Raw genomic sequence first — 141978 nt, 5'->3', positions numbered from 1 at the left:
CCGCATCAGTGCAGACACTTGTGCATGATCTCCAGTTCAGACCGTTTTCACCGAAGAATGCATTAACAACATTAAAAATATCCTCTCCAGTTGTTTTCCCCTCCAAACTCTTGCAGAAAAGCACACGTTCACAAATGTCGTCAGTATCGACGTATCTCACAAAAGCAAGAAGCTCTGCCTGTCCACTGACATCAGTTGATTCATACAGCTGGAGTGAAAATGAAAATGATTCGCCAAGTTTTCCCACTACTTGATCAACGATGTCTGTGCCCATCGTATCATTTCTGCGGCTAACTGTGTCGTTTTATCCAGCATAGTCTCCGCCAATACAATAGCGGCTGGAAGCAGCAGGTCTTCAGCTATGGTGAATGGCTTTTTAGCTTTAGCTACAAGCAAAGACACTGCATAAGAAGCCTCGAGTGCTTTGGCTGATGTTGTGGAGGCGTTTCGCATCACTTCTTGGGATGATCTGAAGTCGGAAAGTGTTCTCTTAAAAAACTCTGGTGGCTTACCGACATGACATTGATGCTTTGTGCTTAGGTGTCTTTGGAGGTGGGCTGGCTTCATGCAACTGTTGGCTAGTTTCTCCCCACAAAAGAAGCACAACGCCAGGGGAGGGTCAGAGCATGTGGAGGTGAATCCCATTAAAATATATTCTTCTTGATATTGACGGAATTTTGGCGTTTCTGGATGAGCTTTCTTTTTCACTGGTTCTCCTTTCTCATTGCTGTCAGATTTGCGTTTTAACCACTTGTCCATTTTCTATTATCTAGCTTTCAGAATTACTCAGGGTGAAACAATTGTTATACAGTTAGCTAGCTGGCGCGAAATTATTTCAAGTATTTCAATCAATGTTGACATACGTCATTGTCCCGAACGTGATATGCTCAATGCTTTTTTAAATAAAGATTTAGGTTATCAAACTTGTATGTTGGTACCCAGATTTAACTGATTATATTAATGTGGGATTATTTTACAATTGTCTATAACCAATACCTTAAAAAGTACCAAATGTTTCTGAGTACCCCCTGCAGTACTCCAAAGTACCCCTAGGGGTACGCGTAGACCCATTTGAGAACCACTGCTCTAAGGGGCTGATCACTTAACCAAACCAGGTATTTCACTAATTAATTTTTAATAATTGTCCAGAATTTTTAAAATTTGTATTTTCACTTTGATGATGAGGGTTATAATGTGTACATACAGCTCAACAAAGTTAGATTTGATTTATTTAAATTTCCAGGGTGTAATGTGACAAAAGGTAAAGATTTCACAGGGTATGATGACTAGGCACTGTATGTGTGTGATTTCGGAATGAATATCTTTTCTTTTTATAGGGTAGGAATCAATTACACACTGTGTGGATTAGGCTGTCACCACCAACCTAGCAAATTTCATATGTTTCTCTTGATCCTGACAAACTCCCCAGTCCCTGCTGGTGACAAACATACCCATAACTTGATGCAGCTACCACTGTTCTTCGCATGAGGGATGGTGTGGAAACTGCATTGCATGTGCTGGATTTGAGCTAAACTTAATGCTTTGTAGTAAAAACCAAATAAACACATTTCCAGCCACTTTCTTTGCTGTATCAGTTGAATTCATTGCAAACACAATAATGGATGTGAAATAGATTTTTTTCCATTAAGGGATTATTTTAGCCACTAGGATATAGACCAATTTTTTAGAGTGACTGAGATGATGTTGTCCCATTGACTGTGCTTTTTCCTCTCAGCCATTCAACTTGTAAAGGCTGTCTTGTACAACCTGATCCACACAGTGTGTATTTGAATCCTATGCAAATGAGAGACCCTATAAAAACAAAGATATTAATATATACACATATATATTACAATGAAGAACTGTATTACAATGCTCATATATACAGCAGGCCAGTAGGGGCATCCTCCAGTAGTGTTTACAGTATGACACAGTCCATGGTGAGTGCTCAATGGATTTTGTGTTCCCATACCAACATGTGGAGTATAGCTGGTTTTGTGGTAACACACATTAAATAACTCATTATAGGCATGAAGGCCTTCAATATCTTCATTTTATATTTATATATATATATATATATATATATATATATATATATATATATATATATATATATATATATATATAATATAATGTTTTACTGAAAACAGCTGAGAATAGCTCTTTATGAGATTATTTAAGACACTATAATGTAGTATAAATAAGTATTGTAATGGGCTATTATTGTATTGCATAACTGTATGCTGTAAGTGTTTTGGTTTTGCTGAATGAAGTGTCTTGTGTGTTATCATTACATAGCTGTGCGTTAATATGTATGCCTGTAAATTCCACTACCTAAGTCCATTAGAGAGGAATGTAAGAGATAAAGATGCCCTCACAGGAAATTCAACCTGGACAGAATCGATTAGCATTTATTATCTAACAGCACTCTCCATAGGATTTAATCTAGAGTGCCATGACTTTGCTTTCTAATCTGATACATTGAGAGAAGCAAGCTTTTCTTGGAGACAGTTTACCACTTAAGTGGTTTGTTGTCATGTGTGCATGGTCCTCAGACAAGCACTCAACATGGTTAGGACTTCTTCTTCCTAAAAGTGTTTCCCGGCTTCCTGGAATGAGATAATCTCGAAACTCAGAATCTCATCTCTCTAGGAAAGACCTAATCAACGATGATGCAAGATCCATACATTCCTTTGATATTATTCCCCCAGGTGTCCAGCTTTGCGCCTAATAAAAGTCTGTGCGTGCGTGCATGCGCACATTTCCTGATTTCCTAACATTGACCATAAGAGAAGTTTAATATCTGACCTTGAACCCGTGGTTAGCTGTATTAGTTTGGTTTTCTCCAGCTGTGATATGTGTGGATCAGGCAGGCAGGACGACACTGGCTGCCCAGAGGACTAACTTGTTGGAGAGGAGAGCCTCTTTCATGTGACAGAAAACAAAGGCTCACTGTTTTGCATCAACCCAACAAAATGTATTAGTAATCGCTACGCTTTTGCTGAGAGGTCTTTATTTAGCTCATTCACCTACTGTAGCCTTTTGTATCCCATACAGGCCTCTCATTTTGAGGCCTCTCATTTTGTCTGTAAATGTGTCATGAGTGTGTTGACGTGTTTATGTGCACGCATGTAAGAATAAGATGTGTGTTTTTGTTTACTTGTTCGACCTCAGAGAGGAAAGATTGATTAGGTGTTTTAACTGTGTGTAGTAGGCCAATACCTCCAATAACTGTGATTGCTGATCCTGAATGCTGAATGAGTAACTCACACATTACCACAGAAAAGGCAGGCAGGGGGTTTGTCTGGTCCGTGCCATGCTTGTGAGGATACTGGACAGTGGCACAGCTGTGTTGCTTTAAAGGTGATGGAAGAGAGGCAGAACTGCAGACCTGGCCCTCAGCCCAAAGCCTCTCAAAAAGCTGGGGGAAAATAGAGGAAACAGGGAAACAGGCGGTTTGTGTCCATTTGCAATTTGGCATCGGACACTGTCTCTGAAAATGTTTATTATGTTATTTTATGTCATGTCATTTTTCTATTAATGGTTCTTCAAAACTCTCCTTGACACAACCCCACGTACCGTGACGGCAAGGGAGATGACTGCCAACGGACCAGACTGAAGATCTGCTATTTAATGAGGTAAATACTATACATTCTCACCCACCCAGTTTCTTATTAGCTCTGTAGTACTGAAGAAGTATTCTGTTGCTTATCCAACTACCCCTTGTAATGATGTGCCTTTAGTGTGTTCCTGTGTTTGTGTTCCCGGGGCTCCGTGACTGACTGGCTGATTCAACAAGGGATGAGATAGTGATGTCATCTGAAGTGACAGCCAGTGGCTGTCCTTGTGGGACACATATGGGCCACAGCCTGCCATCTCAAGTGGAGATATTGTTTGGGGGTGAAAAGCATTGAGTGAATCAACGATCTTGTGATCCATAATTGATATGGAAAAGGCCCTCAGGCAACCTTTAACAAGAGAATGTGGCCTCACTTCACTGACCTCTCCATTGACAGTTCGCCACCATTATTAATCCATTACCATGTTACATTAAAAAGTACCAAGTATTGTATTGTATGTACAGTATATGTGACTTACTGTAACTACGGTGACTTCTGAAGCCCATTTTACTTTGAAGTCCTTAGGGAATAGTATGTCTACATTTCCTTGTGGATTTAGCATTATAGTGTCAGGTTAAAAAGTTGGTTGGTTCGGTTCAACTTAAAGGCAGATGGTTCCTTACCTTGAAAGTAGTCTATGAGCCAGGATAAATTTGAATCCATGGTTCAAAGTTCCTTTTCATTGTTGTTAATATTAAGTGAATTAAAATTGCATGAGAAAAAATCTGAATATAGTTGCAAAAATGAACATTTTCTTCAACTATGATGAAAGGCGCACTTAGTCTGGTCGAAAAGCAGATTGACCGTTTAGCCCTGTTAGAGCATCCACTGGAGGGGGCATGTCACATGATGTTTGGTGGCAACTGGATTATCTAATAAGGAGATGAGCCCCAGGTGTATACTAATTGATGCTCTAGTCACAGGGGGAATCTTGATTTCAATTAGGATAACCTCTTTTACACCTGTGGGTGAGCGAGTGTCTGAGAATGTGGTGACAAATCCAAATCATGCACCCTAGCCCGCAAAGAGACAGTGTAGGTTGTATCTGATTTCGCAAGAGACCAGCTTATGGTCATCCCATTCAGAATGTTTGTTGCAATTAACCCTAGGAGAATATCCTTTATTGAAGTCAATTGAAATTGCATGAGCAAAAATCTGAATATAGTTGCGAAAATGGACAGACAATTTTCTCCAACTATGATAAAAGGTGCACTTAGTCTGGTGAACCCCAGGAGAATATCCTTTATTGAAAGAGACAGTAAGTGTCCTCAATGTGTTTGTCCTTAGGTACTGGATCGTGACGTTCCCTGCAGAATTCAACCTGGACCTGGGCCTGATCCGCCTGACCGAGGAGTTCAGGGACATGGCCGAACAGCTGGGCTGTGAAGAGCACTTCAAACTCATCGACATCTCTACCATGTGAGACGCCCAAAGACTGACACACACACACACATACACATACACACACACACACGCACACACTCACACACACACACACACGCATACACGCACGCATTAATGTTTCAGTATATAAACTGCAGCATTTTACCTGTGTTTTTCTCCCTAGCCCATCATATGACTGGATGAGAAAGCTGACACAGAGGAAGAAGCAGGCCAAAAAGGGCAAAGCCTCCCTTCTCTTTGACCACTTAGAGCCCATGGAGTTGGCGGAACACCTCACCTTCCTAGAGTACAAGTCTATCAGGAGGATATCAGTGAGTGTTCAAGTATATCAGGAGGATATCAGTGAGTGGGAAAAGACATGTTCCATCTGAGAACCTGTCCACCTGCTAGAGTCCTTTCATCTCTGTCGACCCACTGTGTGACCTTCTTCAAAGGTTCTTTTTACACTGAACTCTTTAGCCACTCTGGCACTGTTAGTGCACCAACAAAGCATTGGCTTTTAACAAGAGATAAGAATGCTAGTAATTGGAGTAGTTGTGTTTGTGAATGTTGGTTAGGTAGATGTGTGTCCCTAGACAGGTGGTGTGGTGTCCAAAGCCTTCCCACCACACAAGTTAATTTCTTTCAGTCAGCGGCTGCAAATATCTCAACTAGTTATGAAAAAAGTGATTGTCTTCAGCTGCATCTGTAATGACTTCCTATTCGTCTTACAGCAAATTATACTATTTCTGGGTTCATCCATTTTATAGCAAGGTTATCCCATTCCTCAACCGAAAATAATTCTATAGTGGACAGTATAAATGCCCTAAAATGCTCTGTACTGCAAAAAGGTGGAAAACAGAATATGCCATATACAACATTTTCTCTCTTTCTCTAACCCCCATATCCAGTTCACAAACTACCAGAGCTATGTGATTCACGGGTGCCTAGTGGACAACCCAACGCTGGAGCGATCCATCGCCCTGTTCAACGGTGTGTCCCAATGGGTTCAGCTCATGGTGCTTAGTAAGCTGACGCCTCAACACCGGGCAGAGGTCATCACCAAATACATCAACGTTGCCCAGGTAGGAGGAAAGAGAGAGAGAGAGAGGATGTAGCTGTGTGGTGTGGTGGTGTGGCCTGATAATGCCTATTCTCACAGCGTGTGGAGCGCTCTGAGTCTGTCTTGAGAGACTATTATCGCCCTAATCCCCCCAGTGAAAGCTTTAGGTTTAGTTCGATTTTGTAGATGGTAGTTAGGTTCATTACATGTGATTATTGCTTTAGATTTATGTTCCTTTTACTTGTTATCAAGCATTGGCACTTCACATTTGACCGATTTTGCATTATGTACAGTTATACCAATTGGAGGCCTCCGGACCTCACTCTGGGTACTTTGGTTAGTAATGAAGGCCCAGATCTTATAGTGTTAAATAGCCACTACTAACTTCAGCTTACTTTAACAAAAAAACAATGGGAGTGATGGGGTCAAGTAGACAAAGTTCAAAATTGCATGGCCACATCAACTCAAATTAACTTTCTGACTTGGTTGTAAGCTACTTTGAGTTAATATGGCCACGAATATTGAACATAGTCTACTTGCCTCTTGTCTTTGAACTATCAATCAGTGTGATCGTTCAACGACTGAGCGAAGTAGCCACCCTCTCCTATCACATTGTACAAAGCTTGCTATAGTACCACGTGATCTGGTGTGCTAGGTAACATGAAACTGTGGTGATTAAAGGAAATTGAAATTGAGAGTTTCAAACACACCAACAATAAAAACAACAAAAACAAACAATTAAAGGAAAAGTCTTTTTTTTATTTAATTTTTTTTACAATACAATTTTATTTTTATTTTTTTAAACCTTGATACTGTATGCTAAAAGTGTAGCAGAGATGATTTGGAATCATACTCTAGTGAGGTAGCCCTGCCTGCGACTTCTATCACGGTTTATGTCTTTGGTATCAATGCCAGAGGTCTCCGGTTCAAACCCTTCCAGTTATAATAGTGTGCAGAAAAAGTATGCAACGCTCAGTTTCTTTGAGATGGGATTTACATCAGCTGGTGGTGAAAAAATTGTGTAGGTGTGCAAGCGAGGCACATCCATTATGTGCATGAATAGATAATAGATATGTACAGGGTTTCCCTCCAGCAATAACAATGTCTCTTCACTATTAATGTGATTCTCAATGTCTAATTGCTTAGTACAGAGGGGAGAGAACATGGTTTGTGTTGCTTAACAGACATTTAGGACCATGCTAGGTCCATCTCAGAAGAAAGCTGGGGCCGTCTCTCCATTACAGTCCATCAGGCTGCTCTTACAGGACTTACTCAGTAGACTAATGACTAGCACTTACCCCCCTCTTTCACCCCCCCCTCTCTCCCCCTTTCTCTCTCTCCACTCTCTCCCTCTCCACCCCCTCCCTCTCTCCCTCTCCACCCCCTCCCTCTCTCTTTCTCCACCTGTCAGAAACTCCTGTACCTTCAGAACTTTAACACACTGATGGCGGTAGTCGGAGGCCTGAGTCACAGCTCCATCTCCCGTCTGAAGGAGACACACTCTCACCTCGCCCTCGAGGTCACCAAGGTCAGCCCCCCCCCGCCCCCATTTGCCTGCCTCGTCTCTATGGCAGCCTCTGACATATGATGTCATTTCAGAATCCTTTAATTTTGCCACGCATGAAATTTATTGACTTTAACGATCTGATAAACATCAGATGAACAATTGTCCTGTACATTTAACTACTCTCGATGCTGTCAGGTTGCAGAAGTACAGTCACACCTCCTTGTGTCCTGTTGTCCAGTGTTATGTTTGATCGCTGTCATGTCACTCTCTCCGCTTCGGTATCTTACATCCGACCTACCCCCCCCCCCCCCCCCCCACACACACACACACACACCAGATCTGGAACGAGATGACAGAGCTGGTCTCCTCCAACGGGAACTACTGTGCCTACCGCAAGGCCTTTAACGACTGCGAAGGCTTCAAGATCCCCATCCTGGGGGTGCACCTGAAGGACCTGATCGCCGTACACGTGGTCTTCCCCGACTGGGTGGAGGACAACATGGTAAACATCGTCAAGATGCAGCAGCTGTACCTCACCTTCAACGAGCTGGTGTCCCTCCAAAGTGCCAGTGCGCAGGTGGAGCCCAACATGGACCTCATCTATCTGCTTACTGTGAGTGCCCCACAATAATCCCCATCTACAGGACATGTATACACTCTTAAAACAATAACCCCCATCTACAGGACATGTATTCACTCTTAAAACAATAACCCCCATCTACAGGACATGTATACACTCTTAAAACAATAATCCCCATCTACAGGTCATGTATACACTCTTAAAACAATAACCCCCATCTACAGGACATGTATTCACTCTTAAAACAATAACCCCCATCTACAGGACATGTATACACTCTTAAAACAATAACCCCCATCTACAGGACATGTATACACTCTTAAAACAATAATCCCCATCTACAGGTCATGTATACACTCTTAAAACAATAATCACCATCTACAGGTCATGTATACACTCTTAAAACAATAATCCCCATCTACAGGACATGTACCTGTATACACACTCTTAAAAGAAAAGAAGGTTCTAAAAGGGTTCTTCATTTGTCTCAGTAGGGGAACTACAGTGCCCTCCATAAGTATTGGAAAAAGGAAGCATTTTGTCTTCTTTTAGCTCTATACTCCAACAGTTTGGATTTTAAATCAAACAATTACTATGGGGTCAAAATAGAGATGTTTAGGGTTAGGGTTAGGGTTTTAATTCTTTAATTCTTTTTAATTCAGTGGGTTTTTTTCAGATTGGGTTCACCATTTAGAAAGTACAAAATGTTTTAAACATACTCCTGTTTAGTATTTGGTTGACAATCCTTTGCATTAAATAACTGCCTGTAGTCTGCAACCCATTGACCCCACCAGATGCTGGATATATTCTCTGGTGATGCTTTGTCATGCCAGTATTGTAGCCATCTTCAGTTGGTGTTTGTTTTGAGGTCTTTTTGCCTAAAATCTTATCATCAGGAAATTAAATCCATTTTCAATTGGATTTAAATCTGAAGATTGACTTGGCCAGTCAACAACTTTCCGCTTTTTGGCCCTGAAAAACTCCCTAGTTGCTATGGCAATATGTTTGGGGTCATTGTCTTACTGTATGAGGAAGCACCATCCAATGAATTTGGAGACTTCTCCATCACAGCAGAGAACTCTACTGTGACCTCCTCCCAGATAGCCAAGAATCTTGGGGTGATCCTTGACAACCACTGTGCGGCGAACATCACAGCAACAGCATGGTCCTGTAGATTCTTCCACTACATCAGAAGGATACGTCCATTTGTCACGAGAGAAGCAGCACAACTCTTGGTCCAAATACTTGTGATCGCCTTGACTACTGCAACGCACTCTTGGCCAGGCTCCCCGCCTCCGCCATCAGACCTCTGCAGCTCATCCAGAATGCTGCCACCCGTCTGTTGTTCAATCTCCCCAAGTTCTTCCATGTCACCCCCCTCCTTCACATCCTTCACTGGCTCCTGGTAGCAGCTCGCATCAGATTCAAGACCCTGGTGCTTGCCTACCGGGCAGCAAAGAGAACAGCCTCTCGCTACTCGCAAGCAATGGATCAGCCCCCAAACCCCTGCCCGATCACTCCACTCTTCCACCTCGGCTGGCCACTTGGCAATGCCACCTCTGCGTGGAAGCAGCAGTCGCGCTTCTCGATCACGGCTTTTCACTGTCCTTGGTTCCCTGTCAGGAATGCAGAGTGACTACCTATCTTCCGTAGATTGAAGACCCATCTCTTCAGGCTATATCTTAACTGTCCCTCCTAAAGACCTCTTCATCCCCACTACCCCCTTGTACAGTTTCTCTACTGTAAATACATTTAAAAAAAATGTTGCTTGTACTTGAGCAGATAAGATGTTTCTGTACTCTTAGTTCTACACAGCAAGTTCTTAGCTAGTTCTTGTGGCAGCTATACATACCCAAACCATAGCAACCCCTCCACCATGTTTCACATAAGAGGTAGTAAAGCTGTAAATCTTGGGCAGATCCTTTTTTCTCTAAACCTTCTTGCAATCACTCTGGTACATGACCATATTTGTCTTATCTGTCCACAAGACCATTTTCCAGACCTCTGCAGACTTTTTAAGTACTTTTTAGCAAACCATAACCTGAGGCCTCTGTAACTCGGCTGGTGACTTTTTCTGCGGATGGTAGTCTTTGACACATTTACGCCTACCTCCTGGAGAGTTTTCCTGACCTGTGGGACAGTTGTTTTGGGGGTTTTCTTAATTATGGTGAGCATTCTTCAGTCATCCAGGGCTTTCTTTCTTTTTTATAATGTTACAAACTGTCTAAGGCTTTGGCTATGTTTCTGATTTCAGCCTCATAATGGCTTCTTTGACGTCTTCATTGACGTCTCTTTGGTCCTCATGTTGACAGACACCAATAGCAGACTCCAAAAACAAATGCAAAGCCTAGAATCAATACTAGACATGGACAGTTCTCTTATGCCTGCATAAATGATGTGAAGGTAACACCTGACTTACCTGAAACAACTGTCAAGCCAATTTACCAATACTTTTGGTGGCCTGAAATAGGGGGACTATGTTTTAAAAAGGGGACTATGTGGGTTGTAATTTCTAAATGGTGACACCAACATGAAAGAAGAAAACATTGAATTAAAGCTGATAATCTGTCCTTTAATTGCTTGTTAGGGTTGTTTAGTAATTGTTTGATTACAAATCCAAACTGTTGGAGTATAGAGCTAAAAGAAGACAAAATGCCTCCTCTTCCCAATACTTATGGTGGGCACTGTATTTGTTAACCTTTTTGGGCTCCATGTTGAACCCTTTTGGGTTCCATTTACAACCACCGAAAAGAGTTCTACATGAAACCCAAAAGGGTTATCAAAAGGGTTCCTCTACAGGGACAAATTAAGCCTAACCCTTTTTTGGTATTTACTGCAGCCTTTTTTTCTAAAAGTGTTGAACTTGTTTACTGTTTACTCAATGTCGCAAAGTAACGTCAGTACTTTGAGTGGCTACCATATTGCAGCATTTTGTAGGATCTCATACGAAGTGAAGTGACTGATGAAGCGGGAATCCAATTAAACACAGATACCCACGTGTTCTCGCTCTGTAAACCACCATCTTACTCAGTAAGCAAGAGGCTACAGCCTGCTACTCAGTGAGTGACAGTGGGTACTTAACTGGTCTGGGACTCATGATTCTACACCGATTAATCCACCACAAATGCAATGTTTTATAGATTTCATCTATTTTTTACGTTTTATTGTAACCTATGAATGACTCAATAAAACATTTTCCAGCTCTCTTTAGACCTTTACTACACAGAAGATGAGATATATGAGCTGTCATTGTTGAGGGAACCACGAAACCCCAAGTCTTTGGTGAGTGTCCAATCTTAAAATGCATCATTGGACAAATATCATCCAACAAACTTTGAAATCTTGCCCAGATAATAAAATAGTGTATAAATGAGGGCTGTCTAAACCCTCCATGTTTGTTTACATCTCCTCTATAGCCTACCTCTCCGACCTCTCCCAACAAGCCTATGGCTCCCCTGGACTGGTCGTCAGGTGTGACAACCAAACCAGACCCCTCTGTGGTGAACAAGCACATCAGAAAGGTGGTGGATGTAAGAGCCTTTACTCACTAGTGATGGGAAATATACTGACTATTTGTGTCACAATCCCAAAAATGTGATGAGGCATATGTATTATATCCCTACAATGGTCCTACAACAGTACTAAAAATAGGTTTCAACACATTTCGGGTAATTGGCTCTTGGGTGATTAAGTGCTTGTGTATTGTATTATTTTTACTCTTTTGTTCTTGTCTTTTTCTGGGAAGTCTGTATTCAGGAACTACGACCTTGACCACGATGGTTACATCTCTCAAGAGGACTTTGAGAGCATTGCTGCCAATTTTCCATTCCTGGACTCCTTCTGTGTTTTGGACAAGGACCAGTGAGTGCCTCTCCAACATGACATGATGAGAACTGTCACAGGCAGCTATATGCCACCACCTCATCCTACCCTTCTATCTCACTCCTCTCACCAACAGACATTCTCTAACACTCACTCACACATTCTCTTTCTCCCTCTCTCTCTCACACACACACACACACACACACACACACACACACACACACACAAACACATACTCTATGCAAACACATTTTCAAGCTTCCACACCTACAACACTCCCCACAGACATTGACTTTCACACATGTAACTTTTTGCATAGTCTGCCTTTCACACATTCACCCCATTTCTCTCCCTCTCTCACAACAAACACACAGAATACAGTGTTTAATCAGAAGTAGTAATTTACAAGGTGTTCTCAAGATGTACTACCTGCGGACTGATTAAGTTAAATCTTGATTATGTATGAATGTGTAAGATAAGTCCTGCTGTGAGTACATTTGACAATAATGTGATGATTTTGCAGTAACAACCAATCAACAACACATTTTTTAACATAAACTTAGCAGTGAGGTCATGTGAAATCTGCAATCATGAATCTGTAGCAAAAACACTGATGTCACAACAGAGCCATGTTTGTTTTTTAGCTCTGTTGACTGGGAGTGGTGCTCTTTTGTCACCATAGCTTGGGGAGGGAGGGAGGGAGGGAGGTGAAGGTTATGGCAGTCCGTGAAGGATACAGACCTCCACACACAGTGCCCCCCCCCCTGTCCTCGGGGGTTCATCTGTTCACTGGAACGCTCAAATCACATTCCAGTCTGCCTAAGTGGGCCTGTGTGACTCAGGTAATGGGTCTGGGAGCTTGTCTTTCTCTCATGCTCTGCTTCAGACAAAAATGACAGTTGGGATTTAGGTAAAGTCATAGCCTCTCATAGGCCTCATTCTGACCCCTCCATCATTCTCTTTTACTCACTAATGAATCTCTCTATTCGCCTCATCTCCTCTGACCATCTCTCCTTCTCTTTCTCACATACTGTTTCACACTCTTACCCCCCCTTCTCTAATATAATATAATATAATATAATATAATATAATATAACTCTCTAATATAATATAATATAATATAATATAATATAATATAACTCTCTAATATAATATAATTACGCCATTTAGCAGACAATTTTATCCAAAGCAACTTACAGTACAGTTAGTGAATACATTATTTGTAAACAATATATGGTCCCAGCGGGAATCAAACCCACAACCTAAGTGTTGCTAGCGCCATGCTCTACCGTACTGAGCCACACAGGACCTCTTGTCTCTCTCTCACTCCCCAGGGATGGCTTGATCAGTAAGGATGAGATGGTGGCCTATTTCCTAAGGGCCAACCCATTGCTCCAGTGTAAGATGGGCCCTGGCTTCATTCACAACTTCCAGGAGATGACGTACCTGAAGCCTACTTTCTGCGAGCACTGTGCTGGATTTGTATGTATACTGTACTTTGTCTCACTGAAGATGTCCTGTTTATGACTAGAGAGCAGTTTGGGTTGGAAGAATGCATGTATGCCTATTGGTTGATTCTTGTCAGCAACTGTGTGCTACAGTATATTGTGCCAAACCACTTCAAGCTTTCAATTGGAAACGATACATAATACATGACATAGTACTGAGAAAAGCTGTAGCATGGTTACTCCTGTTGTCTGTCTTTACCACTATATCTTTGTTTAGTTCATACCGTATGGGTCTTAATGACCTTCTGAAACAGAGATTACTCACTGCGTAGAGGGACTCAACATACATATAGAGACGCATTACATTCATCGTTTCCGGCTACATTGGCCCACTGTCTTAAAATATATAAAAACAAAACTCACAGATAGTCCACAATGAAAGTGAACCTTACCTGTGCGTTCTTGTGCTGTGTCAAATCATGTATAATGGATCCGCTCTATCTATGTACGTTCGTGTTATAGGTATTACTCAATGTCAAGGTCAATGTCATAGTGAAAACAAATTAGGATTTTAAAAAAGTTTTTTGTTTTCACGAATGAACGTACACATAGGTACACACACACACACACACTCACATCCATACATGTACACACACACACACACACACTCACACACTCTCTACAGGAAGGGTGTTGTGAGGGATTGTATCCTGTTTATGTCACAATGGTCTACACACACACTGCCGTCTCTGGTCACAGTTGAAGCGTGAACATGCCTTTCCAATCCCTGCCCCCTCTTGTTACTGCAGCTCTGGGGTATCATCAAACAGGGATACAAGTGCAAAGGTAGGCTCCTATCATTGGACTCAATTGGAAAACAATTGCACATTAAAGACTGACAAAAGAAAAGACACACAATTGGATGGAAGGAGGACTGCTGAACTGGTTGTGTGGACCTGTGTGTGTGTGTGTGTGTGTGTGTGTGTGTGTGTGTGTGTGTGTGTGTGTGTGTGTGTGTGTGTGTGTGTGTGTGTGTGTGTGTGTGTGTGTGTGTGTGTGTGTGTGTGTGTGTGTGTGTGTGTGTGTGTGTGTGTGTGTGTGTGTGTGTGTGTGTATTTCAGACTGCGGGGTGAACTGCCATAAGCAGTGTAGGGAGCTGCTGGTCCTAGCCTGTAGGAAGCTGCTGCGCTCCACCTCTCTGGGTAGTGTCTCCCCCGGAGGACTGACCCACAGCTCTCTACCCAGCAGCCCCGCCCTGCCCACCTGCAAAGGTAGGGCCACAATAACACCTTGCCTCACTCCCCTACTCTGTTTTCACCCACAGTGGCATGGTGCCTATTTTTATTGTGGGCCTGCCATGTGAGTGAACGGACACTAATGCAGTTTCATGCGCTCTATACGGAATACTTTGTTTGGCATTTGCAATGGTGAAACTTTATCCCATTAGAAAAAATAAAAACATGATAAAACCACTCCTGGTTTGTTGCTCCCAAATGGGATCTTCAGTCAAGGTTGTTAAGGTGATACAATGACACCGGTCCGACTGACGTGATCTTGGTCAGGGGTGAGTTTCCCGAAAGCTTCGTAGCTGAAGTACTACATTATCTCTTTTGACAATCCAGGCCCTCTCCTCCCATAGACCAGCAAAGTTCTTCATTTGGCAAATTTCGTTTTACAAACTAAGTTTGATCTGCAAACATGGATTTGATAATTGTTACTCTCTTGCAACCTTGCGGCTGGGTTGTCAGGAGTAACAAAGAACCACTTAAGCTATGAAGCTTTTGGGAAACTGACCTCAGTTATTTTGATTGCCTGTCCCCTCTGCAGATGAGGACGAGGTTTTTGAGTTCCCTACGGTGACACCAGGGGCTTCAAACTTGGAGGGCAACTCCATCACCCTGATGACAGGTTCGGCCCAGCGGATCTCAGTCCGTCTGCAGAGAGCCACCACCAGCCAGGCCACCCAGACCGAGCCCCTGTGGCCGGAGCACACCTGGGGGGCCGGGGACGGGGGCTCCCACACCTTCCCCAAGATGAGGTACCGGCCACACAGGAAGTCCTCCAAGAACAAAGGCTTTGCCCGCTGGGAGAACGAGGCTCAGGGGCTGCCCAGAGGCCGGAGAGACTCCCAGGAGCAGACAGACGGACCTGCTGAGGTGGTGCACAATGGGATAACTGCTCACCGAGAGAAGGTATAACGACTCCTGAGAGAAGGCGTGTGCGTGCGTGCGTACTTCGCTGTGTTCCTGTGTGTCACATTATGTCTCATATTATCACTCCGTATCTCTTTGTCATGTGGTCGTTCACCCGTTTGCTCATCATCTCTCATGCATGTTTGAACACTTATTCTCTCCAGTTCTGGCCCTCCTACAACATGTTTTCTTATCAAGGCCAAAATGAATAACCTGTGCCAGGTCAAAATCAGAGATGAAGAACAATATGCTGAGAGCTCTGTGCCATGTCTTTGTTCTCAGTGTGTGTGTCCTTCAACCCTTACCTACGGCTGCACCGCAGCACAATTGAATTTTTTTTTATTAAAGTCTAGTATTTCCATCCCCCTGGAAACAAGGGATATAGTAACTGTGCACAGAGGGGTCGTTTCTCTTTCATTCACTGTGAGATTATCTAGATGAAGGGAGAGCACAGAGGCCACAGAAGCACTCAGATTGATGGTGGCTTGCTTATGTGAAAACTGTTTATTTTCATCAGCTTAAGGAGGCTAAATAAAGAGCCAATATTTGGGCTGAAAAGCAGTGTGTTGAAGATTTTATCTAGACAAAGTTGGCTGTTATAAACTCGGGGTCCTAAATTGTATTATGAGTTCATCAACCTTGGGAATATTTCTACAAAAAGGAAAGGCTTATGGTTTCTTGGAAACACCATTATTTGTGCTGCCTCCCAAACTATGAGACATTCAATCTAAATTAATTTGTTCACCCCCTGAGTATATACAAATATTTGTATATAGACCTCAGTATGACCACTGTGAAAAAGTGACTACTTTTTCAAACTATTTCGAATACAGATTCAGAAAAAAAACGGTAACATTTTACATTAAATTGTATGTAACTACATAGTAATAACTGTGTACTTATTTAGTAACTACTATGTAACTGCTATGTATTTACAGTCTAGCGGTATCAGTTATTACACATGGTTATACGATTGGAGTCTGCTCGATCAATGTCAAAACTGGCAATGGATAAGAATAACATTCCATTCAACATGTAAAAATGTGTGAAAGGTGACGCCAAATATCCCAGTGCATTCCCCTTATGTAATAACCGATACTGCTAGACTGTAATAACATAGCAGTTACATAGTAGTAACTATGTAAGTACAATGTTGATACCACAGTTATTACTATGTAGTAACATACATTTATGGGCAACTTAATGTAAAGTGTTACCTAAACAACTATTGGTGTGGCCACCTTCAACTAACTAGATAGGTGAGCGAAATCAATCAATCATTTAATCAACCAATTAAGATTTTACTCCTTGAATTACAAATATCACAGCTGTTACAACCATGTATATTGGTTTTGAATTTTTATGATGTAATCAAAGTCATCAAAACATAAAAATTGAAAGTGGATTACAGCACAATAAATTAACTTAAATTAACGAAAATCTAAAGCATGCATACTATTCAGAGTGGTATACTGTACTATTGCGATAGGAGTTGGATTGGCATGTTTGTAAGATATATTTTGTATATATATATATGTTATATCTTGTTCAGTCGTGAGTTCTTGTGAATGTCTTGTTGGATTCTCCTTCACGGTGAGCTCAGAGTGTGTGACGACCCTGCGTGTCTCTCCTCTTTCCCTCAGGACAGCTGACTTGGTGACACCAAGGGCCGTACCCAGCACTCCAAAAGGGCCCCGGGTGCCTTCCCCAGGAAGCTCTCCTCACTGGGAGAGGTGCTTGGCTGCTTGAGGCCCCCGTTTGGGGACCTGGAGTAGGAGGGGGCTTCCACAGACCTGCAGATGCAGTATGGACAAGGCTCCAGTGAGCTACATTACAACATTGGGGCTTTACAGATAGACCTATGAAGGTGAATGGGGATTAGAGTTCGGTTGGCAGAACTGAAAAAAAAAAACATGTTTGGCGGGTGGGGGGGACTCCTGAATGCCCCCAGCTCTACACCCTGCCTTCACACCTCATCAGAGAGTCATTGGCAAAGGATCCTTGACTGCTGGACTTATTTGGTGAAGAAGGTTTGTTGGGGCTCAAAGACACATCAGTGCTTGACTGACTCATCAAAAATGTGCGTGCGTGCGTGCTTACTATTTAATACAGTATGTGTGTATAGGGACTGTAGTGCACAAATCAGTTGGTGTGCCATCTAGATAATTCGCTGAAAGAATCATAAAGGGCAAGTACAATACTGTACCTTGAAATAACTAGTATTTGGATCATGTGAGATCTTAGTTTTGATAACATTGGATGAACGTTTTGAGGATATTATGAATGTTTTTAGTAGATGAGTCAAGGTAAGTGAGTGAGAATTAATGTACAGAGATAGAATGCATATGAGGAGATGCAACATTATAGAAGGTAACAGATGAAGTTTAAGTGAGAGTGAACATGGAGGTAGTCAGGTACATTGTTTCTAATGGTTACTGGATTCAAAATGCCTGCCAAGCCTAATGTAGCTACTGATGATACCAGTTCCACATGTTCCACAAGTCTCTCTCTGGAATCCAAGAAATGGTACTTGCCATGTTATCATGAGATAAAAAATACAATACTACCACAGATGCTTGTTTTTAAATCAAGGAATAGCTGCATGGCATTGATGGGTTAGTCTGAGACAGCTTTATGGTTTGCAAAATTATTTCAAAGGGACTTTCACTCTATGTAATATGTGCCTGACAAGGATAAGGACAATAACGTGAACTACAGACATGTACTTAGATTTATTACAGCTATGTGTCACATTTAGGCTTTTTGACGCCATAAGACAATGAGGAGGCTAAATGATCTCAGTCTTCTGGCTGTTGAGCATATCAATCTAAATATGCTGTAAGTTGTTATCTCGCCATCCACTTGAACAGAGAACCCATTGAGTGACCTTTGACCTGTCTAATCAGCTGAGGGCTTCAGGCAGAAGTAATGGAATTCTCTACTAAGCCCCCTGTCTGTGGAACACTGACTGTCTCTCTTACAGTGGCACCAGGTGTGAGACCAGGTGGCAGGTTGCACTGTGGTTGCCAGGCACCTGTTGAGCGAGTGGGTCAATTCCATCATCACCAAGGATACGACTGGCTACGTAAGAAGAGGAGTGTATTTTCATCTATAGAGATACCACTAACAAAGCCACCACTAACGCCCCCCCCCCCTCCCCACCACCACCACCACCACTCCAGGGTATACTGCAGGAAGGAGCAGGTATGGGCAGGTGAGTATGACATGGAGATCTCTGTGGAGACAAAGGGGGCTGACCCTCCGGTCCTGCCAGCCAAAGAGAAGATTTGGAGATCTCTATGGGTCAGAGCAGAAAATACTGAGATATAAGACCTCATAAATTAAAGTGGGTGTTATAATGATGTAGATTTGGTGCATCAGAGTAATATCCCTATTTTGCTATTGGAGACACATGGATAATGTGATAATGAGGTGATTGAGGTTCCCTCCACCCATACTTTGCTGAAATCAAGGCCAGCAAATTGATTCCATAAACATCTTTGTGTATATATGTGTGGCTAAATTGTGTTACATTTAATTGGTCTGTTTGAATAGTGTTGAGTTCCTCACCAGTCTTGGTGCTAGCTAGCTTGTGTATGACTTAAAACCATACAAAGCTAGTTATGGTAAACATAAGCATGCATGTCAAATATTATACAAATCAATGCCAACAACCCAATGTTATAAGGATCTGAGGTCACAAATTCACTCACATAGATACAAACCACACTGAATCTCAATATGACTTTTGATGGTTCTGAGTTACCTATTTTAATAAGGGATATAATGACAGTGGCAAGAGTGACAAACTCACTTCTGCAACTAGTTTTAAATACTTTTATTTTTTAGACTACTTTTTTATATTTGGGACACATTCCAACAAGTCTGTATTATATTTCAGACAAATTATTGTTGACTATATCAGAAACGCTATCATCATTATTAATATAAACTGGTCTACTTGAGAAAAACATGTTGTTATTTCACTTGATTGTACTGTATATTTGTAATCCATTTGGCATATTGTTTAGATATGTTTATTGTTTATGGAGAGCCTTCTGTAGCATTGTTTATTTTGACATTGTGTGGCAAATGTTTTATTTCTTTCATGTATGTGTGACCAAATCTATACATTTCTATAGATGCATTGAATTTCACTGTTGAGCAAGTGCAGTTAGATAAACCATCTAGCCCACCGCCTGTCGGCAAGTTGTTCAGGGAAAAGTAAAGCCATTTTCTGAGGCCAAAAACATGTCACTCAACCACCACATACATTTTTGCCAGGGAAATTGACAGTATACCAATCTTAACATGAAAAGCGAAGTACTGGATTTATATGTATACGTGTACATATTATTTAAACTCACCATTATTTTATCAAGAGACAGAATTCTCTCTGTGATTACATCCAAATATATATAATATCTGGATTGGAATGCCTATCTGTATTTATGTGTTTAACTTTAAGTGGTAGGCAAGGTATTATCTTGGGGGTTATAGTATTTAATAAAGACATATTGTGTATTTTTCTACAATAAAGGAATAAAAACAAAAAATATAGAGAAAACACATTAATGACACTAATCATCTACTGGTAGCACTCTTTCCTGCCTGTCTCTCTTGACTGTATTTGCTGTTCATACTGTATTTGAATGCTGACATCTCTTGTGGTGCTCATCTCAACCAAGTGCAAAGGGTTGATTTGTAAGTCTTCACTGTATCTTCATTATAAGTCTCATGTCATAGATGAACACCTGAAGTGCTAAGAATTCAGTTTTTCATAATGTGGCATGTACAGTTACACAGTAAAATGTCAAATAAAATATATTCCTGGTTATTTTACTACTTTGTTCAAGGGCACTTTGGGGGCATTGCTTACATTTCTGTAGAGAAGTCCTATACTGCATTCATTATCAATAAGTAGGCGTAACATCTGTGGTCGGTGCATAAAGTTTAACAACAACAAATACCGCATCAAGGATGGAGCGAAACAAACGACATCACCACCATGTTCCGTTCTCTTGTTGTTTAATATCTCCCCCTAGTGGACAATCAGGTAAATCAAAATGATTTACGATTGCCATTGAAGCTAGTCTGTTTGTGAGTCCAAAACATAAGAATAGTAAGGGTAGATACCATAATAATCAGTTTGCATACACACATCCCCCAATAAATTGCTCCTTGCGTGTCTACAAAAGCGCTGTATTTTTTATCCAATCAATTACATATTACCGGTCTTGTTGGCAACTAAAGACTGTTAATGTGAACTGATGTGTGTCTTCTATCTCTATGGCAACATTGTTTCCAGTAACCATCTCGAAATTACTGTGTTATAAAAGTAGTTTATTTTTTACATTTGAACAACATTTTGTTCAGACACGTTCTAAAACATATTCAATGTCTTTGATCTACGTAGAGTAATTCGGTGCAGGCATTCTTTCGGCCACTCCCAGCCACGGGCATGAGAAAAGATTGGGTTAGGACCCCAGCATGCCAACCTAGCAAAAGGGCTTCACTCCGGCAATATTTCTAATCAATTTCACGGTCTGATCCTTGGAATATTCGTTACTGGAATGGAGAATGATATTCTTGACTCCCTTGAAGATCTTGGGTAGGACGAAACGTTTTTCATTGAAAATATGTTTAGTTTGTCTGATGATTGCCTAGCCAGACAGTAAAGCAGCTGCTAGCTAAGCTCTGCTGATTGTGTCGCCTGTGTCTCATACTGTCAGAGATCGAGACAGCCAAACAAGCACTACACGCCCTCCATTCATAGCAAGCTAGCTACCTCCATAGCAATTTAAGACAATCAATGTTTTATTTTTGCTATTTTGCGAATGCCATTCTGTCGACAGTTAAAGCTAATATAGGGTTATAATCAAAGGGAGTTCAAATAACATCAGCTGGCTTCAGTGGCGTGTGGAGGACTCGGAGGGGGCACCGCCTAGGTGTTATGAATACACTGTGGCAGCAATCTTTAAAAAGGTTGCTAAAGGCCCCACCTATCTCATGACTAAATTGGATAATCGAGCTATCTACTAGTACTGACACGGAGTTGGACGGCCTTCTCGACTCATCACAGTTGAACAGGTTTTACTCCAGATACTTGAATAAATCGCAATATTTACGTTTCCACTCTACATTAACCATGTACCACGACCATGTATGACGATGTGTATGTTTGAGATGTCCCGATCGTTTTAGAACAAACATTTTTGCGACGTCGGGGGGGGAAATCACGTTTCAAGCACCCGTCGTCTTCAGCTAGTCCTAGAGGGGACCGCTCCTCTCTCAATCAAAGTTTAAGGGTCCAGGTTCTAGTTCTGGAATGTCCAACAGAATAGCTCTTTCCACTCCCAGAGACCCAACTACACAAAACACAGGATTTTTATCCAGCTCCCCTCTAATTTATCAATGGCTACATGTGTGCCTCTTAATTAGCAGACTAACTACTGGTGTTTCTCCTTATACCCTGACACTCCCAAAATGAACTCATGTTTTTCCACCCTGTGACATAGACATGGAGTTTGATAGCTGATAGCTGACTGATAGCTTTTCACAGGGAAGACAAATCTGCATATTCCCTCAGCATTGAGCCAGCCAGCTACAGTCATGGACCACAGATGCTGAGGACAGAGAGGGAGAGAGAGGCCAGACACTTGACTACAGCACTTTTCCATATAGAGTAACAGACTGAATAAGAGTTCTTCACAAATTGAGCCTAAGAATGTCTGTTGTTGAATAGCATCACATCACTCCATCCTTAATAATATTGAGATTAATTCAGGTGCATGTCTTGATATCTCAGGTACCAAGGCCCTCTATTGGAGAATGAAGCACTGGAGGCTGCTGTGAGTGGGGGAGCGGAGGCACCAGAGTACACCAAACTCTGTGCCTGGATAGTTTCTGAACTCAAACTCTACTGTCAACTGGAGGAGAATGTCCATGCCACCAACTGTAAGTCAGTTTTTAGCCTGAAACATCTCTGATTCATTCATATTTGACGGCAACATCGCTAAACCGATGACTCAACACTGTTTTATATTACAATTATGGGCTGTGCCAGATTTGTAGTGTACTTAAGATGATATGTTATGATATGTTAATATTTGCTTCTCTCACAGTAAAATTCTCTCCTATCTAACCCCCACGGCCCCCCACAGGTCCAAGTGAGGCTGAGGGCTTCCAGTTGGAGATGAGTGGCCTCCTGTCTGAACTGGCCTGCCCTTACACTGTCCTCACCACATGCGACGTCACTCAGAGGCTCCTTAACAAGACCAACTGCCTACTGCTCATTAGTATGTGAGCACCATCAACCCTATTAATTTTTAGTTAATTCATGGTTGTTGCTACAGCATTTATTGCCATGGATTTGATAAAGCAAATACAGTCTGTTGATTTCTGTCTGTGTAGAGCCATTTTCAGATAAGATCTTCTGCCCTCAGCCTTTCTGATCTCTGAGCTGGAGGCCTCCAGGATGATCCTGGTTAACAAGCCCCAGAAAGCTGCACAGGAGGCTGGGGGCAGTGGTGTCTTTGTGGAGCTGAAGGGCATCTGCTTGGCCCTGGGTATGTCCAAACCTCCAGCCAACATCACCATGTTCCAGTTCTTCAGCGGGATTGAGAAGAAGGTGAGTCAATCATGTCACATCAGGCTGCTGTAAAATGCCATCATATGATCATGCCATGGTATGTTTGTGTCTTGTTGTGATGATTGTACTGTTGCTGCATTATACTCAAATACTGTTAGTTTGCTAGCTAAATTCTGGTTCTCAGAACCTTCATGTTTTCTCTCTTGCCTTCAGCTGAAAGAGGCTCTAGCCAAAGTGCCACCAACTCATGTAGGAGGCCCTCTAATGAAGAAGGCACTTGGACCAGTTCACTGGGTAATACTCTTAAGTCTGAAATAATCAAATAAATGGCATAATAAGATCCTTTGCAGCTTATTCAATTTGGCATTGTACACACATTCTCACTTTTACAGGAAAAAGTTGAGGCCATCAACCAAGCACTTGTGAATGAGTATGAAGTCAGAAGGAAAATGTTGCTGAAACGTCTTGATGTGACTATTCAGTCCTTTGGTTGGTCTGACAAAGCCAAGGTAACATTAAACTCATATTGTATTTTTTATTTATTTTTTTACTATAAATCAAAGCGTAGTTATTTATAGTTTATTCATGAAATGCTTTTCTATCTGTAAAATAATGAGATGCACTAATGTTTTTGTATTGTTACACAGAAACATGCTGAAAAGCTGTCCAAAGTATATCAGCCCCTGCGCTCAGCCCTTGCCACAAAGAGCAATGTCTCTGTGGCTCACCTCTTTGCTGCACGAGAGGACCTGTCCAAGATTCTGCGCACAAGCAGCGGCAGGATAAGGGAGAAGACTGCTTGTGCAATCAACAAGGTTGGGGCAAATCTGTACTTCAGCACTTGCTAACTTAAACCTTTATGTCATCGCTGTGATGTCTTGTCACACTCAATCATCTCTTCTTGCTCGTCTCTCCCTTCCTCATTGAGCAGATACTGATGGGACGCGTTCCAGACAGAGGCGGGCGACCCACTGAGATCGAGGCGCCACCACCGGAAATGCCCACCTGGCAGAAGCGCCAGGATGGTCCTCAGGGAGGAGGTGGACAGCACTATGGCGGGGGTGGAAGAGGAGGTGGCAGGGGGGGCTACGACCAGTATTCCCAGGGGGGGCGAGGAGGTTACGAGCGAGGAGGAGGAGGGTATGACAGGGGCGGGAGGGGTGGAGGAGGGGGTGGCAGAGGGGGTAAGGTGCAGGGTGGCTGGTCGGATGGAGGAGGAGGAGGAGGAGGAGGAGGAGGTGGTGGAGGCGGAGGCGGAGGCGGAGGCGGAGGCGGTGGCTACCAGGGCCACTACCTGGATGGAGGTGGCCATCAAGGGGGTGGAGGAAGAGGTGGTTATGGTAGTGGGAACTATCAAGGTGGCTTCCAGGGCCCTGGTCACTCTGGAGGAGGACACCAAGGAGGAGGAGGTGACAACCCGCACCAAGATGGTGGTCGACCCCAAGAGAGGGGTGGCCGAGGGGGTCGTGGGGGTAGGGCGAGAGGTGGAAGAGGAGGACAAGGTGGCTGGGGAGGAAGAGGGGGTCAGACTTTAAACCAAGGAGGACAGTTTGAACAGTTCTTCCAACAGGGAGGGCAGCAGTACAATCAAGCAGGCTTTGGCCAGGGCAGAAACTACACTAGTTGAAAACAACGTGCAGGCCATTGCAGCAGAGTTCATGCAAGAGTACTTTGAGATATGAATGAAGTGAAAATGCCTTATATTTTCTATTTGTGAAATTGTGAATATGAATATACTGCATGATTATCATTTCTTCCCCCAAACAAAGTATGAGTTTGGATCTACTGTTGACCATGGAACTCTCACTCAGTGGTTTCCAATGTTGAAGTTCAGGTCATGCATGAGAACACAAACCAACCAGCCTTTTTCTGCATCACATTACTAGCTTACAGACGTCCCATATGGCCTTTTGCATAGAGAGTGCTTTTGTGTATCCTGTGTTCTGTTATCTTCCCACATGAAGGCTAAAGCCTGTGTTCTGTTATCTTCCCACATGAAGGCTGAAGCCAATGGTTTTGTGCCACAGATTGATAGCCAGGCAAGCTTCTACTACAGTTTGGACTCTGCTGTCTTGACCTTGTTGTGACAGTAATTTAGCCTTATCTTGGAGATTATTTGAAGGAGGAGATGGAAGATGGTCACATTATTTAGTTGCTCAAACACCTGTTGTATTTGATGATGTACATACACATCATAAGCTGACAACTGTGGAATTCTTGTAATCCATCCTATAGTTTTATTGAATTTGATTACTTGAGAGGAAACCAGCTTTATTTCTCCAATGTTTTTGTTCTAAACTTCAGTTTACATGAGCTCATTAGAAAAGAGTGCAGGAAAATCAAAGTAATTTTTTTGCTGTTGCAAATAGTTGACTGGTACTGTATCTCCCTCTGTTACTTATTTTAAAAGACGCCACCTAATGCTGCTTGAAGACAATATTGTATATACTTATTTGGATGTCAGAGACAGACTGGAAGGATGAAGGAGTGGGATGAGCAATAAAATGGAATTGATTAAACATTACCTGTCATTTTTATTTGTTTATATGTCTAACTAAGTGAGGTTTTGCAGAAACCTATACAATTATGATCACTATTGTGTTGTATATTCAATATAAACATGTTCTTAATGGCAAGTAGTGCACTGTACACAAAAAAATTTCTGAGGCCAAACATGATTTTTACTACCACTGTACTCGACAACTTCTAGTATACTTATCGAAGGGAGTTTCAACCATGAGGGGTGTCATACATAAAGTACCTATATATGAAACTTTTGGGGTGAGCATAAAGAGATATTTTATACCAAAAAAAACATTTGAATGTTTTTAGTCAGTCTTCTGTTATGATGGTCTCAAAATATAATTATTTTGTGCATGTATGTTTACATTATACATTATTACGTTATTGTACTTGCATAGATAGACCATTTAAACACTTCACTATGAAATACCAGAGCTACAAGGCACCCTCTAGTGTCCAACTCCCTCAACAAACTGTAGTGTCACCACTATCACGTGTTTCCAGGTATGTCCGGCTGTGTGTGTTAAGCTATAGCTATCGATAACATTGAAAATGTTTATTTAGGTCATTTTTTGTTAGCAATCAAAGTACAGCAGTTACAAAATGCTTTAGAACAACCAGTAGCTAAATCCCAAGTATTCATTCATCTATGCCAGTGGTTCTCAACCGGTGGGGCGGACACTCTCCCGGGGGGGCGCGAGTAGGCTACAGGATGGGAGGAAAAAAAAACACGAAAAATCACGGACTCACTGGCTATTAGTAGACCTACAGGAGATGCAACAGATTCCCCCCATATCGAAATGCAAGTGGTTGGACTATTATAACACACAAACAAATCAACCACACAGTTTCATTTCAAATCTACCAATACAGGGGGTAGTATTTTGAGCCTGTGACGCGACGTCACGTAAGTGCTACTATATAAGCGTCCGCACACGCGTCGTAGCTCCATTCACTCTAGTCTAGTCTATTGCCAAGTTCGCTTGTGCCAACTCTCGCTAGTCTATCTGTTATCAATCTCGATATCGATTTACTTAGGCCTATACTTCAAAACCCAAACAGTCTTTTTAAAGACTACCCCCACAAACAGTCTTTTTAAAGATTATCCCCATCTCAGCCCTAGCCAGTAATTTTTTAACTGCTAGGCGTGCACTTAGCTAACTAGCTAGCAATTATTATTATTTTTTTTCAGGGCACGAACAGCTGCTTCTGCACACTGAAGTTCGCTGGCTCTCCAGGGGGCGGGTGTTACAGCGGTTGTATGAGCTGCGAGAGGAGGTGAAGTGGTTTTTGACAAATCAAATCAGATCTGGCAAAGCATCTGGATGACACTATGTGGCTTGCGTCTCTGTCCTATTTGGTCGATATATTTGACCGCTTGAATGGCCTCAACCTGTCTTTGTAAGGCCGCGAAACTCATATTTTGCTCCTCGCAGACAGAGTGGACGCCTTCACACAAAGATTTGACCTCTGGCATGGCCGCATCAGTCGAGGGAACTGCGACATGTTCCCCAGCCTTGCAGACTTTATCACTGATGCAGGCACGTCACACGATTTCTCCTTTCTATTTCAATCAGTGTCTGAGCACCTGTCAGCAATGAGAAAACAATTTGCGACATACTTTAAGAGGATTATCGCTCTTTTGCGTGGGTTCGAGATTCATTTGTGTGCACAGCAAACGAGCTGTCAATTGATATGCAGGAACAGCTTATTGAGCTGAAGAGTGACAGTAGGCTGAAGGAACTCTTTACCTCCTGCGCTCTTTCGTCATTCTGGGCAGCATTGATGCAGGAATACCCTCAACTCGCCTTGAAGATCCTCCTCCCTTTCGCGTCGACATATTTGTGTGAGGCAGGATTCTCAAAAATTACTGCACTCAAAACGAAATACCGCAATCGTGCACAAATCGAGGATGATTTGAGGCTATGTTTATCAGACATTGCGCCAAGAATTGAGGATCTTTGCAAGGCAAAGCAGGCTCAGGTCTCACATTAACATCGCCTACCTGCAAGCTTCTGTAAAAAAAATGCAGATGATGTGCCTACTATTAGGCCTAGTAATAATAACAATAATAAAGCATAAATTCATATCAGAGGTCTGGTGCCAATTCCCAATTATAGCAATAGCCTAGTAATGATAATAGGCCTACTGATGATGATAATAATAATAACAACAACAACAATAAAGCATGTAACCTCATATAATTATATAGCAATAGCCTAGTAATGATAATAGGCCTACCTACCGCTACTGATGATGATAATAATAATAATAATAATAATAATAGTGTGGGCCTAACAATAATAGCCTAGCCTAGGGCTATCTATCTATCTATGCAAGGTGGTGTAGTAGGGGTGGCGCCGGGAAGGGGGGGTGGTGTGGTGCCGGGAGGAGGGGGGGCCCCAACTGCAATGAACCAGCTTTGGGGGGGGCCTAGCTTGCAAAAGGTTGAGAACCCCTGATCTATGCAAAATGAACCACTACAACTTAAGACTCATTTGCTGCTATAGATATCTCACTAATAGAGACTTAAAACAATGACATATAGTGTACTAACATGTGTATTATCCAATGATATATCATGAAAACTAGTCAAAAAGATGCAATGATTTTAATGAACACATTTCTTCAGAGATTAGCTGGTGTTCTTGGTGGAGGTGAAGGGCTTGGCCAGAGCTTTGCCCATGGTGAACATCCTGTCCAGGAAGGAAGGCCTGCGTGTTGTGGAGCTGGAGCTGGAGCTGGAGGACCCACTCTCTCCCTGGGAGGACGTCATGGCCTCTTGGTCATTGGGGGAAGCTGTATGAGAAAGAAAACTATTATATTAATTAACTGACTCAATACTGTTACCATATAATTAGGAACATTGCAATGATTGTCAGGTGCACATTCCAACAGGTAAAGTCAATTTCTTATTTTGAAATACATTGATTAACAGCTCATTTTTAATTTACTGGCATGGTTGACGACAGGGGTCTGGTTCTGGGTTGGTGTTGGAGGGCTCTGGTTGTCCCTGGTTCCCTTCTTTGATTTCTGGATGACAAATAAGAACTACATTAGATTGAATAACAAGCAATGTAAACAAAGCAAACAAATGTACTTAAAAGAGTACTTAAAATTACTGGGACAATAATAATGTATGTCATCAGAGAAACCAGGAGCTCTTCTTCCTTGACATGCTGTTGCATAGTACTAAATAAATTCTGCACTAATTAGTTGAGCAGTTTGTGTTACCACACAAGTGAAATAATGATTTCTATAATAATACAAACTGTTCACCCTTTTTTACTATGCAATTAGCCTTCTAAATCACTCTGTAACTACAGTGTTGTGGGTCTAACAAGTCCTCCAGTCGACGAGCAAATGCACGTCTTCAGCTATCAGACAAGGTTACCCATCACATGAGAGTGGCTAATCAAACCACCTCACGTGAACTTACCCTCTGGACGAGGAGCGAGGTGTGTGCGTGCGGGATCGTGAGGTGGACCTGCTGCTGCCCCTCCTGTGGACCTCTCCTGTGGACCTCTCCTGTGGACCTCTCCTGTGGACCTCCAGGCTGGAAGAGGAGGAGGAGCTATCTGATCCTGTCAGGGATCTCCTGGAGACTGGAGAGACATTCCGTAGATCCTAACAAACCGTAGGACAGCAGGGGTGCTACAGAATCTCCTGTAGCACCTCTGAGACAAACGTGACGAGCTCCATACACATTTCAGCCAGCAGAGCTTTTATAGCCTGGTTTAGAGATAGACAGAGACAGGGTTGATTGCTCTAGTCTGGCAGTGTACATTACTCATGCCTGAATTATAGTAGATTACTTTTGCCTGGTTTGTATGCCGGATACTAAAACCATGCAGAAGTTAGAGAAATCAAAATCAAGATATTTCTTTATGCAAATTCCTAATGAGTCTAATGACACTTACAACATCGACCTTGCCAACTCTTAACAGCCTCCATTGCCTGAAAGAGATAATCAGATGTGTTCAAGAAAAAGAAGTGTAGACTACAACCCAAAAACTTGCCATAGAACATTATAGCTTTGGAGGCACTACACGCACATGCACAAATATAACAGAAACAGTTTGTAGGAGTATACATACTCTTCAGTCAGGTTCTGAAGAAACCGGATGATAATCAGGTTGAACACATCCGGGCTGAAAGGGAGGAGGTCCACAGACCTCTTATTCTCATCCTGGGCGTCGGTTGCTTCCTGGCCAGAGGCACCTGGGGGGGTCATCTCCACAGAGGAGGAGGGGCCTGTGTGCAAAGTATCATTCATGGACTTGAAGTCTCAAAAAGTGATCTTCAGAATGTGTGTGTTAATCAATAGTGCACTTTTGAAGTTAGTCTGAGACTCAATGAAAGGACAACACACACACACTCCTCTAGAACTCAAAAGCAATGGAAGAACACTATTCTGATCAGTTATATCATCATCATCATCATCATCATGCATAAACAGTTCAGTTGTATACTATAGTATGATTTGCAGTGTAGTGAGAATGTGTCTCTGACCTGCATCAGTGTCAGTGGTCAGCTGCTCCACTGGGGTTCTCCTGGCACTGCTCCTCCTCTTGGTCTGAAGCACAGTCAATGAATGAATGAATGAACGAATGAATGACAAAAACGCCTGTTCAATAACACTGCTATGAACTAGCTACAGTCAATCACACTGCTACTCTATATGAATTTATGACAGTACTGTCCTGACTTTGGAGGAGAATTATACATTTAGATCACCAACACAATGATGTGATATTATGAGATAAAACTGTTAGTTTTATAGACCTCTGCTGAGAACATTATATTGTATAGGTAGGTGAACAGTGTACAGAGAAGGGCACATAATTCCTCCCTCATCTCTCACCTTGACCTTCCTCTTCTTGGTGGCTGGACTCTTCTCTTCCTCCATCAGAGGTGAAGTGTCCTGCTTCACCTCCCCCTCCTCCTCCTTGTTGACATCTTTCTGAGTGTTGTTTAGACTCTGAAAGAATCAGATTACGACATACTCTGATTTCTCAGGTAAACTGTTCTATAAGCAGCATGCCTCTTGGATAATAGCGTCAGACAGAACAGATGTTGTACAGTAACCTATACCCCAATGAACCACTAATAAAGGCACTTCAATCTGTGTATGTAGAGTGCAAAAGGTAAACTAAACAAATTTGTAACAGTAGTTGTGTCAACATTTGCCAGCATTGCTAAGGGTCTCCAAATCACTCAAACTAAAGTCATCAATCTATACAACTGGGGAAATTATACAATGTGTAGGAGCATAAACTAGCCATATCCTTGTTAAAGTAGCCTTATCAAATAGGCCTACATATAAAAAATGTCAAGCATGCCTCTCCTAGGCAAGACGGTATTCACAACAATACTACCAAACTATACTGTGTAGCTCTGTTCATAACAATACTACCAGACTATACTGTGTGGGTCTTTTCACAACAATACTACCAAACTATACTGTGTAGCTCTGTTCATAACAATACTACCAAACTATACTGTGTGGGCCTATTCACAACAATACTACCAGACTATACTATGAAGGCCTATTCACAACAATGTTACCAAACTGTGGGCCTATTTACAACAATACTACCAAACTATACTGTGTAACTCTGTTCATAACAATACTACCAGACTATACTGTGCAAGCCTATTCACAACAATACTACGAGACTATACTGTGTGGGCCTACTCACAACAATACCACCAAACTATACTGTGTAGCTCTGTTCATAACAATACTACCAGACTATACTGTGTGGGGCCATTCACAACAATACTAACAGACTATACTATGAAGGCCTATTCACAACAATGCTACCAGACTATACTGTGCAAGCCTATTCACAACAATACTACCAGACTATAGGCCTACTCACAACAATACTACCAAACTATACTGTGTAGCTCTGTTCATAACAATACTAGCAGACTATACTGTGTGGGCCCATTCACAACAATACTACCAGACTATACTATGTGGGCCTATTCACAACAATACTACCAAATTGTGGGCCTATTTACAACAATACTACCAGACTATACTGTGTAGGCCTATTTACAACAATACTACCAAACTGTGGGCCTATTCACAACAATACTACCAAACTATACTGTGTAGCTCTGTTCATAACAATACTACCAAACTATACTGTGTGGGCCTATTCACAACAATACTACCAAACTATACTGTGTAGCTCTGTTCATAACAATACTACCAGACTATACTGTGTGGGGCCATTCACAACAATACTAACAGACTATACTATGAAGGCCTATTCACAACAATGCTACCAGACTATACTGTGCAAGCCTATTCACAACAATACTACCAGACTATAGGTCTACTCACAACAATACTACCAAACTATACTGTGTAGCTCTGTTCATAACAATACTACCAAACTATACTGTGGGTCTATTCACAACAATACTACCAGACTATACTGTGTAGGCCTGTTCACAACAATACTACCAGACTATACTGTGTAGGCCTGTTCACAACAATACTACCAGACTATACTGTGTAGGCCTATTTACAACAATACTACCAAACTATACTTTGTAGCTCCATTCATAACAATACTACCAGACTATACGGTCTAGCTCTGTTCATAACAATACTACCAGACTATACTGTGTAGGCCTGTTCACAACAATACCAGCAGACTATACTATGTTGGCCTATTCACAACAATACGACCAAACTGTGGGCCTATTCACAACAATACTACCAAACTATACTTTGTAGCTCCATTCATAACAATACTACCAGACTATACGGTCGAGCTCTGTTCATAACAATACTACCAGACTATACTGTGTGGGCCTATTCACAACAATACTACCAGACTATACTATGTAGGCCTATTCACAACAATACTACCAAACTGTGGGCCTATTCACAACAATACTACCAAACTATACTGTGTAGCTCCGTTCATAACAATACTACCAGACTGTACTGTGTAGGCCTGTTCATAACAATACTACCAGACTATACTGTGTGGGCCTATTCACAACAATACTACCAAACTGTGGGCCTATTCACAACAATACTACCAAACTATACTATGTGGGCCTATTCACAACAATACTACCAAACTGTGGGCCTATTCACAACAATACCACCAAACTATACTATGAAGTGAAATAGGCCTACATATAAAACATTTCAAGCATGCCTCTACTAGGCAAGACGGTATTCACAACAATACTACCAAACTATACTGTGTATCTCTGTTCATAACAATACTACCAGACTATACTGTGTGGGTCTTTTCACAACAATACTACCAAACTATATTGTGTAGCTCTGTTCATAACAATACTACCAGACTATACTGTGTGGGCCTATTCACAGCAATGTTACCAAACTGTACTGTGCAAGCCTATTCACAACAATACTACCAGACTATACTGTGCAAGCCTATTCACAACAATACTACCAGACTATACTGTGTGGGCCTATTCACAACAATACTACCAAACTATACTATGAAGGCCTATTCACAACAATGCTACCAGACTATTCTGTGCAAGCCTATTCACAACAATACTACCAGACTATAGGCCTACTCACAACAATACTACCAAACTATACTGTGTAGCTCTGTTCATAACAATACTACCAGACTATACTGTGTGGGCCTATTCACAACAATGTTACCAAACTGTGGGCCTATTTACAACAATACTACCAAACTATACTGTGTAACTCCGTTCATAACAATACTACCAGACTATACTGTGCAAGCCTATTCACAACAATACTACCAGACTATACTGTGTGGGCCTATTCACAACAATACTACCAAACTATACTATGAAGGCCTATTCACAACAATGCTACCAGACTATACTGTGTGGGCCTATTCACAACAATACTACCAAACTATACTATGAAGGCCTATTCACAACAATACTACCAGACTATACTGTGTAGCTCTGTTCATAACAATACTACCAAACTATACTGTGTAACTCCGTTCATAACAATACTACCAGACTATACTGTGTGGGCCTATTCACAACAATACTACCAAACTATACTATGAAGGCCTATTCACAACAATGCTACCAGACTATACTGTGCAAGCCTATTCACGACAATACTACCAGACTATAGGCCTACTCACAACAAACTACCAAACTATACTGTGTAGCTCTGTTCATAACAATACTACCAGACTATACTGTGTGGGCCCATTCACAACAATACTAACAGACTATACTATGAAGGCCTATTCACAACAATGCTACCAGACTATACTGTGCAAGCCTATTCACAACAATACTACCAAACTATACTGTGTAGCTCTGTTCATAACAATACTACCAGACTAGACTGTGTGGTCCCATTCACAACAATACTACCAGACTATACTATGAAGGCCTATTCACAACAATGCTACCAGACTATACTGTGCAAGCCTATTCACAACAATACTACCAAACTATACTGTGTAGCTCTGTTCATAACAATACTAGCAGACTATACTGTGTGGGCCCATTCACAACAATACTACCAGACTATACTATGTGGGCCTATTCACAACAATACTACCAAACTATACTATGTGGGCCTATTCACAACAATACTACCAAACTATACTATGAAGGCCTATTCACAACAATGCTACCAGACTATACTGTGCAAGCCTATTCACAACAATACTACCAGACTATAGGCCTACTCACAACAATACTACCAAACTATACTGTGTAGCTCTGTTCATAACAATATTACCAGACTATACTGTGTGGGCCCATTCACAACAATACTAACAGACTATACTATGAAGGCCTATTCACAACAATGCTACCAGACTATACTGTGCAAGCCTATTCACAACAATACTACCAAACTATACTGTGTAGCTCTGTTCATAACAATACTACCAGACTATACTGTGTGGGCCTATTCACAACAATACTACCAGACTATACTATGAAGGCCTATTCACAACAATGCTACCAGACTATACTGTGCAAGCCTATTCACAACAATACTACCAGACTATAGGCCTACTCACAACAATACTACCAAACTATACTGTGTAGCTCTGTTCATAACAATACTAGCAGACTATACTGTGTGGGCCCATTCACAACAATACTACCAGACTATACTATGTGGGCCTATTCACAACAATACTACCAAATTGTGGGCCTATTCACAACAATACTACCAAACTATACTATGTGGGCCTATTTACAACAATACTACCAAACTGTGGGCCTATTCACAACAATACTACCAAACTATACTTTGTAGCTCCATTCACAACAATACTACCAGACTATACTGTGTAGCTCTGTTCATAACAATACTACCAAACTATACTGTGTAGCTCTGTTCATAACGAGACTACCAAACTATACTGTGTGGGCCTATTCACAACAATACTACCAGACTTTACTGTGTAGCTCTGTTCATAACAATACTACCAAACTATACTGTGTGGGCCTATTCACAACAATGCTACCAGACTATACTATGAAGGCCTATTCACAACAATGTTACCAAACTGTGGGCCTATTTATAACAATACTACCAAACTATACTGTGTAGCTCTATTCATAACAATACTACCAGACTATACTGTGTGGGCCTATTCACAACAATACTAACAGACTATACTATGAAGGCCTATTCACAACAATGCTACCAGACTATACTGTGCAAGCCTATTCACAACAATACTACCAGACTATAGGTCTACTCACAACAATACTACCAAACTATACTGTGTAGCTCTGTTCATAACAATACTACCAAACTATACTGTGGGTCTATTCACAACAATACTACCAGACTATACTGTGTAGGGCTGTTCACAACAATACTACCAGACTATACTGTGTAGGCCTATTTACAACAATACTACCAAACTGTGGGCCTATTCACAACAATACTACCAAACTATACTTTGTAGCTCCATTCATAACGATACTACCAGACTATACGGTCTAGCTCTGTTCATAACAATACTACCAGACTATACTGTGTAGGCCTGTTCACAACAATACTACCAGACTATACTGTGTGGGCCTATTCACAACAATACTACCAGACTATACTATGTACGCCTATTCACAACAATACTACCAAACTGTTTTAGATTAGATTAGATTAGATTCAACTACCAGACTATACGGTCTAGCTCTGTTCATAACAATACTACCAGACTATACTGTGTAGGCCTGTTCACAACAATACTACCAGACTATACTGTGTTGGCCTATTCACAGCCATACTACCAAACTATATTGTAGGTCTATTCACAACAATACTACCAGACTATACTGTTGGCCTATTCACAACAATACTACCAGACTATAGTGTGGGTCTATTCATAACAATACTACCAGACTATACTGTGTCTGCCGTGAGGGGGCTACCCCTAGGCCAACATCTATGGGGAGTCTGAGGTGGCGGCTGAACATGAAATAAGATGGGGCAAAACCAGTGGCGCTATGGGTGGTGCTGTTGTAAGCCTGTAGTAGCTCTGGGAGGTGCTCTGGCCACCTACTCTGCCTCCAGAGTTCTCATCATATTCAGCAGGGTCTGGTTAATTTTCTCTACCCTACCATTTCCAGCAGCATGATATGGTGTAGTTCTGCTTTTAGAGATACCATACATTTCAGTTGTTGCATCAAATCAGTCACAGAGAGCGCTTGCTCTGCCCCAGCGTGTTAACTCCCATCAGCCGCGCTAGCCAGCACTCTGACGATGTTGTTGTTAGCCGGCGCGCTAGCGGTGGTGTTGCCAGCCTCAAACCGTGCATAAAAGGAGCGCAGGTCTTCGGCTAGGGAAGCATCTGCACTTCCGGTTGAGGGGGGGTGTGTTCCGGTAGTCCGTAGTCCTCGCCCCTGGTGTCGTTGTTCTCCATCTGCGCCTGCATTGTGTCTGCATATCTCCTCTTGGCGGCTTTCACCGCCCTCCGCAGTTTGTAGGACTCCGCTTTATACTCCTCCATGCTGCCGGATGCCATGCCAGGTCGGACCACCGCTTTCCCTCTCTCTCGACCGCTACTTGTTGGATCCTCTGTTTGTAAACAGGCATCAACAAAATGGCGGAGTGGTCTGATTTACCAAAAGGAGGGCGTATAACAGTGGTTGCTCTGATGCCGGCACAGCGTATCATGTAGGGTCGATAGCGCTGCCTCGGTGTTGGCCTGTGGTGGAATGTAGACGGCTGTGATGATAATTGAGCTGAACTCCCGTGGAAGGTAGAATGGGCGGCATGAGATGGTCAGATGCTCCAGGTCCGCCGAGCAGGTCTGAGAAAGCGTCGTTACGTTAATAGGGTTACACCAGTTGTTGTTGGTCATGAAACAAACTCCACCACCCCTGGATTTGCCGGACTCTATCCGCCCGGAAAACAGAGAAGGACTCGGAAGGGCAGATGACTCGGTCCGGTACCAACGAGGTAAGCCACGTCTCTGTTAGACAAAGGATGTTACAGTCTCTTACGTCTCGCTGGAAAGTAATCCTCGCCCTGAGATCATCCATCTTGTTCTCCAGAGACTGGACATTAGCAAGAAGTATACTAGGCATAGGTGGACGGTGGGCCTGAGCTCTCAGTCGGTTCCGAATGCCTCCCCGGTGTTTCCTCCTCTTTTTTGACGCCCTCCCATTGTTGTTATCGTGGGGGGGCCTTCTGATCTCCGCCGGCCACGCCAGGTTGATGAAATAGAAAAAGACTTGGTCTTAAGTTGTAATTTACATGTAGAAGTGTGTCCTTGTCGTAGGATATCAGTGCCAGTGAGTTTCTCACAATGAGAGCATTTCATGTGTTTCATGTGATCATCCCATGTGTTGGAGAAGGACGCAACAAGTTTCCATTCAGCCTGGGGTTGGGTGGCTGTAGTAAAAACTGAACAGGGTTTAACCATATGGAGCCACCAAACCTGTCTCATGACAATACTAGGGCTGCTATTCTGCATGCACTCAACTTGTGTTCTTGTGGTGCCCCCCTCAGGATCAGGAATGCACTGCAATGTAAAGATGCTGTGAAACTACAGTACCTATGATGCCTTTTACTAAAACTTCATCAAACCAGTTGTTGCCAACTTCAATTTAATTATCTTAAATCACATTAGTGCTGACAACTAATTATGGTGAGAAACATGTCTGTAGTCTGGAGTCAGGACAGAGAGGAGAGTAGAGATGAGTCAGATTATTGGCTGTGTGGATTATGAAGAGTCTATATTCATTGATGCCGAATTATTATTATTATTATTATTATAGAAAGAACAGTCATATAACAGGTATCTTAAGAACAGCAATAGAAAGTGAGATGTTTTTGTCACATCAAACTGCTACAAACCATTTCAGATGTACAGTTGTGGTCAGAAGTTTACATACACTTGTAAAGAACATGTATGTCATGGCAGTCTTATTTTTCTGTGATGGATTGATTGGAGCACATACTACTTTGTCACAAAAAACATTCATGAAGTTCATCCCCTCCCTGAGAGACTGCTGGTGTGTCTGCCCCTCCTTCCTGAGTCGACCCCCCCTCCACTGGTGCTGGGGGTTGCTCCACTCTGACTCTGTGCTGGGCTGCCGTCTCTGTAAAAAGCCAGCCCTTCAGCTCCTCTTCAGTTAGCTCTTCTTCAGTCAGCTGCTCTTCAGTCAGCTCCTCCTCCAGGCATGGGTGAGGGGGTTCCCTCCCCACACTAGACCCCGCCTCCTCAATGCTGGGGGACTGCTGAGGATCAGGGGAGAGCTGTTGGGGCAGAAGAACCAGATCTCACAGTCACCTGTATCTCATTTAGACATGATGAACCAGAGGTCACAGTCACCTGCATGTAAAAATTATGAAATTTGCTGTTGGTAGTAACAGCCTAATCCACACAGTGTGTAATTGATTCCTACGCAAACCAGAGACTATAAACAAAATTAATTTAATCCATTAATCAATCATCAATTGACACAACAAAATGTGGAAAAAGTTAAGGGGTCTGAATACTTTCCGAAGCCACTGTGTATGTATATATATATGTGTGTGTGTGTGTGTTTTAGCTGACATTAGCGGCTCACCTCTTCAGAAGAACTCATCCTAGCGCAGAAACCAACGTTGTTAGCTATAGAGTATAGAGTCTGGTTAGGGACGAGGCACAGAGGGTCTTTAATGAAAGGGTTCACCACCAGCCAACACACTCCAGAACAGTCCACTTGTTATTATTTTTGTGGTTCTATAGAGCCAGAAATTACATAGTAATGAACAATCAATTACAGTCTATTACTATTACTGTTAAACAAATATTTATATTGGAATTTCGTCCAACAATCTAGATAATCAATACAAACACTATACATCCAATTTACTACTTACAGACTATATGTACTTGAAATGATAATGCACATAGAACAGACTGCGCATAGTTTTAACATAGCCAATACAGCCAGTAGGCATGAATAGCAAGTAGAACACCACAGTTGCATCAAGAATAATAAGACAATGATGAAGGTTATGGACCTTAGGAAAGTAAAGGTTATGGACCTTAGGAAAGTAAAGGGTGTGGCTGCATAGAATGCTGAAGCATATAAACATTCATGAGTGTAAATGGCTAACTAACATACTGGCTAGCAATGATATATTAGCAGCATATGGTCGTACATATATAAGGTAAGACAATTATCAGCGGCTAAACATAAACATATGCTCACAGTTAGAGGCACTAATAACAATGAACTGCATCCATAACTTAAAGAATAAACTCTGACGAAATGCATAACTTAGGAGACGTTAGCTCCTTCACAGTTTGTGATTTGGTAGGGTATGATAGGCTACTAAAGGGTAAAATAGATTGAAGAATGACATGGTGCAAATGGGATTAACCATCTAAGGGGGAAAAAAGGGGGCATTTTCCACAGCCGCCTCCAAATTTGCAATGGAAATTTCAACCTAAGGAGGGGAATTATCGTAAAGGGGGACTAGTGAGAAATGGATAGTGTTAGGTAGGGCAGGAAGCCGGATCAGGCTTCATCGCGGTTCTGGTCCTTTCATCAGCACCTGTGAAGACATCCGTGACATGTCCAACTGGCCACAGCGCTCGGGGTAGCTGCTGATCTATCATCACGGTGGTTCCAGCCTGCAGGTTCTTCCAGAAGTGGTCCACCAGTTGTTGACTGTGACGCCACCTTTATCTGCTAAGCAGCTCAGATTTTGGGTACACCACTTGGGGAAGAGAAGAGTCTGGCCGCCCCATAAGAAGGGTGTTTGGGGTGACTGGATCAGGGTCCGTGATGTCCGAAGAGGTGTATCTGAGGGGATTTCAGTTCAGGTGGGCTTCAATCTCTATGAGATTCTCAACACTTCTTCTGTTACCACTTGGGTGCCCAAGGTAACATGTAGGGCTGATTTAAGGGATTGGATCTCCCTCTCCCAGCATCCTCCAAAGTGTGGTGCACTTGGTGGGTTGAAAACAAAGCTGATCTTCTGGTTGGCCAGCTGTTCCTGAAACTGGGGGTGAATCGCTGCGAAGGCGTCCCGGAGATCTCGCTCTTCTCCCTTGAAATTTGTTTCTTGGTCAGATAGAATCTCTAATGGCTGTCCTCTTCGAGCGATGAAGCGTCTCAGGGTCAACAGAAACAAAAACCTGGCCTCTGAGGGAAGGTGACCGACAAGTGACAGGATGTTACTCGCCCACTGCCTCAGGTCAAAGCCGCCAGTTGCTAGAAGTTCTTGAAGCCTCGACACTAGTGCTTTGGCGTCTCTTTCTGAGGTGAGGCTCTGCAGGCAGTTGTCCACGTAGAAGGACTTCTCCACTGACACGCAGACATCTTCTCCTGGTTGGCTATGGTTTTGAATGTGCCTCTGCAGTGCATATGTCGCACAGCACAGACTGCAGGTTGTTCCGAAGGGGAGGACCTGCCACTCATACACACTGGGTGTATCTTCTCACATAAGATCCCTCTACAGGAACCTGAGCAGGGGCCAGTTTTCGGGAAGCACCTGCACGTATGTCACTGGAGATACATTTGGGATTGAGTAAGTGGTGAGGCCTGTTCTCCAGTCTAAGTAAGTTAGTTTAATCTTGTTTAAAGTCAGTGTGCTGTTGGTAGCTTGTGTTTTTTGCTGTGGCTATCTTGCCTTAAGCTCAGGAACCTAGTTTCTATTGGAAGCCAGCTGTTTGAAGCCAATTGCTGTGAATTGCTGTCAATCTCCAGTGGGAGGGCCTGACACTATCCTGCAAGGCATTTAACCCCTGCTCACCTTGGACCAGGATTAATACATTTGGGATTGAGTGAGTAGTGAAGCCTGTTCTCCAGTCTAAGTGGGAGGGGCTGCTACCCTGCTAGTCATCAGTAATCACAGAATCTGCATTTATATTGTGACGATCATAGAGCGACAGCCTCCTGACACGAAGGTGCTTGACACAAAGATGAAGGAGTCAATCTACGGAGTCCATCAAGGAAGGCCTGAGAGGAAGGCGAAACGACTAAATATTTGTATTCTATTAGTTTGTTTTTTCACTACTCTGAGTGTACTGAGTGCTACCTACATCTTGTATTTCCCACAAACCCTCTATCTCTATACTGGCAAATATCACAATGTGCTTCCTCCCCATTCCTGTTATTTCATCCCTCAGGAGGACACATCGACGCTACACCCCCACTCGCAACCCTTCCAATCTAATCTATCCACCATGCTCAACTGACCACGACCTCACTGTCGCGGGAGGACTTTGGAACTGCCAGTCAGTGGTCCGGAAAGCAGAGGGTATCTCAGCCTATGCCTGCTTCATGGCCCTCCACTTCCTTGCTCTCACAGAGACATGGATTACACCGGAAAACACAGCTTCTCTGGCAGCCCTCTCTGATGCCTACTTCTTTTCTCATTCCCCTAGACTCTGGTCGAGGGGGAGGAACAGGACTCCTCATCTCGCCTAAGTGGTCACATAATGTCCTTCCCCTGTCACACCTGTTCATATCCACCTTCGAATTCCATGCTGTTTCTGTCACCTCCCCTGTCAAACTTCACATTGTTGTTATCTATCGTCCACCAGGTCAGCTTGGCCACTTCTTAGACAAGATGGATGTCCTTCACAGCTTCTTCCCTGAGGACGGCACACCACTCATACTACTGGGTGACTTCAACATCCAGTCGGAGAAGCTTCACTTGTCTGGAGCACTTGACCTTCTCTCCTTCTTCGGCCTTACCCTGTCCCACTTTCCTCCGACTCATAAGGCGATCAGCTCGACCTTGTCTTCACCAGATCCTCCCATACTGCCAACCTTACTGTTACCCCTCTTCCGGTTTCTGATAATCATTTTGTATCCTTCTCCCTTCCTCTCAAATCCTCCTCTCAGTCAGTCTCTACCCACACTGTATCCTCTCGTCGCAACCTGCGCACCCTCTCACTCACCGCTCTCTCTTCCTCTGTCTTATCTGCCCTACCCTCTGTTGAATCCTTCTCCCTTCTATCCACTGATGCAGCCTCCTCCACCCTCCTGTCCAATCTTTCCTCATCCTTCAACTCTCTCTGTCCACAGACCTCAAGGCCGGCACAATCCTCTTAAAGCGCTCCCTGGCTGTCTGAAACCCTGCAAGCTTGTAGAATAGGGCTCCGGGCAGCTGAGAGGAAATGGAGAAAAACTGGCCTCCCTGATGACCTAGAACCTTATCTCTCTCTCCTCCTCAACTACACCTCATCTGCATCAGCTGCTAAAGCATCTTACTACCATTCCCAAATTCAATCTTCTGCCTCTGACCCAAGGAAACTGTTCTCCACATTTTCCTCACTCCTCAACCCACCTCCTCCCCCTCCTCCCTGTCTGCGGATGACTTTGTCACCTACTTTGAAAAGAAGGTTTGTTTTGTTGAACGTTTCCTTTGTATAGTTGGAGATGTTCCCACTCAGACCACAGTTGTTCAACATGATATTGATGTTAAGGATGTGAAACCCATTAAACAGCATCCTTATCGTGTTAACCCGATTAAACGGGCATTGATGAAAAAGGAAGCAGAGTACCTGTTGCAACATGGCTTAGCCATACATAGCTCTAGCTCCTGGAGTTCTCCGTCTGTTAGAGACTAAACCTGATGGTTCTCCTCGTTTTATAACAGACTTTCTCAAAGTAAATGCCGTTACGGTTCCTGATTCCTACCCTCTCCCACGGATGGAAGATTGCGTTGACAACTTGGGCACGGCCAAATTTGTTAGCAAATTGGACCTGCTCAAAGGTTATTGGCAAGTACCCTTAACCGAACGCGCTTCTCAAATTTCTGCATTTGTAACACCTGATTATTTTTTACAGTACACTGTCATGGCTTTTGGGATGTGCAACGCTCCTGCTAACTTTCAGAGGTTGGTGAATACAGTTTTGGCAGGGGTGCCTAACTGTAATGCTTACCTTGATGATTTGATTGTGTACACCTCTACTTGGGAGGAGCACATAAAGGTTTTGGAACAAGTGTTCACTCGGTTTGCTGACGCCTCCTTCACTGTGAATCTAGCAAAGTGTGAGTTTGGAAAAGCCAGTGTCACTTATTTAGGCAGACAGGTAGGTCAAGGTCAGGTGCTTCCTGTGGAGGAAAAAGTCTCTGCTATATCAGAGTATCCAGTTCCCACCACTAGGAGAGCTCTTCGCAGATTTTTAGGCATGGCAGGATATTATAGGAGTTTCTGTCAACTTTTCCACCATAGTTCATCCGTTGACCACAATACGAAGTCCTAAGGTAGAGTTTGTGTGGACTCCTCAGTGTCAAAGTGCTTTTGACAATGTGAGGTCTTTGTTAAGCCACTCCCCTGTGCTCGCGGCGCCCGACCTCTCCAGGCCGTTCAAGTTAGAGGTTGATGCCAGTGCTGTTGGAGCTGGGGCTGTGTTGTTACAGGAGGACCTAGTTGGAGTTGATCACCCGGTATGTTATTTTTCAAGGAAGTTCAATAGGTATCAATGTAGATATTCAACTATTGAAAAAGAAACTCTTGCTCTGCTGTTGGCACTCCAGCATTTTGAGGTGTACGTTGGGTCCAGTCCTTTGCCGGTGGTGGTGTTCACGGATCACAACCCTCTTGTGTTCCTGACTCGTATGTACAACCACAATCAGCGACTCATGAGATGGGCTTTGATAGTGCAGGACTACCATTTAGAAATCCGGCACAAAAAGGGCACAGATAACGTAGTAGCTGATGCCCTGTCTAGAGTGCTCGAGGACTAGATTTCAGAGATTTGCATGGTGAGTAATTTTATGGGTACAATCTATCAAACACTTTTTGGATTTGTGTCTTAAGGGGGGGGGGGGGGGTGACGGTCGCAGCTACGCTCCGCCTGGGTCTGTGTTTGTTGTTGTGTGTGTTCTGTGTTTGTCTCCTTAATGTTGTGCAGCAGGCTCCATATTGTCCATGGTCTGAAGGCTCCGCCCACTTCCTGGTTGATCAATCACCATTCCACCAATCAGCCCAAGCCACGTGGATTATAAAAAGCCTGCTGAGTCAGTGTTCTGGAGCTGTGCTAGCTCACCACCTTGCTTGTATTTGTTCGATTTGGATCTTGTTTCGTGTATTTAGTGATTCTCCATATAGGGATATTTGTTGCTGTGTGTGTGAGAAATTCTGAGGAGGTTTAGATTGAGGAACAGGTAACAGTATTTCACTTTATATTATTAGTTGTGATTCACACAGTCACCTTGTCACGTAGTTTGTTAATGTTAGAAACACTAGGGCTAGGGGCGACTGTGGGTTTATGTACTTTTGTTTGAGGTTGTTGTTTAGTTAGTGAGGTTTTGGTTTATTGGTATTTACTTTTATTTTAGCTCAGATAGGAGCAGGGACTCGCTGTTTTTGGAGTCCAGTTTTCTTTTGTGATTATTGTTTATTTGTTTCTTTGATTTCCCCTGCGCCCATAGGGAATTTGCCTCCTTTTCGTTGTAGTTTGGGATCTAAAGACATTTTAATTTCCCTGTTAATAAATAACTTTAATTGTACCCACACCATCGGGTTTATGTTGCTTCTCTTTTCCCTAGCGAGCTAAGGTCGTAACAATGACATTGATCCTATCCCCTCCCCCTTTCTCCAATCCACCTCCAAAGACCTCCTTCCATTCCTTACCACCTTAATCAATTCCTCTCTATCCACAGGATCTGTCCCAGCTGCCTTCAAGACAGCCAGAGTCAAGCCTCTTCTCAAGAAACCAACCCGTCTGCTGTCCATAACTACAGACCAGTATCCCTTCTCTCCTTCTTATCTAAAACCCTTGAACATGCTGTCTCTAACCGACTGTCTCACTACCTCCTTCAGAACAACCTCTTTGACCCTCACCAATCCAGCTTTAAGGCTGGGCACTCTACTGAGACTGCTCTCCTTGCTGTCACAGAGGCCTTCCACTCTGCTCGAGCTTCCTCCCTCTCCTCTGTGCTCACTATCCTCTCCACGAGCCCTCACCACTGGGTCCCCCAAGGCTTTGTCCTAGGGCCCTTACTGTTCTCCCTCTATACCAAATCTCTTGGCTTGGTAATTTCCTCTCATGGTTTCTCCTATCACAGCTACACAGATGACACTCAACTCTTTCTCTCCTTCCCCCCTTCTGACTCACAGGTGGCAACACGGGTCTCTGCGTGTCTTGCAGACATTTCTGCTTGGATGTCAGCCCACCACCTCAAGACTGAGCTGCTCTTCCTCCCAGGGAAAGCCTGCCCAAGACTTCTCTATCACAGTAGAGACCTCTACTGTGACCTCCTCCCATACAGCCAGGAACTTTGGGGTGATCCTTGACAACCACTTATCCTGTGTGGCGAACATCACAGCGATAGCACGCTCCTGTAGATTCTTCCTCTACAACATTAGAAGGATATGTCCATTCCTCACCAGAGAAGCAGCACAACTTTTGGTCCAAACACTTGTGATCTCTCGCCTTGACTACTGCAACACACTCTTGGCCGGTCTCCCCGCCTCCACCATCAGGCCTCTGCAGCTCATCCAGAGCGCTGCCGCCCGTCTGGTGTTCAATCTCCCTAACTTCTCACATGTCACTCACAGGTAGCAGCTCGCATAAGATTCAAAACCCTGGTCCTTGCCTACCGGGTGGCAAAGGGAACAGCCCCTCCCTACTTGCAAGCACATAGAACAGACTGCGCATAGTTCTAACATAGCCAATACAGCCAGTAGGCATCAATAGAATAAAGAAATAAGTGTGTGTGTGTGTGTGTGTGTGCGCGTGTGTGTTCATTATGGTTTGAAATTCGTCTGAGCTTTTCTTAATAAATCATCATTACAAAATGAATTACAAAATGAACCTTAGATACTGATACATATAAATACTTTTACTATAACCAAGGGCGTTTCATCATTCAGGGCCCGGCCCACCAGCAGATGGCGCTGTTGCGTGAATTAAGCATTCCCGGCTGTGCTTTAGTTTATTTTCATTGAGTATGGAATCTTTGAAATGCGTCAAATTTGCTGTTTTTTGTAGCTGGTAGACTGGCTCAGTGCTACTGTTTTCTATGGTAGTGGGGCCAGTCCTCTTTAGCCCCTCTGTCAACGAAACGCTATGAGTGGGGAAAATGTTTGTGCGCATGCTCAAAGTATGCTTCTCCGTTGAGTCAAAGGCAAGCTTAAGGGGCCGAGCTCCACTGGCCCTACGGTTCCTAGTGCTTCAAAAAGATGCTGCAATGGCAACCCTTCCTAGATCGTGTCAGATCTCTCCAAATAGACATTGGAAGGCAAGACAACCTAGTTATACCCCCCCCCCCCCCCCCCCCATAAGCATTAGCTTGTAGCACAGTAGCTGTTTTTTTTTCTCTCTCTTTATTATTTGTTTTCTTTCTTTTCTTTTTTTTTTTTTTTAAGTGCTGTTTGTGTTGTGTTACTATTATTTTGTTTGTGTCTTTGTAACCATATGAGCATGCATGAATTGTATACATATGTCTTTGTATATGTTAAGGCATGCATGGCCAGTATTAGACTCATTACCATTATTACCTGTATCAAAACCCGTTATACCCTATTTCATTGGTACTTCTCTGTAAGGGAGGGAAGGGGGTGGGGGTAAACTGTCTCTTTGTTGGTACCTTGTTTCACAGAATTAATCTGAGTATTAATTTCACTTCATGTAGGAGGTGTTTTGTATATCGTTATGCTCAAAATCTCACAACTAAATCATACAAAAAAAAAGATGCTGCAGCCAGAGAAAACAAAATGCCTGGATAGCGTATGTCCTGATGTTGGCTATATCCAACAGCGTTTATGACGGCTGTTTTGTTTGATTGTGGTTCCATAGGCATGTATCTGAACATTTTTGACCAAAATGTTGGGACACAGTAAAGGGCCAAGAATTATTTTTATGACAGCCCTCATGGTTGAAACTAACTTGATATGTATACTAGAAGTGTTGTCGAGTACAGTGGAAAAAACGCACTCAGTGGGACCTTTATTTTGACATCCAAAACACAGTTGTTGTTCCGGTTCGCCACTGTAACTGAAGTCCTTCCACTTCCGCTTTCATTCACTGACTGACTTCAGTCACAACAAACTGGCCTGAGGATTAACTAATAACAGTTAGTGAAAGCCATTTGACCGTATCCCTAGTATTGATTAATGACATTATAAGAAGTGAAATGTTCGACGTTTGACAGCACTAATGTTTCGTGGTTTTCTGGGAGAACTTCCCCGGGGCCCTGCTCCGTTTGGCCACCCACCCCATAGCCATGGACCGCCAAGCGGTCCCCGCTATGGAGGGCCTTTCGGTCCTCCGACCCATCTTCCGCCTCCTGGACACTTGCATCCTGGATGTCGCCCATTCTTATCCGCGGGATCGGACAGAGAATACCTCCACAACAGGCCCATGAGAGAGCATTTTATCACTGTACGTAGCTACTGCACATCCACTTCTGGAGAATAATTTACTCAGTTTACTTGCAATCAAAGTATTAACTAACCCTCGTTTGTTTTTCGTCTTATATCAGGCGTTGCACTGCACAATGCAGTAGCAGAACACATACCTAATTTGATTACATTTTGACATGCTTTTTTATGCATTGGTTTTTGTATACCTCAACCAGACTCCACACTGTAGCAGCTTCTCCATTGACCGTAGTACAGCCATCAACCTGGGCAGTCAACAGATTCTCCCATCAGACCCACATAATCTTCACATACCACAGTGGCCCGCCAACCCGATGGAACTACACAAGAAAGACGACAGGTGAGGAAATAGCTTCTATAATATATTTAAATGAGTATACTTTGTTCATAACCTCATAAGCCTCTATGTTTTCTTCCTATGCACAGGAAACACAGCTAACACCGTGTCGTTCATTGTATTACAGCGAGAAGGCTGGGGAAGAATTCCTCAGGTGCCTTGCAGCTAACGAGCCTCTTCCCGACTATCTCAAGGGGGACTTGCCCTATAACCTGTCTGACACAGCAAAGTCACAGGGTGCACCAGACGACAGGGGTTACCAGAGGCACCGGCTCAGGAGCAAATCCCGCAGTCCAGTGAGGGAAAGTAGGGGAAAGAGCCGAGCAAGAAGTAGGAGCCGCAGTCGAGGGAAAAGCCGCGCGCGTAGCAAAAGCCGCGCACGAAGCAAGAGCCGCGCGCGAAGCAGAAGCCGTGCGCCAAGTAAGAGTCGAGGAAAGAGCCGGGGAAGAAGCCGGAGCAGAGCTCGTAGTAGAAGCCGCAGCCGGGGGAAAAGTTGTGCACGAAGCAAGAGCAGACCAGCAAGGAGTAGGAGTCGCAGTCATGGGAAGAGCTGGGGCCGGTCGGAACACCCAGACCACAAGAGCAAAAGGAGCCCCAGCCAAAGTAATGGCAGCAGTAGCAGTAATCACTCCACAGGACATGATGATCTGTTACAAGGTCTGAAACGGGTGATGAACAGCAAGGACCTAGTGGACCGTCTTCCTGCCATCAAGAATGCCATCCTCACAATCCAGGTAATGTATACAATGAATGACATGCAAGAGCTCGCTTTGAATGATTGTGCTACACTTGTTTTTTCATCAGAGCTGCATGTATTTTGTTTCGGAAACTTCAGTGTTGTAAATTCTATTATTGCAAGTAAACTAGTATGGCCTGGATGCTCCAAATAAATCCTGTGTTTTCTTTTTGTTTTGTAGGCCAATACCTTGAAGAGGGAAATCAAGCCAAGCAGCTCCCTTGTCAGACTGGACTCAGCCATCAGACAGGAGGAGGAGAGCGACAGCCTTCTTCTTCCTCACGAGAGAGTGGGCAGCGACTTCTCCTGGCTCCAGGGCCCTATTGAGGATGTTGAACATAAGAAGGAGGATGTGGAGGACGAAGAATCATTCCTCTACGGCAACGAGGAGGACAATGGTAAACAACACGGCGTCACCCTGCCTGTTAGTCAGTCCAGACCCACCAACCAGCACGGCTACACAGAGACTCCCTTGACAGGTCGACATTACTTTCAAAATAATCCACCATACGGAAACCATGGTGCCATCCAGGACCTCCGGCGGCCGCATCACCAAGCCCCATCCAACACGAGGCTTGAACAGAGGGCGCAGCCTGCCACCATCCCGGACATGAAGGAGTGTGAGAAGATCAAGAACATGCTGAAGAATATCGGGCTGAATCTGAGGACAGCAGACATCAGTAAGATGATGGTAAAGCTGCAGGAGCAGAAGAAGGAGGGAAAGCAGCCGTTCCCAACGATCCAGTCCCCTGGGTTCCAGTCCCCTGCACTGCCTCTTGGGGCAGGACCACAGCAGGAGCCCAAACTGGCCAACACGCCAGCACATGGGTCAACACCCTTACGACTGGCACTGGAATCTTTACACTCCATAATCAAAGGTGAGAATCTATAACACACTGACTCACGACAGTAAAAAATATGACCAGTGTTGTAAGTGTGGTAGGTAAGGTTAGGTTCTGAATGATTGGGGTAAGGTGAGGTTCGGTCCCAGACGGGGTTTTGTGTCTTTTCCCCTGTAATGGTTAATTGTAGGATTTATGGAAGGGAGGTAAGATGATCCAAGATGTATGCCTGGGAAATCTTACCTGGAGCTTATCGTTGCATTCTGTGTGACTTCAAGATGCAAGAGAGAAATATACCACCACATTTATGGCCCTGGATTCTCAGTCATTATAGAGATGTTATCAAGTAATGTTTCCTGAATATCTAACTGTTTTACATGTCCTTTCTCCAGCAAAGAAAGTGAAACGGGCAAATAGTGATCCACATGACAGTGGCGATTCTCTGACCTCAGATAAACAAAAGGTAATAATGACTCCCCCTTACAAAGATTAATACCACACAGTACTGGAGGTTATTGCTGTTGATGTCTCTGGGTGTAATATAATGTAAAGGGGAACAAGCATTTTTTAATTGTGTTGAAATTGGATTACCTAGAATCCAGGTGAGGGACATGGCCAAGGTAAAAGGAAAGCGGCCCTGGTGACGGAACTGGAGGGATTGCTAAAGGAGGATGGTACAGTTATTATTAGTTTTCTACAGTACACTCCCATTCTTCTGTCCTCTACCATCTCTCTTACTCTTCTTTCTAATCAGTTATTAGTTTGTTTACTTGATTTACTAAATAATACTTTGTGTTTCTATCATCATTTATCGATTGTGAATAACTCTTCCCTTTATATTTTACAGCGTCAGAATTTTTAATTCCTGTGATCGGGTTCTACTGCCAGATGTGTGAGGAGTTCTTTGGAGACCTGAACACTGCTGAAAGTCATGCAGCAGACCACCGACGCAATGACTCTAGCATGGTAATTAAGTGCCTACATTTGAGAAACTGAGGCCCTAGGCACTTCAAATCTAAAATGTATTGGATAGGGAAAGATTGCTAAAAAAAAATGATGGTAAAATGATGATACCTTGCCCCTAGCTTAACAGAGGGCAAGGTAGAGCTACTAAAATCTTGCTTATACATATCCAGCCCTCTCAGATCTACACAATTGTCTATGGTGCAAGGCCTAGGGGTTGTTTCTGTCGTGAACAAGTGTTGTAAAATGTAGTTGCACTGTTCGTAACCTGGTTCGCCATCAGTATGAATTTTGGGTTCCGTTCCTTTGCTAAAATAATGCCCAACAAGGCAGGGATGTGGTATGTTTTGTGCTGTCTCCCTGTTTGCTCTCTGAGAACATTGCCCCTCGTACAACAGTTGCACTGTGGAGGTTGAAGGCTAGCAGATGTGACTGACCCAACCTATCCTCACTATATGGAGAAAAAACATATTAGGTTGTATGAATAGTAGCCTGCACACTATAACACTATAACGGAGCATTATTGTGTTGTAGGCTATAGTTTGAATTGTATAATGTGATTTTCATCCAACCAGAGTCTGTTCAGTCTGTTTTGTTTTTTGTTTTTTTTTAGATTTGTCTTGAGCAGAAACATACAGAGAGACGCCCTGGAGAAGAGACAGGATACCATCACAGCAGGCTTCCTCTGGCCTCAGAGCGGAGGGATCTGAGAGATCACAGAGATCAGAGACACCTGGACCTTAAACGTAAACTAGAAGAGGGCCCTAGGGGTCACAGGAACGATCGGGAGAAGATCCACATGAAAGAGGAGAGACCTGGAACCCCCAGAATTATCATGACTATGCACCGCGGGCAGACCCCACCAGGTTTACAGAAAAGCAAGGGAAGGGAGGAGGAGGAGGGGGGCAGGCTGGATAAGGGCTCTGTCGGCCCTGGCCCTGACAGGGGGAAACATGGCAGGACCAAGCAGAAGGAGGTAGAGACCAGAAAACCTGCCACGGAGGACGGTGACAAAAAGGACAAAAATAAAGAGGAAAAAAGTGACGATGAGAAAAGCAAATCTCCTAAAGGTCATAAAAAGAAGAAGAAGAAGGAGAAGGAGAAAAAGAAGAAGGAGAAAAAGAAGAAGAAGGGAAAACCCGGGAACTCCTAGCAACTCTACTCTTCTTGCATGATGTGGTTTGTCTGATACTCTGGAGGCTCTACCCGGCCTTGTGGTCCATTCAACATTGTTGCAGCTGTTCAGAAATAGAGATCCATACCCTTGACTTGTTCTCTGTTGTGTCCTTTTTACACGGAACCGTTGACATGCTGTTGGGAGTCTTCCATTTGAAGCATTGATCATGCCTAGAAAGGTTTTGTTGCCAATGATCCCATTGTTCAGACTGTTCAGTTAAACAACCCTCTCATGGGCCATGGTTGGGCCTCCTTTGTTTGTTGTACTGTACATATTTTACTTGAAACAACATTGATTAGTGCTGCAAATATTATGTATTTTTGCAATTAAAAGTCAACTGCAATTTGGATCTTGTACTTTTTATCCTGAATGTGAACATTTATGATGGAAATATTGCATTGCCACCCTTAGCATTAAACATACATATACATATGAACATGGGGCACAGTTAAGGTTACAATACTGGTACAGTTACATGGAAAGAGTAATTTGTCGTGTCCTTTCATTCCATTTGTATGCCCTGAACATTCCGAATAAGCGCTGATCAAAATTCGCAGCTGCTCTGAAGATAGATGGATTTGTATTTCAACCGGCAGATTCCGACAATAATACTTCCGGTTACGTTTTCGTGACTTAAAAATAAAAGCGCGAAAAGGAGGGTAAAGCAGGGGCCCTTAAATGTTTTCAGCCTGGTACCCAAATGAGAAAATCGCTGTTTACCTAGGACCCAACCTTATGAAACCATGCAACTATACCTGAATGTCGGTTAATTTCCTTGCATGTATGACTAAAACAATTCCAATATAGACAAATTCTTATTTAATTAATGTTTATTCACAGATGAAAATGTGAACACACACACAAACAGGTTCAGCAACCCTACTAATAGGTTGGAACTGTTGCTGATAAAATACAATCAAAGATATCCATTTTGAAGTGGAATAAATTATTGAACACACACACACACACTACTCCTGATTGCTGTTAAATCACATTTCTTAATTTTCATTCTGATATAGACCATAAGACACACACGCACCTGATAATATACCATTTATTCCAGTTCAGAACAAAACATTTCTACAACAAAACATGATTTAACAGTTTTAACCTATACGTTTTAAACAATAGTTTCTACTGTAAGAATAAGATAGTGTAGGGCTGACCATTATCCATCTTGATGTTGTTACATGGCTGGGGTTGGACTATCAAACATTTGCTGCATCACACGCAACAGTAACGTTAGCTAACGTTAGTCACTGGCTTACTTTTCCACTATCGAAGCATTGTTTTCTTAAGTTGTCTGCCTTGTTATTAAAGTAATAATATTTTTAATTAAGGAAATATTACCTAACAGATGTATGTACAAAAAAGTACAAAAGTAATGATCATTATAATGTACATATTCGTGCGATTCCATGAAGAACCAAATAAAGTTTAACGTGGGCGCTTTTATTTTGAAGAAATCTTCATTTACATAGGTGGGCGGAGTTCCACTATTTGCGTATACAGAACACAGATTGAACAAAGCACGTAAAATCGTCTGGAATTTACAAATATAATACATTGACGGATTTATCAGCCTGCGATTGCAATTGTACCAAGTAAGGTTGCCGGTGAGTCATCATATGTTCCAGTTATTTTGCAATTGAGCAGAATTTCGAACAGGCAACTCCAGAAACAGCTTCTTCAAAAAAACTGTTTCACGTGGTTATTAGAATTTGCTGTAGTGTGCTAGTCGATACAGCTATTTACAGCAAAAATTACAGTAAGCATCTACTGCATCTACTGTTTATGTTCGTTTATTTTTTTTTAAAGGTGCGTGTTCTCTAGATCACATAACGCATAGACACCGCTCTTGTTTGTAGAATATATTTTGCTAGATAGCTAACTTTCTATAGCTAACACATTGTCTGCTGGAGACCTACGCTAACTATAAACTAAATATGATGGGAGTGTATGCTATGGCATGGGGCTAGCTAGCTACTGGAATCCTATTTATACTGGAATCCTATTTTTGCCGGCAATTCAGATAATTCACAGTCAGTAGGACTTACTTTGGGAAAGTTAACCTATATGTATATAATGTGTCAAACAGTGCAGGTTACAGGTATTTCGGGGACATGAAGAACAGAGGTGGTGGCCTGGGTGCGGTGGACAACCGACTCAAGCAGAGAGTTGAGCAGGTAAAGTTGACATGCATCTTCCACATTTACTTTACTTGTTGTCCCCAACAATGAAACCTGGGATTCGGTCTGTCCGTTCCTCTGTCACACGCTTTATCCCCGACAACACTGTGCCTAGTCGAACGAATTAATGAATACTATTTTGCGAAATGAACGCACAGCTGTAAGAAGCAAGACTGATAATGAATCAAATAAGCACTACATGTTCTGGTAACTTTTCAGTCTGGCCACGAATGCAGCTGTCGGAATATAGTTGTATGCAGTAGGCCTATAGATACTCAAGGAGTGACGTTTCACAGCTCTACTGTGGTACGAAGTGCGTTTTCCAGTGGGGTACAATCGTCTTTTAACTATGATGCAGGTGATTGATGGTGATGACTGCTAACTATTTTGATAATGACACTCCAAATTCATGAAAAGGTTTATTGAGACATAAAGATAACAACAGTGAATGTCGAAAGTGGCCAACGGTAAACTATTTAGCTGTGTTCTGTGAACGACAATAGTGGAACTCCGCCCACCTACCTCGGGTATATGTAAATGAGGATTTATTAAAAGTAAAAGCGCCCACGTTAAACTTGTTTAAACATTTAGAAATACTAAACATGGATAAAGGAACCACAAATTATTTGTAACTATATGTGGAAATAAACATTTAATCATCTCAGTGTATTAGTTGTGTTTTTAAGGGTTTGTAATTCTTCTAATATCCTAATTACATTTACATTTATGGCATTTAGCAGACATCTTTATCCAAAGCGACTTACAACAAATACATTTGTTTAAGTAAGTGAATCATTGATCCATCAGTCAGCATAAGATAAAGTAGGTAGTCACAATGCTACAAGAAGGATTTTTTATTATTTTTTTATTAACAGGAGAGAAACTTGTACAGGGGGGTAGTGGGGCTGAAGAGGTCTTTAGGAGGGACCGTTAAGATGTAGCCTGAAGAGATGGGTCTTCAATCTACGGCGGAAGATTGGTAGTGACTCTGCAGTCATGACAGCAGTGGGAAGCTCGTTCCACCAGCGGGGCACCATGACAGTGAAAAGCTGTGACCGAGTAGTGCGGCTGCTGCATCCACATAGAGGCGGTAGTGCCAGGCGGCCAGCCGAGGTGGAAGAGCGGAGTGATTGGGCAGGGGTTTGGGGGCTGACCATTGCTTGCAAGTAGGGAGGGGCTGTTCCCTTTGCCGCCCGGTAGGCGTGCACCAGGGTCTTGAATCTGATGCGAGCTGCTACCGGGAGCCAGTGAAGGGTGCGGAGGAGGGGAGTGACATGGGAGAATTTGGGGAGATTGAACACCAGAAGGGCGGCAGTGTTCTGGATGAGCTGCAGAGGCCTGATGGTGGAGGAGGGGAGACTGGCCAAGATTGTGTTGCAGTAGTCAAGGCGAGAGATCAATGTTTGGACCAAAAGTTGTGCTGCTTCTCTGGTGAAGAATGGACGTATCCTTCTGATGTTGTAGAGGAAGAATCTACAGGAGCGTGCTGTCGCTGTGATGTTCGCCACACAGGATAAGTGGTTGTCAAGAATCACCCCAAGGTTCTTGGCTGTATGGTAGGAGGTCACAGTAGAATTCTCTACTGTGATGGAGAAGTCTTGGAGAGGGCAGGCTTTCCCTGGGAGGAAGAGCAGCTCAGTCTTGTTAAGGTTGAATTTGAGGTGGTGGGCTGACATCCAAGCAGAAATGTCTGCAAGACACACAGACATGTGTTGCCACCTGTGAGTCAGAAGGGGGGAAAGAGAGAAAAAGTTGAGTGTCATCTGCGTGGCTGTGGTAGGAGAAACCATATGAGGAAATTACCGAGCCAAGAGATTTGGTATAGAGGGAGAACAGTAAGAGCCCTAGGGGACCCCAGTGGTGAAGGCTCGTGGAGAGGACAGCGATCCTCTCTACATCACCTGGTAAGAGCGATCGGCCAGGTAGGATACAAACCAGGAGAGTGCAGAGCCAGAGATGCCCAATTCTGAGAGGATGTAGAGAAGGATCGGGTGGTTTACTGTGTCGAATGCAGCGGACAGGTCCAGAAGAATGAGAACAGAGGAGAGGGAGGAAGCTCGAGCAGAATGGAGGGCCTCCGTGACAGCAAGGAGAGCAGTCTCAGTAGAGTGCCCAGCCTTAAAGCCGGATTGGTGAGGGTCGGGAAGGTTGTTCTGAAGGAGGTAGTGAGACAGTTGGTTTGAGACAGCACGTTCAAGGTTTTTAGATAAGAAGGAGAGAAGGGATACCGGTCTGTAGTTATGGACAGCAGACAGGTCAAGAGTTGGTTTCTTGAGAAGAGGCTTGACTCTGGCTGGAGGTCTTTGGAGATGGATTGGAGAAAGGGGGAGGGGATAGGATCGAGGGGGCAGGTGGTTGCCCACTTGGATGTAACCAGTTTTAGAACATCATCAGGGGAGAGGGGAGAAAAATCTGATTAACCAGAGACCGGGTGTAGCGCAGTGGGTTTGGGAGGAGAGGTAGCAGTGTTGGTGAGATGTATAGGGAAAGAGCTGCTAAAGAGCTGCTAATGCTCATCAACCTTCTTTTCAAAGTAGGTGACAAAGTCATCCGCAGACAGGGAGGAGGGGGAGGAGGTCGGTTGAGGAGTGAGGAAAATGTGAAACAGCTTGACCAACTAAACAGTTGGATGTGAAACAGTTTCCTTGGGTCAGAGGCAGAGGATGAATTTTGGAATGGTAGTAAGAAGCTTTAGCAGCTGATGCAGATGAGGTGAGTTGAGGAGGAGAGAGAGATATGGTTCTAGGTCATCAGGGAGGCCAGTTTTTCTCCATTTCCTCTCAGCTGATAAAAAACTGCTGCACTGCATAGGGGACACATAATCATATGTCATACAGAGTGTTGTTGGCCCTTTACTGTGACCCAACAGTTAAAAGGCTAAGCATGATTTTTACTACCACTCTACTCAGAAGCACTGAGTTTGAACCTTGACGGGTGTCATACAGAGTGTTGTTGGCTCTTTACTGTGGAAACTAGGGTTGGGCGGTATCCATTTTTTCCATATCTTTCATATCTTTATACCGTCCTAACATTTTACCGTATACGGTATTACCGCGAAAATAAAATAATGTTGCGTGGGACAGGCGGCAGCCGTCTTTGCTCCATATATTTAATCTACATTGAAAAACTGAATTATTTATGTGGTGACTGCTATACCATATGAGATTTAGCCTAAACAATAATGTAAACTTCACATCCCGATCACAGCTTGACCAACTAAACAGTTGGATAGCATAATATGATAGCTTAATAAGAAGCATCACACACTGCATTAGTAATAATATAACTTGTCCTATGTCCTATAGCCTATAGGATATAATTTGTCTATAAAATATTGATTTAGTTACCGTCATGAGACTATGCTCTGGGAGTCCTAATTCTGCTTGCTTCTTTTTGAGCTCTCTTTCAGGGCCAGCAGTGAGAGCAGGCGGCGGTAATTGCACAGCAGGTTCCGAGGGCCCGCTCTGTCCCTTGCCTCTGGTCCTACACAGCTTTTGTCACCGCCAGATTGAAGTTGTGGTTGAGCCATGGCCAATTCAGATAATAATAATAATAATAATAATAATATCATATGCCATTTAGCTGTCAGCGAATAGCTGTTTTGAACCCGACAGCAGCACTTGATACAGAAAATGGGTGTTTCAATTGGAGGTGCGAGTGTAGATTAGTTCCTATTAGATTTCCCATCTTTGGCCGTAATCTTTTTCATGTAAATCTTGCAAATAACCTCGTCCAAATCGTCAGACTTTCCTTCTTCGTCGGGTTGGAATCCGAAATGCTGTCATATAACACCGGTGGCATTGTTTTAGGGACCCAGTCATTAGCGCTAGTCATCTTTTCTTTCTTTGGTGGAAGAGGTCGTGCAGCACCCTAAAAGTTACACTTGTAATTCTTTCTCCGACCACGCTGGCAGCGGCGCTGTTACACATTGTGAATTGACAAACATCATTTAATTTGGCAGTTTTATAGATAATGGAACAGACATTTTATGACTGTATTGAAGCATACAGTGGGCTTTTTCATATCCCGCGGGATACCGTATTATCGTTGTACCGCCCAACCCTATAGGGAACACACAATGTACTGTACACAATTTTACCAAAAAAATATTTTTGAGGTACTGTCCAAGGTCAGTTTGGTTTAGCAATCCCTGAGCACGGTGTAGCAAATTCCCTCCATTTCCTTCCATTCCGGAATACACATAGATGGGGACAGCCGCAGCAGGCGACGACAGCACGTGCGGTCTTTGTCTTTGCCCCGCGTGGTTATCTTGGCTAACACATTCATGTTTGTGTTTGTGTAATGCCGGTGACTGATTAATAGTTTAAATTAATGCAGATAGCCCCGTGCGCGACGTCCGTCGTGGGCCACCGCGGGTGCTTTGTTGTCGGACACGTGTCACACGTCGACTGCCTCCGACTTGATCAACCTCCTGTTCCTTCTGAGCTCAGTGCTTGCTGGGTCAGTTGCTGTTTGTCAGAATCAGGCGAACGTCCTCTTTCCTTACATGCAATCCCTTCTTTTTGCATTTGCTGTACATCCACCTATATTCATGCAAAGCTCCTGAGCCTTGGAGCTCGCCCCTAATAAACTGCACAGTTTCAGCAAAGATGTCAAGGTTTTTTTTCACAGAAAAAGTCCTTTCTCCCTCAACACATGCTATAGTTGATGGGTTGAGAACCAGTTTATGTTTGACACTTAAAACTCCTGTATTTATATTTAAGGCACAGTTTAAAGTAAAATTCTATCAATTCTCCCTTTTCCATGACAGCTTGCTGAACATTTCTTAAACCGTGCGCACGGACTCCTAAACCACAAATTAGGTTGTTGGGGTTTTTTTTGGGGGGGGGTGTAACATTTTACAGCACACTAACCTAGAGCTTTCCATGACCCACAATCAGGGCAAAAAAAGAACACCTGCCATTTTGGTATTGGCGGGTAAATCTGTAAATATTACCAGCCACATTGGTTGGTAGCCAAAGCAAATACTATGCTTCAATTTAAAAGCGAAACTGTTGCGATCCGAAATTATGATCACCGTTGATTTAACATTTGTGACAACACTCCTGCTGCTCCAGCCTCCTCCAGCAGACTAACTGCTGCGCTTCTCCTGACTTTCAAACAAACCCCAGAAACTATGAGCTTTCTTCGTTTCAACATAAATAAAGCATTAAAGTTCAATTCCACTACATGTGACAGCACGAGAAAGCAACTTTAGAAAACATGATAATATTTTGCGGTATTTGTACACGGTTAAAAATACGGATAGGTGCGAAACTTAAAGCCTTCTACAGGAAGTTTGTTCTGTGCAGGGAATCATTTTCATTGCGTCATGCTAATGTGTGGGTTTTTTGTGATCTTTGCCTTAATGTTGGTTTAAAAATGGGGCTGGTAAAAAATCTTGAGTGGCTGGTGAATTTTCTCACCTCCCATCAAAACAGAAGAAGAACTGTCCTGTTCAAGGGGAGTGCGTCTTCCGCCGTAGATTGAAGACCCATCTCTTCGGGCTACATCTTAACGGTCCCTGTACAAGTTTCTCTCCTGTTAATAATAAAAAATAAAAATCCTTCTTCTAGCATTGTGACTGCCTATAGCCCCTGGTCTGAGCATTGATGATGACTGATGGATAGATGATCCACTTGCTTAAACAAATGTATTTGTTGTAAGTCGCTTTGGATAAAGGCGTCTGCTAAATGCCATAAATGTAAAAGAAAAAAGAAAACATGTAAAAAAGATTGGGCAGGCCTAATACAGTACGTGTTAATATTTAGAGTTTGTAATTACAAGTATATGAGGACTTTAATAACAGTCATATAAATATCTCCGTTTCGCATTACGTTGCTCTTTCTCACTACTGTTTACGCGATCACTTCGTGTGTTGGTGCGCGTTGACGTACAGAAGGCTCTTGGACAGGATCAACGAGTCCTTGCGCTCATCGAGAGCCCAACCTTCTGGGTTTTTCTTGGAGTGTACAGTACATGTACGCACTGTATGCCTTATGTACGACCTAAACACTTTTCTGCATTTGCATTTTTTCATACACAATGTGGCATAAACTCACAAATAAGAATAACTTTGGTTTTCATTCCCGATTGGTCACAGTGCACACATCTCGAATATCAAATACAAATATTTTATCACCGCGTCTTTCAACAATCTAGATTAAATACGTGTGTTTACGGTTAAAAGATTTTAGATTTAAGATTTTTCATTTTAGAATATCACACATGGCCAAAAAAAGCTCTCATGTTTAACAGTTGATAGGTAACAGTTGATAGGGGGGGGGCAGACAAAGCCACAATGCGAGGGTGATAAGATCAGATTCACATACTGACAAACATATGCAATGCTCTCATGATTAGAGCTGTTTATTTGTTTTATTCTCCTCATTGCACTGGCATGTACCATTTTCTTTACTGATTCATGAAAGTTATAATTTCAATCATCTGAAATACTGTAAGTTCAGTGCCAGAACAGAAAATGTATGTCACGAACTGCGCCCTTTGCTTTGTTTCCATATACAGTAGATTACTGATGAAATGCGTGGAAACAACTGAGAAACATTACACTCACCGGCCACTTTATTAGGTACACCTTGCTAGTAGCAGGTTGGACCCCCTTTTGCCTTCAGAACAGAATTCTTTGTGGCATAGATTCAACAAGGTGCTGGAAACATTCCTCAGACATTTTGGTCCATGATAGCATCACGCAGTTGCTGCAGATTTGTCGGCTGCACATCCATGATGCGAATATTAGAGATGGATTGAGATCTGGTGACTGTGGAGGCCATTGGAGTACAGTGAACTCATTGTCATGTTCAAGAAACCAGTTTGAGATGATGTGAGCTTTGTAACATGGCGCGTTATCCTGCTGGAAGTAGCCATCAGAAGATGGGTACACTGTGGTCATAAAGGGATGGACATGGTCAGCAACAATACTCAGGTAGGCTGTGGCGTTTAAACGATGCCCAATTGGTACTAAGGGGCCCAAAGTGTGCCAAGAAAATATCCCCCACACCATTACAGCACCACCAGCAGCCTGAACCGTTGATACAAGGCAGGATGGATCCATGCTTTCATGTTGTGTACGCCAAATTCTGACCCTACCATCTGAATGTCGCATCAGAAATCGAGACTCATCAGACCAGGCAACGTTTTTCCATCTTCTATTGTCCAATTTTGGTGAGCCTGTGTGAATTGTAGCCTCAGTTTCCTGTTCTTAGCTGACAGGAGTGGCACCCAGTGTGGTCTTCTGCGGCTGTAGCCCATCTGCTTCAAGGTTCGACGTGTTGTGCGTTCAGAGATGGTCTTCTGCATACCTTGGTTGTAACGAGTTGCCCCCCAGTACATTGTTACTGTTGCTTTTCTATCATCTCGAACCAGTCTGGTCCAGTCCATTCTCCTCTGACCTCAGGCATCAACAAGGCATTTTCGCCCAGAGAACTGCTGCTCACTGGATATTTTTCTGACCATTCTCTGTAAACCCTAGAGATGGTTGTGAGTGAAAGTCCCAGTAGATCAGCAGTTTCTGAAATACTCAGACCAGCCCGTCTGGCAACAACAACCATGCCACGTTCAAAGTCACTTAAATCACCTTTCTTCCCCATTCTGATGCTCGGCTTGAACTTCAACAGGTCGTCTTGACCATGTCTACATGCCTAAATGCATTGAGTTGCGGCCATGTGATTGGTTGATTAGATATTTGCGTTAACGAGCAGTTGAACAGGTGTACCTAATAAAGTGGCCGGTGAGTGTATGTATGTATGTGTGTGTGAGTGTGTGTGTATATATATACAAAGCCTCGCTTTGCGGGCGCCCTCAGCAGACAGAGAACAGGCAACAGGTGTTTTTTAATCAACCATCTCAATTGTTGATCTGGTCTATGTGGAAATCAACCATGTATTTCACATTCACACAACACAATTCAGAAATTATTTATTTATTTGAAAAAATCTGCAAATGGAGGGAGGGCGGCGCCCCTAGTGGACGAAATACCCTTCCCTAAAGGAAGAGGTTTAACAAACGCCACACAATATGCGATCTCTTTGCGAAAAAGTCCACCCAAGATGCGAGTGGCCTGATCGCATCTTACAACATTTCCCTGCTGATAGCGAAATATGGACAGCCATTCACCTCTTGAAAAAACTTGTCCTGCCAGCAATGAAGGAGCGTGTTGTGATCCCCGCCTCCTCCACCAGGCCTCTGCAGCTCATCCAGAACGCTGCCGCTCGTCTGGTGTTCAATCTCCCCAAATTCTCCCATGTCACGCCCCTCCTCCGCACCCATCACTGGCTCCCGGTAGCAGCTCGCATCAAATTCAAGACCCTGGTGCTTGCCTACCGGGCGGCAAAGGGAACAGCCCCTCCCTACTTGCAAGCAATGGTTAGCGCCCAAACTCATGCAAGATCACTCCGCTAATTAGTATAGGGGTGTTATTCTAAAAACCTCTGCTGTAGGCTATATTATATAAACTGTTTTTACCGGAGAATATTTCCATAGTTTTTGTTATTTGTCATAACTCTCCTTTGGGTTTTTAGGAAGTTGGTGGACGCTTCAAACGTGGATGTTAAAATGTATCTAGCATTTAAACATGGTAAATAGGGATCAAGGAAAACTCAGCGGTGATTTAAAGAAAGACGATGGACTCTGTTAGGTCTACCATTAACATTATCCGATCAACATATAACCCGCAACACCGTTTGTTTTGGAAACTGCTATCAGACATATCACCCGAGCAAAATGATCTACACAATGTACCATTTCTCTCATTAGAAGGGACAACATATGCGCTGTGTTCATATGTAAGTGACAAAAAGTGTTACTGAAAAGAAATACAATTATGCACATGTATAGGCCTAATAATAAGCACTTAATTAAAACGTATTGTATTAGGCCTATTGGTACTTATATGTTTTACAAGTGTATACAGTTATTGGGAAGAATTATTGGCAAGCATGTGAATAATGTCTGCTCTCTCCTGCAAATAACATTTTGAATATCTCCCCCCCTTAAAAATATTTGAATAGCCCTGATCTACTAAACATGATAAGGGGCTAAAATATGATAACTAAAGATTTTCTGTACAACGTATGTTTCATATGACAAGCAAATAATATACATTACATGGGCAAATGTACATTATTACAATGAAAACATATTTACTGGTCATAATCTGGTAGGGAGACGAATCACCTGATATGTCTGAGTAACCATTATTATGAGAAACGAAACCATTGCAAAGACAGAACTGTCTTTTTAAATTATTATTTTTTATTATATTGGTTGTGCAAATATTTTGTCTTAGCCTATTGGTGAAATATATGTTTGAAGTAAAAGCGTTTTATATAAATTCAGAGTTAGTACGATAGTAGACGGATAGTATCCTCATCTATACAGTTATATGGACAGATAGTCGGAGACTTTGTCATTTATCGAAATAAAAATTACCCCGCCAAGCCACAGTTGGTAATAAAGTCTGTTCACTCACTCTGATTGTTCGTCTGGTGGTTGTCTTCTTTGGCGTCTATAAAGCTTGCTAAATGTGCCTTCCAAAAAAATCAAGCAGCTCTTATATAGTGAAATTTAATATCCCGACCCTTGGCTTATATGATGTCTTTGAGCTGTGTGGCCTGGGTTTGGATCTCCTCGCATCTACAAAATAATAATTTGGCTGTGCAAACATTGTGTTTTAACTAACGAATCATATTTTGAGAAATCAACGCAAAGCTATAAGAAGCAAGACTAATAGAAATATTGGGCTGTGCAATTATGTTGTGGTAGCCTATTGGTGAAATGTATGTTTGAATTAAAGGTGTTTTATGTCAATACAGAGTTAGTACGATAGTAACCGGCTAGCATCCTCATCTATACAGTCATATGGACACATAGTCGGTGACTTTGTCGATATAAAAATGACCCCGCCAAGCCGAAGTTGTAATAAAGTCCTTCGTTCAATCACTCTGAAGCTTGATAAATTTGCCTTTCAAATGCACTTTTCAACTACTAGAGCGGAAGCGACTAAGGGAATTAGCGAGATAACTTTAGCTCCAACTCGGGTTTTTGTCAAAGTTAGCTCGGTAACTCCCTTTACTTGCTATTAAAAATGTGACGCCCCTCAAAGGGGACAACCACCCGACGAACTATCTGAGTCAGTGAAAGAAGGATTTTATTAAAAACTGGCTTGGCGCGGTAATTTTTATTTCGATATATGAAAAAGTCAACGACTCCTATTGATACATAGCAGGACTGTATAAAGGAGAATGCTATCCGGTTAGTATGGTAGTAGCCTAATGACTCCCAAATTATTTTTCTCTTAGTTCACAGAAGGTAATTGCACCAAGAGGAAACGCAACAGGGACACACCATACACTGTAAAACAGAGACAACCAGAGTGTCATTGTAAAAAGTTTATGAATAACTTTTCATTTGTGGCACTACATCATTTGTGGGGGACAACATGTTTACTTTACTTTAATATACTTCAACCTCTGTTAAAGTGATACACTGAAAGGCAACTATTGGGTTCTGGATAGAAACATGTGTTATTAGTCCTATCCTTGTTTGACTAAATAACATGTTTTCTCTTTTTGCTTGCTAGTATTTGAGCACACAGAACAATCAATATGTAGACGTTGCTGCAATGGCACTAGAGCTTCAGCGGTTGTATAGGTGAGTGAATTTGAGATGCTGTGTGCTTCTGAATATCTGGAGGGCAACAGGGGAAGGTCTGTAATCTTCATAAACCTTTATTGAAAAGCCTTGCATACATGTGGTCTTTGCACACATCAAACAATGTGTCTTCTTAGAGTGGACTACGGCAGGCGAAACAAGAATGCATTCCGAATTCAGGTGGACAAGGGTGAGTCCTTTAAGTAACCGGCATATGCAGTATTATTTGTTTGGACATTGCGTGTTTGCACATGGTTTATCTGTAATTCACAGTTGAGGTCATCCTTTCCTTGCCTGTGGAAAGTGATCCATAACATGTGATTTCCTATTTATCTGTTTCTTTTCAGTCCATGGAGTGCTATGTAGTGAGTCTAGACTGACAGATCTGGAAAACAAGCACCTAGCTAAGAGAGCCAGACACAGCCACGAGGATGCTGGGTAAGGGCCACATCCTCAGCTTATCATCTTTGTTTTGATTGGTCAACGACCCTGAGTGGTGTGGTCATACTCTGCATTATCTCGTCACAAACAGGGATGGCAGCAGTGTCACAGATGACACCACTGATAGTGATGACGACATTGTTGAACAACCGGTACGTAAACCTATAAAACCAACATTCTATAAAACCAACATCTATAAAACCAACATTTGTTAAGTACTGTGTTGTGTTGACATTATGTTTCTGAATCACCTTCCCTCTGTTGGCGATTTCCTGCTGGATCTGGCCTTCACAGCCCATCAACCTCATGAACAACTCCCTGATGTCCTTGTACCGGAAGGGGAACCCCGAGAGTGGGACTCCTCCTAGGAGCTCTGGACCTCAGGCTCAGCCTCAAGCCACCCCCCATGGCACAGGCACCCAGGTGTCTGCGGGGGGCTGGTTTATAGACAAGGGGAGGGGTCCAGAATTGATTGACCTGTGTGAGGAGGAGGCTGCTAGTCCTGTAGGGAATGTATGTATTCAGTCATCTTCCTATACGAGCACGTCTGTCAGGAACCGCTCAACAGCAGATGTCTAATTCTCTTTTTTTCTGTGTTGATCCCACCAGAAGCAGACAGATGACTCGATGCTTGAACCTGAAATGAAACCAAGGAAAGGAAGATTGAAGAAATCAAAGCAACAGAAAGAGGGGGAATCAAAGGGCACAGATGGTGATATCAAGTCCAGTAAAATTAAAAAGAAAGGTAAAGGTTGCCTATGCAAATTACACTTCCACTAGTTGTAAATCGGTATCCTGTCACAAAGCAATGCAATCTTAACTCTAGCAACCAGTTGAACAGGTGAAGACACTCCATCAACCACTTTCAAAACCCACCTGTTTACTCTTTTTCCTACTCTTCTCTTATTTTCCTTGTTTTCTTTTTTTGTCCTTGAGTGTCTTGAAAAGGTACTTGAAATGAAATGTTGTTTTATTTGTTTTTTTGATCCTACTAGCAAGGACAAAACTACCTGAACTGCAATACCCTACAATCACATTTGAAGATGTTGGAGGCAATGAGGACACATTGATGGTAAACTTGCTACATGTACAGTTTTGCTTTTGGATTTTGTCAGTTTGTCTCTGCTCATTTCATTTCATTTCAACGGTGTGAAAGCAGTCTGTACATCACAAACTGCAGAATGTAGACAAAACGGGAGACAATCGTCATTTTTGGAGACAAATGAGTGTTATGATTGCTAGCAAAAGAGAGTCAGCGTGGTAGATAATTAATGGTAAATTAATGTGAATGATTAAATTTCCTTTACCTGCAAGGTTAGTAAACCTTGGGTCAAATCAGAACATATTTACCGTTCATCTCCAGTTATGTATATAGACTTTCATAGTGTACAGTGTCCATCCACACACTGAGCCATATTGGCTTGTGTATTGTCTGTTTGTTCAAACCTGTAGGAGGTGTGCAAGCTGCTGCTCCACATGCGGCACCCGGAGGTGTACCAGAAGCTTGGGGTGGTGCCTCCACGGGGGTTCCTCCTCCACGGCCCCCCTGGCTGCGGGAAGACCCTGCTGGCCCAGGCTGTGGCTGGGGTGAGTCTCTGGAAGCTGTGGCCCTTCAAACCTCAAGAGTTTTTTTTTCTATACGATTATTTTTCCCTGCTTACAATACATATTACACACAACAACCACGTTAACACCCCATCTCCTACACACACACACCACAGATTTTATTTATTTTTACTCCAGAGGACCAGAAATCCCATTTATCCTTATTATCAAAATCGACTTCTATCCTATTTTCTGGATGCTGTATGTTGTGCCTATCACATTTCCTGTAACATTATTTGCTATGGATGAAGCTTAGCTGAAAAGGACTCGCATTAGTCCCCCTCTGCCTGTCTGTGTCCACAGGAAATGGAGTTGCCCATGCTGAAGGTGTCAGCTCCTGAGCTGGTGTCGGGGGTCTCAGGGGAGTCTGAGCAGAAGCTACGAGAGCTTTTTGAGCAGGCTGTGGTGAGTGTCACTCCTGGCAGACAGGCTGCAGGACTGTAGTGACTTTGGGGCTTTACACACTGCAGGGCCGACCCTAACCATACTGTGCTGGCTCAGATATTTTCCTTTCACATTGTCCCTTCTGACACTGTTTCAGCAACTATGGTGGATATGTAACCTAATCAATCAGTCTATCGTATTAGAACACCATAACAGGTTTTGGGTTTCAAATCAACAGTAAGCTGTTCACATCAATTTCTTGCAGGGTATGAAGTCATCGGGAGACGTGGGGAGCCTAATGCTTCCATTGCTGTAAACAGCTCACCCAATCTATGATTAAACTTCTCTGCATCACAGTTACCCAGTAATAACCATGTTAAGGTTATGAGGGTGTGACCTAAACTTAGCATGTCTGACCTGTATCCATGTGTAGACCAGTTCCCCGTGCATCCTGTTCATTGATGAGATTGACTCCATCACTCCTAAGAGAGAGGTGGCCTCCAAGGACATGGAGAGGAGGATCGTTGCTCAGCTTCTTACCTGCATGGATGGTGAGAGAAGCACTGGTTACTGTTTCCTTCAACCTGTCAACTAATTATCAATTAATTATCTGTTGACTGTTTGCTAGTAGTGCTTAGAGATGATTTGATGAGTACAAACATCTGGATTTATTTGATCAAGACCTTTTTTTAGTTTAACATTTCATCTCTATTTGTCTTTCCCCGCCCCAGACCTGAACTCTCTGGCTGTCACCGCCCAGGTGCTGGTCATCGGTGCCACCAACCGGCCAGACTCTCTGGACCCGGCACTGCGGCGGGCCGGACGCTTCGACCGGGAGATCTGTCTGGGAATACCTGATGAAGCCGCTCGTCTCAGGTGGGTAGGAGGCTCCTCGATCGTAATAGACATTGGTCAGAACATGGTGCTTGCAAGACTAGAGTTACGGCTGCTAAATGGCCATTAGCACTACTCCTCGTATTGACACTGTTACCAGTCTTGTCATGTTCTGGTTTCTGTTGTGCTCTCAGGATCCTGAAGACCCTGTGTCGGAAGCTTAAGCTGCCTGAGGACTTTAACTACCGCCAGCTTGCCCGGCTCACCCCGGGGTACGTGGGGGCTGACCTCATGGCACTGTGCCGTGAGGCTGCCATGAGCGCCGTCAACAGGGCCCTGCTGGAGATGTACGGCCAGAGCCAGGAGCCGGGATTGGTCCTTACAGCAGAGACAACAGGTGGGCCTGGGGGTGCAGATCCTCTTCCACAGGATACAGCTGCCCCGGAGGCTGCTGCTGGGGAGGATAGCTGCACAGTGAGGCCCTCTGAAGATGGCTATCCCTCAGTAGATATGGAGAGCCAGGAGATGACAGACCTCAGCTGCAAGCCACAAGGAGAGGAGGAACCACAGGTCCTAGCCACAGAGAAGCCCCCAGAGGTGAGGGACCAAGCTATGGTCACTGGCTTTTATTTGTCTCTTTTATTTTCAGATGCTCATGTCCAAGAGAGAGAGTCCATCAGTCAATCACTTTGGTCATATGGTTGTATGACACATTTATCTTCAGCAGGGGGAGCTGGTTCGCTTGCAGTCGCTACTGAAGGTCAGCAAGTCCTTGACTGAGGAGCAGCTGGCTGGCCTGTGCATTCTTATGTCAGACTTCCAGGCTTCTCTGGCCAGTGTTCAGCCCTCTGCCAAGCGCGAGGGCTTCGCCACCGTGCCTGACGTCACCTGGGAGGATGTGGGCGCCCTGCACGACATCCGCGAGGAGCTCACCATGGCCATCCTGGTAGGACTCGCCACACTCCACATCTGATTTTGTTTTATCCAGAGCGACTTACAATAAATACATTTGCTAAATGCATCAGTCCTAATGTCCTATTATTTAACAATTGTAGGGCTGTCAGTCAATTTACATTGCCAGTGTTGGCATCGACAGAGCTACATTGTAGATAGGCATTGTATGATACAAATAGGTTAACATCTTGACAGTGCTGTATTGTAGATAGGCATTGTATGATACATCCAGCTCTAAGCTTGTCCAACTGGATTGTTGTAGGAAAAACTTTGTTGACTTCAGAATGAATGCTGTCATTGTGCGGCACAGATGAATAACGGCTATGTGTGTGTTGGTTTGTGTGTTTGTATATGTGTGCGTTTATGTATGTCGCCGTCCCTTCTCAGGCCCCTGTGCGTTCTCCAGAGCAGTTCAAAGCCCTGGGTCTCAGTGCCCCTGCGGGGGTGTTGCTGGCTGGACCCCCAGGCTGTGGGAAAACCCTGCTGGCCAAGGTACCCTGTTCTCCCATCTGCCCACTTCTTATCACATATTAATGAGACATATCTAAGGTGCCTACCACTGCCGTTGTGCCCTTGAGTAAGGCACTTAACCCCTAACTGCTCCAGGGGGCGCCAAAAAATGGCTGACCCTGAGCCCAGAGCTCTGTTCTCCTTGGGGGTGTGCATGTGTGTTGTTCTGTTTTATTTTTTGACTTCACCATAAACTGTATGCCACGTATTCCAGCTGAAGTGTTTCTTATTTACATGTTGCAGTCTATCTGTAACATGTCAACAGTAGATTGAAACCCTTGGTCCACATTAAGTCTTATGTTTGTTTGTCACTCTGTGTTTTGTCTCTCTCCAGGCCGTTGCCAATGAGTCAGGACTTAACTTCATCTCCGTTAAGGGGCCAGAGCTGCTGAACATGGTGAGTTGTCCAGCCATCTGGATTCCTTGTGAGTGCCTTGAGATGACCCAAATGATGTAGGGAACTGAAATAAATAGCATTATCTGGGCTGTGAAAATACAGCACCTAGAAACTGAGATCAATAGCATAATCTGGGCTGCTCACAGATGGCAGGTGTAATTGACCCCCACAGGCTTGCCTTGACCAGTATTAACTCTAGGTTGCCTCGGTTACATACACCTCATAGCAACCTATATTCTTCCCCAGGAAATAATACCAGTTAGTCATAACACTGTGAGGTCACCGTTGGGTCTATGGCTCAAATGTTAACTGTGTAAAGGGGAAGAAAACAGTGCCCCAGAAAAAAAGATAAGAAAACAGTGTTAAGTTATTTTGTTGCATGGCTGATGAAATTGTCCACATTATCTACAGCACAGTCAACAGTTACTTTTTCTGAAGGCTTTATTATCGGCTGTATAGTTATCTTAGCCTTATCTGCCATTACTGTTTTGTTTGAGTTGTGTGTCTTGACGCTAGTTTGTTTGTTTGTGTCCGTCTGTCTTCAGTATGTCGGAGAGAGCGAGAGGGCTGTACGGCAGGTGTTCCAGAGAGGACGCAACTCTGCCCCTTGTGTCATCTTTTTTGACGAGATCGATGCGCTGTGTCCCCGCCGATCTGGGCAAGAGGTAAGAGTACCCCCCCCCCCCACACACACACACACACACACTGGTTCAGAATCTGTATCAAATCAGGCCATAGCCGTAGCCCAACTGATAAGAAATGTACAGAATAAATGTAGAGCCATTTACAGAACAGCTCTGCCGTTCACTATTAGTAGATATCAGGTGCCCATAGATACTGTTATCAGCGAGGGTCACCATGATGATAAAAGTATTGCGGTGAATGACAGTGAATGTGACGGTGCTGTTTGTCCTCAGTCTGGTTCCAGCGTCCGTGTAGTCAACCAGCTGCTCACAGAGATGGATGGCCTGGAGACCCGACGCCAGGTATTCATCATGGCCGCCACCAACAGACCAGGTGGGCATCACAACAGCCAATGGAAAAGCGGGATTGGCAGGCTCAACTCACTCACAAGTATCATCTTTAGGGTGCAGGGTCACAAGGAAACATGAAGAAAGGACTTTGTTTAATTTCTGCTGCTATTATGAATTAAAACTACCAGTTATTTACTAACAGTCACTCATCTAACCTGACAGGTTAGAAAAAATAAATAAACTTATAATTATACAGTTTTGTCGGTTCTGTTGTATTTGTACTGACATGTACAGTATATGCTTGTGTATAGCTATTCTTGCAATAATTGTAAATTAATAATTGTCCCTGCAGACATCATTGACCCTGCTGTGCTGAGACCGGGCCGTCTGGACAAGACCCTCTACGTGGGCCTCCCCCCACCAGAGGACCGCCACGCCATCTTAGTCACCATAACCAAGGTAATGTAAACAAGATAGCAAATAGTGAAGCTAAAATATGGGATGTCTAATTTATAAGTGTGTGTGTGTGTGTGTTCGTGTTCGTTCTAGGGAGGCACCAAGCCTGGTCTGGAGCAGGATGTAGACCTGCAGGAGATAGCCCACGACAAGCGCTCTGACTGCTTCACGTGAGTGCCTTTGAGGGAGTAAAGACCCCCCCCCCCCTTCATATTGACAAACGTCACATAAGACGTAATGACTAACTGAATGTACTGTTTTGTTTCTTTCTGTTTGTCCATGCAGCGGGGCAGACCTGACAGCGTTGGTGAGGGAGGCCTCTGTCAACGCCCTGAGAGCCCACCTCCTGTCCCACACAGGTCACTTTTGTTCTTGCTACCGTGTGTTTTGGATGATTGTCAAATCTACCAGATATTTGATCCAAAGTAATTACATGAAGATTAGCTGAATAGTAGCCTTACAAAGACCTCTATATCTTCAAGGCCCAATGACTCATGTTAAACTGAACACTGCAATCATGGTACATTTACATTACGTTTATGGCATTTAGCAGACGCCTTTATCCAAAGCGACTTACAACAAATACATTTGTTTAAGTAAGTGAATCATCTATCCATCAGTCATCATAAGATAAAGTAATCAATGCTCAGGGGCCATAGGCAGTCACAATGCTAGAAGAAGGATTTTTTTTTTTATTAACAGGAGAGAAACTTGTACAGGGGGGTAGTGCAGGTGAAGAGGTATCTGGTCACATGTTTTCTCAGGAAACTGTCTGCCATTCATCAAGCTGTTTTTATGTTTCTACAGCTTGACCTTTCCCAAAGCAGGATTAGTGCCTTGCTTGAGGTCGTGGCAGTAGTATGCTCTACCAGGAAGGGACTAGCAGCCTCAAGGTCATCAGTCCAACCTGCTCTCAGGCTGAATTTGTATTTCCTTATTTATCCACTCAGGTCATACTTTCTCCAACGGCCCTGTGGTGAACATCAGGGTCAGCAAGCAGAACTTTGAGGACGCCTTCAAGAAAGTACACCCTTCCGTGTCTAAAAAGGTGAGTCCATATAAGTAGTAGTAAGCCCATGTCTAATACAGTGCCCTCCATAAGTATTGGAAAGAGGAAGCATTTTGTCTTTTAGCTCTATACAGTTTGGATTTGAAATTAAACAATTACTATGAGGTCTCAGCTTTAATTCAATGGGGTTTTTTTCAGATTGGGTTCACCATTTAGAACATTTTTAAACATATTCCCCCTCCACCATGTTTCACAGATGAAGTGGTTTACTATAAATCTTGGGCAAATCCTTTTTTCTCCAAACTTTCCTCTTACAATCACTCTGATACATGATAATATATCTGTCCACAAGACCGTTTTCCAGACCTCTGCAGGCTTTTTAGGTACTTTTTTGCAACCATCCTTTTTGAGGATAACTACTGGTTTGCATCTTGCAGTGAAGTGTCTATAGTTCAGCTTCTGACCAATTCTGCGGATGGTAGTCTCACTACACATTCACACCTACGTCCTGGAGAGTGTTGCTGATCTCTTTCTTTTTTAATGATGTTACAAACTGTTGATTTTGGTAAGTCTAAGGTTTTGGCTATGTTTCTGATTTCAGCCTAATAATGGCTTTATTGACTTTGATTTTAAATCCTAATTGTTGGAGTATAAAGTTAAAATAACACAAAGTGCTTCCTCTTTCCAATACTTAAGGAGGGCACTGTAGCTACCGCATTGCTGTGCCATTCCAGGAAGTTGTTCCCTCCAATCGGGTTCACTCCCTCACAGGACTGGCTTGTAAACTATAGCCCCACCATATTTGCACTAGTATTCTACACCCTCCCAGTCCTGGAAGGGGAGTGAACGAGGGCAGATTGGAGGAAACAACTTTCTGGATTGTGGCTATGAAACTCTACCCTTACCTTCCATGTTTAGGTTTTAGACAAGCAAGTCTAAATGTTTGTTAACTATGTTCCCATAATCCAGTCTGTTGGTAATGGTTTGTTGCATCATCCCTTGGAACAGCATCCACTCGTTATTAGCAATTGAGTAGCTGTGGGTTTAACACTTAATTAACTTGCCCCAGGGCGCCTCTCGTCAGAGTATAACGCTGTCCAGTGCCCCCACCCCATCGCCTGCTCTTGTCTTTAATCTCACTGCTCATATCAGTTCCCACTAAACCAGTTTTACCTGTCCCCCCTTCAGTGTAGGTGGGTATTTTAGTTATGTATAATTACACACGTTTACACATTACCTTTTTGTCTCCTCTATTATAGGACCAGCGTATGTACGAGCAGCTAAAGGAATCTCTTACCAGGTGATACTGGATTTAAGCACAGTTAGCCCTTCAGAACAAGAGGATGTCTTTCGACATATCATTTAACCTTCCTATTTTTTTTATAACTTTTTTGTAATCTACATTTTCATAAGAAATGTGTGTATTATTTTTGGAAGGAAATGTCAAGTGTCTTCTTAGTTGTCAAAAATGTTTAAATTATAAATGGATTGCTGTATGTAACGACCATGGTGATGTTTTGATAAAAACATGATCTTCATTCTTGTTACTTTGTCATTATCCACAAATGTGATTAATGATCAGGAAAGGGTTTCACACGCCTTTCAGTTTCTAGCTTGGGCCATATGTATACAGTGTACTGTACCTTTCCAGACACACAGTCTTTGAGTGAATGGCTCATGCTAAGGGGAAGATCATAAAAGCTTGCAATAATCAAGAGCTCAGCTCAATACCCAGTTGCTGTAAGCTGCTAATGTGACAGTAGTGTTCAGACTTGAGATCCATAAAATGTACCCACACATGACAATACCAGACAAAAGTAATTGTATTAGTTTATTAAAATCATCTTGATGCAGTAAAGCAATAGGCAGGTGAAGCATAATCAGGATGAACCTGTAATAGTCAGGCTTGGTTTGACTCTTTCTATGTTTTTTTGTTTACCTTAGTCCAATAAGCCAAACATGATTGACTGAAGGGGTCTCAATTGCAGACCTCTCCAGCATGAATTCAGCCTGTGTTTAATACTGACTTAGATATTACATTTAGATGTAACAGATGTTTCAGAGGCCAAGCTCTCATTCCACCTAGGACACAATCTAGCCACATCAATGGCTTAGACATATACCAACTGGGTCTCATCAGAGGTAGAAATTTTAAAGTGACAAATAATAGTGGCTATTAAGACTCAATGACTAAGTCGGTGTGGCCCTGTTCTTTAGATATTCACCACGTTTAAGGAAGCTGTTGTCTTATCTCACAAATTAGGCTACATACTGCATTACTTCCTGATTTGCAAATGTTAAGGACACAGTTCGAAATAATCAGACTTCAGAATCAAGTGTACTGTAAGTGTAACCAAAGCCTCTTGAAAGACCAAAGTTACAGTTCAGTTATCTGTATTTGGTTTCAGGTTCATTTGGCCTTGTAGCTGTAAGCTGGAAGCAAATAAAATTGTTAACATTTTAAAACTGCATTGTTGAACAAGCCTGTCTGCCTGCCAGCAGTAGTTTGGTGCATAGGTAGGCCTAATTGTTCGTTCCTTCCTTGTTTCTACTTCCACTGATATCAATGCATCACCTGCATTACAGATTCAAGGCCACATTTGCTCTATACATTTTACAAAAAGTGAAAATAACATTTCATCTAGTCTAACCTTGCTATGACCAACTCCCATTCTCTCTCAACATTGTATCAATTCAAACTCAATTTAACCAGAGCAGAAAAACTGCACAAGATCAGTGTTGAAGACTACATAAATCAATGCGGTTCAAATGAGGTGTTGGCAGGCACAATAAAATTAGCTAAAATAACCTCAGCTCAGAATGTGGGAAGTGAAGTCTATAAGTAAGTAGAAAGCACTCTATACTATTTTGCAGGCAAGGAGGGAATATGAACTCGAGTTCATTTACCTTGCATGGAATTTAGGTCATCAGTCTCATATACAGTCACTAACAAGAGACACTAACGTGATGAGCTATATTTCCCGTAGCATTTACTGGTGCAAAAGTAGGTATCCTACTCTTTCCAATAAAACACTAATTAAAAGACATGATATCTTGTTTACACAGCAATTGCAGCTCTGTAGCACTGAAAGAGGCTATACAACCAACCAACAAATAAAACATATGCTACACAGTGTTATAAACCTCTATAAAACAGTTTAAATATTATTCACTGACAGCAAACTCCTCATCAATCAAGATTTAAATTCTTGATTATACATATCAATTAATCATGGAATACATTTAAACTATACAATTTTATCAGACTCTTGCCATGTAACAAGTACAATGGGTGTACTTGACTAATAATGGCTTTGAAGGAATGCGATAATGGCTGGAATTGTTTCTGGTGGAGAGAAATCAAACGCAGCCATTTTTCTATCACCCGTTCAGTTGTTCTTAACTTGGAGGCGTGGGACGACGACGACACATTGGTGTACACATATTTCGCACCCATATTCTGCACACACACAAACAAACAAACACATATCTGTGCAGTGTATTAATATTTTCAAAGCTGTTAAAAGTTTTGTGATGGTAAGTTGGGGCTGGTGTTTGGTTGGTCAGTGTAGTTTCAGACAGAAGGACCAGAACAGATCTACTCCTGCTTCACCTCTCCTTTAAGCCTCCTCTTAACGCGAGAGTATGGGCTAAGCTTGTCATCCATAATAAAGTCATACAACACCTTCATCCAAGATGTGTAGTGGGGTAGGTCATCATAGTACTCGGCTGCTATTTTCTTCACCTAGGTTGCAAGGGAAAAAACAAACAAACATTACTCTACTACTTATGCCTTTTAAGCTCAAGCATTTCTTAATTTCAGCTAAGGGAGCCAAAAGAACAAAAGCATGCTAGAACTGGCCACAGTATAGAAATTACTAACTCAATCATATAATTAACCTAAATCCTTGCTCTGAGGTATAGGCCTAACTGTGGGTGATCATGATTTCAAAACGTTTCTTTTTTTGTCTCAATTGAGCAAGTTGAGGTCACTACTTCTTATTGCTAAAGACTGTTCTTCCACATTATAACTGTCCTGATTCATAAGAATATACTCATGATGCAACATCTTTCCCCATAAACCAGAAAAACTGCGCACACAGTTATATGGAAACCTTTAGGCGATTTACACCTTCAACTTGGGAACACTCTGTCTAATGCATTCATGCCTTCATTGACCCACTTATCTTCCCCCACCAGCCCCTAGTTCTCACACCCTACCTGGGGCAGCCTGCGTCCTGGGATGCTGGGGAAGTCGTGGTGCTCGTTGTGGTAGCCCACGTTGAAGGTGAGCAGGTTGAGGGAGCCGTAGTAGGAGTAGGTCTCGTGGCCCTTGAGGAACATGTAGTGCTCAGCGATGAAGTGGCCAGAGATGGGATGCAGGCCCATTCCCAGCATGGAGCCCGCCAGCATGTAGACCACAGGCTTGGCTCCCCACAGCCAGTAGAGGACCATGTTGAAGAAGAGCTGCACGGCCGTATTCGCCAGCTCCAGGTGGGTGATGGGCTTGGGGTTGATGCAGAGGGGGCGTATGGCATAGAACAGGGGCTGCAGCATGATCCAAACACACTTGCGTACGCGCGTGCAGAAGAACCAGCCCTCAAATTCTGTGGGGATGTCCACGTCCACACCGTCCCCTCCCAGGTAGCGGTGGTGGTCCAAGTGGTAACGCTTGAAGGAGGCAGAATACGGCAGCCCGATGGGCAGGTTGGCAAACATTGCGAACCAGCGGTTCCACATGGCCCGGTTGTTACCAAAAGCTGTGTTGTGGGAGATCTCGTGGATGGCCAGGGTCATGGAGTGGTTGATACAGCTCCCAAAAGCATAAGTCCAGAACAGGACCCATTTCCAGTCCAGGTCTTTGACCAGGTAAAAAGCTAAGAACTGGATGGTTACCATCATACAAACAATCCACTTCAGCCTCAAGTCAGGCCCCATCAAGGTCTTTATCTCTGGGTACTTTGCTGTTGGAGGAAGAATACAAGTTTAGTTCATCTTCAAATATACAAAATGTCAAATATCATTGAACAAACTATCAAAACCACTTCATGACACACAACTAACTCCCTTCTTGTAACCCCAATGTAGAAATTAAAATGGTTGAGATCATGTGATATAGAGGCTACTAGGCTAGCCTCATCAGCATATCTCTTTCCATTTGTAACCTGTGCAGTTTGCAAGCCCTCAAGCCCCATTGTTTCCAATCTAATGTATGACCTAGAATGGGCTCAGAGGCTAACTCGCACTGTTAACTAAGAAATAACCAGAAAATAAGCTTACCGGATCCATCTTCTTTTGCTAATGAAACACTGAGTGGGAGTCATGATCTAAATAATTGTCATCACTATTGAGAACATATCTTATCACTAATGAATTATAGGGTTCATTCAAAAGTAGCTTACTGGGTGTAAGATTAGGTTTGCAACCTCTGACAGGATCGAAAAACATGCACATGACTAGACTAACCCTAAATTGGAGAGGGTTTCACATTGCAGGACTATTACTCATCGTCTGTGGAATTTCACAAATGTGGTTTATGGTAAACACCACCAAACAAAGACTATGCAAATAAGTCTTAATGTTCACCTTCCTCTTATCTCACCAGCTGATGGAGATGAGGAAGGGGGGTAAAAATGTTGAGCCCCCTACCCTTCCATACATCTTCTCCACCAATGACCAGTTAGGAAACCTCCTTTTTAGGCAACTCCTGTGGCTGCAGCAGTGTTTTGGACACAAGCAACGGTCTGTTGACTTTGTGAGCATAAGGGAATGGGGAAACCATCAGCGATCTGCATGGCAGGCAAATAACAGTCAACGGTCAACAATGCATGGTGATAATCCAATCACCTACCCAGGTACATAAAACCCACTCAGCATGTTTTACACTGATGGTAGTCGTGGACTGAAGTTCACTTTGATCAATTAATCATACACCTCAACTGAAGTTAACATGGTTGGGGGGTTAATATATGTATATATATATATTCATATATTATATAATATATGAGAAATTTCAGAATGTGCCACCATGCAGCTGGACTATATTGCCAAATAAGGTTCACTTCAAATCATAAAGTATTTTTAAATAAGGCCTAACATTAGAAGTACTTGGGTGACTTCCACTATTGACAAAAATAAAAAGATGGCCATGATTGCAGTCTGAAAAGGGACAAGTCCTAGCTGAGATATTGCACATCTTGTGTAGGCTACATTGTTCAGTGTTGCTTCAAAGGGGCTGTGGGTGAGGCCTGAGTCATGTGATCTCAGCATAGGTCTACACAAGCCCGCGGGTCTGAGTTCAGAAAAGTTACCATGAATCCTAATACCTACCTTTTACAAAATGATGGAACAGCTGAAAAGCCAGCACTACACTGGAATACTAGCTGCCTATGTCTCGAGGGCTGGAGTGACTAGTGGTATCCCCCCTGTGCCTTCTGATACTGCTGTACCCACGGCAGCAGAGCAGGCACACATTAATTATTCAGCCATGGTACGCTTCTGCTGTCAATGAGTTCTTTATGACATCGTCAGGGCCCAGTCTCACCACAATGGGAGGACTTTCTGTTCACCAATTAACTGAAGTGTTTGTTATGTTAACATTGAAAAAATGACATTAGGGAACAAGAACCTCAGAGAAAACTGATTCAACCCCAATCATCCATGACAAGAAGACAATACATACAGAAGACCACTTCTTATCAGAGGGGCCTTGTTTACCTCAAAGGATGACCATCTAGTAGGCTAATAAAAAACCTTATTTAGTGTGCCTCTAAGTACAAAATCTACACCTACCAAAACTGTGGGTGCCAAGTTGAGCATATTATAGGGGAACCCTAAAATATAGAGATCAGCTGTGTGCCTCTAGTTGTCTAGCTACAGTAGGAAACTGCTTTCAGCAAGGTGAAGTAGGGGCTACACCCATTATCTTTGTTCTCTGTTACACAGCGCCATGTGACTGTCATGAGCCCTCTAGGCCCAACTTCATTCATTAATGCATCCCCCGGCCAAACTATGAAACACAACCCCAATATAAAACACAGAACAGGGTGGTTAATCCATTATTGTGAAGCCTATGCACCTCCATGAACTAAATCTTAGCCTATCTGGCCTCATGATTAAACTACTTAGATAACGTATCTGTGCGTGAAGAGAGTGCACAAGAAACCAGATACTACTCAGGGCAACCATGGACTCAAAAGCAGTAGACAGTTGTTGCCGGCAGAGTTGACAGAGTGCTTCTCATATAATGTAATGAATGCTTCGCTCTCTCTGCTCCACTCCCAACAATAGTTATTTCAATGACTAGTTGAATTTATGATATCAATCACAGATGTGGTTTCATTTCAAATAACTATTCTATTTAGAAAAGAAGTTCCAGAAGAAACTTTGTGGGCTTGCAAAGTCTTATTTTGGTGGTAGAAAAAAGTTTAAAGATGGTTTGGACGATAGATAGATTTGCTGGGTAGTTGAAAGAAAGTGAGAGTCTTATGGTAGCGGATAAAGTTAAAGATGGTTTGGTTGGTTAGATGGATGGACGAATGGTTGGTTCGCCTGTTGGTTGGTAGGATAGATGAATTGATAGTTTGATAGATAGGAGGAGCCAGCGGTACTTTAGTGGACAGGGTAGACAGTTGGTCGGTTGAGTTGGTTGGTCGGTTAACCGGATGAGAGTTATTGGGAGTTACAAAAAGCTTAATAGTTTTAAAAGTTTAATGGGTTTTTTAATCGGGGTTGATGATGATTTTCTGGGTAGTTGAACGAAAGTGAGATAGGTTGCTTGATTGGATGGATGAATGAATGAATGAATAGATGAAAGGAAGGATCAATAGATGAGAGAGGGGAGGTATAGAAAGATCAAAAGAATTAAGAGGTTAATCAGTATGGGTTATACTGAGTGAAGCAGTCGTGACTGGTGAAGAAAGGAATATGCTAGGTAGTTGAAAGGATAGATATACGGTTGGAAAGATACTAGGTTAGAAGGTCACAGATAGATAGATAGATAGATAGATAGATAGATAGGATGAGCCTGGGGTAGTTCAGTGGAGTGGGTAGAGGGTTGGTTGGTTGAGAGCGGTTTTAGTGGGATAGAACTGGTAGCCAAGAGAGTGCATTATTGTGTAGTCATTCTAAGAATGTGTTCTGCAGGTCTCCTTGCTGAAGCAAGCCCACTAATAATAAGAATATATGAGCAATAACAATAGTTGGATTTGCTGAAGCAAGCCACTAATAAGGTTTCTCATTTTAAACCTCATGTATTATAATTCCATGACGGACTAACATCTAGGAGTGGCACGTCAGGTCTGCCAGGCTAGAGTGTCATGGCTGTAGGGTTAACGGTTTCCAGGACCTACGTCATTGCCGATATGATGCTGATGATAACAGAAGCATTAAACAAGTAAATAGATGTGGTCGTAGTGTAGAAACTAGTTTAAGTATGGGGGACTTTTTAGATTAGATTATTGGTAGCTGGCTACTTGTCTTCACCCTTCCTGACTAGCTAACAGATATAGCCTAGCTAGCTAAATACAAAATAGCCATACCGTTAGATAGATAGCTAGCCATTACTAACATTAGCTTGTCAGATTCTATAAAACTAACATTACACAGGTGTCAACCAGATAGCCAACGCAGGAGTACATTAAATGAATGAGTTAGCTTGCAAGCAAGAACACTTGCTAGCGAGTGAGTGACAAGCTAACTACTAATCTAACCGTGCTAACTAGCAGCGGGCTAACGGGGAAACAGGAAAACTAGCTCACCCAAAATCTCTTTTCTCCTGTCGGCATGGGGCTGATCTGTATAAACCCACTCGTAGTCCTCACGAGCGACCCGGTTCCCCATCTTTTCTCTATATAAAAGTCTCTTTAAAAAAGTGTATTTATCTTAGTAACTGAGTAGAGAATTCACCCCCAAAAAACTCCCAGTTACCTAACGGCCTCTCACACAAGTAAAACTGCTGTTTGTGTCCGGTCATGCCTTTTGATAACTGATAGGTGGAACTTTCTATCTATCCGCCTACTTTCTCCTTATATGAGTCTGTGGATACAGTATGTGCTCTCCAACATCAATTATCTTTTATTAGGCTCACTATTTAAAACAATAAAAATTGTTGGTCTAATAGAGTCTCTATTATTACCTGATATTCGGCATCACATTTGCAGGGTATGTATGGTTATAAATGTATACTTATACTGCACTACTTATACTGCTCATATACTGCACTACCTGTATATAGTGCTTTTTTGCACTTCTGGTTAGACGCTAACTGCATTTCGTTGTCTCTGTACTTTGCACAATGACAATAAAGTTTAGTCTAATCTAATCTAAAACGTGGAAGGTTTGCTGAACATAACTATTATGCCTTGAGTAGTCTTGTGTAGCCACGCCTCAGTCCATAACACGTTCTCACTGCGAACTAGGAAAGACTCGTTTCAAAGACGTTATTATCGGTAGTGTTGGTGAGAGTATAGTGATGCAATTTCTTGTGAACAACAAGACTGTGTATGTCCTCTAAAGTAATTGTTCTCCAAAATTAGACTCTGAGGATTTCATTATGTTTCCCTAATTAGCACTACTGGAATTGTTAATCTCAATTCCATATGGACAGACACTCCAAGAAATGAAAGCCTGCTATTCACAAAAAAATATATGCCAAATATCTGCTGACTCAAAGTCAAGTCAATTGGTTGCAAAATACTGAGATATGATATTAGCAAACTCTGGATGATTTACATTGACTCAACTAGAAACTAGAAATGGAGATGTATGAACTGTATGATTAAATTATCATTCACCATGTGGTTACTTTGATGTAGAATAGACCACATTGTCCACTGAATTCAGCATTTCAAGATTGATTAATTTAATGAAGTATATTTTAGTTATTTAATTATAAAAAAAAAAAAAAAAAACACTTAAGTGACTGCCAAAATTGTCACTATGGCACACATTTCAATGAGTATGATTGAACGTTTCACATTTCATCTTAAGGTTTTAAAAACCCACTGCAAGTAAATACAGGAAGCCAAATGTACTCATTGCTTAAAGCATGCATCACGTTAAGAACCACCTAAAAGAACGGCAGAGGCCAGCTACTAATCTTAATTACATTACGTTATCATGTTTCTCCTTAGGTGATCCATCCAGGCAACCATTGAAGGGCTTGTACTTCAAATTGTTGCTATGCAACAACACTTCCTGTTTTGTTGGACAGGAAGCTGAGGAAATGTGATACTGATAACAACATAGGTACAGGGTCTCTGTACAAACACATTTTATTTTTTTTCATTCATCTCAATGTAAATTTTTTGGAATGTTGGAATGTTGAACAGGAATATGATCTGACATGCAAGGCACTATTACTTAAGGATAACAACCCTCCTATCCTGTCTTGTGCAACAATGTCTTGTGAGGGTTGCCTTGCATTGCTTTATGAGTGGTAATATCTCCAGACATGAATTCAGAGTTGAAATAAAGAAACATGTCTACAAGTGTGACATTTACAATGAACAATGTCCATTTGAAACCAATTCACAGGTGGTCAGTTATAGCAAGGGATATGTCTCCTTGGTTATAGTATACATCAGATTAATCAATTTAAACAATTGTTTAAAATCTTGCAATAAGCATAGTTTTGTGTGAACAGAGACCTTGTCGGCTTTAGTAGGGATGAACTGGTATGCAGTTTAGCTGTGTCACTTTGCTGGGGGTGAGGACTGAGTGATCCGTATAAAGAAACATGTCTACAAGTGTGACATTTACAATGAACAATGTCCATTTGAAACCAATTCACAGGTGGTCAGTTATAGCAAGGGATATGTCTCCTTGGTTATAGTATACATCAGATTAATCAATTTAAACAATTGTTTAAAATCTTGCAATAAGCATAGTTTTGTGTGAACAGAGACCTTGTCGGCTTTAGTAGGGATGAACTGGTATGCAGTTTAGCTGTGTCACTTTGCTGGGGGTGAGGACTGAGTGATCCGTATTGACCTGTTGCAGTAAACCTGCTGTTAAATTAACTTGAGGTTGCGTCCCAGTATCTGTAAAATGTATACTGCTGGGAAACGGACCAATCAGGCCAACCATTTGGAACTGGTTTTACCATACCTAGTGATGATGAGTGACCAGGTTAAATGTGACAAGAACCATCAAACTAATTAACATATGTATGACATGGGGATGGTAATGATTAGCAAGAGTTAAAACGCTACAAGAGCTTATGTAAAACTTAGCTCTTGGTTCAGACCACTTGACTGGACCCAGAGCTCTGCTGCCTCATACACAAGTAAAGGATTCCTAAAACCCTGAAGTTGTAGCTGTCCTCTATTTTCTTACAACCTTGTACCTCTCTCCTCACTTTTTTCTTAAAAAGCATTGGCGGAGAATATCTAAGGGGAGGAAACATATAGATCTTCTCAATGCGTTTTTGAGAAAGAAGTGAGGAAGGATGATGCGATGAACAGAGGGGGTAAGAGAGGAAAACAACACATTCATTAGATTTCATCTGATTAGACATGGAATGAAAACATGCCATGCAAAGAGAGACTGGCATCAAATGTTAAGCCAGCTGGAATTCCTTTTCATATTCTTGTTCTCATTCCACATTAGAGTAAACCTTTATGAGACAATTATAAATAGCAGCTGGCATCAATGTGTGGTCAGGATTCAATAGTTCATCATAAAATCAACACACACACAGACACACACGCTCATTTCTTTTAATGTTTAATTTATACATTTGTAACAGTAATGTGTGCAACAAACCATACAGTTTGCCCCAAATGGGGCAACTTAGAAGATATGTTTTGTCTTTTACATACAGGAAATAATCCATAATCTACACTTTGAAGTACATGAAGTTTACAGTACAGTCATTTCTAAACTGAGACGCAGTCTCAAATTAAGCCACTAGATAACATATTCTTGTGTTTCCTGCCCAGTGTGTTTCGAATACACATTTCAGTCCACTCATTGGTGATCTGCATTTCCCAGAATTCCTCAAAGGTTTCATGCCCTGAGTGGTTGAAAAATAATTTCCAGGCCATGCTCACAGGCTAACCTCACAAGGCAAGAGATAAGTGTGCACAGAGTTCTTGAAATGGGAACAGTGCTGTTGTGCAAGAGAAATGATACAGTGCTCTTAAAATGTCAATTACAGTAAAAGCTTTTACTTTAATCCATGTCACCTTCCCACAACATCACTGATAGCCCCTCTACTGTAGTCACACAGCAGTCGTCTGTATCCACTTGGTTATACAGAGACATCACGTTTTTGTACAAAGATAGCATAACAGAGTTTAGTCAACTTAAAAATAGATGACAGATGCACAGGTGATTTGCAAACGACTTAATACATTTGAGACATTTTCCTTTTCCTCTACACAGAGGCTGCCATTTCCACCTCCTTGACATTAATTTTATAGGCAGATTATTCTCCTAAAACGGCAGATAGTGCCTACTGACTGCATAACAATCAGAATATTTGATGGGTTAGCACATTATCATTGCAGCTAGCATAATTTCAGCCATCAGAGATTTGATCAATGACAGTCGTGTTATCGATACAAGTGGGACCAAATGACTGAGCCAATGAACTGGGGCTGAAGGGAGATTTGTGACCCTCTTGAAAACCACTTATAGAAATTAATCATGTCTGGTTACCATCATGGGTGGGTTGTTTTTTTGTTCAGCTGTCCTTCAATTTCCTTGTACAAGGAGTCCATAATACTTCTCCCATTACCTACAGAGGCACTGTGGCTTTGCAAGGGAGACATCCTATGCTAAGGTTAACATGATCTATTTCCATAGAAGCTTGCCCATCTTTTCCTAGATAAGACTGTGCCTTCATGTGGACAATAACAAAAATGTTCCTCATGCTTGAACAACCCTATAAAACCTCAGTCCTTTCCATTATGTGAAATCTCATAGTTGTGACTAAAATTCACCTGATTCTCTGTGTTGGACAGGGTTATACAGACAAGGATTTACCAAGGGAACAAAAAAATCTGAAAGAATAGTTTACAAAAAAACAAGCCTTTTACATCATATTGCACCAAATTTCAGCTGGGAAGAGCAAGCTGAATAAATTACATGCTTTCAGTGTAGGGGTCATCAAATAATATTGAATAAAAAAAAAAGAAATCCTCTTGGAAATTGCAGTAACTACATTGCATTTTCAAGCAATCCCACCTGGACAACAGATTCTCACAAAACAATGAGAAATTAAATTACAATTTAAACAAATCAGGAGACTGCCAAGAGGGAGAAAGAAACTTCAAGAGGGGCTTAGTCAATTTTAAATGTATTATTTTTCAGGTTCCCACACAGCTGTTTTTCAATGCCTATTAGAATGCTCTTGTTTCTTTTTGCCTTCATCACAAAGATAGTGGTCGACTTGGTAACATCACATAGGTTGACTTTTGTTGATGGACAAGCAGTCAGAACCAGAACCACTCTTCAGTTTGAGTGGTTTAGAACTTCAATGTAACTATAATTGCAATCTACCCTAGCCTTTTTCACCTAATGTGCAAATTCAGAGTGGTTTAAGGGGCCAGTGGTTAAGCTGAAATGTAGCATTGCTGTCTAAATACCATGGCCAAATTAACTTAAGACCATTTTTTTGTACGAGTTTGAGGGGGAGATGGTGAGACAGCAGAGAAACGGCGACACAGATACTTCTGACCTTGTCACCCCCTCTCTGAATGACACTCCAAACAATGAGAATGAAAATCATGTCTCAGGACAGGACATGGGGGAGGCGGGATGCAATAATCAGACCAAAGAGAAAACAACAACATGAGAGTCCCCTTATTTCTTGCAGCGCAGGCGTTTAGACTGGCGAGGGAAGTCTGAGCCCTTCCTGGTGCGTTTGAGGGGCCGACCGCTCTCGCTGCCCGCCGCTCCGGTTACCGTGGTGGGTGCCATGGTTGCAGATGTGGTGGCGACAGTGGCAGAAGATGTAGAGGCGCTGGAGGTCGACGTGGAGGCGACCACTGGCCTGGCTCCGGGGACCGCTCCCCCCACCGCACTGTCCATCAGTTCCCTGAGCTTGTGCTCCAGCTCAGCCAGTCGGGCGTTCTGCTCCCCGATCACTTGTGTCTGCTCCAGCAGCTTCTGCTCCTGGTCCTGCAGCTGCTTCTGCTGCTCCAGCTGCTTGATGCGCACCTCCTGCATCTCCCGCCGCATTGCCGTCATGGATGTTCCGTTCACCTTCACCTGCTGCTGCACCTTGGTCATCTCGGAGCGTGACGGCGTGTTCTTGGCCAGCAGAGACATGGTGGTCAGGGAGGTGGAGGGGCCTGCCACTGTGTTGGGAAGAAAAGAGAAGGGAGAAAGGGACTTTGGGTGCAATCTTCAAACAAGTAACCGTGAAGACTTAGTGCAAGCATATAAATAGAACAATATTGTTGTCATTGAGCATATCCAGTATCATGGGTATTTCTTAAATACGATCATAAGAGATATTGAGTTGTCCATACATGGTAAGATGGGCGTCTGTATACACAACACATACCTGGGGCATTTCCGATGAGGCGCCCCGACAAGTCGGCCCCGGGGAGCCTCTTCTTGAGGATGGGGACGATCTTTTCATCAAAGTACTCCATCGCCATGGACGAGATGTCCCGCAGCTCCTGCAGCACCTCGTGAGCACGCTGAGGAGCACGGGTAGAGTTGACATAGCGCAGCACACGGTAGATCTCGTCGATCACCTTAGGGAAAAGGAACACACACAGGCAGGCAGGCGCGCGCACACACACACACACACACACACACACAAAATGTAGTCATGTGTCAAGAGCCTTAGGGTTATATGGTACAAGTGGGCATAATCTTCAGAATTGTGTTGTGTTGATGTTGAGGTCAAGGCTTTTTGATCCTGAGGATTAAAGTAGTTGGGCAAAAATGGTCCTCTATTGCGTGAAACCAGACCAGGGAAGAGTGTGGTAGTATGATGTTCACTCTGTTTTTTATATTGTGCCATCACATTTTGTGCCGGTACTACCAACTTTTAAAGTGCTACTAGGCAAAAGGTTAGTCTAGTGCCCTGGGTAAGTACCTTGCCGGGGATGAAACAGCAGAGATTGGAATCCACGTATTTCATAAAGGTCATGTTGAGCAGGGAGAGGCGTGTTTCCACTGCAGCCAAGATGTCAGCATGACGGGCCAGTGAGTGGTTCCTTCGCTCTGACTCTCGCCTACCACAAGAAAAAAAAAAAACTCAGACTTAACACACATCTAAAATCTAAACATTTCTCACGACTGCCATGGTGACTTTTCACTGTTATCACTTATAAAATATTGTATTGACTGGCTTATTAAGGTATTTAATTTCCAACAGTCTCCTACCAAAACTTGTAGGCAGAAACGATAGTAAAAGGCCACCGTAATGGACACATGTGCATGTAATATATGTAATAAATAAAATACTGTGTTAGCAACACAACTACGTAACACGTTGCGGTTTGGCAGTATTAGGCATTCATTTTGAGTTAAGGTCAGGGTAAGACAAGGTAAGTTGTCAGGGGAAGGCATTATGAAACTAAAACCACGAAAATCTCCCCAAAGCTGACTTGAACCCACAACGTTTAGCTAGGTAGGCTAAAAAGGTTGGTCTAGCTTGTATACAGTAGTTTAACTTTATCTTAAATTTTGCCTGTATTGGATATCTGACTAATTTATCAGGGGGCTACAGTGAGGGAGGTGCTACCTAAAATGTTGCGAGAGGGGTGAAGGGGGGTGAAAGAGGGCTGTGTTGCATATCATATATGTTAAACAAGCAATTCTGGTGACTTTTTGACGGGAGAATGGAATATGAATATTATGGAGGACGGTTATTGACGGCTGGTGCCATTCAAGATTAGGGATGAGTTTAGTCTAAATAGTATCAAAACTCTGAATGGAAGTTATTTAAGTGGAGTCAGTCTAGGTCTTTTAAAGTTTAATTGAGGTGTCACACTTAAAATATGAAGTGGATACATTTTTAAATGTTCTCAGAGTAAATGGCCATAGGAATTAATAGGATTTCAGGCAAAATGGGGTACAGCACAAAAAGTATAAGTAGTATGATAAATACCATAATGATAAATGGTATAAATGAATAGCAGACGTTACTATTGAGGGACACATAATTTGTGGTCTCAAGGCGACATCTATTGGCCAAACGTAGTAACAAATGTAGTGGCCATATGTTACTACATTTGGCCACTAGATGTCGCCCTGAGACCACAAATGAAGTGTCCTTTGGGCCAAGAAAAAAAATCAAATTGATGGGCTGCGGGACAAACAAATTTCACAACAAGATGGCGGCTACTTCACTGAAAAATGAGGATGTCTTCCACTACAGTCTCTAAAAATAACAAATTTCGTGTTAGCATAATCACTAATCGTTGCTAGCTACCTTGCCAGCTAAGGCATTTGCATCAGGTAGCCTTAGCAACACCAGTCACGTATTTCACCATGTTAAAAGATAGGAGTTTTTGAGTTACAAAAGGCTGAATATTTTTTCAATATAATGCACTTGAAAAATATAAATTTAACCTATTCAAGTTAGAACACGTTTTAAATAGAATGGTTGGAATAGTGTGAATAGCTTAAAAGCTGTAAGAGCAGTAGCATACTGAAAAATCTTGAGAATTGGAATAATAATAATAATAACTAGAAAAAAGAAGTTCCAGAAGAACTCTTTTTTTGGTAGTGAAAAAGGTTTAAAGATGTTTCGATAGATAGATAGATTTACTGGGTAGTTAAAAGGAAGTGAGGGTCTTATTATGGTAGCGGAGAATGTTAGAGATTGGTTGGTTGGTTGGATGGATAGAATGTTGACAAATATATGCAACGCTTATCAGAGCCGTTTATAGGCCTTGTGTCATAAACCTGAGATCTGATCACTTCATGCTTTTCCCCTCACACTAACCACTGTGTTATTCTCCTGTCAAAAATCACCAGAATTCTTGTCCTTGATACTGTATATTAGCTTCTAAACATAGTGTACTTAAAGGCTACAGTAAAACTGTCCCATTTGGCTCTGACAAAGCGATATCTTCTCATGTGAGATCATCCTCCGAATTACAATTCACAATGTATCAAATTACATGTGACCTCACTAGATCAAAATAATTGCCTAAAACACACCAGAAGTTGAAATTAATCCAATGATGGTTATTGTTTGTGCGCGATGTCAAATGCGTGCTGACAAATGTAAACAAACATGGATGTTTGCAAGTGCAACTGTACTTCAGTGGCGTGGGTAGAGATTTGTTTAGATGAGAGATTTTGGAGTTACAAAATGGCTTAATAGTTTAAAAGGTTTAATAACTATCAGAAAGCTTTAGTAAGGGTTGATGAAGATTTTCTGCGTAGTTCAATGAAAGTGAGATAGGTTGGTTTGGTTGGTTGACTGGATGGATGGATGAAAGAGAGGATGTATAGATGAGAGAGGGGAGGTATAGAAAGATCAAAACTATTAGGAGGTTAATCAGTATAGGTTATACTGAGTGAAGCAGTAGTGACTGGTGAATGGAAGAAAGGATGATGCTAGGTATTTGAAGGCTTAGATATAAGGTTAGATAGTATGTTAGAAGGTCATAGATAGATAGATAGATAGGATACACCTGGGGTAGTTCAGTGGAGTAGAGAGTTGAGTGGTATAGTTGGTTGTTTAAGTGGTTGAGAGTGGTTTCAGTGGGGTGGAACTGGTAGCAAAGAGAGTACATTGTTGTGTAATCATCCTAAGAATGTGTTCTGCAGGTCTCCTGTTGTCTTTATTTTGAAAGTCCTGAGTCCTGAAAGTTCCATGGCAGTAACAAAAGAGCTTACAGAATGTTGGCCTAAATTAACATTCCACCATATTAACCGGATGAGAGGTTTTGGAGTTTAAAAAATCTTAATAGTATCAAAAAGCTTATCTGAGTTGTTAATTTGGCACATTTTACAGTTGAAATGGTGTTAATAGCTTAGCTTAAAAGGTGTACGATCGGCGGTGGTTCAAAAATTGCATATTTTGGTTTCCATAGACCTCCATGTTAAAAAGTGCACTTTCACGTTTGTAACTTTCAAAAAGTTTAATAGGTATAAAATCCAAAAGTCACAGCAACGCGAGTTAGACCTCTCTGCACATTTTTAAGTTGGATTGGTGTGAATAGCTTAAAAGTTGTATATCGAAGAACTACTACTACTTGCTGAAGCAAGCCCACTAATAAGAATAAGTATGAGCAACAACAATAGTTGGACTTTCTGAAGCAAGGCCACTAATAAGTATGATCAATAACAATAGTTGGACTTGATAATGGAAGCCCAATAATTACGTCGGCGAAGGCATGAATTTATATGATCGTAGAACATCAAAGTCACCGGAATCGACCTCATTTGGCCAGGAACAATACCGACTCCACCAGTGGAATTGCATTAGAAATTGTGTTTTTGGGCAGAACTACAAGTGAAAAACACAACGGTACCACGAGTGGCCACTAGGTTTGGCGGTGTGCCTGCTAGACGACCGATTGATCCCCTGGTCCCAAGTCTTGGTTTTACGCCAAGGTTCAAAGGACTAGGCCTACTTTACAGCAAAATACTCAATATTTGCTTCAGGACATGCTTGACGACATCAATAATTCGCGGTTACAGGCCTAAACATTTAATTCACATCAATGCCACCCTCCAATGTTGCTGCTGGACTGACCTGGGCAGCTGGGCTTTGACCTGCCTCTGGCACAGGCTGTGGTACCGCTCCACCTTCAGGAAGCCCTGGTTGAGCATGCGCTGGCAGATCATGTCCATGCGCTTGCACACCTGGAAAAGGACATACGGTCGAGTTAAGGTTAACTTAGAAAGCACCCAGCCCCCAGAACCTGGGGTAGACATGTCGGCTATGGACATATAAAGTGGAGATTGTCATGCAAGACAGTTTGCAATAAAATCTTTCTTTCACGGACTTATGTGTCGTCGTCACCTTTCAGCTACTCGCGACCTTTCAGCTACTACGTAGGGATTTGGTCAAAATTAGCTCGCTATTACATTACTTTGCAATAGACATGTGGCAAGCTTGATGCCTGTCAAAGGGGACAACCTCTCGACGAACCACCATCAGAGAGCAAAAGAAGGATTACATTACAAACTATGTTTGGATTTCATTACAAAGAGTGACTCCGACTCCATCTGTCCAGCATAGATTAGCAAGACTTGCCATAAAGGATGCCAACCGGCTGGTAGATCAAGACCAGCGGCAAATAAGTGTCAGAACAGATCAAATTCGGGACCAACGCTAGTGTGAGCGTTGCAATTAAGCATGCAAACGTCGATTTGAGAAACAAATACATGTCAACCGCTTTTTAACTTTGTTGCTAGCCAATGTCTGTTTGATCTATGTTGATGATCTCCGCTAATAATTAGCTACTATGTTATGTAGAAAACTAGCACTGGCCAACGCCTCCACACGGGAGTGATGCTAGCCATATCGGTCAGGGCTAGCACCTAACTATCTGGAATGTCAGCTCTGATGTTGTCGATACCAGCAAAGACAAAGCTCATAGAAATCAAGGTAGTTAGATATACAATGACACACAAACCCCACAATTATAATATGCATCAAAATCAATCAATCCAGACAGTGGACGCGCTGACTTCTCGCTACGATTTTGACTGGGGGACAATCCCTCTATCAAAACACGCTAGTGCTACTAGCTAAGTTAGCTAGTAGCATACATAGCCAGTAGGGAGCAACTGCAGCTCATGTTTTGTTTTTGTTGTCTCTCACCAATCGTAGCAAGCTGATTTCGTCGTAAGACAAGAAATTCAGAATCTCCTCAATCGCCACAATGGGGAGACCTAACAACGGGTTATTCTGGTGTGGCTGATCCGGTGGTGGTGTTGACAATCTCGGTGACATCGAGTCGGAATCAAAGGCTCCTACACCTCCCTCTCCTCTCTCTACTACGGTCGCCATCTTCGTTTGCCTCGTAGGGAAGTGACGTCTGATATAGCTTGGGAAGTAGCCCATAAGACGCACATAAAGACAACTGTCACTAAAGAAGGAAGTATCTCGGTCATCCCCGAGTGAGATATTGTGCTACAGATTTACACATTTAGAACTCTGAATTTTCGATGCTCTCTTTATGGATTGAGTCATGATTAACTCAATGACAATTTTCAATGTCCCTTTGAACAAATGGAGAGAATCATAATTCAACAAGTGCACAATAGACATAAAGGAATGATGTAGCGTCCCTCCTCGTATTGTGTTAATTTGTGACAATTATTCAAACGTGCCATTTACAGCTTTGCGTTTATTTGAAAGCAATCCACAAATGTGAGGTAGGCTGAAAAGTTACCGGAGCTTGTAGTGCTTATTTGAAGTAAGGATTTGACAGTATTATTCGAAAACAGACAATAGGCCAAACCGGTGTGGTTATACGATAGAAATAAGAGCCAGAAGGTCCACTCAGCATCAATTTCCGCCCGCAGCTTGTGTAAAAATAACAACCTGGCGGCGGAGTGAATCGGCCCCCTTTAAAGAGGTTTTGATTGTACCTTTCACTTTGCCCGCACCGTCACGACATGAATCGGCGACACCGCGAAACTACTATCAACGGATCTCTATCGGAAGACGCATCATGTACCCAAGTTTCGTCAAAATTCGGACAATCACTGTAAATTAGAAAATGCCGCCTCTGTATGGCAAGACACATCATTCACGCAAGTTTCGTCAACATTGTCCCCTGCGGTGTCGGAGATAAAGCTTGTGATATACAAAAGAACGGACAGAGACCAATCCAATGATTAACTATACAGTTGCTTTATTTTTATGTGGATAGATATCTGCATTTACGCTGGGCTGCTGACGTCAATATATAATATGGACCAGTTTATGTTCTTTTGTGGTAGATGGAATAGCACTGAGGAGATAGCAAGTAGACTTCGCAAAACATCAGCATACATTTAGTAAAGATGTTTTACTTTTTATGATTGTCTTGGAAGGCATGTGCATACAGAAATTACAACTAAAATTACCTGACTGTTTATCATTGTGTAATTCTTTGCTTGCATAAAGTTCAAAACCTATTCATTCAGTAATGACATTTATCCACTTTTCTTTTCACTGCTGCACAGTGAGATCATTTTCTAATAGGCCAATGGCATGGCTGAGCCATGATCTAAAGGTTTTGAAAGAGTGACATAAGCATGGATACAGCATACACAATATAATATACATACAGGAAGCACACCTCTGGGGAGGTACAAAAACAATACATCATGAGCATTCCAACACTATCAATCCATTCCAGCCAGCCAGTCTAACCATGTAAACACTGGCTTGGCCCAAATGTACATTTCCTTGGGGTGGGTATGATTCGGAAGCACCGCCCACCCACAATTTGCTCTTATTCCATCTCTGTGGAGTCAAGTTCATTGAGGAATCTCCGACACTTGGTCATAAGAACTTTGATGGCCTCGGTGACTAGGACATCCGGTGCCAGGATGCCAGTGGATTCTACAGAGACTGTATGTGGGAGAGGAGACAGGATCGCAGATGATGTAAGACTAAATATGAATATAAGAGTACCAGTGTATGAATCAACGAAACACAATGGAAAAAGTACTATAGAAAGATCAAAATAGTACTTGCTAAGAATGCCAAATTATATTACATCAATTTAATTGATCAGAATCAGTCTGGGGAATGTAGGCGTCATCTAGTAGTACTAGCACCATAATGAATAAAATGAATCACTGGGTACATACAGATGAAATGGTCGCGCACTCTCCCAAGTTTCACAAGGTTCTTGAGGTCGTCATGTCGAAGAACCTCCCTACTACAGGTATCTGAACGACTGTTCGCCACCTTCGCAACCATTTTTCCTGGGGTAGAAGATAAAGAATCATAGGCAAAGAGAATGATAACTACTAATTTAATTTTGCCACACACATTTTGTTGGCCAAGGCTTCAAAAAGGTAATGATTACCCCCATGGTCCTCCAGTTGAATGACCCCAGGTGAGAAGCAGCGCTTCAGTCGCTCTGCCTTCTCCCCCTCAACATGCTGCAGAATGGTGATCTCAGGAAGGAGCCTGTAACTGGCTGTGGCCACAGGTGAGAACTTGGCATGGTCTTGACCTGGAGGGAGGGTGAATTAGGAGCAGGCTGTCAGGCCATCATTTATGTTCCTTATTCCTCCAAGATATGACACAGGTCTGATTCTGATTGATGACACAGGAAACACTGGTCTTGAAGGTTCATCTCCACACAAACAGACTCATCACAATTATGAAAAGACACACCGAGTTCCCTTACCGATGCCCTTTACACATTGCATGACAACATCCAGCTCCTGTCCGGGCCGGAGTTGTGCCAGAAGGATGTCCCCATGTACTGGACCAATGTTAGCATCTGCAAACACATCTGCCTGATTCCCAATAGGGATCCACTTCATGTCCTTGGAGTAGACTAGATAGAAAAAGCAGGACATGACAGGTCAGTGATACGACCCAGTTATTTTATGTGAATACAAAGGCTGAGATGAGTTTGGGTGAACTTTAGAGCATTTTACACTTGAGAAACGCGAACACTTCCGACTGACAAATGCATTCTGCAGTAGGTGTTTTCCTTTCACACAATAAAGTGCAGCTAGTTACAATTTATACCATATCACTCTGTCATGTCAAATGAAAGTTGTAGATCATATGCAACTCTTGGTGGAAAGAGATTCAGAAACCACTCGTGTTGATATGAGAAGATCGAAGCCCACCATTTAGTCATCATCCTTGTTGCCATCATCCTTGTTCCTGGGCCATTAAGATGGCCTCACTACTCACCCATGTGGTTGAGGTATAGTTCAGAGGGGTCAGAGGAGTCCTTGGAAGCTCTGGGATTTCTGGTGCATTTGATCTTCAGCTGAAGTTGAATTGTATCAATTTCTGTGCCTTCCTCATCCCCTGAGAAAAATGTCTTATTTGAAACAAAACTGTCCCTTTAGCCAAGAAAATCTTAACACCTACAGTAATGATCTGCTCTTGCATAGATTTAGCTGGGACACCCTACTCTCTCCCCCCAAAATCTTTGTCATCCAAACTTTGAATTGCTGTTGTCTGGGGGGGCGGGGGGACTAAGAATATATGAACAACTTACCAGAGTTTCTGTACTCAAACAGTCGTGGGTCAGCTTTAATGGGGATCAAGCCCAGCCTGTGGGCCAGGATCTCATCCTGAATGATCGAAGTGTTGTTGTAGATGAATACCTTTTCAACAGCCATAGTGGGAACCTAGAAGGACACAATATAAAGTATGCCACATGAAACAAGTTTGCAGTACTCAAAGCCTCAAAAAGAGCCACAAGCTGTTAATCTGTTTTCAATGGCAGAGCTCTAGCCTGTTGTACCTCTGCTAGCAATATCCGCCGAAATGCATTGGCGATGGCAGCATCGATCCCCACCATGTCGAACTCCAAAGATGTCTCATCCATTTCCACCACGTCAATTCTGAAATTCTGCAAATGATTAACTGTAAATTAGGAACAATTAACAAATCAATGACAGACTAGTGCACAATCCAGCTGACATGTAAACCCCTTTGAAAAGACCCTTTAATGAACTGTTCTAAGAGGGTCACTCGTCAAACCATCATAACACCAACTAGCTACCTTTTGAAACTTCTCCATGCTCCATGTGTCATTGTACCCTGGGTAGTTACCAGGATAATCAGTTGTATGAACCTGGAGGTTTTAGACAAATGAATTAGTGACTGAACCAATATATGTAAATAACATTGCAGACTATTAGCGTAAAAGAAAATAAGACAAAGTGTAGTATGTCTATTGTCTATTGACTGTTGTTGGTATATTTAGATGTCCTGCTAGGTACTAGCTAACGCCGGGCCACCAAGCAAGATAATTCCTACCCATTTGGCCAAGAACTCTTAAACATAGACGGTGTCATGATATTGCTTTAGCTAGCTCAATGTTTAAAATTACTTACATTCCTCACGCCAAATTCTCCTAATATAACTCTATTCCGAATTTCTTCCACGTTGTTCATGGTCGCTGCCATTTTGAATATGACGTATGATTCGAAAGCACCGCCCCACGACTTCTTCTGCGGGGACTGCAGCCTACTGAGACTCTAGTACAGGGGTGCCCACACTTTTTCGGCTTGCGAGCTATTTTCAAAATGACCAGGTCAAAATGATCTACCTACATAAAAAAATGCTAAATATATATTGCGAAATATATACATGCGAATGCATGGTGACACGTGACCAGTAGAAGAGAAGCGATCTCAGACTGGCCGCATTGTACGTCAATCAAGTGGCGCACTCACACTGGCTCAATTGCCTCGTACCGTGCTGAAGCACAAATGTCCGTCGTAAAAAAAAAAAAAAAAAAAAAAATTAATGTCACGCGATCGACCGGTCGTATTGGGCACCCCTGCTCTAGTAAATGGTGAGTTCCAAAATGCATTCTAGAGCGTATAACAAGTACGGATATGTTTGGTCATGTGATCAAGTGCCATTCCAAACACAAGTCCGTTAAACGTCAAGTTCAGGTTAGTACCAGGAGCTTGGTCTACACTATGGACTACTACGGATATGAACTTTTGCACCACACCACATTAGTTTCAGTTATTTGCAATTTCTCAATTGTTAGACACTTGATTCCTTCCTCTGTCCTCCACTCACTTCCTACTGAAAACACATTGGAGGAGAATATCTGGGTTCCCCTAGATATTCTCCTCCAATGCTTTTTCAAAAGGAAGTGAGTGATAAAGTTTCTAGCAATTGGGAAAGGGCCTTTGTGTGTATTAGACACACTATTATTTACTATAGCCTACTGTCATACACGCTGGTCCAGTATATATGGCAATAAAACTTTCAAACTTTGTTTTGCTCAATAGCATTATTTATTGAGATTTATTTATTTCAGGACTGTTGTCTGTTTTTACTGATGTACCAGTACAATACCACCATAAAAGTTTATAGTCTCTTTACATAGTTTCCTGTGAAGGTTAGAGGTCATTACAGTGGTGACACAGAAGTGCGCTTCAAATGTAACCGTTTTTAACCGCCCTGCGTTCTTGCCAGTATGATCTTTCAGGTGTTCTTTTAGGTATGTTCTTGTAAGAACGGGAGGACGCAGAGCGCAAGTACGCATTTTGGAACACAACAACGTCTCAGGTCAGATAGCGCGACTCCGTCCGCACTGATCCGTTCAGGCTCCGAGTGTCGCGTAGGAATGACGCCATCTGTCGTAAGACAATGACTGTAGTCACAAAATGCTTGTTGATAAACTAATTATTTTGGTCTCTGACATATTTGTCCTTGTTCAAGAAGCCTATTCCCAGAATGTACTGAAATTATACATTACATATTTAAGCGGTCCATCTGGATAGGGCTACACCCCCCCCTCCCTTGTAATGTCTGTCTGGCCTTCTCTTATCCTTCTGTTACACACGCACCGCCGAGTATCAGCGCCTGTCCTTCCATCATGAATGCTACTGTCCCGCCCTAAGACGGATGAGACCTTAAATGAGACCTTAAATAAGAAAACATTAACTAGAGTCTGGACAACTCACAAACACAATTTTACCATACAGTAAATTCCCCTCTAATATCTCTCAACCCCCTGTCCCATAATGATGGCTGTTGAGCACACTCATGTGTTTTTCCTTGTTTTGCAGGCAACATAGGAGCCAAACATGCACGGTCAGAGGTGCAAGTGCTCGACCTCGGAATCGTTCTTGAGTTTGCACCAGACAGACGATGGAGGACGGCCACATAATAAATACATTTAATTTGATCTCATAGCAATTACATGTATTTACTGTTGAGAGTCTGTTTAAACCAATAGATGGTACTACAAAATAAATATTCAAGCGTTATTGTGAATGGATATTTTAGCTCTGAATGTATCTTTGTAGATAACTCACCAGTTGTCATACTAGCTGGATATTGTGATAAAGTGGTGTAAAGTAGTAGACGTGGATTGATTTGCAGTTCACTTGCTATTTACCTGGAAATAGTTTAATAGTTTCCAGTCCTATTATACCTTTAATACACAGAAACTAAGAACATAAATAACACGACCTAAGAATGTGGTAGGGATATGTGATTATGTCAGTCATTGTTGAGTTGAGTATTCAAAACATACAAAATAAAAAATATATCAGGTTAGGGGACTGTAAAATAAAGGGTTACCGAAACGACTTTCACTTATAAATGTTCATTTTCGCAAGTAGTTGATTGAATTGAATAAATCAATCTACAAATCTACATTACATTTCAATTCTCATTCTAATAAATAGTTTTGCATCATGTGCCATTCATAGACAGTCAACCAAATACAATTAAAATCAATAAATAAAAATCAATTCCTATCATGGAGCAACATCTTAAAGCAAACCAGTGCTTTATTTCGACATCGGAAATCCGGAAGTCTCGTAAATATAAATAGCTTGGGACAGTGCGAGAACTGATTAATGGCCAGGCATCAGTGGGGGGTTCCTTATGTCAAGGAACATCCGTATTTCAAGAAACGCCCCGAATTGCGATCTGCCTTATTGCTATTTTACACTACAGCAATTATGCTAAATCCCCACTAAAGATAGACAAAGATGTTCTTCTCACATCAATATGAGTTTAAAAAAACTAAAAAAACAACGAGTATTTATTTATGATCAGAAATGAATAACATTGATTGGGTTAGACCGTATGTTGTTATACTTATTATTGGACATAAAAGAGGATGTAAGTTCACAATGATCACATCACATCATTGAATGTATGAGAGTGATTCAAGCTTGACTCTGCAAGGAATATGATGATATCCATTTTTTCTTGCTTTGCAAGATGAGGTAAGCACATGCAATTCAAAAGGCTTCACAAAACACATGTTTATTTATTGTGTCTGCATACAGTTACATTCTAGACAGGCCTGCCACCAGAGACACCATTTAGACTTTTAGACTTTAGCCTCAGTGATAGAGAGGCTCAGGCTACAGAGGAGAAAAACAGTTTCCTAGAAGCCACCACCACAATTTAGAATTAATCTAAGAGACTTTATTGCTGGTATTAAGAGTAGAACAAATGCCTTTGAGACACACGCTGACCTTTGTGATATTATCAGCTTACATTTGATTGTTATTAAGAAATTGATAACAGCAGCAATATTCTACTGATGAGGACTTATATCAAACCTTCAATCTTATCATTGGAATGCCACAAAAAATAAATGATTACTGAACAGCCAATGGTGCAACCGGAAGTGTCAACTTTGTGATTACTATATGACAGAATGGTATTCAAATAGCCTATTGTACAGAACAAAAGAGCCCTTGCTTTAGTGAGACTTGACATGGTCACTCAATACACAGACACCATTTTACAACACAGTGTCTTTGATATGTTTGAAATATTATGAACTATTTCATGACTGAGCAGTTCATTCTACACATCTGGGTATAACACTGGGTGGTTGTAATTGTGTTTGTAATGAGGGTGATGATGGGATTCAGATTGATAATAGGGGGTCTATATATGGGATTAGATTTGTGCCTTTAGTATCAAGTTGGTTATTGTTGTTAGATGAATAACATGACTCTCTTTACTGATTACGCATGAGCCATTGTTCACACATTTGCTGTGGTTTTGAGAGCATATATGTATTGTAAGATAATCACTGGCTAATGCCTAATGCAGAATGTTGAATACATTTAAGTCCAAAAAGTTGTTTGGACAAAAATAAAAGGGCTGAGCGGAGTTGAAATAGGGGGCATGGTTGAATTGATAAAAAATATGATATTTCTCAATATGATGATATAAATCTTATTCTTGTTATGCGTATTGATATCTTGGCAATAGGTGACTTACTTAATTCATGGTATTCCTATGTAAATCAGTGTTGGGGGAACCATCACAGAACCTTAAATGTTTAGTTTATGTCAGTCTAATGAAGCATCATTAAAGGACAACATATTTTCTTTCTTTTTTTCAGTTTAGTTTGGGCTTATTTAAAATCATGAAGTGATTACATATTACATAATGAAGATTTTTCACAAGCACTCTTATCATGAATTAGGCCTAATTAATTTGTATGCTCTGTTGTTTCAACCACTCAAACAGTATTTGATTAAATTGTAGCATTAATAATATATGCCATTTAGCTGACGCTTTTATCCAAAGCGACTTACATTGCAGTGAGTGCATACATTTTTCAGTATATATGGTCCCAGCGGGAAACGAACCCACAACCTAAGTGCCATGCTCTACCAACTGAGCCACAGAGGACCACTTATTATTGCATTAGCAATTAGAGGAGTATAGTAGGCTTCAATGTTCGATTTGAAGTCTATGGTGTGTACTGACAGTATTATGGTGTATTGACAGTTCTCAGTATTGTTGTGATACCTTTTAAATTGGCTGGTAATTGAACCCCCTTGGTGAGATTATTTCCCCGAGTAAATTAATAGACAGGAGGCAAGCGTAATGTTAAAAGAAAAGAGGCGGTTCAGTATCACTTTTCTTCATGACTACTATGGGAGCCCACTGTTATGTCTCTAAGCAGTGTCGATGCGATGGTGAGGGAACACATCAAATCCATCCCATAATGACCTTATTCATCCTCCCTACCTCCCTCTCCTCAATTCACCTCCTCTTTCCTCTTTACGTGACTGTGGATTCTTGTATGACTGCCATTGTTCTGAAACTCAGACTCTCAGACTATTCACTCTGCCAGATTGGTCACACTTCCATGTAGGTGCTCCATCTTGGCCTCTAAGCACAAGTTCAGGTAGGATCTGTCAGTCCACAGCCGTGCTGGAGCGGGCACAGCAGGCTGGGCCCCTGATGGAGCCCATCATCCCGCCCCTCTTCCTCCTGTGCCCGGCACTGCTGCTCTGCCGGGAGGTGGTGGTGTCTTGGCGTGACAGCTTGGCGGCGCGGCCCGCCGTCTCCTTGATCTGCATCTCCAGGTGCCTCTGGATGGCGAGGCCCAGCTCCTCGGGGTCCACAGAGGCTCCGTACACTTCCCATGTCATCCCCTCCGCATCCCACTTCACCTCCTTCACGGGGGACTTCAGAGAGCCCCCCGGGTCCCCCTCCTCTCTCCCCTTCTGGTTCCCGTTGCCATTCTCCTCCAGCAGGCAGACCTGGGGGAAAACGTGGGGTGAGGGCGCCTGGGCGATCTGGCCTGTCTGCACCCCCACGTCCCTGAGCTCCCTGAGGGACATCATGGTTCCTGCATCCCTGGTCCTGTTGCTGCACTCTTGCCCGCTGTGCTGCTGCAGGGCTCCAATAGGGGGCAGGGCGCTGGCCCAGGTGCAGGTGAGGTTGCAGCAGCTCAGCAGACGCTTGGCGTCCAGACCCGTCTCGCTGACGGAGGAGATGAGGCGGGGGAGGGCGAGCAGTTGAGCTGCCAGGTGAGGAGCCGCCCTCTGCTCCCAGTACTCAACGTCTGTGCCTGGCATGCGTGGCAGCAGCTGGGCAGGGGCAGGGGCAGGGATGGGCTGGGGGTGGCAGTAGGCCGCAAATGTGTCCTCCGGCACCCCATGGTTAGCGTAGGCACCATAGTAGATGGCCTCCTCACACTGTGGGTGTCGGGCCTCTCCTCCAACCTCAGCAGTTGTGTTGGAGGGGCCAGAGGCACAGGTCCGGATGCACCCAGTCTGAGGCTGCTGCATGGGGCTGCCTCCCTCGCTGTCTCCCCCTTGGCAGGTGGTGGTGATGGTGTCGGGGTGCTGCAGCTGTATGTGCTGCTCACATGCTAACATGGGGAAGGCCAGAGGGGCCTCCTGGTTATTGTAGTCTCTCCCAGGGTACGAGTGGCCGCTAGTCTCACTATGGCATGCAGGAGTAGGGCCCTCACTCAGCATGTGGAGGGTGTCTGAGTGACTCCTCTGGACGGGCAGCCCGGCCGGCTCCAGCCTGTCCCCTCTCAGGTCTCTGTATGATGACGAGGGTGGGGCCGTGTGGCTCCCCCTGAGTGCTGCTGATAACATCTCCCCCTTGGCTGGGTGGCCTTGACTGGACACACCCTCTGCTATACTGTGGGGGCGGACCCCAGTCCTGGGGCCCATGCGGTCAGTTTGGTGTTGGACACTGTGATGGGCAGCCTGAGCTTGCCTCTGGTTGCTATTGTCATTGTCTTTGTAAGAGTGTGAAGCTCTATGCTCGCTGGAGCTCTTCCTCAGTTCCTCCTGATGAAGATGAGCCGTCCACCCTTCTGTGGAGCTCTTGGAGAGGGGCAGGAGGGGCTCACCAGAGAGGGCTGGGTCAGAAGGAACATTGCCCCTTGGTGGGAAAATCTCAGACACGGGACGCCTACTCTCTGCCATGGGAAGGCCCTGAAAAACAATGGAGGCAAATGGTCATCAAAATGTGGGTATCTCAGACACATGATTGTTTCATCATACAATGACGCATCATAAAATGTGGTGGTGGTGGTGGGGTGTACTGTAGGCCTGTTGCAGTGTGCCAGACTATTCTAGAATTTCACAGTTTTCTCAGTGTCAGTTGAGTCTGTACTCAAGTGTTTTCACAGTTTCAGTCACAACTCGATGGTGCCGTTGATCTCTGTGGCTCAAAATCAAATGTTAAGGCCTTGATTATCTCTTGCACCCAGATTGTAATGCCAGCCTATAAGCCAGTGGGCCAGTGGTTTACACCACAACAGAAGGGTGGGCATAAGCACACTGGTCAGGTATCTCTCGTAGTAGTGGCGGAGATTAGGGCGATCAGATTAGGTTTGGATCAGCACGAGCTGATCCACAGGATTACAACAGAAACATAGGATTGTCTTTGTGTTCTTAAAAAGCATTAGTGGGTGCATTTTATGTAGACTCTTTGGCACTGGCCTTGCTAATGTACAATATATGTTAACATGTGTGACATGGAGTTACAGTAAGCTATATTGTAGAGGAACATTCATGCGTTGACTGCAATTAATGTCTAATCTGGATGTAGTCTGCTCCTTTATTTCAGAAACTGTAGTGGAAGACATCCTAATTTTCCACTGAAATAGCTGCCATCTTGTTGTGAAATTTGTGTTAGTCCCGCCCCTCCATCAATTTGATTGGTTTCTTAGCCCAAAGTTACATTGATGCGTGGCGCTCCATTCCAAAAGTTGAACATAATTCAACATGTGAGTGTCCAGAGCACTCCACTAAAAATAGCGAGGCGTGCCACTTTGCTGAAGGAGCAAAACATGCCCTTCCCATTGAAAAAATTGGGGGAAAAACCGCTGGTGTAACCAACACACTGAAGCGGGGACCTCTCACATGGATGCCACAGACGTAAACCACTATACCAAAAGGACATCCTCATGGTACAAGGGCTACATCTGGGCTTAGAAGTCACAGGCAGGGCTACCTCATCATCACAAGAATGTGATTCTAAATCACCTCCACTACATTTTTATTCTGCCTCACGTGAGGGACCTCGAGAGGCACTTTTGTTCCCCATGTTACAAGCATAGCATCATCAGTAAGCTCCACCATGGGGGTTCAGGTCCCTGTGTTGGCTCTCCACTCCACCCTAGCCTCAGATATAGTATGTGAGGGAGGGGGTTTCACTCTGAGAGGGGAACTACAGTCTGATGGCTGAACGTGAGTGGCGACATAAACATTTGACACAGTTATTGACAGGAATTCATCATGCATGATGAATAATAATGATCACAGGCCAAATTGAAAAAGATTAAATGTCAAAAGATAGCAGCAGCTGCTATTGTTCTTAAACATTGTATAGTAGCATCACTGTTATAGGCATTGCCTATTGTTATCCAATGAGGGGATGATCCAACAGCTGCTTATTGAAGTCGACAAGCTTAGATGGAGACAATTTATAGGAGAAAGGAGGCTTGTTGTGCCCCTCTCTGTGCTTCAGATCAGCGACAGCCTGACGCTCTGAGGGACGTGACGCTACTCATTAATAGAGAAAGGCACGAAAACACTTTAGCCACTGTCATCTCAACAAACCGCCTGCTGTGCAGCAGCTCAAAAAAGAGGCAAACGATGAGGAGCGGAGGTCAGATGAATGAATTAGTTGCCTTTTTATGTATCCTTGCAGCTGGTCACAAACTAAATGTTTTGAATGTTTCTAAATGTACCCTTTCAAGGAATGCAACAAATGGATATTCTTACCATGCCTGCTACACAATCACTTACTTAAGACCTAAACCCAATAAAAACCAAAACATACAAAGAGTAGCACAACATCTAGAAGAAGATCTATTAGATCCCACCGGAAATTCGGACTGAAAAGCCCTTGATTCTATAGAGCAAAAGAAAGCAATCTAGAATCAGAGATGTGTGTATGAGAGCAGGGCTAGGTGGTGACTGCATACTGACTCACTCACTCAACTCATGGCCTGCATGCATGCACACATACACATACACACACACACACACACACACACACACACACACACACACACACACACACACAGTCATGCACCTTTGCAATATGAACGTAATTACCTTTTTGAATTAGTTGAAATCCAAGCCTTATCTTATGCTCCTCTTCTCCCTCTTTTTTCTCTCACTTCCTATCTTTCTCTGTCTCTCCCCCTTTCTCTTTCTATCTTCCCCCCCCCCCCCCCCCCTCTCTCTCTCTCTCTCAGGGTCCAGTGCTCCCTGGGGAACCCACGTCAATCCAGGATCTTGGACAGAAAAAGAAGCGTCTCTCCTTCCCTCACATCCACAGGTGACCCCCCTCTCGTCGCATGCCATCCACTAAGCCCACCCTCCCTCCCTTCCAGTCTCCTCCTCCTCCTCCTCCTCCTCCTCTACCCCAACCGTGAACAATATGTAGGAAACCTTGAGATAATCCCGTCTTTCATCTGATTACAAATGAGAAGCTGCACTCGCAAATCTTCAAATCCTCCAGGAGAGAGAGAGAGAGACAGAGATTGTGTGTGTGTGTAATGTGTGATGGTAGTGGTTGTTTGGCTGTTTGGGGTGTGGGTGACGGGGGGCAGATAGGGGAGGAGATTGGATAGGGGGAGGGGGAATGATAATGAGGAGAGATAGTCAGGCAGCCGGTGTCATTGGCACTCCATCCACCTGAGAGAGAAAGAAAGAGAGAGAGGGAGATAGGAAAATGCATGAATGAATGCACTGGGAAAAAATAGAAGGTTTCTTGTCGACGTTGAACAGTCACCCCCCTCGTATAGACAGTCTCTGTCTCTCACACACACACACACACACACACACACACACACATACACACACACACACTCAACACAATCATCTATATCCTAACCCACTCCCCCATCGCTCTCTCTCCCACTCACCATCACTCTGTCCCTGTTGCTATGGAAACTGCAATACTCAATGGGACTGATGAATGTTCATGTGTTACGTTGCTGTGAGGTGACAGACAGGAACTGACCATGTTCATTGTCAGGAGGGGGAGAGAAACATTTGATTTCATGCCCTGTTTTTATACATGGACTGTAAATCATGACATGTAGTTTTTTGTCTGTCCTGACATGATGACAAACTATACTGTGCATGACTGTCATTTGCTTTAGTCTTCTGAGCATGAGCACTAATGAGCATGAAAAACATTAGACTAAAACCAACCTTATCAATGATACAGTAGCACACAGAGGAGGATTCCCTACACAAAGATAGAACTGTTCTATCTTTCTGGTTTCCTACCGATATCTAGCATGTACACTTTTATTGAGAAACACAGGAAGTAGAAATCTTCTGCTAGCACACTAGTGACATGGATTAGATATGACACTACCAAATCCATGCTCCCTTGTTCTTGTGAGAGATAGATATGTTGACAAGCAAATTCCTAAATAATTTCCATTGGCTTGGGGGAGATGAGGGTACAGGAGGGGGGATGGGCAAACACAGTGAAGGGTCTCTCACCACGGCAACAGGTGGGAAACGAAGATGAAGAGGGTGTTCGACTCTGAGACGGATGTTCTGTGATCAAACAATAGACAGACATAACAAAGCCTGCCAAATATATCAGATTTCGCCCTGGAGGGGTTGTTTGGGTTACTGTTCATTCATTGATGTCATAGGGCTAATGGTACTGGTGTAACAGAAGCAACCAAAATATCCTTTCATGGCTCTAATGAGCTGTTCTTAATGCATATCCTGTACCACAGAGACTTGAGAGGAGGAGGAGGACCACCCTAGTGTGTGGGGATTGTGCTGCTGGTGATGGTGGTAATGATGGATGTTGGTTGGGGGTGGTCGAGGTTATGTGTGCGTGTGTGTGTGGTGTGTGTGTGTGTGTGTGCGTGCGTGCGTGCATGCGTGCGTGTGATGTTGTATTAGGAGGAGGACTCTCATTAATACGGACTGAACATCTGGACAGTGGACTGTGCCAGGGACAGCTGTGTAGGGATTAAGGGTGAGACTGAGGGACATGGAGGGATGTGCGAGGAAAACCCATAGCACCTATAGTGATGACCAACCGTCTCCATGGCAAAGAAGGTGTGCGTGTGTGAGAGTGATAATCACTGAGTGTTAGTGATTATCTAGCCGACAAATTTACTTTATTGTTGAGGAGTGAAATTAAATGAGCTTGTCTATCATACAACTCTGGTACATTTAGTATGTCATAGAGTATGTCAGCAACAGCATCGCCCCACCCACAGGAACCATGATCTTATTCAGCTTATCTTTTCCAGGGCATTGGTTTATAATGCAATATCATATGTCATATAACACCTCTCCTATTCGTTATGCATACTATTCATGATCTTTTGGGTAAACATTTGCTAAACTCCTTTTACCGGGCAATGACTGTTTGTTTGTACAAACTCATACAATTCATTGACAATGTCTTTGCCCATGCCTTGTTTTCCCAACAAAAACAGACACAGAGAAATATATATCAGTTGGCCTCAAGCGAACACACACAAACACACACACACACACAAGTCACAGTAGTAGTAGTAGTGGTGCGGTTTGAGGAAGTATTTAGACTAGATATTCATACACAAACATATGCCTCTTCAGGAAGTAGTCAGACTAGATATTCATATGCAAACATATGCCTCTTCAGGTTTTCGTGGTAGCTCCATTTGACAAGAGGAGAGAAAGTAAGCATGGGCTGTAGGCTAAATCTTTACCGCTTGAAATGAAAAGATACTTGTGTACATATGCTGTTGCATATTCTACTGCATGCTTTGCACCTTTTTAAAACAGAGAATTCTTGGTGTCATAATGGATCGTACCCTGGGTGAAGCTTCTCTTTATTACATTGTATATTTTATCAATTATACAATGTAATAATGTTTCCCTCCATAAAAAAGACATTACTTTACAGAGAGATTACTCTGTAGGCCTGACTTACACACTACTGTACATGTTTGTGTTCACAACAGCAACCAAAATGTGCCAGATGTGCAACATTTTACACATACAGCACATGAAGGAGCATACTATACAATACATACAACACAGAACACACTAGAACACTTTTGCAGTCTCAGAAACAGTTGCAGAAACACCTATATGTGTTCAAGAGCCATAAATGCCTTACGTAACTAACTACCTGTCATACGCTAGCAGGTGAATATAGGTATAAAGGTATGCCCATCAGTTGCATGACCTGTATCGAGATGGAAAGGTTTTATAACCTTTTATATAAGTCTTGTTCTTTGTGTTGTCTGGGTTACCTTTGTATAAGTGTCTGGTTAGGTCCTCCTGTGGTCTCTGGTTCCTTTGTTCCCTGCGTTTTACTTCTGTCAGCCAACTCTCCGGTGGTGGGACTAACACCTGCTCCTTTGACTGGTGTCACTACGGCTACACTGCCGTTCCAAAGTGCGCTATTATTCACAGGTGCACTCTCACAGCAGAGATCCCTGTTTCTTTTTGTTTTGCCCTGTCGGCACGGCCACACTACATCTGCATATTCATGTTCTCACACAGGCTCACACCTTGACCCAGAATAGTTCCTCAAACACATGTTTGCTTTAGCCCTTCCTTTTTTTTTCTTCACACTCTCAGTGACTGTGAATTTGCAGTGCGTGCACATCTTAGGACCATTAGGCATCTGTCTAAAGTCGAATTTCCTTTTTGAAACCCATGGGACCGTTATGAGCAGTGGTGTTGGTTATGGTTATGTTACAGTGGTGCTTATTTTGTGAAGGAAGCAGAATGACATGTAGTTACTTTAATCTGATCTACAAATATAATCTAAGAATGATTCCTCATCAACTACAAATAGAGCACATACAGTGCCTTCGGAAAGTATTCAGACCCCTTCACTTTTTCCACATTTTGTTGTGTTATAGACTCAATTTAAAATGGATTCAATTAAAATAATTTGCCATCAATCCACACACAATACCCCAGAATGACAAAGTGAAAACAGGTTTTTAGAAATTTCAGTAAATGTATGAACATTTAAATACAGAAATACCTCATGTACATAAGTATTCAGACCCTTTGCTATGACACTCTTAAAATTAGCTAAAATGCATCAACAAATCACTGTCATGTCATCAACAAATCACTCAGTAAGTTGAATTAAGTCCATCTTAATGCAAGGATAATAGTTCATGTAATTTTGGAATTAATATCTTTGTTTTTATAGGGTCTCTGATTTGCATAGGAATCAATTACACACTGTGTGGATCAGGTTGTCATTACAAACTGAGCAAATGGAGAGGAACAACACTGCTCAGGAATGCGACCCTGAGGCCTAAGGAGACTGACAAACATCTACAAAGTTGAATGGTGGAGAGGAAAAAGCACAGTTGATGGGGCAACATCATCCCTTAATGGAAAATAATCTATCTCATATCCATAATTGTGTTCGCAACAATGAATTCAAGTGATACAGCAAAGAAAGTGTCTGGAAATGTGTTTATTTGGTTTTACTACAAAGCATTAAGTTTGGTGCAAATCCAGCACATGCAATGCAGTTTCTGCACCATCTCTCGTGTGAAGAATAGTGGTAGCTGTATCAAGTTATGAGTTTGTTTGTCACTGGCAGGGACTGGGGAGTTTGTCAGGACCAAGAGATATTTATGAAATTTACTGAGTTGGTAGCGACATCCTAATCTACACAGTATTAATTGATAATTGTAATTGATGTGTAATTGATTCCTATGCAAATGAGAGACCCTATAAAAACAATTACATTAACTATTATCCTTGCATTAAGATGGACCCAATTCAACTTATTGAGTGATTTGTTGATGAAATTTTTGCATTTTAGCTAATTTTAGCTAATTTTGAGTGTCATAGCAAAGTGTCTGAATACTCATGTACATGAGGTATTTCTGTATTTCAATTTTAATAAATTTACAGAAATTTCTAAGAACCTGTTTTTGCTTTGTCATTCTGGGGTATTGTGTGTGGATTGATGGCAAATTATTTAATTTAATCCATTTTAAATTGAGTCTATAACACAACAAAATGTGGAAAAAGTGCAGGGGTCTGAATACTTTCCGAAGGCACTGTATACAGTATCCCTCAGCTAAAGTGTTAGGTCATGGGGTTGCTTGGTGTCACTTTATCCCTGCCTTCAGATTGAGGGAACAGTGGGAGTTGGCAAAGCAGCTTTAAGATCAGCAGCAACAAGATGCTATGACCTGTAATCCACAGAGGTCAAAGTTGAAAGGTCAGCAGCACTCAATACAATTCAGACTAAATCTTGCATGAAGCTCTCCATGACAGACAAAGACAGAGACCCAGCAATGGAACTTGCATTTCTGCATTTTCATACATTAGCTCTTTTTCCCATGGCCATTTACAATCACAGAATAGGTTTGGGGTAGTCATATTACTACTACTACTAATAATAAAGAATAATAATTAATAATGAATTGGATTGATTGCCTTTATATAGCATCTTTCAAGACATCCAACGTGTTTTACATTGTAAGGGGGAGAACTCACCTAATCACTATCAATGTGTAACCCCCACCTGGGTGATGCCATGACAGCCATTATGCAGCAGAAAGCTCACCACACATCAGCTGTCAGTGGTGAGGTGAAAGGTACTGTAAAAGCCTTCTAACTCTTACCTTTCACACCGGTAGTGCGTAAACAATGCTATGGCTGATTGAATTCTAGCCTTCAGTGTCTGTATTTGCCATTGAGGGGAATGGAGACATGAGGGAATCTTTTGTTTGACCTTTCCAAACATTCTGCTTGCTAAGCACTTTCAGGAGACAAGACGGGTCCTGCAGGATTCCCGTGGGAAGCAGGTCTAACGGGATCAGGTGAAACCTGGGATGACTGTGGGATTCAGAGATGAACTGATGCCTAGAAAGCAATCTCTCACCTCCATGGTGTTTTAATAACGCTCAGGTTGTGAGATGTGCCAGCAAGCAGAACCTAGTCTATCTAGTTCCCAAGGTGACACTTCTTCCTTTTTGAAAAGATCTTAACAATTATTATGCAAGAGGCCTCACACCCCACATACACTTCTTAGTGGAGAGACGGTAAAGATTAATGCATTATTATCTGGTGTTTGATGGTGGATAGAAAGACAAACTGAAATAGGAAATTGTAGCATGATGACAGTGACATCCCCGGTTCTCTGCGATTTTATTTAACAAGTAATTCACCCTTTCGACCCTTTCACCCTTGTTGTTTAATCTGTGTCAAATAGGTATTTGATCTGTGTACTACATAATGTGACCTGCAACAAACCAATTTGTTTGAAGGCCCGAACCAATTTCCTTTTCAAGTACTCCAGACAGTGTTTGATACCATTCCTCATTCCATTCCATGCATTACAATGAGCCTCCTCTCTGATTTCTACCTCCACCAGCCTCCCTTACTTTCGGTATACTTTCTATTTCTATAAAATGTTATATTTCTACTGTATGATGAAATGTAAATGCAACATACTGTACATGACGTGCCACTGGTATATTATATGGATGTATATCATGGGTTACTTGGTATATGCCACGCATATGATATAAATGTACTGGACATTCTATTGGATTAATTAGCAATGGCATTTGCTATCTTTGAAATGGAGGCCACTGACACAGTGATTATAGAGATTCTTCTCTGATTGGTTCAGGACACAGAACTGGGGGGCAGGGTGGCAACAGTGTGTTAATGACACACTCAGGTCTCAGCTGTGCGGTGCCTGGTGTGAGGTGCACACGCACGCACGCACGCACGCACGCACGCACTCACGCACGCACACACACACACACACACACAGGGATTCTGGGATCCTAGCCCAGTTTCTCTCACTATCCTCTCAGAGATCACCCATATGTTGCCTGCAGTGTAATCTCTGCAAATCATCCGTTACCCCAATGATACACATGCTAATTCAGATGTGTACACGCAGGCAAACACACCCACACTCACTCACACACACATGCACGCACGTGCACACAGACGTGACACAGTTTAGAAAAGGTGGATATCAGTGTAGTACTGTAATACTGGGAATTACATAACACAACAACTTAATAGCATAGAATGTGTATGCATCGTAACCACAAATCCATAGTCACTGTGAGCATATTGTTAACCATTTATAACATAACAGACTAAAAGCCCACACCTGAGAATATTGTGTGATACACCTGAGCCTCACGACCCCTGAATGAGCACGTACTATAAACACTGTCTCCATCTAGTGGTTATAGTAATTCACTTTTCTCAAGTGGTGTAGCTGTGCTCAACACTTGTAGGTCATATATCACTATCACTGAGCTGCAAGAGTTGTCATTCTAAGAGATGCCATATTTAGATAGCCAGATGATTCTCCCATGGAGAATTACTATTAACAAGTTTTGGTGGGTGTGTATGTGTGGCAGATATGGAGCTTTGCAAACCCAATCCATAAATATCAACATACACACCTTGTACATGTATGATAATAGACACACCTTGTACATGTATGAAAGGGCTATGGATAAAGCTAAACTTTTCCTCTTCCCAAGGAAAAGAGTCTGTGTGAAATGATGTGTATTTAACAGTGCTCAGTGCAAGTGCTTGCTGAATGTGCCTGCCATCTTAGAAAATGTTTGGAAGAATGACAAGCAGGGGGCAGACGAATCAGGTGAATCTCAAAAGTATTTCCACACCTCCTTCTCAAAATGCTTAGGAGGAGATGGTCTGATGGAAGGAACCTCAGACTTTGTCCTCCAATGCTTTTCAAGGAGGAAGTGACAGAGCATTTGATAGATTTTATGATAGATTATTGAGATTCACTCCCACACACTACAGGAAAGGCCTTCGCCTCCTTGCCTTTGCCTTCATCCACACACTGAACTGCCAAAATGAAGTAAAGGGGACAAACAGAAAAACTACACAAACACACACACACACACAAACACACACACACACACACACAAACACACACACACACACACACACACACACACACATAAACACACACAGTCCATAATGAGAGGAGAGGCACTGCTGTTTTTTTTAATATATTTTTTTATTGCCGGCAGTTCCTGTAAGCCACCATTTTTTAAACATCAAAATCATCTATTTTCAAAAATCTATTCAATGATAACAATAATAACTCCCATTAAGTATTATTTTAGCTACTACATGTATCAAAGCAAACAGACGGTGTGCTGTTATATGTATTAGTATGAAGTGCTTTGGAAATGTCAACACAGGGATCTAAACAACTTAACAAATTGGTGTTAAAAGGGTTTTGTGACTCAGTGGGGCACTGAGTGCATCATTAAAGCTCTCCTAATGACAAGCCCTTTGCTGCCCCGCACACTTCCAGAACATATTGATCCTATTTGATCAGAGTGTTTGAACTCCAGCCCAGTGGGAGACGTGCCACTCTCACAGCTCTGTAGTGACATCTCTGTCTGTGTGCCTGCGCTCTTAAGGACCCACAGACCCATGTCTCAGAGCTGGGAAATAAAACGTCTGGAGACATTCCCCTCTGACAGTCTTCTTGAGCAAAACCTCCAACGACTGCAGTCAGGTCACTGTTAACATCTGGATATCTGGCTAATTGTGAAAGAATACTTTTATCAATGTCTGGATATCTGAATATGTCAGAATAGAACAGAGTTTCCTATATGACTCTTGATTGGATGTGATGTATCAGTCATACTTTTACATATTATCTTTAAGAAATACAGACAATCAGATAATATGACATATTTGTACACTGTCTTGATGATGTTATGTGCTTTGGTAAATGTGACTTATTAATAATAATAAGCATAATACAGTAAGTCATAATTCGTAATAGGTTATTGACTTTGTGTGTGTGTGTGTGTGTGTACAGTGTTCTAAAATGTGTGCTGTAGATATTGCTAAAATTATCTTCTCTTACAATATCTACAAGGAAGAGACAAAAAGAGATTTTTTCATTCTAAGAATTATAAGGTCTATGTACACTGGTCAATACAGAGCGTAGAACATCACAACAAAACATGACAGACACTAGTTTTATGTTTTATGTATATAACTGTAGCAATGATTCTCTCTAAGGTGCATATACTGTATATATACTCAAACATTTCCTATGACAATATAAACTGGTCCCTACAGTTAGTTTACAGGAGTGTATGTTCAATTGCTTGGACTGTGTTAACACGCTTCATACAGACGGTGATGCCAAATGAACAAGGGATTATTTTGAATCGTGTGCAATGGCTTCTTTAGCTTGTGCTTAAATCATAGGCTGCTTCTTTGTTAGCTCTAGGTCCGATGTGATATTATGGGCAACCGGAGAGGGTTGGTCAGTCCTGACTCCTGATGGCTACTGTACGCCCCACAGTCCTCTCCATAGGCCAGAATAATGGGGGATGTTAGCCTTGGAAGAGTGGACGATCAATGGCAATGCCTCTTGTCACACTCTCCACTCTCTGTGTGTTCAAGGTAGGGGGATGATGGTGGCACGTGGTGCTGAGAGTCTGTGGTCATATTGACCAGGGCAGTAAAGTATGGTCAGTCTAGCTGGTGTCATTGAGCATGGCGAGCACTGTGTCAGCCTGTGAGGCCAGCTTGGTGCTGGGATGGCCAGAGAGCTTGGACAGACTCTCCTTCAAGTTTAAAGATTCCATCTGTTCCTTCAGTGTGCCTTAGAGAGAGAGAGAGAGAGAGAGAGAGAGAGAGAGAGAGAGAGAGAGAAAAGGAGAGAGAAATAGAGAGATGGGAGTGAGTGAGGGGGAGTTGGAGATCACCCTGAACACTGTGTGTGTGTGTGTGTGTGTGTGTGTGTGTGTGTGTGTGTGTGTGTGTGTGTCGTGCGTGTGTGTGTGTGTGTGTGTGTGTGTGTGTGTGTGTGTGTGTGTGTCGTGCGTGCGTGCGCACAAGTGTGTGTGTATATGTGCTTGCATGTGTGTGTGTGTGTGTGTGTGTGTCTGTGTGGGTGGGCATTTCTCTCTCCTTGGTATCTACCGGAGTTGGCCAGGCTGCAGACGAGGCCTAAGGCGCTGAACTTGACCTCCACCGCCCCCACAGGGTCCTCCAGCATCTTCTGCAGGGTGGGTAGTAACTCAGCCTCTCGGAATGGATCCTGCATGGAGTCTAAAGGACAGCAGGAGGAAAGAGAGAGAGAGAGAAAGAGAGAGAGAGAGAGAGAGAGAGAGAGAGATAAGGAGAGAGAGAGAGAGATAGAGAGAGAGATAAGGAGAGAGAGAGATTGAGAGATAGAGAGAGATAAGGAGAGAGAGAGAGGGAGAGAGCGTTGTTTACATTCTTATGAGTAGAATATCGACTTGCATTCATTATCAAGTAGAAATGAGCCAAAATATAATTCAGATAACATCAAATACATTGGTGACTGTCAGTTGAATGTCTCATTTTCCATCCCTCACCGATGTCAATGGCAGACGCTATCGCCAGAGCAACCAGGGCTTCATTCTGCATGATGACATGCTCGCTGGTTGCCATGGAGATGAGGTGTCGCACCCCATCTGCTTTGGTTACAGCATGGATGACTTCCTGTCAGAGCAAGGTAGTCAGCCTCCACATGTAATGGTGATTATGTGTGTGTGTGTGTGTGTGTGTGTGTGTGTGTGTGTGTGTGTGTGTGTGTGTGTGTGTGTTTGATACTCACCGGGGCTCGACTGTGTCTAATGAGAGCAGCCAGGAGGCGGTTGGCCTCCCCTCGGACCCCGGCATGGTCTCGTGCTTCACACCACTCCATGACCCGCACCAGCAGAACCTCATCCTTACCCAGCACTGTAGCTGCCTCTTCTGAAGAGAGAGAGGGGGAGGGGTGGAGGGGGCAAATAGAGTGCAAGAGAGAGAGAGAGGGAGAGAGAGAGGGTCATGAATCATTCACAGTGTCAAGGACAGGGTAGAAGATAGAGGGTAAAGGCAGAGAGAAGGGAGGTGGGGAAGCAAATAAAGAGGAAGATTCCCCTCAGAGTAGTGTTTGTCCCCTCAGTAGAGTAGTTATCGATGGGAGCTACAGTAAAGTATCCTGCAATTACTGTGACAGGTCGGAGTAGTGTCTATAAGCAGCCTTGTATTGTCTGCCTCTGAAAGCCTTCATAACTGGTACTTATTTCAACTGTGTATTTGGACACCTTGTGTAATATTGTATTACAACCATGAGATTAACGACCACAGATCATCTGATGTTGGTGGGTTTATATAACCTTAAGATAACATATATAATATAATTAACATATACTTGTGTATGTATATTCACATGTCGATTCATACATCATAATACTATTTTTTCATACTATCTTTAGTGAAATGAGATTCACTTTAGAATAGCTGTAGACCCTAAATTGGATTCATATGCACTCTCCTTTACCAGACACACTGCCCACCCACCTTGTCCATCCACCATCATGCGAAGGGTGCCCAGCAGCTTGAACTGCACCGGGGGCATGTCTGAGCGCAGCAGGGTCCTGATCCTCTCTGTCACCCCGTCCTCCAGCATACGCACTTTATTAGTGGCTGGAACAGCAGGGAGAAGAGGGCTTACATTATGTCACTGAGCCTACAGACAAGTGCGTAAGAGAACTGGAGAGGTAGTGTGTGTGTGTTTGTGTGTGTGAGAGGGGGTCCAAGGGGAGGTGAAACAATGAACACCTTGTGTGTTGAGAGGATGAATTGTTTAATATTGCTTATTTGTCATCCTTATCATCTCTCTGCTTAAACTTGAACTGAACTCCATCAAATCTTTAAGAGAAAAAAGTAAGTGTGCCTCCAACCCTGTAGCTACCTGGGATGGCCAGGTTTCTGAGCGCGCTCAGTCCGGCGTGCTGAACGGACACGTCGCCCTCATCCACGTGTTGCTCCAGGAGGGTAAGGATGTGAGGAACCACCCCCAACTCTAACATCTTCACACAGTTACTATCTGATAGAGAGATAGGGAGGGAGGGAGAGGGAGAGATAATAAGGTATGATATGAAGATAGGAGGAACAATTCCCCACACAATATAGACATTGAACATTAGGGACTAAGAATAAAGGAACTCACCATTCCTGGCGAAGTTAGCGATGGCCAGCGCCCCCGACAGCTGCAGCTGAGTGTTGGAGGACTGCAGCCAGGAGAGCACGTCTTGGTACACAACCCCTGTACCCTCACCAAAACACTTCTGCATCGAGTCGTCTGATAGACCACACACAGGACACAGGGATGACCAGCAGGTCAAGTTAACCATGAATTAACCAATTAATTGAACAGAAGGACCTGAGAAATTCTTGACTTGTTTTTTCTCTCTTGTAATTCCATCCCCCAGCACCAAGAGGATGATATAGCACCCTCTCAAACCACTTGATACATAAGTTGCTGACCCATAATACTCACAATACTTTAACCAGAATGCATATAAACTTCTCTTTTAACCATGTTCAAAGGAGGATAATCCAATAATATAAGGAAAAAGTGTGAAAAATCTGTTGCTTTTTATCTAGAGTGTTGTGGCACATGCAGTCTTGCCTTGAGGATAAGCTTTGAATTACATGTTGATAAGGTCAGGTTTCTCTGGTCCTTAAACCACCACACACATCCTGATATTGCCATGTTTCATCCCCATTATCATTATAACCTTATCATTATCATCATCATCAACGCCTTCATAATCATCACCTTCACCATCAAATGATCACCATCATTATTATAGTCTTTACCATCATCCTAACATACACCTCCCATATCCACATATGAAGATTGGTCAGTTCAGGGGAATCTTGATTGGCAGTCTTGATTATACACCAATATTTCAATATATATTTCAATCTCGATCAAAGTAATGAATGTTGTTATTGTTGTCTTAGACAAGCAGAGAAGGGCTTAGGTGGAGGGGAAGATGATCGGTCCGTAAGTGTGGTAATGGAGGACATGAAGGGAGGACAATAGGACTGTGTGACAAAGAGACAGTGGGACAGGGGGACTGTGGGACAGAGAGACAGTGGGACAGGGGGACAGTGGAACAGTTGATTGATTGATAGAGTGGGAGTTTCATTCAGTCAGGATATATACAGGTGGACAGAGGACAGTGAGAGAGACAGTGAGACAGACTGACTAAAAACCCACCTCCCAGCAGGAGAGACACGATGAGGTTGGAGGCGATCTTGATGCTGCAGAGGTCGTGGGGGTCAGAGCCTCCCTGGAGCCCGCGAATCATCTCTGACAGGGCCTCTGGCACACCCGACTCCACAAACTGCAGCTTCAGCGCATCTGGCAACACAGGAGGCTTATCTAATGTTTTAAAGCTACTACATATAGAATAGAACATTTTTTATTGTCCAGCAGTATGGAAATTTGCCTTTAGCTTCACAGTGGTACACACATTATACATATCGATCATCAACGACTAGTCACTGTACAGCCCAGTCTCACCACTCTCTCCCAGTGATCCCAGCACCTCCAGTATGATGTGTCGGCGCTCCGCGTCAGGGGCCCGTCTCAGCTGGAATGTCAGGACCTCGGCCACGCCTACCTCAACCAGGGCCTCCCGCGCCGTGTCTGGGGGGGGGGCCATGGATTATAATTCTGATCTTTGATGACACATTATCCAACTGTAGAGCAATTGAAAGCTGGCTAATGTATCTTTAGATACTTATTTAAACAAACAGCAATTTACCACAGCCCCTCTCCTCCATTCACTCATTCAGAGTGCCTCTAACCCTCTCTAGAACATCCTAAAGGAATGCCTGTCCTCACCCATATCGGCAAGGTTACAGAGGGCCAGGAGACACACGTTGACAAGAGGGTCGTTCTCTGGGTACTCCCTCATGATGGCCACTAGCCTGGGGATCACCCCACTCTGCACCAGCTGATCCTGTTGGGAGGCTGGGAGACAGAGAGAATGGAGGGAGGGAGAGGTAGATAGAGAGAGAGGATTAAACTGAGGCAAATAGGGAGGTGGGAGAACACACACATACATACTCACACTCACACTCTCACACACACACACACACACACACACACACACACACACACACACACACACACACACACACACAAAACCCACAGGGCCATGCACTGAACTGTGTGATCGCTGACTAAGTAAGTAGATTCATCATCAGTAGATTCATCATCATCACGTCACTGCATGTCAAGTCCCTGTTCCATCTGTCAGGAGGAGTCAGTCTCACTCACTGTTGTCAAAGCAGATGCGTCCGATGGCTCTGCCCGTGGACAGCAGCATCTCCTGGTCAGCACAGTTCAACAGGGGCACCAGGGCCGTCACCAGGCCTGCCTCGATGCACGGCTCCCTCACCGCAGCTGACACACACACACACACACACACACACACACACACACACACAGACAGACAGATGGAGGATGAACGGACAGGCAGGCAGGCACAAACGCACACGTACACACAGAGACAGAGCAGGCAGATAATTAAGAACAGGGGATAGGGACAGAGGGGTACAGCAGTAACAGAACTCATAATGCATACAAATAAACTGCATATTCAATAAAAGAGCACATTAGCATATACCATATGTATGATTTACAAAGGGCAAATTTGCACCTCAGGTACTGAGTAGAGTTAATTAATATTATTTTATAATGAGAAATATTCTGGAAAAGAGCAGATGAAACGACTCTTCTGTCAGAGCTGCCTATCAAAGACAATAGATTAGACCCTTTAAACGCATCAACAGCACCCAAAAGGAAATCAGCTCTCTATTTCAATCAGGTAGTCTTTCAAGCACACTGTAGGCTACTGTGAATCAGGGAACTATGACTGCTTAAGTGCCAAGGTACAGCTCTTACTAACCCCCATCAACTAATCATGGGGGCTTGATGAGTATTGGATTAGTTGAATCAGGTGTGTTACTGCTGGGCTGGAACAAAATGTGCACACAACATTTGGAATCTCGTCCTTGTGATGTATGCAAAGTCAACTGTTGCCCTTGGACCTTGAGGATGTCCTCTTGGCCAAATGGTAGATGCTTGTGTCTTCCACGTGAGAGACCCAAGTTCAAATCCCCGCCCATCACACTTGTGCTACCTTACCTTCCCTGGCCATCTCGGCCACCACCAGTGCCACCTGGGAGGTGAGGGGGCTCTGCTGCCTGAGGGACTGGGCCAGTGTGGGCAGAATGCCACTTTTGGCGATCTCCACAGCAGCGCCCTTCTCTAGGAACACATAACACATACGTACACAATGCCTCAGTTACTCTGTAATATGGACATGGAATAAAATTAAATCATTTCTTGTCCAACCGGGGAAGAAAAATTGCATCTCACAAGTGGTTTGAGAATATACACAACATTCTCTATGTGTAAATATCATCAACCTATAACAAAACTATATCATTGAAAACCAGTAATTGTTTCTGACACAGTGTTTTTGTGAATGCAACTGTGCCAGCAGTTAATAGAATGCTGTTTCGAGTGTCCTTTTCTGAGACTTTGTGAGGCAGAGAGCATCTTGACTTTTTCAGGAGGGACCAAATAAGAAAGCCAAGATAGAATCCACTATTGTATTTGAGTAGGAGTGGGAGGTTTTCATCATGGCAGCAACATGCAACAGAGAGAGGAAACCCAGTATTAGTGGATACCCACGCTCCTCTTTCAGAGAAGGTCACAACAGCTGAGGGGGAAGCCTGGTCAGGTTGTCAGGGTAGGCCCTGCTGCTATGGCAACGTAGCTGCCTGTGCAACCTCAGATAAACTGAGAGGGGGAGTGATGGAGCGGTAGAGAGAGAGAGACAGAGAGAGAGTCTCTCCCTGTCCGCCGCAATCCACCTGGGTGTGGGAGGGCAAGGCTTGATCATTAGTGTGTAAGCCCTCTCCATAGACAGACACTGACTCAAACAGAGAGAGTCCCATAGGTGTGCAGAAACAGACACAGCACCTCTTCTCTCCACAGCGCTGTGAAGTTTAATGAATACAGAGGAGACACAACAGGGGTGTTATGAACACTCTCCTGTATCTTTCGTCTGAGGCAACAGAGCTTTTTATAGCTGGAGATTCAGGCCAAGGCTGTGACAGGCATCTGGCTCCCATAATATCTAATATCCACACCTAAGAAATAAGAGAAACTAGCGCACATCCGCTCAGCAACTCAAAACATGGGGAGAGATAGATTCAGTAAGGACTGCTTTTAGTGAAGTTAAAGCCTATCCTGTCCCTGGTCAAGAAATTCGTCCAATGTATGGAAGAGACCTGGGGATGGTATCTTTCATTGCGTAATATTTACTACTGTAATGTTTTGTCATTACAAAGAACATGAGAACATTTCAAGAGAACATGTCAAGAATCCTCTTAGATTGATAGGTCTTAGGTGCAGTTGTTAATGTAGTATATACGTGTGCAGAAACTCACTCTTCTCCAGCAGCACAGCCAGTACGGTGTCCAGATGAGGCTTCAGCTCCTCCTCAATCAGCTCTGTGCTCACACTGATGGCCCTCAGTGCATCACTCAGAGAGTCTTCTATGCACACACACACACCCACACATGCACACACACACACACACACACACACACACACATACACACACAAACAGTATATCAAGTCATATCCTTCTGCGGCACACGCTATATATACACACACACACACACTTGAACCCAATACTTTTGATACATTTCAATCTCAAATTGACTTACCATTGCAGATACACGTTAATACTACAGTACAAATTGTATTGCACTAATTTGTCAACCTGCCAACTGTCAATAATCAGGTCATTACAGAAATGCTGAGTAAACTTGTAACTCAATCCAGCAGGCCACAGTAAGCTGCTTTTATGTTGATTCTGGATATTTCTGGACAACTGACTCCCCCCAAAGGCACTGCAGCGATTGCAAATTAATTTTGCTGCAATGCATCTCAGCCAAATACACTGGAACATATTATATAGAACAGGAGAGAGAGAGAGAGAGAGAGAGAGAGAGAGAGAGAGAGAAAGAGAGAGTGAGTGAGAGAGACATTCTAAATAAATACAGCACAAATATAATTTACTATCCACACATAAATACCTCTTGATTTGTATTTGTAAGCCATTATTTTATTCAATGCAAAATTAAAAATATGGCTAAAGGTTTGTGAAATGCTCTGTACAATGGGTGGTTTGGAATTCCCATTGTTACTAAATTAAAATGCCATCGTTTATGTCCTTACCTAGCTGTTTTCATCATGGACAGCATCCCAAGAAACCAGTTCTGGAACTATCAACCAGTGCTCGGATAGTGTTGATTAACGTGGTAGTCAATACGAATAGGAACTAACAACCAGAGAATTACCTTAAATTGCACTTGACAACCAGTGTTGGTGAATGTAGCATCACGTTTTGTTGAAAAATGTATGGTTTGGGAATTAATGTTGCTGTTAACCCTTTGTATGAAAGCAATAATACACTTTAGTCCATGTGTTATGACATTTGGTCGTCTCATGTATGGCCTCTCATGTATTATTGCTTAATTATATTTGCAAACAAATGTCAAGATCTGTGAACAAAAACGAAAGCAGTGACAAACATCTTCACAAAGTTATGAATAAAAGCATTGGTTTGTGTAGGTATCCAATATTGTCAATACAACACTACAGCCTAGAATTGTCGAATCTGCATTTGCGGATCAAATTATGTCTGTGGATTTTTTTACATTTGTTTATAGAATGTTGGCACTAACATTCCATCTTTGTTGAACCCTGTCATTGTGTCAGTTGTTGCCTGACTGACGCAGCACCAGTCAGTTCTAACATTCTGAGATGGAATTCCCTGCTTTTATTTCGTCATATTAAACATTTTACTTAAGACATTTTCCGTGTTTAATTCTATTGAAACGTTCACTGTGGACGAATGTTATTGTACTGAATAAAGCTTTGCTAAGGCAAACATTTGTCAATGATCATCATTTTAACTGACAAGCTAGCTACTCTGCTAGCGATCCTGTAGAGCTAGCAATGGGAATTTCGAAAGACAAACAAGCACCTTCATTAAATGCCAGATAGATTAAGAGCCTCTTTGATAAAGTAGTTTTAGTAGATAAACGGATGTTTAGATTAGATTAGAGCAGATAAAAGCAGCCTCGAGTCATCAGGTAAATCTATGTCTCGGATATTGCGCAATACACGGTTAAGGATTTAGGGTCGTCCCAAGGATTGACTTGGCGTCTACCTGCTGCATAGCTGTCGTTTGGTGTTTACACTTTTCGCAAACGACAACAACGACCAAAGTTGATGTCGGGCAACAATGTAATGTCGATGATGTCTTTGTGACTTGTTTTTTGTTGAGTATGAACCGTAGTAAGAACAAAAAATCAATGGTATTATAAACCAAGTCAATGCGAGACAAAGAAGCCTTTCCATCTGTGTTCCACCTGCTATGCCACAGATAGCCTTCAACTTCCGCCAAGATGTTCTAGTTAAGTGGAGATTGTCAACTAAGATAAAGCTCATTTCTCTTTATACAATGGGTTTATGAAAACAATAAATAATATCACGATTAAATCACCTGTTATGACATTCCTACGCCACAGTAGATTTCTGTATAACGTTCCCTTGACAACGTTTGTAGTTTGGGGAACTATATTTCTTGGTATAGGGCAGTTGTTTTCTTGTCACAATTTTCGCGTTTGTTGTGTAACCGTTGTAACAATGCCCTGCGTATTAATGGTACAGTGAAGCTTTTTCTTCTTTTGGCTCGACAATCCAAAAGTTTGGATTTTAAATCAAACAATGCTATGAGATTAAAGAAAGGTTATTGGCTTTTATTTGATGGCATTTGTGTATATATTGATTTCACCATTTAGAAATTACCAAAAATACTGGGACAGATTAATATAATCCAAATTAAGCACTCATGTTTACTATTGACCCCACCAGACGCTGGGTATATTCCCTGGTGATGCTTTGCAAGGCCTGTACTGCAGCCATCTTCATTTGGTTGTTTTGAGGTAGTTCTGCCTAAAATCTTATCATCTGGAAATTAAATGCATGTTTAGTTGGATATAAATCTGACAATTGACTTGGCCAGTAAAGAACTTTCCAGAAAACTCCCTAGTTGCTATAGCAGTATATTTTGGATTATTGTCATACTGTATGATGATGTGCCATTCAATGAAATTGGAGGTATTTGCTTGTACTCGAGCAGATAAGATGTTTCTGTTACACTTCAGCAGTGTTGGGGAAAATGTATTTACTGTAACTTGATTACCAATTACTTTACAAGGAAAATAGTTGAACTACACAAAAGCTTCCATTGAGAGAAATATAGTTTGTAAAACTAAAGCTACATTGAAAAAGTAGTTCACTACATCAAAACTACCTTATCCAACATACGACAATCAGTTACAGATGTCCAGTCCATGTGGCAGAAAGCGTGTGACTGAAATCACTGGGAGAGAAAAAAATGTTGAGGTGGAGCGAAGACAGTAAGAGAAGAAATTGAAGTTCAAGGGCTGGAATAATAGTTAAGTTCCAGTTTTTTTGTTCTCTTTTGGAAAAATGTAGTGAGTAGTGACAGTAGCTTACTACACTGCTACATGGCAAAACATTACAGGAAAAACTACTAGGATTTGAATTTAGTTTTACTACCACCAAGCTACTGCAAAATGCAGTGGAACTACTCTCCCACACTGCACTTCAGAAAACATTCTGCTGCTGCCATCAGCAGTTACATCATCAATTATGACAACTAAGTTCTAGTGGCATATATACTGTACATGGCCAAACCATAACACCCCTTCATGTTTCACAGACAGGTGGTCTGGTGTAAATCTAGGGCAGATCCTTTTTTCTCCGAACTTTCTTTTTGCAATCACTCTGGTACATGATAATATTAATCTTATCTGTCCACAAGACCTTTTTCCAGACCTCTGTACTTTTTAGTAAACTGTAACCTGACCATCCTTTTTTAGGATAACTAGTGGTTTGCACCTTGCAGTGAAGCCTCTGTAGTGACACATTCTCTGACACATTCACGCCTACCTCCTGAAGAGTGTTCCTGATCTGTGGGACAGTTGTTTTTGTTTTATTATTAATTATGGTGAGTATTGAACCACTGTGGAAGTCATCCTTGGCCTACCAGCCATTTGTGATTACTGAGCTCACCAGTGCTCATTTTTTTAATGATGTTCCAAACTGTTGAGGTTGGCAAGCCTGTTGAGGTTGGCAATGTTTTTGATAGTTCTTTTCAGATTTTTCAGCCTAATAATGGCTTCCATGATTTTATTGACACCTCTTTGGTCCTCATGTTGACAGACACCAATAGCAAACTCCAAAGGCAAAATGCAAAGACTACAGTTGAATCAATACTAAACATTTACAGCTCTCTTATGTCTGCACAAATGACAGAACACACCTGTCAAGCCAATTGTCCCATTACTTTTGGTACCCTGAAATAGGAAGACTACAGTATGTATAAAAAGTGTTGTAATTTTGTTGTCATTTCTGAAACCTATACCCTTAAATAAAAGCAGAGAATCTCAACTTTAACCGCATAGTAATTGTTTGATTTCAAATCCAAACTTTTTGAGTATACAAGAGAGCCAAAAGAAGAAAAAATGCTTCACTGTCCCATTACTTACGCAGGGCACTGTATATCGAAGCCATGATTTACTGTCAATATTGTCACTTGATATGGGTTTGCGGGCACTCCGCTGTTCGTCGTGCCTAACAACTCCCCCTACCTGTGACAATATTGATGACAAATCAATTATTTGCAAATGAATTATTGCTTAAGTAAACACTCAGAATGCTACTGCAAGATCATGCAAGATGGTAATGTAGCCTAATATAAATCATGCGATTATGAGGGAATGATTGTAATGTCATGATGTTCTAAAATTACAACTTTGTGATGATGAACCAAGTCCAACAACAATAGAAAAATAAATATTTCTAACAACATGTATAGGACCGTTTCAGAATAGAAAGTGATAGTCTATAATCAGATTCATAACCAGGCTTAGAACTGAGAGACGTTTTATGAGCGGACATCGACTGATCTAATCTTGTCAGTTGATGGTTGATGGAAGCTATTTAAGGCCACGCTTGAGGCCAATGGCAAAATCGAGGATATTTGAACCATTAAACTGTGGGTTACTTCGCATGATGATAATGGATTATCACCAGTACACATCTGAAGGTAGGGTATAAGTCTTAATACAATATTTATGCAACTTTCTACAATGTAGCTTAACTTTTACTGTTCTCTTGCGATGGATGCGTTGGATTGATCAAACACTTATCGCTGGCTATCGTAGGCTATCTGAAGATACGGGTATAGGCAAAGCTTCCATACTATTTATGCTACTTACAATGTTATATTTCCATTCTCTAGAGGTTGACATTGGATCATTGTAATGCGCACATAAAGGCTTTTTTTTTTTTCTTTATCAAATAAATACCAAATCATTAGGCTAGCTAGAGGAGTCGATTTATAACAAGGCATTCTGTAACAAAAGTAGGCTATTTTACTTGGAATCTTGTGATATTTGGGCATTTTACTTTTAGACAGACATCATAAATTGAGATCAACAATATCTCGTCAATCGTAGCTGTAAGATATTGTAGCGAACGGCGGGGTAGAGTATCATACCCTAAGCGGGTATTGAACTCACTACCTTCTGCTTACAAACCGGCTGTGCTAGCTACAAATCAATTTTTATGATTAGGCTATGTCGAGAATAAAGTCAAGTGTAGGCTAGATAGGATCACAGAATCTGGATAAATTACACGATGGGTATCCTAATAGGGCAATTATTAAACATCAGAACAAAATAAATATGCATTGTTTTATCAGATGAACAATGTGCTGTGTTTGTACTGTTTTGTTGCTCTTTGTAACCCAGTGCGCATGCTTGATCGTAGATACCTGCCCGGGATTGCCTTTGGCTCACGCGTTCTTCTCGCGTCGTTCAGTGAACGGACAAATCATAATGGCGACAAGGAATTACGAATTTCGTTGGCGGATTAATGATACAAACTACTACTATTGAAATTAATCGGGTAACATCACACTTCAATGTGTCCATTCTTTTACAGCCATTGGCATCAGCTTCATGTCCCTAAGTCATGTAAAAAGTTGCCCATTTCTACCACCATTTACAAAAGAGTTTGTGACAACACATATTCCTCATGATTGGCCTCAGCATCTTAACAGCAGAGAGGAAGACAAAGTAAGACAAAGCTAAGCTGTCTGCGCCACCAACGGACACAAGGAAGGCCACCGGAGTAGATAGAGCCGCAGTCGGAGTGTAATCACTTCAGCTAATCCCCAGTAAGAAGTGTGAAAATAGACCCACAGTAGGGGGCAATAAGTGAGATATGCATGTATATTTGTCATTCAGATCTGAGTGGCAGGTGGGATGGGGCCAGTGTGTGTGTTTGTGTGCATGTGTGCTTGTGTGTGTGTGTGTGTGTGTGTGTGTGTGTGTGTGTGTGTGTGGGATCAGTACAACAGAGAGACATAGGGACCCCCATAGTCCTTCATACGACGGCAGGTCCCACTAACAGCGCGTTTACAGTTTAACATCTGAAGCCCCACAGCTCTCTTTCTCTCTCTCTCTCTTCCCTCTGCTCCTTCTCCCTCTGTCCCAGGGGTTGCTAAGGAGACAGCCCCCCAGTGTCCTGTCTCTGTCCCCCAGGGGGTACAGTAACCTGGGACAGCAACTGCTGACATCATCACATGTTACTTTGACCTTTACAACTTATCTTATTTGATGGAACCTAGCATGGAACCTACATCCTTGTTGATCTCTTCTCCCCCACCCTGCTCCAAATAATGTATCCCTTACCGCATGCATACACACACACACACACACACACACACACACACACACACACACTGCCGACATCTTCAATAAGATATTTTGCTACTTACCCATGTCTTCCATGGCTGCCAGTCTGAAGGCGCTCTCTCCGTGTGTCCCCTGTGTCTTAATGCCGGCTGTCTGACTTGCTCTCTCTGCTGCTGCTGCTGTGTGTGTGTGTGTGTGTGTGTGTGTGTGTGTGTGTGTGTGTGTGTTTGGCTCAGTAATGAGAGAGGTGCAGCCTTCCAACCTTCAGGCTAGCCGTGCTCAGGCTCCTAGCTCCCAGCTCTGATGCTGCTTCAGTCACACACACAAACACTTCAGTCGGCTGAGCAGCCTGTGTGTCTCCTCCTCTCTTTCCGCTCTACCACACTGCTCTGCCTCTCATCATGGAGCATGCGTTCTCTCTCCCTCTTTCTCTCTCTCACACACACAGTTAGAAAACGTCTCTCTTCTCTGTACCATTCGCTCCTTGCCTCCTTGGTTCTAATTCTCTGCACTCACACTCTCTCTCTCTCTCTCTCTCTCTCTCTCTCTCTCTCTCTCTTCTCCCTCCCCCACCCCAACCCTTCTTTCACTCAGTGTTTTCCATGCTCTCTACCTCCCTCCGGTCCTCCTTGTCTCTCCCTTTATAATACACTCTTAATCCTAAATCTCTCTAAAGCTCATCAGTCGTCTATTAGCCCCTGGGCGACACAGAGACTGAAATACAGCAGTCGGTCGAAGGAGACCAAACTGTGACGCAAACACAGATTCTCTTCTCCTGCCTGCTCAGCCTCCGCGTAGACCTTTTAAGACCTTTGTGTCTCTCTGATGAAAAAACATTAACAAAAGAATGTCCAGGCCATAGGTGTGTTAGTGGAATATCACTATCGTCTGTGGTGACCACTGACATGTTAATAATGCAACATCTTGTTACATCATACTCACAAAAACCACCATTGCAGGGCCAACACTGCATGAATCATTTGATCTAGAAGGAGGATTATGACACCAAACGGGGAAAACAGAAGCAATACATACAGAACTCACGAAAGAGCTGTAACTAGAGTAATTCTATGAAATGTCTGAACAGAATAGATATGGAAGGAACATAGTCAGTCAGTCAGTCCACTATCAGCCACAAGATGGTCAATACAGAGAGTGAATTCAGCAGCCCACTGAATATCCCCATGAGGTATCTATAAAACATATAAGAGTATCAGAAGAATGTTAATCACCAATGAGAGGCAATTAGTAAGGTATTCTGAATAATATAACATTTCTTATTTACTTTGTATCTATCCTTGAAATGACGGGGATGAATAATGACTGTGATTTTACCAAAAAACCCAGCTTTTCCTATTAATTTGTGAACAGCATATCATAGCTTTTTAATGGAAACTATCACCTATTTTGTGTAACAACAATATTTGAAATGCCATCATGTAATCATACAGTATTAGGGATGGGATGAAATGGAATTTTAGTCATGTTTTGACAGAATTATAATTGCTGTCTAGAAGCATCTTGCAATGGTTGTGTGCAGAAGACACCAGGAGAGGGCATCAAAGATCACCTCCACTCACAGCTTCCACCATGTGGATGTTTTAACATATGCTGTTCTCGTTCTGATCAGCAGGTGGCATAGGGAGACCATTTAAAAGAGGCATTGTGCAGATTTTTTTCAAGATTGATGATTACATTTTCAGTCTTACATCGACTTTCATCCCTGTTTTGCCATTGTAGTGCCATCTTGAGGTACAGATAACATTCAGAAAAAATGTACAGATCTTTGGGTCAGTGGTCATGACTGTAATCTATTGGAAAACAAAAACGTCATATAACAATTGCCATGTAAAACTTTAATGGCATGTTTGGTCTTTCCATTCAATAGTGTCTCAAATGTGGAAACAACATTGGGGCCTGACTAAAACCTGTTATCACAAGACGATCATGGGACTCAGGATAGAGAATGTGGGGAAAGCCAGGTCTCTCTGACACCACTTATTAGGGCCTCTGCCCCAGACAAGACAGCTAAATGTATTAGGAGGTCCAGTAAGGGTCAAAGGTTCATGTTAGCGGGGATGCTGGCCACAGAGAGCCTATTTAGTCATACAGTCCCCATTGTGGAGTCAGATCTATATGATTTTGGCTAAGAGTTATGTAGATAGATTCAACTTCATGATGTGTTCATCTGAGATGCAGTGCATCTAAAGGATAATTGCATCTTGCGACCATAAAAAAACACTTGCTAGCAACTGTTATGCAACTAAGCCAACACATTTTTTCTCAGCCAGTTTTCTTTAAGTGTGTGGGCCCCAGGGACAACAAGTAAGTAACTCAGTTACTGACCAGACAATCTAATATAGTTACAGTTAAGATAACTCCATTTCATGGGCAGAGCGAGTTAAGATTCTAAGAGAGGGCTCCAAAGCACTCTGCCAAGTGCATCAGCTCATACAACACAGAAGCTGTAATTTGTATTCAAGCAGCCTCCTCGTGTCGTACCTTATAACAGGGACATTATTCACACTAATGTACAAGAGCACAAGGGCAAGTTTGTGATTCATCATAATGACGTCAAGTTCGAGTGCTGGGCAAATTCCACATTTCCCTGTCGTGCAACAGCAGTCAGAACTGTCTGTCTGCGAAAACAGTGCTGTCGATTATTCTGCCCCAGGCAACATGGATGCTACAGGGGTAAAGAAAGCTCAGAAAACAGCCTGTACATTCTAGACCACTGATACTCAGCTGTCCAAAAATAGCCCCTCTACACTAGACCACTGATACTCAATTGGTGACATTTGGTCAGTGAGACGATTTTGAGTGGTTTCCCAAGCAAAACCATTTTTTTGGGCGGGGGTTGAAAAATGACTAGACCAGATAGAAAATGCTCAGAAATTATTGATCTTTTCCTGTGTTTTAATTTGTAACCTATATGTTCAAAATTGGTGTGATTCCACATTGGACACATTTACATTTTACCTTTCATTGCTTATGTTGCTTGAGAAAACTATTATTAATTATTTTGAAATGAAACAATGATAATATTGTTTAAATAATAATAAAAGCTTTTAATCTATAGAGGTTGATTCTGGAGGGGGCCAACTCTGTTTTTTTACTAATTTCCCAGCCACACATGTTATGTTTGTGAGGATGATGGGTAAAGCTGTCAACACTCACCCAGGAACACACAGTGTTGTTGAGCACACGTCTCTGAAGGAAGGTGCTTTTCCGGAGCACCACTGTTGTCTCCTTAGACTTCATTAGCTAATGGCCTTGTCCAGCACTAATCAATTCAGCCTCCCAGACATCCCTCTTCCAACCCAGACAGTCTGTTCCCTTCCCTCTCTCTTCCACTCTCCCTCCCCTCTCTTTTTTCTGTTAATTCCTTTTCTCATGCCCAATAATCATTTGTTTTATTTCTCTGTCTTTTACCCTCAACATTGACATTGTAGAAGTGTTCACGCATTTAACCATTAAACATCTCAAGGGTTCTGTCATGACGCGATTTGATTTACGACAGTCTCATCTAAATGTAACTACCTAATGACATTCGTTCTTACAGAAACAATTATTGGTAGAAATCTTGTGAAGGACAATGGCAGAGGAGGGGCATTAAAATGATATTCTTTTGCATTTGAATGTGAATCTAATGAATACTCTTAGTGTTCATTTCTAAATTACACTAAATCTACACCTTTTTCATAAAATCATATGGAAAATTCAGAACGTGGCTCTTGTGTCTCTCAGTGGGTGGGGTTTCTCCTCTTGGTTCTCGCTCTCTTTCTCTCTTTCTCTCTGACAGCTGGAGCCGTGGACTCTACAGGGGGACCCCACCCCCCCCCCCCTCTACCAGGGTTACCCCCCTGTACCAGCACAGACAGCCCTCATCAAATATTCAACATCACTAAAAAACAAGGACCTCTCCAGCCATGAAATGCAAATGATTTGCAGCATAATGAAGACCCCTACTGTATATTTGGGGCTGCATATTTTAGACTATATGGAGGGGGAAGCAATACCCCTTGACCTGAAGGCAGATCACAACAAAAGGAGAGGGAAATCAGAGGGAGAAACAGGCTGCAGGCGGGATGTGTTTGGTTACATGCATTAAAGCTGGACACACCACAGACACACAGACATAGACACACACTCAGACACACACCACAGACACACACTCAGACACACCACAGACACACACTCAGACACACACCACAGACACACACTCAGACACACAGACACAGACACACAGACACAGACACACACTCAGACACACACTCAGACAAAACAGACACAGACACACCACAGACACACCACAGACACACACTCAGACACACAGACACACACACACACACACACACCACAGACACACAGACACACACACACACACACAAACACACACTCTTGAAACTCTGACAGTTTTTTCCCTCCAGCTAACTTTTATAGATAATAACGCTGTCTGTTGTTCTGCCAGATGGAGCTTTAACCGATCACTCAGAGATTTGACATATTGAATTCCTCAAAGCCATCATGTTTCGTTCAATTTCAGGACCGTGGATTCAACTCTCTCAAAGCCTGAAACGTATACTCTGTCTCAAATCCCAACGCTCTCATAGGGCTTATAACAACACAACTGACCCAGTTTTGATTTCCCTTAAAACTAGTTACAATATGAAAAACATACATTACTGTAGCGGTTCTGCTACAGTACTCTCTCCTCCTGGTACGCCTGCAGGCATATCTGTCATCTACCTGTCATCTACCTGTCTCTAATGTTCTTTATCTTGTGTGTCTGTTACTTCCAAACACAGAAAATGGAAAAAAAGAATAGACGTTGGAGGGAGGGCAAGTTTGAAGAGGGTATTTGTGTGTGGATTTGTAGTGCCCTATCTTTGCTCCTTGCTGATGACTGCTAAATCCCTGTCACTACACAGCTCTCTGCTCCGGGCTTGTTTAAACTCTGCTCCTCAAATCCAATAGGGCTTTAAATCCTACATCAATTCACCCCTTTCTTTCTCATAACTCTGTTTCATGAGTAATGGGAGTAATTTTATGTGATGAGTGTACAACTCCACACCGGCAATTATGAGGGAGTTTTTGCCTGTAAGATCAAGACGTGAGAGCACTTACTTCAAGCTTAAACTCTCATTAACTGTAAGGCACTGTAACACTTTGAAAATCAGGACAGGGTCTTGTTTCACCTCTCCATATACACAAACATCTTCTTCATTACCATAAGAACGTACTCTGTGTATGAATCCCAAAGGAGAAGGAACTGAGTAGGACTAATGGGTCACACTCATCCATGTTGGGTATATTGAACAGACAGTTAGCTGAGCCTGACTTGCATTGGATCATCTGTATCAACAGAAGCTGAGAACATTTCTAATTAGAACATCACACCGTATGCTCATTATAAGCCCCTGCTGCCCACGCTTACTCTTCTCAGAAAGGCCAACTCACCATGAGGTCTTGTCCAGAGGTTTATTCATGGCTCAAGAGAAATATTTTTTCTTACAGCTGCTCAGCCAGGCAGTTATGTGCTCTGCACTTTTAACATTTGCAACAGTCTCCAAGCCAAACGTGCGTGTAATGTGAAATCACAAAAAAACACTAAAAGCACTTTTGTCCAAATGTACCCAAAGCCGACCACCTATCAAAGCAATCTTTCTTTTGTAGCCCTCTGTCAGTTGCTATTGCCTGATGCAATCTTATAAGTGACTCACAAAACATCAATCAACAAGAGAGTTTGTGTGAATTATTACATTATTAATTACATTATTTGACTGGAATATTCATCTTATCAAGCACAAAAGCATGTTCGTGTGAAAACTCTATTGGATGCACTTGCACAATGTCCTAGCCAAAGTCTGATGAGGACAATGCGGGTGAACAAAGAAAACAATGAACTGCTGCTATATTTAAACATAAACACTTCCATGTGCTGGACCCCAGTCCTCATCTCATCTGCTGGCTAGATAAAGAGCTGGGATCATGTGATTACTGACCAACATGCCACTGGTGTCAGTTAGACCCATATATGATGGTTGCTTCACCTCTCTGTGGCATTATACACCTAGCCAGTACTGATAAGGGCCTCCAATACGCACACATGCACACACACACACACACACACACACACACACGCACACACACACACACACACACACACAAGCCATGCTAATAGTCTGTGCAATCATAGCATTCTGTTGCCTCCACTGAGGCTCTGCTATTGTTTCTATACTTTCCGTCAGAGTACAGTTTGGGAAGTCACCTGTAAAAAATTAGCCTTAGATGGAAGATATATTGTTAACCCCTGCTTCTTTGTCCAATGTGGACAATAACTGCAATGAATGAGACCAGTGAGGTCAACTTGGGAGTGGTAAAATAATTATCGTTATAGTTGAATCTCTTGAGAAAAATGCAGTATAGAGATATGGAGAATGTTTTTTTTTTCTTAGACCTGATATGATTTACATATATGTAAAGAGGAAGAATGTAGACACTGCTTTAACATGTGAATTATACAAAATGCAAAGAGGCTCATTCCAGTCCAGTGATCATCAAAAAGGATTCCGATTTTTTGTGTAGAGGAAGAGGAGTTTGAGTTTTCTCTCAACCGTTTATAAACAGAGTTTAGAGAATGATGGGGGAAGTCAGGTCATACATGTTTTGTTTACGCCTTTGTCAGATGCACTAGGGGGATGAGGTGCGACAGAAAGCAGAGCTGAGACACACAGCTCTGCCCGCCCCTCCTCACGAGGTCATCAGTAAATATACAATCCACAGAGCGTTTCAGAGCAATTCAGACGCTCCTGAGCACAAAGCTGAACAACACAGGACAGGTCATAGTTCACATCCCTGCAATGGAAAGGGCATTCCTGAAGCCTTTCGTTCAATTGACCCCCCCCCATAAACGTTTCCCTAATTAAAGCAAATGGTATTGTTAGGAATAGCTAGGTTAGATAGAAATAGAGCGCAGGTTAGACATGATCACATTTCACACTCCACACCTGAGGAAGTGGGCAGGTGATGCCATAATCCAGGGCGGAAGTGGTGAGGACGAAATATTTAAGACGTTGGCAGATTGCGCCAGATGAGCTTACAGATGGCCTCCTCAGGTCACACCACATCCAACACAGTCTGTATACCCCTTCGACTCAAGTCAAAACATACATGTAGGCTAGTTTACTGACCTACTAAGCAGCTGTAGGCCTCTAGACGAGACAAACCTACATGCTATCTGTAGCATTAAAAGGTGGCTTGCTAATGGAGTTGGTAACAGTAAGAAATAAAAAATAAAAAATCTTTCGCATCTTTAATGGTTTGCACCTATAACGCTACTGGGGCAGTGAAAGCATAAAGAGGGTGGTGACTCATTTGAGGGTTCCCGTTTACCAATTTACTACTTAAGTGGTGACTTTCTGTGACCTGTTTCCATACCAACAGTAATTGACAGGCTAGCCCCATTCTGTTCGAGTTAGAAGGAGGAGGGAGTTGAGGTTAGTGGTTGCTGACAACATTGTGAAAGGCTTTGAAGCATTAAGCATCTTTCACCCCAAAGAAGGTGAAAATAAGGCATTCGCCCACATACATGTACCAATTTCATCAATCTATTATACTGTTTGCCATTCCTGTTGTGTATCACACCATTCTCCTATCCAGTGATAGAAACATTATGGTGGTTGTCATCAAGGATGTAAATAGCCACAAGAAAGAGTTCCTTTTGTGTCATACTTGTGTCTTCTTGCTTCCTCTGTGGTGGCTCACAAAGGAACAATTTACATGAACTGGCAGACAACCTATGACTTTACCCCATGCCATCTTTTCTCATAACAGCAATATGCCACAAGACAAGCTTATCTAAATCATCTTACTGCCATAATTACTCTGCAATGTTGGTGGTGTGTTAGAACTTGACTTTACTTGTTCCTGGCATTGGTGAAACAATATCCTCAGGTTGTTACTGGCATTTGCTCTGGAATTCAGCAATAAGGTTACATTCCTCATATGGCAACATGCAGATAAAAGTAAAAGAGCAGTGTGATTATGTTTGTGAAGACAGCTGAGTAGGTAAACTGCTTAGTCAACAAATCCAGAAGAGTGCTCAAACAGTATCTGCCAGAGTGATTTATGATTGTATTCCTTACAAAGGGAGAATCTTCACAAAACTTCTTGAGAGAATGCCTTTCTTTCTTTCTTTCTTTCTTTCTTTCTTTCTTTATATATATGTGTGTGTGTGTGTGTGTGTGTGTGTGTGTGTGTGTGTGTGTGTGTGTGTGTGTGTGTGTGCGCGCGTGCGTGCGCGTGCGCGTGCATGCCATTTAGTACTGCTCAGTCAAGCAAGAAGGTTTCTGCCAGGAGGTTCAGGGTTCAGAGTTCAGCAAGGGTCACTCATTGTCACCATGGTGTTGCCCATGTCAACAGTTTCATCCTGCACATTAATAATCAATATCCCCCCTTTTCCCAGCCAAATTACCAAGATACCTTTATTGAATGGATTACATTCCCTATAATCTGCAGTCAACAGTTATCCTCTCTTTTCCCAGCTGTGCCATTAAGCCCTAGACCTTTGGAAATTCAACCTATAAACTCACTGAGGATCAACACATGCTGGCTGTACATCAAGCCCACACGTTCCGAGGGGGTGAACAGGGTTGTATTCCTGTTTCCTCCAGGTATAAGCGTGCAGGGACAGAGTAAATACCAGAGAGGAGGAGGTGATTTAATGGAATGTGGCCAGTGTGCTCATTGCTCCCGGAGCCCGTCGCTTGAAATATTACCCTTGCGGGAAGAAAACAGAATCAGTAAACCGTTACTAACGCAAATGAAGTGAAAGTTATTATTCTAATAAATGACTAAGAGCCCTGACTTGCCTTGTGTTGTTCCCTGAGGGTCCAACATACCACTGCAGACAGCTTCAACAGCAGGAAGGCATGCAACACACAAGGGAGAAAGAGAGGAAATTATCATATCCGTTTTGACATTGACTTTATTTTTCTGTGAAAGACCCAAGACTACACCCCTGTCCAGCACAAGCTTGTTGAATTTAGACCCTTAAACATTTTGAGAGGCAAATAATGTTCCATGCAAATTGTATCCATGCCTTGTGATGGACCTGGACCCTGAAGTGGTCAAGCCTTTAACAGTTGTTGAAGGCCCATATCACTGCCACATTTACAGTGTCTTCAGTAAGTATTCACCCCAAGGACTTTTCCCACATTTTGTTGTGCTACAACCTGATTTGAAATACATGTATTTATGTTTTTGTCTCTGATCTACACAAAATACCCCAAATATCCAAGTGGAAATTATTTGGTGGAAATGTTTACTAATTAATACAAATTGAAAAGCTGAAATGTCTTGTGTCAATAATCTCTAAAACAATATTTTCACTTTGACATTGTGGTATTTTGTGTAGATCAGTGACAAAACATACTAAATCTATTTCAAAGTCAGGTTGTAACACAACAAAATATGGAAAAGTTTCAGGGGGGTGAATACTGACTGAAGGCACTGTAAATGAAAATGGGACAGTAAAAACACTCAAGACTACAATTTCCAATATGAACTACAAGACTATCTGCCATAACAATATGGCCATTTGAAGTAAAACATTTTACTGAAACTAGGTTCTCCAGGTTCCATCCTCTTCATTTTCAATGTCATTTTGTTCTTATGTGCTGTAAGGGGAGAGGTAGTTCATCTGACATACAGTATAAATACTTATATCTGCTGACTTTGCAACCCTGATACAACGTGCAGCCTGGAGAGGTTGGCCAATGTTTTGACTTGTCCTACATTCTAACAAAATGACATACTGCCACGCTGAAGAGCACCTCTGTTTCCATGGCGTGTCGTAATTTCCACTGGAAACTCCAGGTAGTCCTGAGACAGGAACAGTCTAATTCAGAGTGTGTCATGGCACAAGGGCAAGAGTAAAGTCTCAAAGACTCTATTGGTGGGATTTACTAGTTATGCAAAGTTATTCTATGTTGATATTTCAAAGATAAGAGACGAGCGCTACAGTTATTACATTTCATAAGTAGGTAGGCTAGTTCATCAATCATAATGTAACACAAACGCAAGAAAACTACAAACGTGTTACTGTACGTACTGTAGTCTTAAGTAAAGTATAGTCGCAAAAATAAGGATAACGACAATTTAGCAACAGTTTACGATAGATAATGGCGCCGTTCATTTGACTTGTGCGCGAGGGAACGTAGTAAGAGGGATAAACAATTAGATGCGCAATTTTGTTCATCTTGCAACAGTCCGAGTTGTAAGTAAACTATAGTCCCCCCGTTGTTGGTATTTTATTGTGGTATTTTTGGGGTAAACAGCCGAAATGGCGATGCAGGGTGGGCTGGAGAAGGTCAGTCGGATGTTGAACAGGTCTGAGAAAAAGCCTATTCTGAAACCCAACAAACCGCTGGTTCTGAAAGATGAGGTCGCTAATCGGAAAATGAAGAAAGGGGGTAAGACTCTTCATATCTATCTGGACTCACAACTAACTGGTAATAGTTGATCTGCGACAGGGAACTTGTGAAGTTGTGATACTCGTCTTATGAAACAAACACAAACATATTCAGACATGTGACATTGGTTATTTCATGAAATACATAACATTGGTTAATGATTACTGTCACCTGCCTGGCCAGACCAGATAATGTAGAATGTTCTATGAAGTTGACACGTGGGGTGGCATAACTGGCCCTTGCTGGACGTCAACTGTTTATCCTCTTATTGGTTGGCTGTCTTCGATCTTATTGAACTGTTTATTGCACTTTAAAAACAAGGTGAATAAGGGAGAGTGGGCCTTAAAAAACTCAAATTAAAATAACTTTCAAATATCACATGGACATACATGATAGCAAACTATTTGTGATGTTGTCATAAGTGACCTTGAATACCTCTCTAATCATGAGCCTAATGTAACATGACAAGCTTACTACAGCTCGAACTGGCAGTGTGCATGTGCAATATGGTTAAATTGAGATGAGATTACTAGCCAAGACCAATAGGTTAGTATGCTGAGAGCCATTAGATGTGACATGTAAATTACATATTGAGAAGGCGACTAACATGTAGTGTAATACAACTGTTTTTTTGTTTTTTTTACTAAGAGGCCACATGCGTCACTGAGATGTCCCTAATGATGGCCTGCTGGAAGCAGAACAACTTTGTCGACGCCCTCTGCTCCAATGAGATGCAGTCTTTCTACAAGTGTGTTGAGAAAGCCCAGGTATGGTATTACTTAGTGCACAGGAAATCCTCGCTCCCAGCTTACTGCACACTCCTCACTCCCAAACCCCCTGTTGTTTAAAACTAGGTTGACACTGTTATGTTCTTCATTAAACAGTTTTGCGAGGAGAGTGGAGACAAGGGAAAGGGTAATTAGACAGCATGGATTACATAGCTTTTCCAGCCATTTCCTGGAGAAGTCATAACAACACTCAGTCAAGTGCTGTTTCCTTAGGGTCTTCCCTCCTGTTTTGCTATTCCCTTCTGTTTTCACAGAGTCCGCACAGTAGCTTCTGTTTCCGCTGAGGTCATGTGTTTTTGGGCTAATTTCCCTTGCTCAGCAGAGGTGCCCTACTGCATGCTAGCACTGCTGAGATGATGTGTCATTTGATAAATTCTCACACTTTAGTTTAGTGTCTACACGAATCACTGTAGATTTACAGTGAATTAATATCTCAGAGTTGGCTTTGTGTGAGGAAATACAGTATTATTTGATATGTGTCTTTCGATCTCCTCCTCCTGCAGGTTGCCATGAGAGCGAGATCAGAGCAACAGAGCATCAGCAAGGGAGGACGCCTTCACCCAAAAACAGCTACTACCCTGCTGAAGCGACACCCGAACCTAAACACTGAAATCTAGGACCACCCCCACAGTGTGTAATATTAATAGACATTGTGGACGTTGTGGCCCCAGAAGAGGACAGTGTACATTGTCTTTTCTCAGACTTGGCCTCAGTGGTCAACTGAAGTCCATGCTGCTGGGTCTTACGGTAAAAGAGGACTCTCAGATCCAGACGCAATCACTCACAGAAACATCAACAATGCCAGCCCTGATTAATCAACCCAAGTGAATTAACTGGATTTACTGGGCTGCAGATGCACTTCTTGTGATTGCAATGTTTAATTGAGTTGCTGCTGTTAGAGGTCATCAAATAAAACGCTACCATTAAAACGGCTTCAGTCACTGAGAATGGTTCCTACAAATATGTCATTTCACTACTCTGTAGCCTTATATTCTTTAAAGTATTTTCATTTGGCTCTCAAATCACTTTCTTATTGCATTCATTTGTATGATAGGCCCACACTGCTCGTTAAGATTTATCTAAACATCAATGGCTTTTGTATTCTTAACTTGACATGGCGCTGTAAACGAGACTATCCCAGTGTTCTGAACTGGCTCTCTTCAAAAATGATCTCAATTTGATACTACGCAGTGGGCGCTAATGATATTAAGATATATTAGTGACCACTGCAATATTTAATTATTGTTCATACAGTTATTTTGTTTCATGTAGTATCTGCACTGGGGCAAACCATCACTGGATTATCACCCTGGATACCGAGTTGGAGTTTCCAAAGGATCGTAAAAAATGTAATTGGAAACAGCTCTGATGTGGCTCATCTGCCTAGCTACTCCATAGTATCGGCCAATTTGTCAGATAGGGTTACATGCCAGGAAAGGAAGCGAACCCCAATGCGGGTCATGGCCACACAAGTATTGGAAATCTCATGAAGATCACTGGGGCATATGTTTCCACTGGACATTCAGCCCCCTCTTACCTTGAATTCATATTTTGTTTCCATTTGCCCATTTTGATTCAGGCACGACATAGTCAGTGATGTTTTAGTCGGAGTAAGGATGTTAGTTGCACTTCTGGTATGTTTTGTCTACTGTTCAGGAAACTGTTTTTTACACTTTTTCAATTGCTAAACCCACTGACAGAAGAGGCTATTTTAGGTTTGTCCATAGGCTGCCGCCACGACACTCGAAACAATATTTCCTCTCCCTCCTTATCATTTCCTCTAAACATATAGACTGGAAAGGAAATGTGGTTTACCATCAACATATGACCGTCGAACCAACACAAAATTATAATATCAATCTGAAGCTGTTTTGCTGTCCTTAAGGCTATTTCTAGATGTATATACTCAGACGTTTCAAATTTCAGCATTGAAGTGTGGAAATGGAACAGGTCTCCACCATTCCAAAATTGTGACCTTGGCTTACACTTTGCCTGGGTGACGAGTTTGGTGTGAGAATATTCCAGACATTACGGCAGTTGACCCTTCACCTGCGCTCTAGCTCGGTTTAGCGCAGTCACAGTACGCAGTACCCAAATAAATGCATAAAAATGTGCCTATATTTATTCTAGACTGACACCCCTAAAATAGTTAGTCGTTCAAGATGCAAGGCAACTCAACAGCTCCTTTGAAGATCATATCAGAACCTAGAGGGCCTTTTCCGCCTTTGTTTGGACCCCTTTGATTCCTTGTTAGTACGAGAATAGAACCTCCGAATACTCAGCTGTTTCAAATAGGATATTATGAAAAAATGTTGCTATCTTTGACATCTCTTAAAAGATTGCCAACAGAGCGTCACATTTCCCATCTCCCTAGTGACGCAGGAATATTTAAAAATCCTTTGAGGAGATGTGGATTTTTATCAAGCTCAAGTTGTATATCCATCTGTGTATTTAACTTGTTGCCAGAGAAAACAATCGGTGTCCCTAAAGTAGACCCAATCAGACCTTGATCAGTGGGAAACGAATTCAATGGCTTGAGTTTGTCCCTGTAAAGCCTACATCTCACAAGGCTGAGTAGCCTGTCAGCTCGTCTCGTTTAGGGTTTCGTTTAGGCCTAGTCTGGTGTTTTACAAAGTGACGTTTGAGTTTATATTTGTGTATGACCTACTGGTATAGGCCTATCCTCTGTGCCCCGCAGATAACAAATAAGCCGACCGTATCAAACTAGGACCACACCCTAAAGCCACCTTTAACACAGTTGTGATAAGAGATAACCTAAATGCGTATATTACGCGCTCGATTGTAGCTGCTGGCGTATATTGTCCAAAGGGTACCTGGTTACTGGGTACTCTGCAGTAGCTATGCTGTTAACATGTGTTTTCATTCGGCTTCAAAGTTTCCCTTTGCCTTTAGGTTTCAACAGCAGACAGCAGCTTACTCCTTGCCAATTGCGCATCTGGAGTTCCAGTACCCCGATACCAGATATTCCTTCAGCAGATCCTGACGATTCAACTTTGCCGTGGTCTAAGCTATTTTTGGCAATTACTGCAAAGCAAGATTGATTTTAAATCATTATATGGGTGATGATTGTCAGGTCCATCTCATGGTTTGAAATGAACCACTCAGACTAATAATAATCCTTGGCAGCCATACGCATTGCCAACAGGAAAAACGAATGAAAGTATGAATATAGTCCCACAAAAGTAAACATTTTATAAAACATTTTATTATCCGTAATTCCCTCATTACCCATCCAGTACGCCGCAGCGACGCCCCTCTAAAGTGCAACACAATTACGTGTGTTTATTCTTGACAGACAGGCAGCAAGGCACGGTGTGCCGCACACTGAGGCAGAGACGGCGGCGAGTTTCTCTCACCGGTGTCTTCTTTCAGTGACACTTCCTCACATGGGGACTCGGCATTTATAGACTAGGTTTTGAGGGTGGCTGATCTCGGGCTGTGTAATATCATATCGGAGTTTCGATCATTTTTTCATATTTAAAAAAAAAAAAAAAAGATAGATCGGCTCATTGTCTTCCGCAGAGCTAAACTTTGTAGCGGACTCCTTTATCCTATACCGGCCAGTCAGTGTTC

At 42.6% G+C, this 141978-nt stretch overlaps 12 protein-coding genes across 21 annotated transcripts in view; 6 read left to right on the top strand and 6 right to left on the bottom strand.

Annotated features, from left to right (window-relative positions):
- Nucleotides 1–19872, top strand: part of rasgrp3 (RAS guanyl releasing protein 3 (calcium and DAG-regulated)) — a 46866-nt gene extending 26994 nt beyond the window's left edge. The window contains exons 4-17 of the mRNA XM_083694839.1: nt 3580–3638; nt 4908–5039; nt 5188–5335; nt 5915–6088; nt 7478–7594; nt 7911–8186; nt 11355–11435; nt 11570–11683; nt 11899–12014; nt 13310–13457; nt 14233–14269; nt 14545–14694; nt 15251–15615; nt 17259–19872. Of these exons, the coding sequence (XP_083550965.1) occupies nt 3580–3638; nt 4908–5039; nt 5188–5335; nt 5915–6088; nt 7478–7594; nt 7911–8186; nt 11355–11435; nt 11570–11683; nt 11899–12014; nt 13310–13457; nt 14233–14269; nt 14545–14694; nt 15251–15615; nt 17259–17267 (1926 nt within the window). The 3' untranslated portion in view covers nt 17268–19872. The remainder of the gene's footprint in view (nt 1–3579; nt 3639–4907; nt 5040–5187; nt 5336–5914; nt 6089–7477; nt 7595–7910; nt 8187–11354; nt 11436–11569; nt 11684–11898; nt 12015–13309; nt 13458–14232; nt 14270–14544; nt 14695–15250; nt 15616–17258) is intronic.
- A 1229-nt stretch (nt 19873–21101) lies between these two features.
- Nucleotides 21102–24839, top strand: fam98a (family with sequence similarity 98 member A). Its single transcript, XM_083696389.1, has 8 exons — nt 21102–21226; nt 22424–22572; nt 22779–22913; nt 23061–23245; nt 23420–23500; nt 23599–23715; nt 23854–24021; nt 24138–24839. The coding sequence occupies exons 1-8, from the start codon at nt 21189–21191 to the stop codon at nt 24831–24833; spliced, it is 1569 nt and encodes a 522-aa protein (XP_083552515.1). The 5' UTR covers nt 21102–21188; the 3' UTR covers nt 24834–24839.
- Nucleotides 24840–28332: 3493 nt separating this feature from the next.
- LOC310823326 (uncharacterized protein) lies at nt 28333–36839 on the bottom strand. 3 transcript variants are annotated; one of them, XM_083696168.1, is made up of 8 exons: nt 36379–36511; nt 30594–30710; nt 30242–30305; nt 29827–29983; nt 29650–29686; nt 29169–29356; nt 28684–28762; nt 28333–28528 (listed from the first exon to the last, which is right to left on the bottom strand). In XM_083696168.1, the coding sequence occupies exons 2-8, from the start codon at nt 30636–30638 to the stop codon at nt 28502–28504; spliced, it is 597 nt and encodes a 198-aa protein (XP_083552294.1). In that variant the 5' UTR covers nt 30639–30710; nt 36379–36511; the 3' UTR covers nt 28333–28501. The 3 variants fall into 3 exon arrangements, with proteins under 3 accessions (XP_083552294.1, XP_083552295.1, XP_083552296.1); XM_083696169.1 differs by lacking the exon at nt 36379–36511 and having other exon boundaries at nt 30594–31661; XM_083696170.1 differs by lacking the exons at nt 28333–28528; nt 28684–28762 and having other exon boundaries at nt 29225–29461; nt 36379–36839.
- Nucleotides 36840–37027: 188 nt separating this feature from the next.
- Nucleotides 37028–51955, top strand: LOC310823325 (uncharacterized protein). 2 transcript variants are annotated; one of them, XM_083696167.1, is made up of 8 exons: nt 37028–37169; nt 47751–47893; nt 48018–48624; nt 48808–49504; nt 49861–49931; nt 50064–50142; nt 50316–50434; nt 51045–51955. In XM_083696167.1, exons 1-8 carry the CDS (start codon nt 37146–37148, stop codon nt 51582–51584), a joined length of 2280 nt encoding a protein of 759 aa, XP_083552293.1. In that variant the 5' UTR covers nt 37028–37145; the 3' UTR covers nt 51585–51955. The 2 variants fall into 2 exon arrangements, with proteins under 2 accessions (XP_083552293.1, XP_083552292.1); XM_083696166.1 differs by lacking the exon at nt 37028–37169 and adding an exon at nt 46739–47554.
- Nucleotides 51956–53118: 1163 nt separating this feature from the next.
- Nucleotides 53119–73429, top strand: nvl (nuclear VCP like). Of its 4 annotated transcripts, none has more exons than XM_083694853.1 (24): nt 53119–53224; nt 53707–53794; nt 64395–64465; nt 64603–64655; nt 64813–64903; nt 64998–65058; nt 65201–65419; nt 65516–65651; nt 65902–65978; nt 66359–66493; nt 66815–66916; nt 67329–67446; nt 67627–67771; nt 67924–68326; nt 68457–68675; nt 69071–69175; nt 69528–69590; nt 70136–70255; nt 70508–70607; nt 70917–71023; nt 71114–71190; nt 71306–71379; nt 71971–72068; nt 73289–73429. In XM_083694853.1, the coding sequence occupies exons 2-24, from the start codon at nt 53732–53734 to the stop codon at nt 73331–73333; spliced, it is 2682 nt and encodes an 893-aa protein (XP_083550979.1). In that variant the 5' UTR covers nt 53119–53224; nt 53707–53731; the 3' UTR covers nt 73334–73429. The 4 variants fall into 4 exon arrangements, with proteins under 4 accessions (XP_083550979.1, XP_083550976.1, XP_083550978.1 ...); XM_083694850.1 differs by having other exon boundaries at nt 68454–68675; XM_083694852.1 differs by having other exon boundaries at nt 53129–53224; nt 53712–53794; nt 68454–68675.
- A 2189-nt stretch (nt 73430–75618) lies between these two features.
- On the bottom strand, nt 75619–80976 carry degs1 (delta(4)-desaturase, sphingolipid 1). Of its 2 annotated transcripts, none has more exons than XM_083694854.1 (3): nt 80789–80976; nt 76251–76993; nt 75619–75774 (listed from the first exon to the last, which is right to left on the bottom strand). In XM_083694854.1, the coding sequence occupies exons 1-3, from the start codon at nt 80868–80870 to the stop codon at nt 75628–75630; spliced, it is 972 nt and encodes a 323-aa protein (XP_083550980.1). In that variant the 5' UTR covers nt 80871–80976; the 3' UTR covers nt 75619–75627. The 2 variants fall into 2 exon arrangements, with proteins under 2 accessions (XP_083550980.1, XP_083550981.1); XM_083694855.1 differs by lacking the exon at nt 80789–80976 and adding an exon at nt 77632–77690.
- Nucleotides 80977–83743: 2767 nt separating this feature from the next.
- On the bottom strand, nt 83744–91971 carry fbxo28 (F-box protein 28; the record flags this gene model as incomplete). The annotated part of the gene is made up of 5 exons (XM_083695136.1): nt 83744–86335; nt 86545–86740; nt 87088–87226; nt 90709–90818; nt 91783–91971. The coding sequence occupies 5 exons, from the start codon at nt 91969–91971 to the stop codon at nt 85839–85841; spliced, it is 1131 nt and encodes a 376-aa protein (XP_083551262.1). The 3' UTR covers nt 83744–85838.
- Nucleotides 91972–92817: 846 nt separating this feature from the next.
- On the bottom strand, nt 92818–96080 carry polr1c (RNA polymerase I and III subunit C). 2 transcript variants are annotated; one of them, XM_083694989.1, is made up of 9 exons: nt 95994–96080; nt 95660–95731; nt 95399–95506; nt 95150–95282; nt 94837–94956; nt 94316–94468; nt 93989–94138; nt 93768–93884; nt 92818–93525 (listed from the first exon to the last, which is right to left on the bottom strand). In XM_083694989.1, the coding sequence occupies exons 1-9, from the start codon at nt 96063–96065 to the stop codon at nt 93407–93409; spliced, it is 1044 nt and encodes a 347-aa protein (XP_083551115.1). In that variant the 5' UTR covers nt 96066–96080; the 3' UTR covers nt 92818–93406. The 2 variants fall into 2 exon arrangements, with proteins under 2 accessions (XP_083551115.1, XP_083551116.1); XM_083694990.1 differs by having other exon boundaries at nt 95399–95520; nt 95994–96059.
- Nucleotides 96081–98888: 2808 nt separating this feature from the next.
- On the bottom strand, nt 98889–107821 carry LOC310823507 (G protein-regulated inducer of neurite outgrowth 2). 2 transcript variants are annotated; one of them, XM_083696378.1, is made up of 2 exons: nt 107657–107821; nt 98889–102350 (listed from the first exon to the last, which is right to left on the bottom strand). In XM_083696378.1, exon 2 carries the CDS (start codon nt 102339–102341, stop codon nt 100809–100811), a length of 1533 nt encoding a protein of 510 aa, XP_083552504.1. In that variant the 5' UTR covers nt 102342–102350; nt 107657–107821; the 3' UTR covers nt 98889–100808. The 2 variants fall into 2 exon arrangements, 1 of the variants encoding a protein (XP_083552504.1); XR_014554947.1 differs by lacking the exon at nt 98889–102350 and adding an exon at nt 104865–105068.
- A 6081-nt stretch (nt 107822–113902) lies between these two features.
- On the bottom strand, nt 113903–127217 carry LOC310823346 (rap1 GTPase-GDP dissociation stimulator 1-B; the record flags this gene model as incomplete). Its single annotated transcript, XM_083696190.1, has 14 exons — nt 113903–114030; nt 114351–114479; nt 114770–114896; nt 115012–115151; nt 115743–115868; nt 116137–116271; nt 116395–116526; nt 117454–117597; nt 117760–117885; nt 118084–118212; nt 118522–118647; nt 119392–119514; nt 120705–120812; nt 127205–127217. The coding sequence occupies 14 exons, from the start codon at nt 127215–127217 to the stop codon at nt 113903–113905; spliced, it is 1686 nt and encodes a 561-aa protein (XP_083552316.1).
- A 10080-nt stretch (nt 127218–137297) lies between these two features.
- On the top strand, nt 137298–139320 carry chchd1 (coiled-coil-helix-coiled-coil-helix domain containing 1). Its single transcript, XM_083695143.1, has 3 exons — nt 137298–137596; nt 138245–138363; nt 138888–139320. Exons 1-3 carry the CDS (start codon nt 137467–137469, stop codon nt 138999–139001), a joined length of 363 nt encoding a protein of 120 aa, XP_083551269.1. The 5' UTR covers nt 137298–137466; the 3' UTR covers nt 139002–139320.
- Nucleotides 139321–141865: 2545 nt separating this feature from the next.
- The window catches only part of LOC310822668 (neurotrypsin), a 19344-nt gene continuing 19231 nt past the window's right edge, over nt 141866–141978 (top strand). Inside the window, exon 1 of the mRNA XM_083695105.1 lies at nt 141866–141978. This exon is cut by the window's right edge and continues 146 nt beyond it. The gene's annotated coding sequence lies outside the window, so the exon portion shown is untranslated.

The sequence above is a fragment of the Argentina silus genome (assembly GCF_951799395.1).
Source record: "Argentina silus genome assembly, chromosome: X".
In the NCBI taxonomy this organism is placed as follows: domain Eukaryota; kingdom Metazoa; phylum Chordata; class Actinopteri; order Argentiniformes; family Argentinidae; genus Argentina; species Argentina silus.
This window is presented reverse-complemented; position numbering and strand designations above follow the sequence as displayed.

Excerpts from the sequence above, each read along its gene's own strand:
- LOC310823326 (XM_083696168.1), bottom strand. The coding sequence starts at position 30,638 with ATGGAGGAAGAGAAGAGTCCAGCCACCAAGAAGAGGAAGGTCAAG. Across the intron at positions 30,306-30,593 it reads CCAAGAAGAGGAAGGTCAAG|ACCAAGAGGAGGAGCAGTGC; the intron begins GTGAGAGATGAG and ends ACTGTGCTTCAG. Across the intron at positions 29,357-29,649 it reads GAGTTGGCAAGGTCGATGTT|GATCTACGGAATGTCTCTCC; the intron begins GTAAGTGTCATT and ends ACGGTTTGTTAG.
- LOC310823507 (XM_083696378.1), bottom strand. The coding sequence starts at position 102,341 with ATGGCAGAGAGTAGGCGTCCCGTGTCTGAGATTTTCCCACCAAGGGGC.
- degs1 (XM_083694854.1), bottom strand. The coding sequence starts at position 80,870 with ATGGGGAACCGGGTCGCTCGTGAGGACTACGAGTGGGTTTATACAGAT. Across the intron at positions 76,994-80,788 it reads CAGGAGAAAAGAGATTTTGG|CAAAGTACCCAGAGATAAAG; the intron begins GTGAGCTAGTTT and ends TTCCTCCAACAG. Across the intron at positions 75,775-76,250 it reads CAGGACGCAGGCTGCCCCAG|GTGAAGAAAATAGCAGCCGA; the intron begins GTAGGGTGTGAG and ends CTTGCAACCTAG.
- fam98a (XM_083696389.1), top strand. The coding sequence starts at position 21,189 with ATGGAGAATGATATTCTTGACTCCCTTGAAGATCTTGG. Across the intron at positions 21,227-22,423 it reads GACTCCCTTGAAGATCTTGG|GTACCAAGGCCCTCTATTGG; the intron begins GTAGGACGAAAC and ends TTGATATCTCAG. Across the intron at positions 23,246-23,419 it reads TCAGCGGGATTGAGAAGAAG|CTGAAAGAGGCTCTAGCCAA; the intron begins GTGAGTCAATCA and ends TCTTGCCTTCAG.
- polr1c (XM_083694989.1), bottom strand. The coding sequence starts at position 96,065 with ATGGCAGCGACCATGAACAACGTGGAAGAAATTCGGAATAGAGTTATA. Across the intron at positions 95,732-95,993 it reads GAGAATTTGGCGTGAGGAAT|GTTCATACAACTGATTATCC; the intron begins GTAAGTAATTTT and ends TAAAACCTCCAG. Across the intron at positions 95,507-95,659 it reads GCATGGAGAAGTTTCAAAAG|AATTTCAGAATTGACGTGGT; the intron begins GTAGCTAGTTGG and ends AATCATTTGCAG.
- LOC310823325 (XM_083696166.1), top strand. The coding sequence starts at position 47,330 with ATGTTTCGTGGTTTTCTGGGAGAACTTCCCCGGGGCCCTGCTCCGTTT. Across the intron at positions 50,143-50,315 it reads GGGATTGCTAAAGGAGGATG|CGTCAGAATTTTTAATTCCT; the intron begins GTACAGTTATTA and ends TATATTTTACAG. Across the intron at positions 50,435-51,044 it reads GACGCAATGACTCTAGCATG|ATTTGTCTTGAGCAGAAACA; the intron begins GTAATTAAGTGC and ends GTTTTTTTTTAG.
- nvl (XM_083694850.1), top strand. The coding sequence starts at position 53,732 with ATGAAGAACAGAGGTGGTGGCCTGGGTGCGGTGGACAACCGACTCAAG. Across the intron at positions 65,420-65,515 it reads CTGCTAGTCCTGTAGGGAAT|AAGCAGACAGATGACTCGAT; the intron begins GTATGTATTCAG and ends TGATCCCACCAG. Across the intron at positions 72,069-73,288 it reads ACCCTTCCGTGTCTAAAAAG|GACCAGCGTATGTACGAGCA; the intron begins GTGAGTCCATAT and ends CCTCTATTATAG.
- chchd1 (XM_083695143.1), top strand. The coding sequence starts at position 137,467 with ATGGCGATGCAGGGTGGGCTGGAGAAGGTCAGTCGGATGTTGAACAGG. Across the intron at positions 137,597-138,244 it reads TCGGAAAATGAAGAAAGGGG|AGGCCACATGCGTCACTGAG; the intron begins GTAAGACTCTTC and ends TTTTTTACTAAG. Across the intron at positions 138,364-138,887 it reads AGTGTGTTGAGAAAGCCCAG|GTTGCCATGAGAGCGAGATC; the intron begins GTATGGTATTAC and ends CTCCTCCTGCAG.